Source organism: Amblyomma americanum, chromosome 6 (genome assembly GCF_052857255.1).
Source record: "Amblyomma americanum isolate KBUSLIRL-KWMA chromosome 6, ASM5285725v1, whole genome shotgun sequence".
Taxonomy (NCBI): Eukaryota; Metazoa; Arthropoda; class Arachnida; order Ixodida; family Ixodidae; genus Amblyomma; species Amblyomma americanum.
In genome coordinates this window covers 61,121,589-61,236,461 of record NC_135502.1, presented here as the reverse complement: position 1 = coordinate 61,236,461, position 114,873 = coordinate 61,121,589, and the positions used below count along the sequence as shown (strand labels likewise).

The 114,873-nt window shown below is 44.7% G+C and overlaps 1 protein-coding gene across 1 annotated transcript; it reads right to left on the bottom strand.

Moving 5' to 3' along the window:
* Positions 1-10,113: 10,113 nt before the first annotated feature.
* Positions 10,114-84,535, bottom strand: LOC144094744 (RYamide neuropeptides-like). Its single transcript, XM_077628654.1, has 4 exons — positions 84,370-84,535; positions 46,249-46,414; positions 26,305-26,395; positions 10,114-11,844 (listed from the first exon to the last, which is right to left on the bottom strand). Exons 2-4 carry the CDS (start codon positions 46,382-46,384, stop codon positions 11,805-11,807), a joined length of 267 nt encoding a protein of 88 aa, XP_077484780.1. The 5' UTR covers positions 46,385-46,414; positions 84,370-84,535; the 3' UTR covers positions 10,114-11,804.
* Positions 84,536-114,873: the final 30,338 nt, after the last annotated feature.

Genomic DNA, 114,873 nt, shown 5'->3' with positions numbered 1-114,873 from the left:
ATATTGGAAGGACGAATCTGCACACCATCACGCAAGGAACTAGACACTTCAGAATACCCTTATCTCACTGCCATCACTACCTCGTACGCGACCCGCCTCGAGAACATCATATTGGAAAGACGAATCTGCCCACCATCACGCAAAGAACTAGACACTTCAGAAGCTACTGACTGATGGCTAATAGAAAAACCTATCCTTGGTATGTCAGAATTGCAGACGTCTGCTGAGGAGCGCTATACGTAATTTTTTTTTGCTTAGGAAACGAGGAATGGTGACCTGTCGTGAAGCTTGGAAGTTGTCCAGAGCAGATGGAGCGCAGGAAAAACAACGTATGCGGCTTTGCGGTTTAACGTTTTAACTAGAGGACCAATAAAAGGTCGGATCGTTCATGCGGTGCTGGGACCACCAGGCAATAAGTGCAGGCGTCTTTCAACAGATGATCGTTCGCGACGAGAGAGGCAGAACGCTAAAATAAACCCGGCGTTCTCGTCCTATTATAGCCAAGGAAGCCCGTGGAATACCCGGAAGAGTGGTGATTTGGGTTGGCTGGTAAGACATAACTGTAAAGGAAATAGCGCGAAAACACAGGGGCGAGAGAAAAGAAATGGACAGGACCAGATATAATACCCTTCCCAGTAACGATATGGATAGTGATCAGTAAACTCTAGTACGCCAGGTTTGTTGACGAATTTCTTGTTTGAATCTCGTGTGCGTGCGAAGATTCAATATTTTTATAATATAATCATTTCATCAGGAACAACACTTTATTTTAAAACTGCAGTGAGAACCATATATTTGAAATATATGCTTGTAAGTTGCGTGCGAGGTATTATATTAAACTTTATTCCACCAATGTTTACATTACGACTACACCTATTGTAATGCAATTTATCAGAGCGAAGTGGTCCGCCATTGTGATTTTGCATTGCTACATTTGCTTTCATGCTTTTGCTTCATTGCTTCCTCCGCCGTTATGACGAATCCACAACTACTGCATGCAGGTAGATGACAAAATGTGCAACAATGCAGTTTGCTTTGCTTCTTGTGTTTTTATAACCGGTCACAAGGCCATGAACTGCCAATCTTGACAATGACAGCCTTATGATCCGAGAGAGGAGTTGCAGAGTTGAGTTACTGTTGATGCGCTTCAAGGCGTTTTTGCGCCGTCTTTATTGTCGTCGCGCCCAACCTGAGTACGACGAAGTTAGCACGAGTCATGGTTTTGTGCACAGGGTGGTCACGTGATCGCGGAAGCTCTGTCCTCGCCGGAGGCGGGGTAACTTCACTTTAAGATCCAGCGTCCTGCAAAAGCTTCACAGTGGTACTCGGGAATTTTCGTACGTCAGTACTGAATTCCGAACAGGCTAAGCGCCAGTGTTGCATTGGAGAGTGAGTATTATATTAGGTCAAGACACGCACATTTCAACTTACAGGCAGCAGCAGCATTAAAAGCAGCGACATATTCACTAATGTGGGCCTGTTTCGGAACTGTGATTTACCCTTAATTACGGGTACTTTTTCCTGCATGCAACCTGAATTTCTTTCAAAATGTGTGTGTCTTTTTTACTGTCTTCACTGGAGTTGAACACGTTTCTGGACTTCTCTGCGTTTACGAACGTGAGCAACAAGATCAATTTCTGCTTTGAAGGGAGAAGTCGTGACCACAGTGTGTGAGAGTTAGCTGAAGGTAACATGGCCGAATTACCTGATATTCTGAACTTGTTCTCAAATGAGTGCATTTGATCCACTTCAATAGCTGGCAATAAAAAAAATATTATTCCTAAAGCACGAATATGCGTCAATAATATTCCGTCTGGTAACGTCGAAAGAAGCGTAGCCATACGAGGGTTTTCTTTTTTCTTGAACTGATTTGATGATAATTTTTTTTTTGAGCGGGATGTTTTTGGTTTGCTGTAGGGACAGCACGTCGCCCGCTGAAGTTTCTTAGTTAACGGTTTAAATGCTACGCTCTGTTTAAGATCCGGTGATGTACGGTGCTTGCGTTTGCATGGGGTGATCGGTACGGTTATATAATTTGAAAAATGACTCCACTCCCAAGTATCTGAGCGAACGCCACACGTATTTGCGCGCAACCTCATTACCACTGCGGATGCGAATAAACAAATATGAGGAAAAACAGTTAAAAGGGAAGCGGCAGAGCGAAAAGCCACCCAATACTTGAATTCCTAACCTTTTAACTCATAAATACCTGCATGTCTGCCAAGAACTGCCGTAGTGCCAGCTACGGTAGCGAGAGTTTTCCTGATCGTTAACGAAGAAGTTAACTAATGTTTCGGTGGGAAGATTTCTTGTTGCCAATGAGCTATCCCGAAACCCAAAAAAAGAGCGTACAGCGCATGCGCAAATTGTGCGAACTTTGCAATCTCTGGGAAAGAATTTTCAGTGCCGGCAAACAATTGAGCGCGAGAAGGTAAGCTTTCATATTCAGTTTTAAGGACAAGCACGCGAAGCAGTTTTGCGTGCAGTAATTTTTTTCGCCTCTCTGCCCATTTCGAAAAAGGCATCGTGCGGGATTATTTCCAGAACGTTTTCGTTAAGGGAGTTGTTTTTTCGTGGCCTGGATTTGAAAGGCCGTGTGCAAAAAGGTCGGGTATATGTATATATAGTACAGGAGAGATGTTAGGGCGCTATCTTATCGGGAACGCCTGCTAAACATTGCCTCCCATAGAGGGTGGTTATCTTTTGTTTGCTACTCTCCATGACTGACGGGTGTTGGACCTCCCAGCGCACGGCCTTCTCGCGACCGCTTGCAGCTCTTGTGCAACTTCTCCTTGGAATTGCAGTGTCAAAGTTGAGAGGATTTATTTGCAGCCCACGAACTCGCAGAGCCACTTTGCTGAATCTAGCCGCCACAGATGGAACACCTTTTCTTGCTCTTCTCCCTCCTGGAGCTGCTAGGGTCAACACGTCGGTCGGATCCGAATCCTTCGCTCTCCTAGGAAAACACTCCTAGCTGCAACAGGGGCAGCCGTTCGCCGACGCATTCTTCGAAAACCACTCAAAGGTTGAAGTTACTTGCTGTAAATACACTTTGTGTGTATGTGTGTGTGTGTGTGTGTGTGTGTGTGTGTGCGTGTGTGTGTGTGTGCGTGTGCGTGTGCGTGTGTGTGCGTGCGTGCGTGTATGCATGTGTGCGTGCGCGCGCGCGCGCGCGCGTGTGCGTGCGTGCGCGTGTGTGTGTGTGTGTGTGTGTGTGTGTGTGTGTGTGTGTGTGTGTGTGTGTGTGTGTGTGTGTGTGTGTGTGTGTGTGTGTGTGTGTGTGTGTGTGTGTGTGTGTGTGTGTGCGTGCGTGCGTGCGTGGTCCAGCTTCGTTTACTGTTGGCCGAGCAGCGCTGGAGGCACTGTAGAATAGTTTATTCATGGTCGACGCTTGGTTCGCCTCGTATATGTCTCACTTTCTTCTGCTTTCTTTTCTCTGATCCGCTCTGGATAATGAGAGTTTCAGCTAAAGCTGAAAGAAAAGAATACTGTGGAATTGTAGAGCCACCAGGCCGAAGAGGTGTACTAGTCGTTTGAGCATCCGCCTCACATACAGGAGGTGCGGGGTTCGACTCCTAGTGCCGCCGGGTACCTACTGGTCTTTCAGTGGGCACAATGTTCCCCTGGCTTGGTGCTCGGCTTCTCTGGGATGAAATGCTTGTTGGTCTTCGATGCCCCCCCCCCCCCCCCCCCCCCTCGTTCAGACCAAGAAACCATGGTAGCCATTGAGCTTTTCGTGCAAGCTGTCCTTACTTGCTCCATTAAGATCAAATCGTCATCAAGTTACCCGTCCTTAAAGGTAGAAGAGAGAGCAGAAAGAAATATCGGGAAGAAAGGCCACGGATAAATTGAGACTGCTTGGGATTTTTCAGATGTTTCAGACCCCAAACGCGTGATCATTTTGTTTCCTAGTAGAAACACGGGTTCTCTACTCTCGAGCATCCTGGAGGCATTCTCGTGCTCTGCTGCAGAAAGCCGTACTTGCCGAGTCAATGAGATAGATGACTGTTGTGATATTCTCTCCATCTGGATTAAATTTTGTTCCACTTTCAAGAGCAAACCAATACGTCCGCGGATGGTGATTGGACCGTGGGGTTTTTGTTCTCAATTTGCACGGCTTGTTCGGTTCTCAAACTGGTAAGTGAAGCGAGTAAGTTTAGAAGAACCTCTTGCTGGGCGACTTTGTGCATGGCTATTGTTCAGAACGAGTTGCGCGTACATATAGAACGAACCGACGAAAGACGACAAAGAAAGAGCGCAGAGTGAGTAAAGAGGCCAAGAGCTAATAATTGGCGAAAGAATATGAAAACAATATTTCGGGAGCGCAAAAATGATTGTTTAGCAAGCATATTAATGGTTTACAGAAGCATAAGCACAGAATTGAGTACTTATAAGTACGACACTCATTCAACCAATAAAAACACAAAAACAAAACACTAAAGTAGATGTTTCAGATGCCAGTGACGCACCTCACGGTGCCATATTTGAAATGCTGCAGGCTAATTCGCGTCTCAGCTCTTTTCAAGAGGCCTCTTCCGAGTGAACGCTTTCATAATATAGGGTTTCTCTGCCTCAACTATAGACAATGCGTTGTTGTCATTTGTACTGTAACAGATTTTGGTTCTCGGAACGAGATAATGGGCGAGGTGCGTTTTCAGATTCAGCGCAGAGGATCACAGGAAAGTCGTCTGCTACCGCTACTTCCGGTTCCAAATTTCTCCCCTCGCTCGCTTGCTTCACAGCAGTCGCTGTGCTAATATCGCTTCTTACACTAATTTATGTGCACTGCAACACCACTGATTGTATTGCATTATCCCAAGACCAACGCGACATCGACTATGATATGCTTCGTCGTGTGCTTTGGCACGAAATGCAACCAAAATAATGTGAATGGTAGGAGGCTTTCTATGCGTATGCGGTGCGATGTGTTGAGGCGCGCTGCGCGCACAGTAGCATGTATGGACAGCTTGCTAGACCACTTGTAGCTTTTACATGCTGTGAGGAAAATACATCTATCGTCTGATAAACTGCGCACTTTTCAGCTCTTCGTTGCCTTCGTAGTGCGGCGAAAAACCAAATATATAATGACCGACACGTTGAACTAGTTCAATCGAATGCCGTGCATACGCAGAACAGCCAGCCTAAGCAGGCATATTATAACCACGACAAAACACTACTACCTTTCGTTATTGTCAATTTCTGTGCTCAGGACGCGTTAATACGCTGCACGCATAGATTTTATGGTGATGGTGTGCAATAAGCGGCGTCGCAACACAAATAAATGAGGGAATAAAAGACGCATGCATGCACGGCAACTGCTATGCAAAAGGCAGTGTGTGCAAGAAATTTGGAACCGGAAGTAGCTGGCAGACGATTTTCCCATGGTTCTTTGCGTCCACTTCGGAAACGCACCTCACGTATTGCTCACACAGGATGTTTTTTTTTTTTTTACAGATCCTCGATGTGACGCCCGCAAATCTACGCCGCAAATTAAAGCGACATTATTCGTACCCAGCAAGGAAACATAAAGATTATTGCTCATTGAGTAAAGTGTACTAGCCGTAGCAGCATTTAACGAGCAGCTCATATGCGCCAAGCTTAACATGTTCATGGCACACGGTAACGTGATTCAAGTCTCGAGGCGATTTCTGAAGGCGGCATTCACACGAACTGACGACGATGCATCTGAGTTTCGCTCCTGTTGTCCATGTTGTTGAGAGTATTCATTGCTGTGATGGTCAACTCTGCAAACGGCAATGTTAAATCGAGTGCACGAATGTTGCATTAGTGCAGAATTGGTAGCCAAATATAGAAGATTAATGGCCGGCAATTTCCGTTTGCAAAGCGCAGATCTCAGAGGCAGTCGTCTGTCTGGGCCAACAATAACGCCCTCCTCTGAGGCGAAAGGTCAAGCGCAACGATACAAGTTCCTCCGAGAGTGTTTTACCGCGTGACATTTTTGCAACAGCACACGACTGGAGTGCCTGTCGGATAAACACGTAAACAAAATCTGAGTGGCCACTCCACTCGCCACACCGCCGCCGATTATCGGCGCGTTCGATCAGCTGAGAGGTCTCCTCCCGCTCTTTGGAATCCTTCCAGTCGTAAGTGTAACCCACAGATATCAGCTGAGTTTATGTTTATGAAGTTTCCCCATTCCGCTTTACACCGTTTTACTAGCTGACAACATCCTAAGCTGAACGACGTAGTACTGTAAAAAAAATTATTTTTATTTATTGATACTATTAGCCCTTTTTGGGCCGATACAGGGTGGAAATTCAATGACTTTTTTGTAGCAACACATGCACAGTGCAGTAAATGCAACATAAGTGCACAATTCAAGCAAGCGCTAGTTTTCTATGCATACAATTTTCTTCACGGATACACTTCCAGTCAGCTCGCCGTACAAGAACACAATTGTAGAAAAATAACATCAAAAATTGGGGTTACAAAGCTATCAAAGATACCGCACTTCAGGTTACAGCGCACTTCATAAATAAAAATAACAGTAAAAAGGAGGAGGCGATACCTGTCTGACTGCTATACTGTTAGTGTCTCAGCGGCGAAGTGGTGGAGGATAGATTGTTCAAATTGCTCAAGGGAATTAATTTCTATTATGTCGTACGGTAAGGTGTTTCAATGTTCTTAGAAATTCTTGGAAATATTCTTAGAAAAAAACGAAAACTTAAGCGTATCTGTTCTTACCCGTAGAGAAAGGAACTGTCTAGGATGACTACAGCGTACAGGACGCGATGATCGTTTTTGAAGGTACCGTTCTGTGTTCAAATTGAATTGGCCTTTACTTATTAGATACATAAACTTAAGTCTGGCTATTTGTCGTCATTGGGAAAGCTGCGGCAAGTTTAATTTATCAAGCAGTTCGGTGACCGAGTCTGTTGACCTGTATTTTGAGAGTAAGAACCTTGCAGCCCGTCGCTGAACCGTCTCAATTTTATCTATTTGTTTTTTTTCTAAAAGTATTCCATACAACACTTGCATATTCTAACTTGGGGCGCACTAAATTAGCGTATTCAGTGAGGCGCACATCTGCGGGTGCAAGTCGAAGTTTGCGTTTCAAATACCAAAGTTTTTTCTCGGCTGATGCACATACGTTATTCACATGTAATTTTCAATTCAAATCCTCACATATAATCACGCCTAAATATTTCAAATGCCTGACACGTGTTATAGACTTGCCGTCTATCTGGTAATCAAAAGAGAAAATATTTTTAGTTTTCCTAGTTATCCTTGCAAAAGCTGTTTTATCATGATTTATTTTCATTTTCCATCTGGAACACCAGTCTTTTATACCGTTTAAACCCTGGTTCAACAATACCTGATCTTCTTGACTTCAAACTGTTGAATAAATGAGGCAATCATCTGCAAATAGACGAACTGTAACTTTGGTCTTCAGAGTTTCTACAATGTCATTAATATACCTTAAGAATAAAACCGGACCCGGCCAGAACAGATCCCTGGGGAACTCTCGAAGTGACTGGCAGCATTTTAGATTGTGCACCACGTACTTCTACGGACTGCGTTCTGTCTGCAAGGTAAGAGTTTATAGACATAACCTTTTTGTTAACGCCAATATAAGATAGTTTTGTGAGCAGCTCAGAATGCGCGACCCGGTCAAACGCTTTCGACAAGTCTAAGCATATAGCGTCAATCTGGCTTCTACTGTCAATCGCGTATGCGAAATCATGAATGGTTTCAGTGAACTGTGTAACTGTTGACAGGCGTTGTCTGAAGCTAGACTAATTTGGAGTGAAGATATCAAAATTCTCGTGGTAGTGAAACGTGCTTTTTGATAAGATATGCGCCAGGATTTTACATGTTCAAGTTATTGAATTCGGCCTATAATTTTCAACATTGTATTTGCTCTGAGAATTGTGGATCGGGACCACTCTTGCCCGTGACCAGTCGGCAGGCAAACTGTGCCGTTCTAGAGATGCTTGAAAGATAACAATAAGGTACTTCGCGATCCACTCAGCATAGAGTTTCAAGAATTCGTTAGGAACGCCATCTGGACCAGCTGACTTTTTGGTGTCTAAATCCAGTAAAAGTGAAAAAATTCCTTCTTCGGAAAGAATAACGTCATCCATAGCCGTGTGTCTTTCAACATCAAGTTCATTCAAGTTTGCAGTCAGTGTTTGCGCTCGGTCGAATGCGGAATGGAAAAATGTATTGCACTTATGGGCTATAGCACACGGATAATTAATCACGCATCCATCATTTAAAATATAATCAATTTTTCTTTTGGCGGAGCAAGATAACGCCAAAACCGCTGCGGTGCTTGTTTCATAAAGTTTTTTAGTGTATTGTAGTAATAATTTTCTTTTGCACTCTTTAACTTCTCCTTAAGAAGCCCGTACAAGAATGTTATCTCGTAGTGATTTTTGGATTTGTTTCGCCTCCTACGTCTAATTATTCGCTTGAGCTGAGTGATTTCTCTGTTTACCCAAGGGTTACTTTTCTTAACTCTCTTTATTTTCCTTGGAATGAAGTTTTCTATGCAATAACTAATTATATTCTTAAATTCCTCCCACATTGCATGAACGTCATTTGCTACGTCAAAACGCTACAGTGGCATTTCTAAGTAATCCAGAATGCTGACATAATCAGCTCTCAAGAAATCTCTAACGTACACAATTTCTCTCTTTCTTTCCGTGGTAAGAATTTTTTCACATAAAGCGATATGAGCCTGTGATCGGACGGCTCCTCAGAAACACAAACATCATAATTAGAAATCCTACTATCCACAAATATCAGGTCAAGCAATAACTGGGTGTTGAAATGTGGGTAGCTTCATATACTACTTGCTTTAAATCACGATTAAATGCAATGTCTAGCATTACCTCGACATGTTTAGCATCTGTAGTACCCATGTCATAATTGTTCCAACGAATATTTGGGAGATTAAAATCTCCAGCGATAATCATGTGCGTGTTTGGTTTAACTCTGTCACAAAGAAAATCTTTTATTGATTGAAGGAACTGCTGTGGGGAACTGGGAGGCCTGTACACTGCTCCGAGTATACAAGGCACATCATAAAGCTTTAGTTTGCACCAGATATTTTCATTATTAGCGCTTCTTTATATCACTATGAGATCAACGTCATCCTTGAAAATAACGGCGACGCCGCCACCGCGTGAGTGGCAATCTTTCCGAACCATTTTGTAAATGGGGGGAATTATCTCGCAGTCTTGGATTTCCAGGCGCAACCAGGTTTCTGTCACGACCACTATCTCGGGATTGTATTATATCAGCAAGTGTTCTCTCTCAGTTGTTTTATTGACGAGGCTTCGCGCGTTGACATTAATCAGAGTAAAATCACCACTTTCGTTTCTGATTGGTCATTCAGGCTTGCTGTCGCTTTTTATTTATTTTTTCCACTTTGATTCTGCGTGCTTTCACGTCATCTCAGTAAAATGTTTCGTCTCCAATCAAGATCTTATCGTGGACAAGCCGCACCTTTGCACCCGCATTCTTTTCTTGTTTAGCGCTGTCCCAGAGATTTTTCCGTTTCCGTAGTGTGCTCGCCAGAAAGTCGTCCGAAACTGACATACCCGTATCCTTCAGTTTTTTAAAGTTCTTGAATATTCGAATTTTTTCGTTGTAATCGAAGAAACTTACTATGACCGGCCTTATTCTATTCTCGTGCTTCTTCCCTAGTCTGTGGTTTATTTCCACGGTGATAACCTTGACACCAAGGCGTTCGTGAAATACTTCCTCCAGTACTTTCTTCTTGACGTCATCATTCACCTCACTGATCTTTTCCTCAATGCCGAACACGATCAAATTATTTCGTCGGCTGCGGTCTTCTAGCTCTGCTATCTTTTTTGGTTGGGACCGTTCGTTGCTCTCTATACCTTGCAGCATTTCTTTAACTTTTTTATTCTTCCTTCCTGCGACGTTTGTTTTTTGGGATTTGAAAGACTCTCCAGAAGCTAGTGACCGCTTTTCATATCTCGAAGTCGTGCTTGTAGTCGCACTCATATAATAGGCGAGTCACCACGCATTCATGCCATGCCGACAGGCCGATCTACAGCATTCACGCTTTTTATTCCGTTGTTTCTTCTCCTGAAAGAGATCGAATAATCAGTCAGCAGCGCGGTGTGCGTGTAGATTTTATTTAATACAGAATAGCATCAAGGTTGATCGGTATCTCTCCCACCACAAGGATACAGCGATAAGTCGCCTTTTTTTTTTATAGGAGAAGCCACCTTGGGGATTGTCTCGCAGGCTTCGCGCCCCTTTCTGGAGGAAGGACGACAACAACTATGCCACACTGGGACCGTGTAGGTTACGTTGCTTCTTAAGGGAGTCAGTTGGAAACCAGAAGGAACGGGCGCTTCCACGTTTGACGCACGTTTGAAATCGTGTGCAAACTGACCTGTGTGCAGCCTTCAGCCACCAAGGAAGATAGATAAAACACCCATGCATGCACCATCATTTCTAAAAAGCTATAGGACGTGGCACCGTAAAACGGAGCGGAGCCACTGAGGTTGGAAGCAGCATTTATTTTAGACTAATACGGGCAATCATCAGCTATTTTCGCCAAAGTTTTCGCTTTCATATAAACTTGTTCTGTGCGAAGGCAACCGTTCCAGCCTGAAATTACTTCCTTAGGGATACAAGGAACAGAGAGCTTGCTTGTCCGGAATTATTAAGGCCTTCACGGCAGCGTTGAATTCAAGTGGACAGCGAAGTTAGCAGTTATCAGCTGTGTTCGTTAGTTGGCGGCAAGTAGCCCGTCGCATACACATGCCGGAATTTTTCCAGCTTCTTCTTTGTTTGCATGAAAGTATACATGCCCACTGCATGTGCAAAGAATTGAAGAGAAAAATTGAGCTCCGTCAACTTTCAAATCGATCATGGCTCGCACTCTTGCCACCCGGTGTTGACACCGTACACTTTCTTTCAGGTGTGCCTTTAAATGGTCATCACGATCGCCACGTTGTCCTGGCGCTGTCATACCTCATCCCGCGGTTGTGTGCAAAATATAGCTGTAAACCAGGACGATGGTAAGACATACTGCTACTGTCAGTCGCAATTCGTAAAGCGCGCGTTTCATCACAGAATTGCGAAGTGTTTTATGAACATTTCTAAAACATTCGACGCGCTCTGACTCAATGCGAAACATTTTGTTCTATACCAAGCAGCTATTTTTTCAGCCCTAATTCACGCTCGCATTGCTTAGTTTATACAGCTCTTGAAGTGTCTTCGGGATGAACCACCGCCTATCAGGAATTTCCCTGTGAGCCTGCTCCTTTGATGACCACTCCGAGCATACTGTATTGACAGAGTCTCAACTTGTTCTGAACGCTGCGGAAATAAAAAAAAATCTAACAGAATAAAAATAACTTAGCGTCAAACGTGAACACGCTCGCTTATTTCACTGCAAATTCGAAGCTAAAAGCACATTATGAAGGGCTCGTTTAACGAATGTATTGAGTGCGAAGCACTCTGCAATGTGTTTTTGAGAACGATCTTTTGTGTTTTATGGTTGTTGTGAAACCAATAAGATTCAGTATTCGTCGTAGTTAGTAATCACGGGCCTTCATTGTTGCCAACTAGGTTTGGAAAACAGTTTTATAGCTTCTTCGAACAAGCCACGTGGTGTGGAACGTCTCGCCATTTACCACACCCTTTTCTCTAGAGAAGCCGGGGGAATAGTCGGAGGTTTGGATGGTGATGTTATTCTTTTTCTTAAATCCTCGCGCGTTCTCACATTAGTGAGCAAGATCGTGGAGAAGATGGTTGTCGCCGCCGTAGTTGAGGGGGTCGACCGACGGTCGGCTTCATTCGAACGACGTGTCCTTGTAGTCCTCGGATGCTTTCCTGCAGAAACAAACAAATAAAAATGACCGAACATATCAAGAAAAAATTTACTGATCGATTAGACATCTGAGCTGAAAATTGTCTTAAAGCAGATGGATTTACTATCAATGATTATTTCGATACCTTTACTTTAATGAACGTTTTTATTCTATGCCAGTGCTGCGCACACCACGAGACATAATTTTTCTGGCAGGAGAATATGGGCTTTGCCACTACATCTTTTATTTCGATTTCGCCGTCGCTTTTTTGTTCCGCTGCTGCGTAGGCTTCTGGTAGGTGAAGACCTTGTGTAGGATGGCATTAGGTGGGTTAGTGGTGGGTTGTGCTTCTGGAGGGCGGAGGCTTCACCCTCTGAGGCTACACAGAGACACACGCCGACATTTTCTCATTTTTACACTAGTGCTGCTTTCGCTGTGAAAAAACGGCACCAAAATGTCCGTGGCATCAGAGTGTGGGTTCGTCACAACGAACCAGCCTTATATCACTGACGGCGTTTTAGTGTCCACGAAGCGCATCCTTACAGGTACGCTCGTGACATGACACACAACAACCGCTGTTACCACCTAAAGGACACTTTTTATTTACTATTGGGTGCTTCCGTTGTTCTTACTAAAATAACGCTGTGCACTAAAAGGGTTATTGTAAGAAATACAACGTATATTCAGCACTAAAGAAGAGACACTAAAAGCAGAAACTAGGTATTTTTATCTTTGCATCATTTATTACAGCAAATACAGTAATAGCTGCTATCTGAAAACAATCTTTAGGAAGGTTTCGTTGCAAACTAACCTTCTTTTAGCTAGGGCAACCATGTCCGACATTCTTGGACAAAAATTTTAGATGTTGGAAAGATGTAGGTACTTGTATATAAATATTGAAGGTAATGGCCAATTTCTCCGATGTGTACCAAAATCTTTCGTTCATTGTGTTTTCATTGCTCGCATCGAGCTTTTAAGGCTGCAAAATAAAACCAATGGAGAACGCTTTTGACGACAGCAAAAACGTCAGCAGTAAAAAAAAATTCAAGCTTGCCGACGGGAGACCTACGGATATCCTGATTGTTATGGTGAAATTTTACAATGTATGAAAAAATTGCGCTCATGAACTCTTTCTCGTTCAAAAATTCTTCTGTCTGCAGAGTTGTTGCGTATGCGGTCATTCTTTGCGAACTGCTGCAAATTATGCGTAATGATTTGAAGGAATAAAGTTCGTCTTTGTCATTTACTACACATTGATGTTACCAAGAAATTGAATACGTGGCGAAGAAAAAGTTAAGAGGTGCTCACTAAATTGCTTAGCAATTTTAATTAGATTTATTGACCAGATGAGACCCATATGCATGAGCGTACAAGAGGTTCTTCTCGTCAAATTTCATGTGCAGTTCTCCACCGCACGTAAAGGTGTTTGTGGGGCTAACAGTGACATGTGCCCAAATAGACGACCAGAATTTTTTTCACTGGTACTGTGCGGTTGTTGAATATAGGACGGTCAAAATGAGTTTGAGATATCGCAGCTGAAAGAAAATGAAACAAGTAGTACTGATATTCAAAATTTGCGCTTCTGCGTCCGAGTACTTCGGCAGCTAAGGGAAACCATGCAGAGAACTACTATTGTGTTCGACAACTTTACTTCAGGTTGGTTTTCTGAGAAGATGGTTTTAAAGATATTCTTAAATAATAACTTTTCTTCACGCGATGTTACTTAAAGTAAACAAAGGTGCTCTTTCTTTTTTTTTCGAACTTGGATCGTAAAAAAAAAAATGTTGCTTTTCTGACCTATTTCATGCGCCCTAACGTCTCCGGTGGAGCAGGAACGACGAAATAATTTTACGAATCCCTCTCAATTGGCGCATTATTCTTCTAATAATAGCTGGAAAAAGTGCTCCTCTTTTTAAATCTTGTGTTAGAGTCCGGACCGATGTTCCTAATTGTAGATCATTAAAACATTTTTTTTTCTAAAATTGCGCTACGAAGTTATTCAACGTTGAGAAATGTTTAGGTGATAATCAGTATGGTTCTAAACGCGGCTTCATCATGGCTTCTCAATTAACGTAATTTTAAAGTTATGTTTCCCATTCTCTATAATCCAATGCAATAAGCAGCCATCAAGCTGATACGATATTTAAGTATTTACTCAATGTATTTGACAGTCATGCGCTCTAATATTTAATGAAATTTTAATGAAGTTCTGAGCAGCGTTTTATTAGTCGACCAGGCCATAGCTTCCTCTCTAGGCTCCCTGTCTGATTCTCTAATTATAATAATGACTGCACTATTTTACCCAAACCTTCTGCTCTGCACGTAACATAAGGTGGTAATCAAGACTCTATCTTTAAGTCGAGTGCTCTTCTATTATACATTTATCACTCGCACAATGACATCAAATTGGAAATTAGGCTATACGTTGTCGACTCTCCTTAATAACACTGTAAATAACTTACTCCTGTATAACGACGTCATGAATAACTCCTCTGCAATTGCAGTTTTCTTCATTTCTTAGCTAGCTCTTGCGAATGGCAGCAAACAAGGTGGTGGTGGTGGTAGTGGTTTTATTAAAAATAATAGTAAAAAGGAAGGAAAAGATTTTTGCTAACACATACAAGGCAACTGAAAGTTAATTTGGACAAAACGGGCTCGTCATTTTCAAAGGGTTAATGTTACTTCTTGTTTTCGTATCCAAGTAATGGCTCACAGGTGGACAGGGTTGTTCAGAAGAAGTATTTAAACCTTTTGACTCGAAGCTTGTCTTATTCCAAATATACTGAACTAATGTGCGGCTAAGCGCCGAACGGAATGGGCTATACTTAGAGCTAAAACTTTGTGTAGCATTACCGCACGGGAGGTCTGTAACCTGTAAGGCGTACATCCATCCATAGAGCTGTCTGAGATCATTGCAAAATATAATCCCAGTCGCACAGAGTCGGTCCAAGAGGGAGCCGGTCGCTTCTTTGACCGAAGATGTGATAAGAACGCCCCATCTTCTGACCTTGTTTCATTGGGTCTATGCAAGCTCACTCTGCGTCGTCTTATTTAATTACTGATTTATTACGTCGCGCGCGGTTTTTGCAAAGTACTTGACGTTTTCCAGAGCACCAACGATAAGGAGTACGATTACCTAATTTTGCGAAATTTTAATGCTCTCATAAACAGGTGCCCGCAAAAGTTTTTGGAACGCTGAAACCACAAAAAGGCTGAATTTTCCCGTTGCCCACCACAGACATGGCTTCACATTGAGGGGTGCATTGTGCATGCCACACGGGCAAGTGCTGAGCACGCTCGGTTCGTGCTTGTACGCTAGACTGCTGAGCGATGAAAGGGACGACACTGAGGATAAATTTAAGTTGGTCTGTATTGATAAGGTGCACCGATCGAATCACAAAAAAGCCACTCCTGCCGAAAACGGAGCTTCCGTAAGCTGGAAAAGGCCGAAAAACGATATACAAGTGTCGCCACCACCGGCAGATTTCTCAAGTAAATGCGTGCGTTGACACCAATTTTTGGATATCGCGGATCCCAGAGGCTGCGTTACGCCGCCATTCACTTCAAAAAGACGAGAAACATTCCTTTTCGGTGATGACGTCAAAGTTTTCAATCGGCTGGCGGGAAGATTTTGCTGGACAAACGGCAACATATCCCGATAGATTCAGATGATAAATTTTAGTGGCAACAATGATTATATAACGTTGTCCTCGATAATAATCATTGGTTTTTGGGGAAAGGAAATGGCGCAGAATCTGTCTCATATATCGGCGGACACCTGAACCGCGCCGTAAGGGAAGGGATAAAGGATGGAGTGAAAGAAGAAAGGAAGAAAGAGGTGCCGTAGTGGAGGGCTCCGAATAATTTCGATTGTCCTCGATGTTCGTTTAAGTCCCCTTGTTTCGAGAACTTTTTGGAACCTGTAAATGCGATAGTCAGGCCCTGGATGCTGTATATGTGTATAAAAAAGGGGAAGGTAACAGAGGACACTCGGGGCAAGAAATGACGCCCGCTAGAAATGGTGTCCACCAGAAACAGCGCAAACCGCAAGAATAATTTTGATTTGGATTAGTTCGAGCAGAATTCGTTTGAGCGTGCAGTCAATCCAGGCGCCAGTCGCACACATGCATTGCCTCTTTCCACACTCAGCCAGCGGCCACTGGACACAGTAGTGACGGCAGCACTTTGACGGTCGCGTTGGAAGCCAAGCCGGCGAAGCCAAGGCAGCAAGCCAGTGAGGTGTTGAATGGAAGCCTTGCAAGCAGGTGGGCAGATACTTTTAATTTCTACTTCTCACATTATCGTCAAACCTACCACACATGTTACGCTTTGTTTATACCGCACCGCACATAACAACTCGTGTGGTCGCGTGGGCTGCGTGTTACGGCAGCGATGGAACTGCCGCTTAACCGCCACGGCAGCCAGAAAATGGCGTTTTTTTGCGATGCACTCGTGCATAGGTTCACGACAACGCCCTTGCAGGCAGCGGAGAAATGTGCTCAACCAAGTAACAGCCCTAAACGAATCACGGTAGCAAACAAACAGCGCTTCGCTTGCAAGCGGTGAGCAGTGGAGCCACCCAGTCTGCAGAGACGTACAAGGTAGCGAACAGTGCACCAAAGTGCACAAATGCGTTAATCCAACGACACCAACGCCTTTCTACGCCCCAGGCTTCAGTATTTTGTTAATCTTTTCTTCTGGGTGAGTGTAACTTCTGCTCAACAGCCAGCTACCTCAGGCGTGCATGTCAAGGGTGCTGACGTTTTTCGGTTAAAACCAAATTTGAAAATTCGAGTTTGGCGCATTGTTATCGTTCTTTTCCTGTTCGATCCTATCGTTCCTTCCCCTATGACTATGAGGCACACAGTAGTGGAGAGCTCGAGATTAGTTTAAACCTCTTGGAGGATCTTTCAACGCCGGCTGAGACCTCCGTACCCTATAGCATGTTTACACGCACCCTGCATGTTTGCACGCACCCTGTATGGCAGCAGCCAGGGTGCTGCTGCCGTACAGCAGCCGAAAAAATGCGTTACTGTCACGTATCTGTTCAACCACAGAGATACATATAGCGCATAGGGTGGGGAAAAAATCAAGATAGCTATACCTGTAGCCGCAAGATTTTTGTCGGCTTTGGTGTTAACACCAGGGGACGAATAAAATTGATTTTTGATCAAGGCTGTAAAAATCGCACTTGTAGCGTCTGATGGGAACCAGCAAAACTTCCCTTTCCAAGGGTAGAAACTTGGGCGAGGGTAGCGTTTTCCTCACGTACTATGGATTCCCTTTCCAAGAAGCCACCCCGCGTGACTAGAGTGACTGTAGGCGTGCAGTGATAAAGTGATCTGTGATAGTGCCGACTGCCTCGGCGCACAAACACCTTTCGGGGGATGAACTAGATGCTGGCTTTATCGGTCGTTGCCGGAAACGTTTCTTGCAACTCAGCAAAACATGCAGTATCCCTTTGCTGCGCTTCATTTCGCAGTAAAAGCAATCTCTCGCAGCAGCCGAGTGATATCTCCGCTGTGCAAAGTAACCCTTGAGAGCTGCCCTGTTTGTGAGAGCGAGAATTTATCGCGGCGCGCACTCACTGTCTATCCGTGTGCCGGCCAGTGACGCGCTTTCGCGATAATCGGCTAGACGCTTGTTTTGACGCCGGTAGCGGCTTCTGTGTCTCAGAAAAAGGCTGGAACGCTGGGTGCGGACGTCAGTATTACGGCTTACTTGTCTGGGTAACGAAAGTTAGGACCTCGCGAATAAGGGAGGACAGAAGAAAGAAGCGAGAAAGACAGCACGGGCGCAGTCATTATTTTTATTAATAATAATTGGGTTTTGGGGGAAAGGAAATGGCGCAGTATCTGTCTCATATATCGTTGGACACCTGAACCGCGCCGTAAGGGAAGGGGTAAAGGAGGGAGTGAAAGAAGAAAGGAAGAAAAGGTGCCGTAGTGGAGGGCTCCGGAATAATTTCGACCACCTGGGGATCTTTAACGTGCACTGACATCGCACAGCACACGGGCGCCTTAGCGTTCTGCCTCCATAAAGACGCAGCCGCCGCGGGCGGGTTCGAACCCGGGAACTCCGGATCAGTAGTCGAGTGCCCTAACCTCCTCTCTTATTCGCGAAGTACTAACCTTAATTGAAAATGAACCAACTAGCCAGAAAGAACGTTCTGCTACTGAATAATGACTTAGGTTATTATTTCTTCCGGAGTTTTCCGGAGTTTTCCAGTGCTTCACAGAAATTTGCATGACTTTATGCAACAGAACATGACGAAGAAAGCGGGACGTCGACGATGGCAGTCGAACCTTCTTCCCAAGCCAGACTGGTTTCACATGTTGTGTTTAATATTCCACAGCCAGGCATGAGGTATGAGAGACGCCGTGGTGGAGGGTTCGGGATTAATCTTGACTACCGGGGGTTCTTGAGATCCCGCGACCTAGGACTCAGCCGCCGAACGCCCAGAGCCACTAAGCCACCGGGGCGGGTTTGAAACTATTATCATCATTGCTCAAATTACGCTCACTGCAGGACGTGGTAAAAAACAGCGCAGTGACGACGGACACGTACGAAGAAAGAAGGCGGACAAGCGCTGTCTTCGTAATTGCCCGTCGTCGCTGCGCTGTTTCTTACCACGTCCATGATGCACCAACTCGCTCAGTTGTCGGTTCTTCTGCAGCCCACTGCAGGGAAAAGCCCTCTCCCATATCTCTCCAATTTACCCTTTCCTGTGCCAGCTGCGGCCACTCTATCCCCGCAAACGTCCTAATCTCATCCGCCCGCCTAACTTTCTGCCGCCCCCTTCTACCTTTGCCTTCTCTTGGAATTCCCTCCCATAAACCCTTAACGACAATCGGTTACCTTGCCATTGCATTGAATACCGTGGCCAAGCCCACGTAATGATTTCGACTGGAATGTCATTAACTCGCGTTTGTTCCCTCACCCACTCCGTTCTCTTCCTGTGCCTTAAAGTGCACATATCATTTTACTCTCCATAGGTGTCTGCACTTGCCTCGATGAAAGTTCAACCCCTCTTTTCATACTCCACGTTTCTGCCTTATAGATGAGTTCCGGTAGGATACAATTGTTATATATTGTCCTCAAGAGAGATATCGGTAAACTGCCATTCATCGCCTGAGAGTGCCTGCAAAATGCACTCCACCCTATTCTTTACTAGTTTTTTTCACTCTCATGGTCCGAGTATGCGGTCGCTGTCTGCCCTAAGTAGATGCATTCCCTTACTGCTTCCAATGCATAAACTGTTGTTCGTTTCCGAGACTACTTTAGTTATCTGAACATTGACATACTTAGATCCACCATGTTGTTTTGCTTGTCTAGGCTCTCGATTATATTTGTCCCTTAAGTTTCTTAGGAAGACAATGTCATCAGCGTATCGAAGATCACGAATGGATTCTCCATTACCTTTTATTCCCAACACTCCTCAAGGAAGTTCTCTGAATGCCTCGTGTTAACAGGCAGTGAATAGTAGGAGAGAGATCGTGCCTTCCAGCATGACGCCCTTCCTGATTGGTATTTTATCACTTTCTTAATTGGAGGACAATGGTCGCTGTGTAGTCGCTATAGATGTTTTCCAGTACCTTTACATAAGGCTCTTCTACACCCTGACGTTTCGATTGATTCAAATGATTTCTCGTAATCTAGGAAGACTATTTATATGGGGCTTGGTTATGTTCTGCGCATTTATCTATCACCTGATTGACGGTGTGAATGTGATCAACTGTCGAGCAGCGCTTTCGGAAGAGAGCCTCGTCCTTTGGCTGACTGAAGTCTAAGGTTTGTCTGATTCGGTTAGAAATTACCTTTGTAAATATCTCGGAAACACTGGATAGTAAGTTGATCGGTCTGTAATTTTCCAGGTCCTTGACATCCCCTTTCTTGTGGATTAAGATAATGTTAGCATTTTTCCAATTTTCTGGTTAGCTACAGGCACCGTATATAGAGGTTGGCAAGTTTTTCTCGCACGATGTCTTCATATTATTTTAACAGAGCAGCCAATTTGGCCTACCTGCTGCTTTCTCTATTACATTGGTCGTAAGGCATCGTGCAATTCCTCTTTCGTTACCTGTGGAGTGTTGAATTCCTCCACACGACTGATTCCATCATTGATAGGCTGATTATTTCGGCTACTGCATATGTTTGAGTAAAATTATTTGCCTTATTGAACTTTTTTACCGTATTTGTAATGACATTGCCCTCCCTGTTTCATAGAAGCGGAGTACCTTATTTTTGCCCATGCCTAATTTTCTCTTGACTGATTTTGAGCTACCTTTCTTCTTTAAAGCCTGCTCGATCATTCCCGTATTATATTTTCTTATGTCGTTTACCTTAGGCTCACTGAATAAAAAAATGCACAAAAAAAACAATGGCGTGCTGTGGCACGCTGCCGAACGCAACAAAATCATTCCAGCGTCTTTTGATGAGTGCTGATACTTGGCGTCGAAAAGATACGCATACGCTCAAAAGATGGCAGAGCTCAAACTTTAATCTCCTGACGTGTTTCCCACATCACCCTAAACGTTCGTTGTCCCATTCACGGTCAGAGCAGCCGCTCCTGCTGTACCAGGGAGTAAGGAGCGGAAGTTTTTTTTTCCTTATCAAGACGATTATTCGGACGCCGGTGATATCGGCCAAAGTCTGCTGCTCAACGTTGTGTCCTTGTGCGGCGCACGTGTGCTTCGAGGAAGTTACGAACTCGCGTGGAGCCGCTCTCAAAAAATGCAGCAGTCGTCTTTCTAAGGAGGCCCTTCCTTGTTTTGTCTAAAAACGCGGACACACAGCGCAGTCTTGAGTGTTTCAGAGAATTCACCTCACGATCGATGTATCACTGCCGCTTCTAAGGTCACCCTAGCTATTTCCTCTCTCACTTTTTCTGCACTTGCCACCTTTCTCTTCCTCGCAACCCTCCCCTCGCCTGCCTTTGGCTTCGTTCGTACTTCGCTTCAGCACCTTCATAAGTGTTTTTATGAGGTAGCATAAAATCCTCACCAGCACGAAAACCCGGCGCAGTCCGGCGTTTTCCAGAAAAAATTCTGATTGGCTGGCGGCCAGTAATGTCACCAGTGAGACGTCAACAGACGAAAGAAAGCCCATTGATTGCAGGAAAGTTACGTCACCAGACTGGAAGTCACGTCTTCAACAGAATACTTACTGACTAGAAGAAGTGACGTCACTAGACCGGAAATGACAACACCACATCGGCAGTGCCGTCTCAGACTAGGTTCGTCTGTGTCATGCCTCCACCTGACAACTACGGCCGGTGGCAGGTAGTTTTCGGGAAGAGCTCACAAAAAAAAAAATCACTATGGAAGAGAAACCCCGATCTCACAATCCCCACCACTCACTTCCGGAAAAAGGCATGCACAGCTTTGAGTGCTGTGGGATGGCCAACACATAGTGGAATTAGGTGCCCCGTAGTTCTTTTTTTTTTTACACTGCACTCGAGAGAGGGGAGGTGTTCTAGTATGCGATATGAGAGGCAATGCGCGGACAGCTATGCTCGGCGACACCTCGTCGTGACTGCATTGTAATTATCACTAATTGGCTTGACAACGCAACATACCCCATGTAATGAAAAGGGAGAAAGGGTGGGCTGGCCACTGCAGCCAGATGAGGCACTACGCCTGTTTGCTCTAGGAAAGAAAAATGAGGGAAGAAACAGAGAAAAAAGGCAGGTAACGCTTACCTGAGCGGAAGGAAACAAAAAAGTTTGAATGAAAAACGAAAGCAGAACGCATTCCACGTGATTGTGCAAAGTATTAACTGCGAATGCGAGCCATCAACATTTGTTTTCGTTTATTTGAAAACCGCACCGTGTCGGTCGTAATAGCGAACCACAGATCACGCCTGCAAGCCTCGCCAACGACCCGGATGCATTCTGCGGTTACAAAAAATAAATAAAACAGGCTCACGGTGACAGACGTTGGTCGTCGCGACACACGAACTAGCACGTTTGCGCTCGCTACCCAGACAACCATGCGGTGCTCTTGACGCAACCACTTTTCGTGCCGGACACACAGACGCACTCACACGGGTCTGGCGTAGCGGTACGTGTTCCCTCTCTCACTCAGCTTCGGCGGCCTGGCTGCTCTGAGCAAAGTTGCCGGCTAACGAGAGCACAATTAGCACGCAGTAGTAGCGCCACGTGCCTGCAGGCCTGGCAACAAGAGATGCGCTGCTTTCACGCGGAAGCGGCACCATTAGTGGAGCTTGGACGCTCTGCACAGCGTCCGCGCGGCACCGCACTGTGTTCCGTACAGCATAGTCGGCATTTCGGACCGGGGTCGATGCGGATACGGACATCTGCTAAGGCGCATTAACTGTGCGAATTTTAGGACTTACTACTCATACACACACTCCAGTGACGTAGACAACTTTTGCCTTTTGTAGGAAAACGAAAACGGACAGAGCAGAGTGATCCTGATTACGTGGTTGTCTTCGGACTTATACTATGTTGGAACGTACAGAGTGCACTCACTTGGGTTGTGGTTGATTTGCCGAACGAAACTTCTCACTCTGCCTGGTGTTGTTTAAGTCAGCTCGCGCCAAAAGTTGAGAAGATGCCTAATTTAAATGGGCCGAATTTAGAGGGACAAATGAAGTTAGATTGGTCAAATAGTCTGTTTCCCACGCGGATAATTTCGTTATTTTGAAGTATGTAATCTAGTTTGTACAGCAGTTTGTTATGTGAGACCTTATGAAATGCCTTGCGAAAATCTACGAAAATCGCACCTGTTTCTAACACTCATCTATGGCTGCTGCGAAGTCGTGAATGGTTTTGAGAAGTTGCGTACTTGTTGAAAAGCCTCGCCTAAAGCAATGTCTAAAGGTTCTGACAAAATAATACCTTTTTCGGCTGGCAATTGTCGTTTAATGAGGGAAAATACTTACAGAATAAAGAAAAAAAATGATGTTAATTGATTCGATGCTGTCGACACGAAATTGAACTTACGGGAAGAATGAATAGAAGAATGAATAAAATTTAATAAATATCAGCCGACTTTCTCTCTTCACAGAACTGCCAAAGTGTTTTTAATGCCTCTCGAGCTGTTCGGGGCCTGACTTGAGCGAAAAATGTTTTCCCTGGGATGAATGCACGCTGAAGCCGGGGGAAGACCGCCACATAAATGAGCGGGGAACAGTGACAGAGGACACTGACCTTATGGAATACTAATAGGGTCACATTCATTCAATTAAATAACTGCGGCGAGGCGATCGCCGACGGAATACTGTAAGGTTAATCCCGCCTCTACATAAACACAATCACTATCACCGCCATCACCACCGCCATAGCCTCTTTTGTGGCTAAAATCATAAGTTGGAAAAATGCAACAGGGTAGCTTTATTTCGCACGCCATTCAAGTGCACATGCAAATAATTATCCATATTATGTCCAGGCGCACTAAACTAGTCACTAACTGGCTTGAATACGTGATAACTGCAGTCTCTCCTTTGAAAACGGTGGAGCTGACGACGAAACTGACTGATTTGTCTCACACGCACCCTATGCATTTATGCTGTGATCTGCTCGCCTAAATGCGAGAGTGATAGTGAGGATAATGACAATGAGATACATCTGCCTGTTGTGCAGCGATTTAATGTTTTTTTTCGACTCCATAGAATTGATCGAACTGCACGGAATCTACTGAATGGGAGGAGGCATGCACTCCACAAGATACTGAGCAAACAGCAGACGGCAGCACCAGTCGACACTAAATCCTTACTAACGATCGCGGTAACGAGTCTATTCTCATGGAAACCTCCTGTCATGTGCCTTGTTGGGATGGCTAGTCTAAGCTGACCACAGCCAGTGGTGTACGTAGTACGTGCAAGAGCAAGCGGAGTCTTTGTTTTCCTGTCGAGATAATGACGCTCTCACTTCGCTGTTGTTGCCAAAGGTTGTGAGGCGGATAGAGCACTCTCTATAGATATCATATCATCTGTTATCGCACCATTTTAGGCATCGCCTTCACTTTACTGTGCTCTCCAAACGTGCATAAATAGCTCTTGGTTGCTTGCAGAAAAATTGGCAACCGAAACAAATTTTACTACAGCGGAAAATAGAGTATCGCATACGATACAGTAAACTTTATCACATACGTTTCGCTGTGCCTTTTTATGAAGTTATTTTTTATTAATTTTACTTGCTTCCAGTTACTGCAGCCTCACAGGAGGAAAATACAGGAGGAGACATAAAAAGCACAAAGCACAAACAAATCAATAACCATAAGCAGATTGTAAGCATTCATTCGCGGCTTAATGACACCCTAGTCGACATCAAGAGGAAGAAATGGGCTTGGGCAGGGCATGTAATGCGAAGGCAAGATAACCGCTGGTACTTAAGCATAACGGAGTGGATTCCAAGAGAAGGCAAGCGTCAGAAGGTTAGGTGGGCGGATGAGATTAAGAAGTTTTGCAGGCAAAGGGTGTATGTAGCTTGCAATGGACAGGGTTATTTGGAGAGACATGGGAGAGGCCTTTGCCCTGCAGTGGATGTAGTCAGGCTGCTGCTGCTGATGATGATGAAACATTCATTTGAAAGTACAAGATTTCTATGGTACACCGGAAAAATCCGGATGAAGTGAGTGCGAAATTTAAAGGTGATACATTTATTTAGTCCACTATATAGCTTCTTGTTAACGAAGGTTTAAAAAAATAGTTCAGGTAAAAAAGTACTCGTTTTCAGGTGCATTACATGCTTGTAGGTGTAGATGAGTCTCATAGGGCAACTGCTATGCATTTCCTCCTCTCCTCTACAACCTTTCAGCTTTGAACAGAGAGAGAAGAATGAGAGCAATACCCGCGTCGTCTGTTCTGCGCCCATGGTAATTACAGCCATGGCGTAGTAACTTGAACCGATAAATTGGCAGCGCCCATGCCCCTACTAAAAGTGGCAGCAGGGGGGTGGGAGTGTTGCTCTTCAATCATCATAAGCGTCTGTATACGCCTGCCGTCGGCACACTGCGTTCGGTGTTCAAGCCACTGGGCGTGCCGCCTTTCAGCTGACGCTGTCCCCCGTGGGGGCAGCCTGCCAGTTATGGCCGCCCCGTTCGCGGGGATACACAACAGGGTTATCTTCGATACGCGCGGCCTGCGTAGGGGAAGTGGAAAACACAAAGAATCGTTGTCTACCGTCTTCCCGGACGCGATTCCGCGGGGCATATATATAGAAGGGTGAACAAAAAGGAAAAACGAGTGTTCACCGTCAGAACTTGTTTCGACGCGTGGCCTCCGCTTGCATTTGATTAACCTGTGTTGTATTTGTTCTGCTCCGTCGGCTGCGTGGTACAAGCGACTGCTAGTGATGTAAACGGTGGGAGAAGAGATGAAATTATTTACATCGACAACGGCTGTCCGTAACTAGCTCAGGCTGTAGCATTGCATGTAAGGCACACTAAGCAACACGTTGCAGCAATGTTACGCAGTGCTACAGCAAGCATTATGTGCTCTGCCGCTAGCGAGACCCCTATTCAGAAAATGCCACTGTATACAGCTCTCCACTTTTCGGAACAGCGTAACACCGAAAAATTTGCACGTAGCTGCTGCTGTTCTAAAATACGGAGTTCCGTTAACAACGCGTAAATGGCTTGCTTGATTTTTCTCCAGATCGATTTCAGAACCGAAAAATAACGCCAGTTTTCTTCTGAGCTTTTAAATTTAAGATTAATCTTGGCGAAATAAAAGATTCGGTAGACTCCTTATTGTGTTAGCTGCTCCATATAGCCCTTTGCTCTTCTATGCCCGAAATGTTAAGCGCCTCATCCAAATCTCATTGCGTTTGCCATTGGCGTCTTAGCATTACCGTTCTTGTAGAAAGCACACTATCGCAAGACCACCCGCTGCGGTGCCTTAGTGTCACAGATTTGGGCTACTGAGTGCAAGGATGCTGTATAGATATGCCAGGCCGCGACTGCCGAGTTTCGACGGAGGCGAAATACGTAAGACACCTACCTATTCGCTGTGCGATACCAGTGCGCGTTAAAGAACCGCAGGAGATCAGAATTAATCCAGAGCTTTTCACTATGAGGTCCCTTACAGCCCACGTGCAGCTGTGTGGCCCTAAAACATCACATACCGAGCCACACCGCTTAGAAGTCTAACGCGAAGACGATTCCTGAATGGTCTCGTACTGCGTTATACGTCACTTGCTCGCGTTACTTTGTCATTGTTAAGGCAATATCATTATCCTAAACTGTTATTGCGAAGCTTTAGCAATGTATGAGCTTTCACATTTAGCTGCCAAGAAAAAAAGGAAGAAAAATAAAGATTACTACAGGACCAACGATCATCTACTGCTTATGCTGAAGCTCAAGGAGGGCTAAGTCTGGGAGACATGACGGGCGGATGCCGTGTAGGATCACGTTTTGCAAAGATGCCAGCAGGCGCGGTTTCATCTTCGTGGGCGCCTTTCAGGCTGCCGCTTTGTGTTATCGCTGTCAAATGGGAGAAAGGCAAACAGGCGACTCACCTCGAACACCTGTAGATGTCCGCGAACCCCGTGTAGGCGCAGGATATGCTCGAGTCACCGAAGAAGTTCACTGTCAGGTCTCTGGACACACCTGAATAAGGCGAAGAGAGAAAGAGACACACAGAGAGAGAGATGGGTCGGGAGAGAGAGAGAAGAGAATAAAATTTTACTGATTGAAGAACTTTTTTGGCTCCCGAGAGTATTCGACATAAGGTGTGGTCCCTGCAGGCCCTATACCGGGGCGCCGTGCCACTGACAACAGTCTGGATGACCCAGTCTCTTGTTCGGTCACAGAAAAAGACAGATAGAAAGTTTCCTCTCTGTGTCACAAATTCTGTCATTGAAGTGGAAGCTATATATATAGGCAGCTAAATAAAACAAAAAAGGGATGCAAAGACAACGACAAAAAACGAACGCGCACACTCGCGCACAAAACCGACACTCACTGCTCACTGTATTTGCCCCTGTGCCTTGGTTTGCCTAATTCCAATGTGGCACCACCACTTAGCTCAGTGTCTACGTTAGTTTCATGTCGAACCAATAGGTGGCACTTGAAGAATGGAATTAACTAGCTAACAGAACTGTCATAGAAGGCGGTCCTTATAAATACCGGAACCACTATGATAGTTCAGTGGTTAGTGTTCAACTCGATGGAGACAAAATAATTTGAAATGTTATAAAATCCCAGGTGATTGAAATTAATCCGGCCCGAAAGACGCGGGTTCGATCCCGGCCGCGGCGTTCGAATTTCGATGGAGGCGAAATTCTAGAGGCCCGTGTGCTGTGCGATGTCAGTGCACGTAAAAGAACCCCAGGTGGTCGAAATTTCCGGAGCCCTTCACTACGGCATCCCTCATAGCCTGAGTCGCTTTGGGACGTTAAACCCCCTAAACCAAAAACCATGAAATTAATCCCGAACATTCTGCTACGGCGGTTAGAGCGTTCGGCGACTGAGCACGAGGTCATGGGATCGAATCCCGGTGGCTGCGACCGCAATTCGATGGAGGCGAAATGCTAGAGACCCATGTACTGCGCGATTTCGGTGCAAGTTAAAGCCCCAAGGTGTCGACATCGATGCGTAGCCCTCCACTACAGCGACTTCCTCTCTATATTTTCACTCCCTCCTTCAGCTCTTATCTCACGGCGCGACCCGCGTGTCCATACTGAGTGAAGCAGCAGCGTTTTTCGTTCGTCATAATCACTTATTATTATAAATTCCTCCGGGTTAATCCTTTTTTAGCTGCCACTATAGGTGGAAAAAATTTACACTCCCCATCCTAATACCTTTTTTACTTCACGCCCTCATCCCCCTCACCGTATTTGAACCCCGCCAATGATGAACGGTTTGCCTAGACACGAAGACAAGTCCTCTTGTCGAAATGCTGGGAAGCACCCTGAGGCTTCCCTCTCCCTTGTTCACTTTGTGTGTGACAATCACTAATAGCTTACTTGAATATTTGACACGATCTCCTTAGTCTTTTTATTTTTTATTGTGTTGCTGAAAATTGGTTTTGAGGACATGAATGATGCAGTAACTTTGTCAATTCTCAGTGGACACCTCAACTGCGCCGTGAAGGTGGGGAGAAAAGTGGCAGTGAAAGAAGAAAGACAGAAAAAAGTCCCATAGTAGAGTTTTGCTGCGGCAGTGTCACGGCTGTGTATGTTCTTTTTTCATTTTTAAGCCTCTTACCTACGGCACTGGAACCGTACTACCTTCATGTCTTTTGTGCTGCTGTCTAATATTCTGCCCTCTCATCCTGCTGATGTATCAGCACTCTAGGGGGTCTTCAAGGGCTAATAAATGATAACGATGATTGTGCTTGTAGCTTAATCTGTAATTAAAGGCGTATGAGTAAAGGATAATTAAAGGAGGAAGAATGCTCGGTCAGATATCATTTCACATTTTACATCGATGGCTTTATACAAAGCAGACTTTATTGCATCATGCCTCCATCTATGTGTGCTCGTCCTGCATGATGTGAAAGCCTTTGTCAAGGGCAGAGAAAAGCTCGTGTCCTCTTACGCAACGCTTCCAAAGTGTTCCGGATCCAGAGGCTCTCAGCACTTCGTGCAAAGGTCGCGAATTATGGCGCATACGTACGTAGGACGGACACGCCGTTAAGACAGAAGGGAAGACTTTCTACTCACATCGTTTGCATGCTATTAGGAATCGCTATTCACAGCATGAAAGTTCTAATGTGGGCGTTCTATTACGCTGTATCGAATAGCACCAACTGGCATTCTTTTACGCTTACAAGAGTGCCTCAACGCCTCCCCGTAGCTGGGTTCATCGCATGGCGCTTTTAAAGAGTGGGCCCCTGTTTTCTCCGTGGATGTCTAGCATTCAACTCTTTCACTAATGCGTATTACTTATGGATGCCGCACTATCCTCCCTTGTTACTTAGCGCTGACAATGGCTCGCGGTCGTGGTATTATGTGGCACACTATGGAGGCTGATAAAGTCCTCGGAAAGGTACCATGACCCCAGAAGAAAAAATAGCTGGGAAGCTCTGCTAATGACGAGGACGCATTAGAATAATGAGCTGCCAGTAGCATCTTGAAGGGAGCTGAAAGGGAAGCAACACACTTTGCTTAGATTGGAAAGTTTTTGAAACCAACCTCCGACTGTGCACCATGCACTGCGATTCTTTAATGCTATACTGCCTTCGTGCTTTACATCCGTAAGAAATTTTTGTGCATTAAATTATATTATATTAAATTAAATTAGGTTACATTAATTAAATGAACAACATTGTTTGGATTCAAGCGTATAACGACATAAATAAGAGATAAAATGACGCTTCTTCTGCGCTTTTGGATACAAAACAGCATTAAGAGAGCTTAATTCCCCGAAGTACCCTGCATACTCTTAAATTAATCCACACGTTAATTTACTATAGACATACTCTGGCGCTGTTAGAGGTGCGTCTTAGTAATACTTAACACAATCCAATGGCGAGAAAGCGCAGCTGAAAATGCTTTTTTTTTGCGCCCCACAATTTTTCCAAAGTGACGGGTTGTGACCAATTCTTGGAAAGCTCACATGCGTCTTGCCGTGGGATCACCTCATATGCCATTAATATTCGGCCCAAAACAGCGGACCGTGGAACCGGTTGGAGATCCCTAATTTGTAATTAAAAAGCGCGAAGCAGAACACGAGGAACAAGAGGGGAAACCGCGCTTGTGCCGTCACCTTCTCGAATCGCGTCCCTTGTGTTCATTCGGAGTTTTTACTTAAGGAATTAAATTCTGCGCGATAACTGCTCTCTAAACTACTTGCATCGCTCCGATACGTCTTTACGCTTCCGAAAACCTCCACTTTCTGCGATACAGCCATCAGCCTAACCGCTTCTGCGATCTAAATGCGATGGGAGCACCTATAGATCATAATAATCAATGAGTGAATCTCTCGAATGGATGGATGTTGCACGGAAAATAGGAGCGTCCTCTCTGAAACGGGATGGTGGCAGTTACTACTGTGCTCGGCTTTTTTTCTTTATATTTATTTAACTGTGTTCTAAATTGGACTTAAAATCCGTCATTTTCTTTAAATACGTTTCCAGTCCTGTATTTCTAACCTTATTTCACCTCTAGGGTTTAGAGCCACCAATCTTGCAATCGATCTTTGCTAACTTCCACCGGAGATTCATTCACATCACCATTGTTATCTCTAAACCCTAGGGCCTCAGGGAGCGTGACTGTGCCTGCATCAACACCCGGATGGATGCCACTGCAGTCGAGTATGAGATGTTCGATTGTTTCTACAAATTTACCACACACAGTATATGTGTCATCTTCTTGGTTAAATTTCTTTTGTAGCGATAGCTATATTACGGTAGTATTTCAAGCCTTCAGCGTGGCGGTGGCACGTGACGGTGGCGGCGCAGCCACTAACAATGTTTCCTTGCTTCTTGGACCAAGTTGTTTAATCAGCTTGATTGGAATTTAATCTATCCATGCTGATGTGCGTTTAGGAATATTTGCTTCCGCCTTCCTTCAGTTCAGATTGGTCGGTTCTAATCTCCTTACTGTTGCGCTGCCCTGTGTTGCTCCCTCATATGGGGAGATTACCCTGTCGTCGCGCCTAAATTACGCAGCTAAAACTGAAACAGTTTAGTTCACAGCGTCGCCTCCCTCTGAACATTTTCCCCTCGGCATCTTGAATCCATTCCTGATTTCTTTGATTCTTTTTAGCCAGCCAGCTTATACGGTTCCAGAATTTTCTTGGCACACCTTTAGTTGCATCGCGAACTTCAACCATCCAGCGATCAGCGGATTGCTTTATTTTGCCGTGTACGAGGACCTGTACTTCCACTTTGCTATTCTCATTCCCATTTTTGGTCTAGTTCCTCGGGAGATAACTGCGCCTTCTTTGCCTCTCTGTGCTCCTTGATGCCACCCGTCGTTTTTCGATGGCCTCATTAAGTTCCTTATTCCACCAGCTTCGTGGCTTCCTCTTTTTTTTTCCATTTTTCACCACCTGCTGTGGGTTTGCCCGGCGCTGAAGCCGACGAGAATTCGGCACCTGGCGGCAGCGGGTCTCTCGCCGAACAGTCCCGATTCGTACACCGCTTGGACGCAGTGACCACATCATCGTTCACTCCTTGACTTCATTAGGTCAGCGAACCTTTTTTCATTTATTTAATCATCCTCGTAAACCATAATTACACACCCTTTTATGCGCTGAGGCAATAAACATCGCTTAAAAAAGGGGGAGGGGCAGAGACACGACACGAGCGCTTCTCTGCATTCTTTTGTGTCCTCGTTTTTTTTTTGCGCTACGTTTCGAAAAATGCAAATGCTCCAGCTCACCCAGTTTAGCATACTTGTGTCTTTCTTTTCCAGCAGTTTGCCACTTTTAATTGCTTCATTTTTGTACTGATGAGAATTTATGATTTTGACCCAAATTTTTCAGGGTGCGTTATTTGTTGCTTCCTCAACGCCTGCTGTTATTAGTGCTTTTTGTTCGTCGTTTAATTTCGCATTCCCTTTTTGTCTTTTCTGGATTTCTCTTTTGATACGGGCTACCTGCAGACTAATACGTTTATGATCAATTCCCTGACTGAACTCTCCCTCTTCGTCTATTCCACTTTTTGAGAGCTTGCTGCAGATTCCCCGCGACATTATGAAGTGGTCAGTAGTCGTCTGCCTGTTTCGGAATTTCCACGTGATTTGTCCGTTACATTTAGTTTCTCTTTTACAAAAACTAGGTTGCGATGCTCACAGAGGTCAAACATTTACTTCCCGTTACAACCTGTGTATCCATCCACATTATAGATGCGGCCATTCATGTCCTCCAAAAGAGTAATATCGGCACTATCTCTAAACTGCTTAATATCGTTATTCACACATAACTAGATCCGTGTTTTCTTACCTGCATTTGCCTCCTGTCCCTAAACAAACTGCCGCTCACCATGTTCTTTTACCGGCAGTTGTTCCTGATGCCCATACATGTTCTTTGCAGGTTGATGTTATTCTTTTCCAATTTCCCAATTTCTTCCTTCATGCATAAGCATACCTATGCTCCCCCTTCTTCTCCGTTGTTATGTTACACCCTTCCCAGACGTAGCCCCCAATAAACGGTAGATCTTCTAGGTTCCTGCGATGTGTCTCGCACAGAGCGTACACACCTATGTCATCGTCCTTCGCAGCCATTTGTACTCCGGGTCCAACACGCCTAGTGCGGCGTACAGACGTGATCACATCTAGCGAGAACGCGTGGGCACGTGGTTCTGAGCTTCCCTCTGCTGGCCGACTGCTAAAGTGTTTGAGACTGTAACGCCCTACAGTCACGCTGACTTAGCGAGGCGCCAGTAGATGGCGCTGCCTAAAGCACACAACTACGCTCTCAAGGGTTCTTGCTATTTGCGGCCCACTCTTTATATGAATGCACCCATAACCCTAGATAAGCGTCGCCGCGGTGGGACAGTGGTTATGGCGCTCGGCTGCTGACCCTAAAGATGCGGGTTCTATCCCTGCCGCGGCGGTCGAACTTCGATGGAGGCGAAATTCTAGAGGCGCGTGTACTGTGCGATGTCAGTGCACGTTAAAGAACCCCAGGTGGTCGAAATTTCCGAAGCCCTTCACTACGGCGTCCCTCATAGCCCGAGTCGCTTTGAGACGTTCAGACCTCATAAACCAAACCAAACCCTTGATTAGCGACAGCCCTTGATTCACTGAGACTCAGGATAGCTGTTCTCGCCACGGAAACACTGTTCTTGGCACTCTCTCTCACGCGACAAGCCAATGTGAACGTGCAACTCGTGGATGGTGGGGTCAGTGCTGAACGAAAAGTCTAGGCCCGATAGCCTGATTAAAGGAGTGACGTGATACTTTAAATGAAGAGGGGCGTAACAGATATGACTAAGGGTATTTAGCATGGGTCATTTCCTCAACGAAATGCACCAGGTGTCCAGAGTGCTCACTGTATAGCACAATCGAAATGCTGCTATTTCGGTTTGAAATTTGACCCCTTTGTACATCCGTGAGTGAAAATGCACTTTCCCACTAGCCCGCCAGAAGTCCCAATTCTGCGCTGAATCGCATTCGCGCCTTATCGAAATGTTTCTCTCTGTACTCAATACTCGTGGTGTTGCCGACAAAGCTAGCTTCGCCAGAAGCAAGAAAACCGTTAATATATTTACTAGTTTGGTGCAAGAGTACAATTTGAGACGCAGATTTGCTCGCGGGCGTGCGTGTTTCCAATTTGCGCCGCGAACCCGCTCGCTATCCTTCTGCCTCCTTATATAAATAGCACCGAGGCCCAGAAAAATGCGCACGCATCCGACGTAATGGCACAACATCCTTCATTGCAAAGTAGTAAAAAAATGCAGAAAACCGGACAATCCTGTCATGGCGTTTGTTACGGGCGAGCTAATTGCGTGTCGCCAGTTCTGGCGGCGGAAGCAATGGGCGACTGGGACAGTGACCAGAGGGACGCCTTTTGGCGGTGCTCGTTAAGACATCGTCGGGTCCGGCGCAATTAAGCAGGTCCCGAGATGAATCTGCCCGAGGCGATGAAGGTTTGCGTCACGCCGGCGCACTGCCCCACCTGACCGGCGACAGTGTATACGGTTGATCCGGACAAATGGTGCGTCCGGTTGCTCCTGCTGTATAATGCGCGATTCCGGCAGCGCACCGTTTGTTGTCTTCGTCTGGCTTTTTAAATTAAAATTGAGAAAATTTTTTCAAGAAGGCGCAGTGAACTCACAAATGTTTACAAGAGAGACAGGTGCAAGGAAGAGGTTTCGATGTTTAGCTCAAGTTTTCCTAAAACAAATTTCGAGGAAAATACTATCATTCAGTCGACCGTGTCAGTACAAAAATGTTGTAGCTTGCAGTAGTTAGAGGAAAGTATAAAAAGAGGACAAGATAAGCAAGAAATGAAAACACCAATAACTGAAAATTGAGAGAACAAAGCAGATGACAACGCTTCATGAGCCTGTGTTCAATTTTTTCTGGCTGAAGTCTCAGCTTCGGGTATTGACTTATGAAAAGCAACGGTTTGACTTCCATATAAGTCGGTGGAAGACTGAGTGAGAAAAGAAAGAGGCGGGAAAATTAATCAGAAGAAGGTTTCGATTGGCTGCCCAGGCCTGGGAGGGGCGGTGGTGGGGGGGAGAGGGGCGTAGCCGTGGGATGGAGGAGTGAATATAAAGAATCTAAGTAAGAAGTAAGAACCAAGGACTTCAATTAAGGACATACGTGCAACATAGCCAAGGTATTTCACGTATGCGCCACGCATTCAAGAAGCGGACCAGCGCCTAATAAGTTTTCAGGGATGACGGTCATTGTGGCCCTCGTTACGAAGCGTGGGTTTCTGCGAAAGTCTTGAGACATTTTAAGTTACGTTTCAGTGTTTCACTTTCTGTATACATGGGCGATAGCGGAGCCGTTTCGCCTTCGTGCGATGATTTTTTGGGGCAATAGAAGCGGTTTAAGTGAGCCTGAAAGACGTTTTTTTTGTGCAGGACGATTTCTTTGTGGTTTAAAGCACTGAGATACGGCAGAACTTCATTGAAAGACAACGATTGAGCGGACGCACGGCTACAGCACTAGGATGAGGAGAACATCGTCGATACGGGGAAAAAGAAAGCCTGTTGAAACAACAGTGAACTTTGGGGGTGCGGAATCGGTGCTGTAGGATTGATAGTTCAAAGTGTCCAGAATTTGTACAAGAGGTACCCCTAGGGACGACAGACAATTGCCGTATTTGAATATGCATATTCAAATACGGCAATTGTCTGTCGTCCCTAGGGGTACCTCACACATTGAACGAAGAGATGGGGCACGTCCCTGCCGAATGATGCGAAGAAATGCAGGTTACACACGGCGAAGGCAATATTAGGAGGGCTTCTCACTCTTGCTTGTGATGACACCAATTACATATAAAAAATGCCTATCGACGTTAATGTTGTTTTCCTTGTAGCTCCACCAGTAAAAGTAAAATGGCTCTAAATAGCAGGGAGGAAAAATTCGGTCTATTTTCTGCGGAAGAAGCCATGTCGAAGATTTCCTTTCGAAGGAAGAAACGCTTACTGCTTAGTGGCGGTGTACAGAAGCATGCTCCAGGCAAGTTTTCGGCAAGCTGCACGAAAATGCTCCGAAATTGCTGTATATCGTATATCATACCTTATCATATATCATAGCATAGCATATCATATCATATATCATATCATATTGCCGCTAATCTTTGTGCTGTTTGTTCATGGTCAAAGCCGCCGCCACTTTTCTTCATCATTGTTTGTGTCGCGACATGCGACCGCGCTTATCTCGATTGCTCACGGCCACACGCAACTGCTTCCACATTGTTCCAGATAGTTGCAATTGCTCTTGGTGCCTTATCTCTGAGGTTCCTTACAAGATTTAAATTGAGCGCGTCTGAGAGCGGGTGGGAACCTGTTCGATGACCGTCGAGCACGCTTGTTGCTGTCGCCGCTGCCGAGTCATTCAGTTCAGGCCAGCCCAATAAACAGTTTCTTTAGGAAGCCCTTTTCGCTTCCTTCCTGACTGCCGAACTGACGTTACCACTATGTGACAATATCACATCATCCTTCTGCGGACTAGGAAGACGAGGAAGAGGGCAATGGCACGGTCGGAGCTCGCACTAAGCCAGCAGCATTTAAGTTATCTCGTAACCATCTGTCATCATGCGGCATCCTTAAACTTGCCGCCACGCGACAGTATCATATCATATAGTATATCATATCGGACCATGACTATCCTTCCGCGTATACTTCCAATACAGGTATACTAATGACTCATACATGCTACAGTCCGGATCTGGCTGCAGAGTGATAATTTCCTGGCAGAAAGAAATGTCAACTAAAATACTCTTACTGTTTTCTACAGTAAAAAAAAAACGCATCTGCGGGTAGAGATTATCATGCTGTGAATAATCAGCCGTTCATGCTCCGAAAAAAAATGAACGTAAACCGTGCTTTCAGGATATCAGACGATGGTCACCGACAAGAACTCACAGGGGCACTGAATGTCGGGGTAATTATTATTAAAAATTATAATGCCGGAATGGATTCCAATTCGCTGTCAGCTGCTAAATTGGTGTGTACGCGAGCTATGGCAGCAGCCGACGGCGAACGGGAATCCGCTCCGGCCTTACAGACGTATGGTGCAATCCTCGAGAGTCTCCGAGGAGCCTGCCAACGCTTCTCTACACCTCACTCAAAAATTAGCAGGGACCGATCGATCAGGTGAGGCAATTTCAAACCAGCGCATTTTCAAATCTCTTTATTTCACATAAAATTCATCTCATCAGGTATCGGCACCCCCGTTCTTGGTGCGGGGATCGACCAACCCTCTGTCACATAACATGCGGCTGCCAACAGATAACAGGAGTTCTTCACGTACCAAACTCCACAACGAAGCCACGGGAGGCAGTGATGTCTAGTTTTTTAATTTTTCTTGCAATGGAAGCGCTAGCTTTGTTAGAACTACACACAGACGAACAGAACGACTAAAAAGAAAGAGAGAGAGCGAGAGACACAAGTTTATCGAGCGCTCGTTCTGCTTCGTCGTTCGCTTCGTCGTCTCCGTGTCGTCTGTCAAAGTTAGTGCTTCCATTGTAAAAATGCTGTAGCAAGCAGCCTATATCGCCGGTTAACTGTCTAGCGATCAGCTGAATGATCAGCTCAGACTGATCGACCGGGTCTCTAACACCGCAGCAACCACAGGAATCCTGGACTAGGGACTTTACACCTTTACATACCGAGCTCACCAAGACCTCTAATGAAGAGCAGAACTTTGGATTCATTCATTCATTCATTCATTCATTCATTCATTCATTAAAAATTATGATCATTCAAAAACTCTTTACGCTGAAAGATTTCTGCGCATTTTGAAAAACTCCATCGGGACCCTCGTGTAACAAGGTATGGGCCGCACTTGGAGGCCCTTCCTCGCCAGCACAGTTCTGTGCTCTGCGTCACCACACGATCTTAACATTCTGCTCAGCGGTCGCATTGCCTTATACTTCCAGTTAATAGCCTCAATTGGCCGGCTGACACGCGTTTCCTTTTGATTCTTGTGTAGTAAAACCACAGAGTGTTCCGTATCATTTCACGTCACAATGACGTGACATGACAGAATCAAAATATGAGGAGGCGGCGCTCTTTATTACGAACTTACGGACTTAATATGTTTACCTGACATTACCTCTGGTAAGCGACTCCTGCCATTGTAACACGAAGTTCATATTCACAATTAAGTCAAACGTGCAAGGGTAGTCCATTAGCAGGGCGGTGAACTTGGCAGGAGGATCTGAATTTTTCGAAATCGCGGTTTTCTATCGTGATTGCGCGTATAATTTGTCTGAACGTTAAGTTTTCCTTTTGCTGTCTCTTAGTCAAGTAAAGAAGAGACACAATAAAAAAGGCACGTGGTTTATTCCAACATGATTTCCGTACTGAGCCCGTGATACAGGCAAGACGAGCGCGACGTATGTGACTAAAAGAACAAAGGGCTTCTCATCAATGCAAAACGCGATCACGTGACTGCGGTGTCGATAACAATCTGGGTGTGGCCGACGCCTTCAGCAGAAACGCACCATCGCAATGCGCATCACTCATTTAGTGATTTGCTCTAGGCGTAATCTGGCTGGTGGGAATACGTGTTTGATTTTAGTTGAACGACGGCATGTTTTTTTTTTTTTGCGTCTGATTGCGCGCTTTAAGGAATATTTGCAGACCTCCGGGGAAAATCTTTGCGTCTAGACCACTGCACCAGATGACCAAGTAATCGAGTTCACTCGCGTAATCCGTTCATCTGCCGTAGATTCACGATCCGTGTTTCTAATGGTAACGGAAGCTCAGTGCACACGCGCGCACCAACGTAGAAACAAAAAATAACAGAAATCTGTAAACAAGCTTCTCGCCAGTGGTTCAACGCTCACTTGCAGTGAGTTAATTACGCCGGCTCTTTAACTTGCTCGTCGCCGCTCTCAAATATATATAAGGGGGCATGTGAGTGGTTTACCTGACGCAACGCGCAATACTGCGGTCCCAAAAACAGACGGCCTTGCTGCAGCGGTACCTGCTGTTTTTACTAAGTTAGACACACAACCCCCGCTGCCAAAACTATTTGGGTGCACAGTATAGAGAAAAATAACAGGCATGGCTGAGCTCAGATGTGGCGAGCATATTCGCTCAGTAAGCAACCCTCGTGGATCGGATGAGCGATGGGCTATCATTCGCTGATGCCGTACTGCCTAGAGTACCAGTGCCTCATTGCATGCGATAATATAGCGCTCATTATCTCGTAGTTCAGGTAATTGATTATTATTCGAATTTTAGCGCAGAAACTAATGTGCGTATAGTAACCGTAGTTTATACCCTGCCGTAATAGAACAAATTCAGCCGACTAGCGGTCAGATGGAGATCAGGCATGGGCGAAAATCAGGTGTACTTACAAAGATACAAAGACAGCAAGGGCATTGCCGCTATGCACAAGATATAAAGTAGCCGAGAAATTATATACAGCCAATATAATCACGGCGCTAATGGCAGAGACAGCGGTGCTGAGGGTAACGAAATAGGAATTAAAGGAAGACTTACAAGCAATGCAAAGTAGAAAATAGGCAGATGTGGATCAAGCAGCTGCAGATCTATTGAAGGAAGGTGGAGGTATTGATTTATAGGGCTTCCCACTCTAGATATGCAATTCCTCACTACCTCAAGCGTACCGGAAGCTTGGAAGAACGACAACATTAGTTTAATTCATAAGAAATAGGATGTCAAGTACTTGAAGAATTGCAGACAGATAAACTTAGCAGTACAGCTGTTTGGGCGAGTTGGTAATGATTCTTGTTGGCAAACATCGCAAAAGATGAAAAAAGCTAGAAAAAAGAGTGCACAGGACCGGCGCTATGTGCAATGATATAAAGGCGTTGAGTACATAATGTCCTTAGCGGTGTTTTACAGTATGGACCGATCAGCTTGCTGTTCTTTGCTTACACGGTATTTATTTGCTGCGATAATCGCTAACAGAATTAGAAAAAAACCTTAGACATCAATAAATCAAAGAACCAGGCTAACTTCTGAAAAGGATACGCGGCAGTAGGCCATATTCACAACACCAACCAAATGATATATAAAGGCGCAGGATATAACCACCCCCGTACCCCATATAAGCCTTTCTAGATTTAGGGATAGCATCTGATTCAGTCGAAAGATCAGCAGTCATGCCTGTATCGACAAACCGGCTGTAGATGAGACATATGTGAAGGTACCAGAAAATATACATAGCCCAATCAGGAGGTGAATAAGGTAAGGAGACACGAACTATCTACCATTATTCATGGCGTGTCTATAGGAGGCATTAGGATTTATTGGTTTATACACGTTATTTATTAAATTCCCTTTATGCGCACTTTCTGGGAAGCATTAGGGTGGGTCTGTGGCCCCACATTTATCACGGCGGCTGAGGCGGATGCTAGTGTGGTCGCAACCGACTGCCATAAAGCATGCTGCTCGGACCTCCTGAACTGATTTCCCTGAGCTTTGCCAGGAACAGAGCGACGGCCACGCTGTCTGGTGAGAATATGATTGGGAAGAGCCGGAGGTGAACGTTAATAGAGAATACCTTAGCAATATCCGATTTGTTTATGGCATTTCCTTCTTTACCTACTTCAAGGGACGAATTGCTGAGCATGATTGAGGACCTAGACAGGCAAAAAAGAACGCTGGGTCAAAAGGTCAACATAACCATCACCGTCATCATCAGAAGCAGCATGACTACGACCACTGCAGGGCAAAGACCTTTCCCATATCTCTCCAATTAATCCTGTCCTGTGCCAGCTGCGGCCACCTTATCCCCACAAACTTCTTATTCTCATCCGCCCACCTAACTTTCTGCCGCCCTCTGCTACGCTTGCCTAATCTTGGTATCCAGTCCGCTGCGCTTTGCGACCATTGGTTACCTTGCCTTCGCATTACATGCCCTGCTCAAGCCCATTTTTAAAAAAAAATTCTCCTAGGATGTCATGAACTCGTGTTTTTACCTTCACCCACTCTTTCCACTTTCTGTCTCTTAACGTAATACCTATCATTTTCCTTTCCACAACTCGTTGCTTTGAACCCTTTTCGCTCGCCTACACATTTATTCCCCACAGGTATGAAGAAAACTAAAGTAGTATTCAACTGTCAAGGAAGTGGACAGCAGTTTACGATAGGCAGCGAAGCATTCCAAGTGGAAGGGAGCACTTCTACGTAGCGCAGATTGTGACCGCACATACAGCCAGCAGGACTGAAATAGCTGGAAGAATAAGAAAAAGGTGGAGTGAATTTGGCATCTACTCTCAGGTCATGAATAGCAGCTTACCAATATCCTCCAAGAGACAAGTATCTAACAGCTGCATCTTACCGGTACTCACCTATGGAGCAGAAACGTGGGGGCTAACGGAAAGGGTTCAACTTAGTCTGAGGACAACGCAGCGAGCTATGAAAAGGAAAATGACAGGTGTAACTTTAAGAGACCGGAAGCGGCCCGAGTGGGTGAGGGAAAAAAGGCAGGTCAATGACATCCAAGCTGAAACAAAGAAGAAGAAATGGAAATGGAAAGGTAATGTAGTGTGGAGGGAAGATAACCTATGGAACCTTAAAATAACAAAGTGGATCACTGGAGAAGGCAAACGTAGCAGGGGGCGACTGCGAGTCAGGTGGGCGTATGAGATTAAGAAGTTTGCGGGGTTCAGATGGCTGCAGCTGGCACAGGACACGGTTAATTGGAAGGTAAGCAGGAGAGGCATTTGTCCTGCACTGAACGTAGTTAGACTGACGATGATGTTGATGAAGCGTGACAGCCTTATTGATAGAATTTGCCGCCGAGACATTTGTCGCCATTTATGTATTTGCTTAATTTAGGAAACGCCACCGCTCCATCTCTTCACCCGATTCACTGAAAACGAATAGACTATCTTTCCAACCGGATAGAATTCGAATTGTACACTAAAAACTGAATCGAATATTTTGTAGGAATATTCGCTACATGGGCGCACATTAGTAGAAAACTAATATTCAGGCGACACAGCGAACAGCTAGCGGTGGTGTTATATGTCGTGGAAAACGAGGTGTAAATGTCGAAAGGCGCAACACTGATCTCCGCTAGGGGGCACGCAAAACGATGTCATGCGAAAACGAAAATTAATATTTTTTTTTGTAATGACGACGGCAGCAAACAAACATGCGCAAAATATCAGTTGATGATAGGTACGAAAGTTTGAGCCATGGCTTCTAATATCGGACATGAAGGTAGGATTCTTTAAACCTGACTGAACCGTGTCGCGTCGCCAAATCTTGAAGGCCATGTGCATGAGCATTAGGAACGCCGCCGCACGAATGCACCGCGTAGCGCTATTGAACCCTTGCTCCTGCCGAGACGGATCATTGGAGCATGCTGCGCGTCGTAGGTGTGGGGCCTTGTCAGTGGTCGAAAACTCTTCGAAAATTTCATAACGGATTCTATTTGTCTCAATTAATTTCGAACGCGCACTATTTGATTCGTTTAGCGAATTGAACAGAATTATATTCGATTCGCCATTGGACAATTTCGAATATGCTCACATCCCTGGGAAACAAGGTACTTGTCGCACATCATTATCCGACTCGCTGTGGTATCTCAGGGCTCAAGGTGTCGGGCAGCCAAGTTTGCAGGAAGAAATCCCGAGAGCGCCACTAGTGTTTCGGTGGAGGCCTTCCATCTATTCCACAGTAGAGGAACGTACTGCTTGAACGCTTGAATGCACGGGTAGCACTAGTAAGTGGTTTTATTAAAATAATAATAAAAAGGAAGGAAAATATTTTTGCTAGCCCCGGCATCTTCCATCGATACTGAAGCGATACTGAATTGGGGCAGCGGAAATAAAGGATAGCAAGCAGAATGGAGAAATGAACTGAATTTGGGGGGACAGCGAGAGAGGATAGGGGGAGAGGTAATGTACACGAAATTTGAGATGAACGGCACAGACAAGACGAAACGTGCATTAACAAAGTGGCCTGTTGGACCAGTTGGTAATGCAGTTATCAAAACCAGCGCTGGAGCTGTTCAATATTTTGCAGATATTTAAATATCGCGGACGAAAAAAACGAACCGTTAGAAATGCGGGGCAGAGCACAAGCCAGAACTTCACCACGTGGGCGAGACTTCCTCCCGCTGACGGGAAAAATATGAAAAACGAAGAAAAAATGACGCATTAAAAAACTTTTCATCTCAAATCCTTCCTTTCAAGCATTCGAACTCTTCCGTACTTAGTGGCATTGAAGGTGTACTGACGTGCGTACCTTCTTAGGCCATCATGAGCACTTTCACAATTTTTCATTCTCTTTTGTCGCTCATGTGCGATATCATTTGCGTTTCTGTAACCGCCGTGTACGTTTACATGGATTTAGATATGCCTGCAAGCAAGTAAGCCCGTCAGGTGATCGCACTATACACTGTTCAAGTTACCTTTGGCTTTGTGCGCCTTTATTTGACAAAAAAACAAAACAAAACATGTGACTGTGGGCCTCAGGGCACGAAAAAGAAAGAAATCACTCAATCGCTCATGATGGCCCCGGAAGACACATGCGTCATTGCACCTTCAATATCCCTAAGTATACGAAATGCTTCAAATGCGCGAAAGAAATATGATATGCATATGTCTCTCCTTTTTTTTTATTTCTTTTCCATTTTCATGTCTTCGCGCCAGGGCGTGTAAGTCTCGCTCATGCGGTGACGTTTTTGGGTTTATTAGTGTGTGTTCTGCTTGCCCTTCCTCCTATCCTTGTTTTTTTTTTAGTTGTCATATTTAAATCTTCCCAGAATAATTTGTAAAATTAGCTGCTGGTTTGCGCTTCGTCTTGTTTTTGTCGTTCGGCCCAGATTCCATTTGCTTGTTCCTTTTGCACCCACAAGCAGCGCGGTTTTCCTCCGTGAATCAAAACCAAGATTGATACATCTTGATATATCTTGTTGCCGAAAGTAAGTGACACGTTGCCGTCGAAGTAAGTGACACCACGAAGTGGCTTGCATGAGCAGAATATCATGTTTTAGGGCGAGTAACAAATACTGTTAGCCATAGCTGATGTCTCGCATTTTGATTCTGTTTCGGCCAGGTTGTACGCGTGTTCCTTTCCATCCGCTCATCTTTGGAGAGTGACCGATGACGATAATAAAGGCTTTATTATTTCCTCTTTGAGTCAAAGTGGTACGCGCCTCCAATAGCGCTTTTACACGAATCTTCTACACTCCGTTACATACATCAGGTGCGATGCTGCGAAACGTACGAAAGTAGTCCGCACGGGAAAAAAAGGGAGGCGTGTTACTCCGCGCTTGTTCTGTGGCCGAATGCTCTAGGGCACTAGAAAGCGACAGCGTGTCGTCAGCAATATGAGAGCTTCTCAACTAATCTCATCACAAATGTGTCATGTAGTAAGGCTTCAGGCAAAGCATTCACTACGTTTTGCTCACCACAAGGAATGCACTACTTTTTGATCGCGGATGGAGGCAGCGCAAACAAGAGCGCTAGCTTTGACAGCGTTGCACCTCATGTATGAAACGGAATATAGAGCCCTTAAGTAACCAACACCTGTTAGGAGTTACACAGCCTATACACTCATCTTACAGACGCGGTCTAGTTCACTGTAGTGGCCATGGAAGTAGTAGCGCGTACGAATTCTGGCTGTATCTCTCTTTCTTAAGTCGCGTGATCATAATTTGCACCGTCATGGCCACTTCACCATTAAACTGTAACTTAATTTTGCTGCTGTGGTGCTTTTTTGAACAAACCACACAGTAGTACAAAATATTCTTTCTTATTAAGTCTCAACATTTTCTGAATCAGTGAGGCTCTATTTTTCAATCCTTGTTGCGCAAAAACTATATTAGAAAATAAACCCATGTCGTGTGCAGTCACGATGGTGCCATATTGGCGCCGCAGAAGGCTAGCTCAATCTACTTCCTGCGCTTCTCGCTTTTGTGCTTGTCTAGTATACATCATCACACGAGTTGCCTCCTACAGTCCCGCCGAATGCTCGAGAACCGGATTGTCCGTGGTACACAAAGGAGCGTCCGACAACCTCCATTTGCCACGTGTTCTTCGTGCGGCCAGAGAACCTTAAAAACTTTTTTTTTCAGACTGAAAGCTTCAGGTAGCCGGGAACTTGGTCGGGGACTCATATAATTTCAGTGGGAACTCGTGGATTGCTGGCACCTGCGCGATTCGTACCTGTTACTTATACCGTATGATAGGAACGGTTTCATTAAGCAACGCACCCGTTAAACTGTAACACCCTCAGCGCTTTTCTCTTGCGGTTCAGCCGTCATGCAGACAAACTTGTGGTACAAATATTGTCATCTGTGTAGACAGGCGTTGAACAGATAAAAATATGCTTTCTGAATTGCAGATATTTGTGGATTAAGGCTTAATAGAAATGTTATTGCCTGCCCTTACGTGGAAATTCAGTAAGTTTCGCACTGCGGTTGTAAAGGTAGCTAAAAAAACAAATGTGGAAGAACATATTTTCTTAATTATCTCAGTGTGAAGATATTCGGCGAGATCAGGCAGGTAGTGCTTTTTAAGCCCATAAGCTCTGGAAATACAAACACACAAAAAAGACAAAACATAAAGCGAATGAACCGGAGGTTAATCGAGGGAAGACGCCTGACAAAATAAGACCCCCTGAAGCTACTTAACGGGCGCCCAGGAGTTCTGAGTTCTAGCATTTGCTCTTCACTGAAATGCGACGGTCGAGAAAATACTACCCAAGTCATCGACCTGAGAAACTGCAGTGTTTATTTACTTTGCCGGGCGCTGCCCACTGTCTTAAACGTGCCCTACATGTTTCACCCGTCACATTGAAATATATGTTTCTTATTAAAGTCGTTTTTGCTTGTTCATTGGGTGGTGTAGGCCTTTTTCTTTTCAGATGAAGCTGACTTTTTTTTTGCCTTTCAAATATAAAATGACAAAACGTGGTAACGTCAAATGTTTTTAAACTGCGTTGATTTTCAAGACAACCCGAACGCAAATCCATGGGCGCAGGCTGCATGTATGTTTACTGTACACCCACATTTTAGATCGCTGTCGCACTTTAGCTGACCGCTGGTCACGATCCGTCAACGTCGGATGGTGCGTGGCATAGTGTAACTCTTTCGGTTCTTGGAATCGCCTTCCGCACGTCTCGATTGTAAAGGAGCTGCTACAGGAACACAGTGCAGTTTCTCATGAGGAGGGAAGCTGCATAGCTACGTAAGCTAGACACAAACGTTAACTTTAGTGAAAAGTTGTTCACTACAGTAGTGTTTTATTAACAAGCGTGCAGTTGCATTCGAATGCTATCTCAATGAAAAAAAAATGTTGCTGTTGTGCAGTTCTCTAACTATCTCACAGCTAAAGAAGAAGAAGAGGAAGAGATTGGTAAAAAAATTAGAAGAAAAGAAAGAGGAAGCGAAAGAAACAAGCAAAAATAACACAGAAGAAGATAAGAAGAAAAACTAAGAGCAGACGAAGAAAGAGAGAAAGAAAAGAAAGACAGATGAAAAGATAGAGAAACGAAGGAAGAAAGGAAGAGACAGAGGTGTAAAGAGATGGAGAAAAGATGGAGGACAGGGAGAAAAACAGAGCGAGAGAGAAAAAGAAAGGAAGCAAAAAAGGAAGAGAGAGAGAGAAAGAACAAACCTCATTATAGACTGGGGATCATAGCCGGGACCACGGTGATTCTAGCACAATCATTCTGCATTGATTTTCTGCACTCGAAGTTGACTGGAAGCATTTGAGTTCGAAACTTCCTCCACCCATCATATATCCCGGACAGAATGCCGTCTTCAGGGGCGAGGAATAAACTACGAAAGCTGTACCTCACCATTCACGAGAACCGTCCCTCACAACCCCACCACGACAACATCACCACGGACTGAACACTGTTGGAGAGTTCTGACTCCCGGGCTCACATATTACTTTTTGCAGGACAGCGCTTGTCTTGCGTTTCCTCGTCTATCGTCCGCGTCTTTCGCGCTGTCACCCTGAAAATGTATCACCAACCCAGTCTTTTAGCCATAATGTTAAACTTCGTGTATTATTTGCGGACGAATGGTCACGCTGACCACACGACTGAAAATGGTACATTACCCAAGCCACATGGCCTTTACGGCCCAGGGCCACTTGTATGGCGTACTAATTGGCCACCACCGGAACGGAGTGTCTTTGGTTACGATATACTACACCAATACTGTATACCTTGGAGAAAACCCCTCAATCCGCTGTTTCTTTAAAATTCATGCCCAAGTATTGCACGCGCACATACGCACGCACACACGCACGCACACGCATGCACGTACGCACGCACACACGCACACATGCAAGCACGCGCGCGCGGGCACGTACACATGTACCGCACGTGAGTTCACAAGCACGTACACAGACTCACCCAGCAAAGCAAGAGATAGGCGGCTCACCTGCGAGCGGCGGCGTGACGCTGCGTCGTCCGTACCGTCCGTTGGGCACGAACTGGGGCGTGCCCTTGGCGGCCGAGGTGACGCTCAACACGAGCAGGGCGAGCACGGCCACGGCCCACGCGCGGCAACTCAGCATGATGGCTGTGGCTGGCTGTACGGGGACACCCTGTGCCACGGAAGAGAGAAACGTCTCAGTCGAGCGCCACTGTAGGGATGGCCCACTTCCGCTAAGCCAGACACGAACGAGGGGACACACGGGCCGGGTGTATGTACGACGCGTGATTGCGTGTTGTCCCGTGCGTCGCCATCTTCGCGTGTCGCGGTAAAGTCGGTAGCGAAAGCTTGCGGGATGCGGCTTTGCAGAAAAAGAAAGAAAAAAACGTTATTTAATCTAGGTCACGCAAGCCAGTCATCTGTAAGTATGTGGAGACGGGCGTGCTTTATCGGCTCGTATAAATACCAGGGGACTGGGTCGTTGATGCATTGCTACAATAAATTTGTTTCCGAGCAAACGCGTCCTGCAAGCTTTTGCTTATGAAACATGGAACCCAGCAAAATCCCGAAACTTTCCACAACGGACGCAGGTGTGGACTTTCGGGCCAGTCGGTGGACACACGTGGGGACGAAAGTTTCAAGCATTGCAAAACTAAAGAAAGTTGGACTCACTGACACTAAGATTAAATACTACGTTATGTTTACAACGGAATATAAATAGAACCTGCTCAGGTTTCTCTATGAAATTAGCCTCCACGACTACCCATGGTGTACCATTGATAACCCCAACAAATGTAGCATGTGTCAGTCTTGGAGCGAAAAAGAGAAAAAAAATCTATAAAAACTTAAGTAGCTCAGAAAAAAAACACTCTTTCTGAATGTACTTTCATGAATTTATTCACGATTTGCGGGACTAGAAGGTTTGTTTTTGAAAAACGGAAAGAGACAAAAAAGTATGTACTGTCCCTTTTGCAGGTCTGAAGACGAGAAGGACGGTGGCGACTGAAGTGTACACAGGTGGGCGAAAAAAAAATATTATATCGTTTAAATCACTGCTCATGTCTGCGAATTGTTTCCTATGTTAACCTTTTAAATTTTTGCTCTCAAAGCCTTTATTGAGTAAAGAAATAGTCTTCTTTTGCAAGTTAAATTTACATGCACGCGTTTACGAATATTATTGTTCAATTTAAAAGCGTTCATTGTGACGTGCTATTTAAAATATTATTGTTGTAAGATTCTTTAAAACTTCTGACGCGACCACCAGATTCTTGGTTAATCTCCAACAGTGCGCATGGGTATTTTCTCCTGTGCGATCAGTGACAACAACACCAAAGATTGCAGTCGTTTTCCAAGTTGCGAAGTTGCTTCCTGTCGAGCAGTCACAAATTCCTTCCCTGTATCGAGTAGGAAGAAACAAATAAATTCCCACAAATTCTCTCTCCCGAGTGAAGAAATCTGCTTTTAAGAACCGTGCCAACCGCCCTTCTTTGTCGGGAAATAAATTTAGAATGAAAAAAAAAACGTGCATGGGTTGCTCGTGATCATGCCCCCCCCCCCCCCCTCTTATTTCTTCCTTCTCAACCAGTTTCTTTAATAGCTGCCCGTAAATCCTTTAATTACGAACGTGGTGTGCTGTTATATGCAGCACTGATAAGTAACGAACGATGCGCAGAACCCTCTCCGAGCTTTTTTGTTTTTGCACCCAAATTCATCCCCTTCGTATGGCCATCACATTAAAGACCGAAATCCGAACCCTGCTCGTGTGCTCATGGTATTCCCTTTGTCATATAGAATACTGATTCATAGCCTAAGCCTTACCAGTAACTCCGACATTACCGCTCTAGACAATAGCCGGTCACAGCAGCCCTAATGGTAGACAACCTCAGAGTTTTTCTATTGTCCTCGTAGAGAATTCCTGTTTCGTCCAAATTGCTTTGCTGAGACGTAAAGGCTTATTTCTGTGTTCTGTAGTTAGTTTTGTTACTAAGTGTTGCCATTGCCATGCAGGCTTGGTTCGCTACGGCGACACAGAGTTCAAGCAGATGCTCTAGTGCAACGTATAGCGACTAAGATCGGCAAACAATTGAAAGAAAAAAACAGCAAGGAAGTCTGTTTATACAAAAGTTAAATAATGAGCAGAAGCAGTCTGACGCTGTTTCTGGGTTATCTACAGCGTTTGGTACCCCCCCCCCCCCTCATATTTTTTCCACCGTCGATTTCTCTGTGTCATTAACGTCCCTTCTCTTCAGCTCGATATCGTGCAACTCGATCCCCATAACAGCCTCGCAAGGCCGTACTACATTAATCTACGTCAGCTGAGCGCGTTATGCAGGCGTTAACGGCATGTTTTATTGAGCTAGCCTTCTTGGGACAACGAAATTGAACCATACGTCTCCGGTGTCACGGAAGCTTGGTGTGTCGACGATTTCTTCTAGAAAGCTATCGCGTTGCCCAGGATCTCTTGAGAGGCCGGCGATGTCCGCAGTCCGGTAGACCATGTTGCGTCCAGCGGGATATCGCTGAAACGGTGTTGTAGGCAGCGTCCTCCATTATTTCCAGGTAATATGTACGCGTATTGCTTAAAGTGGCGCAATCTTTAACTCTGTCTGTGTTGTACCTCCCAAAGCACCGATTGAAATTTGCGTACAGCTCCTGTGTACATTTCACAACTCTAGAAAACAGGTATGGACTGTTGCAAAAGTGTACAGTCGACCGCGCCGTTCATTCTAACGGCGCCGTGGATTGTAAGCTTTTGCAGCAGACAGCAAATTGTGACTAACGTTGCAGAATTTTGGAAGCGAAAAAAAAAATTCACACTGCAAGTGAGAGGTTTTCTTAAGGTCCGGCTATGTATTCGCTCGAACAAAATTTGCCACCATCAACAACCGTCGTTAAGCCAACAGGTTGTTGGACTTGCAGAGAACTCATCCACACTGCCGGAATCATTACATTTACGCCGTTATTGTCAGCAGGATGTCGACGCACTAAAATGAGGTCTGCGAGTAGCTTGAGACACAGGAGGGCGGTTCGCAGTGCGTATCTTCACGGGTCAGCAATCACCTGTTTGTTAGGAAATGATCGCAGGTCAGTTCTGGGCGGAAGAACTACAAGAATAGAGCAAAAAAAAAGGCTTGCAAAAAAACAAGACAGCTAACATGCCCCACCCTTACTAGCTCATATTCACAGGCGCACGGCTGTTAATCTTTTGTCCTGCTTGTCGGTTCACAGGTCATTGACTCGAAGAAAGGGCCGTAATGAGCTCCCGTGAGACGTAGATTATTTTAACAACCGTGCAGTGCTATTTTTAATTTCTATTCAGTCAGTGTCAGGAGAAGATAATCCTGATATATTTCTCTTTGATAGCTGTCTGCAGAAACGGGAGATTTGTTCTCTGCATCTGGTAGAGGAGACAGTCGTCGACCTTTCTTAATTTGTCTCCTGAAATGGGGCTTTAGTTTTCTATGCATTAGGAAGATAGTGCACTACCGTCAATCCTGACCTGCTTCTGACTTTTTCAGTGCGTGCTGACAACGCAGGATAAAACCATTTTTTTCTTGGCATAGTACCCATCTTTCCTGTGCCTTTCCGTGCTGGGTAATTACAAAGAAAAGAAATCTATTGTTACGGTGATGCAGAATCAGAGAGGAAACTTAATCTGTTTCATGTGTTTCTCTTCCGGCTGTCTTTTTCACATATCCATATTGCGAGAAACAAATACGGCTGTTTTCAAGGGACCCCACTAACAATGCATAGCGGCATGTTGAGCAGTATGCCACATATCGCTTTTCACAAGTCTCCAAATGAAACGAAGGTCAGATTGGCTTACGTGTCATCATAGGGAAGGTAATGTAGCTTATGTGGTGAATTTATGCACCGAAGTGCCTTTATTCTCTTCGCCGTTCTCAATGAGGGGAGTATATCAGTGCACTGAGACGATGGGCAAGCGACAGGCTTCTTTAATTATTCCAGTTGCGAAAACACCATAGAACTCGCATATTAAAATATGGCGCTCTGATTAGCCGGAAACTATGAGGTTAAAAGACTGTCGTGCCACATGCGGCGTAGAAAGGAACTTCTCAGCGCTGCACAAAAGACGAGTACAGTGCAGAAGTATAAGTTGCAGGGCGCCACCAATTGCTGGCCGTCCAGCTCACAGGAGGCGTCCAATGTCTGTTAGCATCCGCAACGTGGCCGCAGGGAATAGCCGGTTATCGAAGAGGGGTTTTGCAGCTGGTACGCTGAAAGAGTTGCAGCCAAGTGACTCGCCAGATGCATGACTCAGGCGGGCCAACTGCACTTGGTCGTACGCACAACTAGGTATTCCTGCTCATTACCACAACCACCACACAGGTCTCCGATCTCTTGACTCTCCTTGCAACGTTTATAACTAAAACAAAACAAGAGTTAAACGTATGAAAATTGAATCTACCAAATTTGATTTCTATTTTTAATCTCTGCAGCTCTGCTCGTGATTTTTTGTGTCTTAACCATGTGTCACGCTTGCGCCTTCTTGCCATTTTGGCCATGCTTGTGAAGTTGGCTTTTTTGCATAGTGAATATGCTTGCCGGCAAGCACGCTTTAGAGGAAGGTAAGCGATGAGCAGCGATCAAGGGGCCGTATTGAGGAAGTGTCGACAGCGTGAACTTGTCTAGATCCTTAAACTGTGCGCGTCCCTAAGCTACAGAAAGGGTAAACACCGCCGCCAGCGTCTCGGAACGTGCTAGCTACATAGAGACGCGCACATCCTTTAAATCACAGACGCCGGTTACTGCTTTTGAAAACATTATTTTAAGTGTTAGTGCATAGCAATCATTTTTGCAGTAGTCACTTGTTCACTACAATCATCAAAGCTGTGAAAAGTGCAGCTTCAGCTGAGACGCGTAACCGGAAAGGGGCGTCACCAGCTGAGAGTAGGGGTCCCCTTCGCTTAGGTCACGTACCGAAATCGCCGCGGACCGCAATCGACGTGCCCGCTTTGTGCACACTTCTAGAATATGGGCCCGGGTGCGTAACGCAGCAATTGATCCGTCGACGGGACAAACTCTCAATCGTTCAAAAAAAAAAGAGAACCATGGGTGAACGGATGGCTTTGACAAGTGAGAGTAAAAGCAAAACTAAATAACTAGAAGCTAAATATGCATAGCTTAAGATACAAAGCGCCTCAGAGTACTCTAGAAAACAGTGATAACGGCTGGATGATAAACGAAAAATGGGCCATATGAGCAAGTCGATGCAGCAAATAGAGTTTTTGCTTAGCCCAGCCAGGACGACAACACATAGGAGTAGGAAATCGTCTTTCCCCTTCCTGACATTGAAGATTTCAGTCTCGTTGTCAGAGGTTTATAGACACTCGTGGGATAATATACTGCTGCTTGAAACATGGCATCATAATAGTTTTTGAAATTTTTTTCACCTGGAATATTTGAAGAATATAATCTGCAGTGTCAAGGTAGTTCAATTTTTTCAGTTTCTTTTCAGAGGTAGCACAAGTCCAGATAGAGATTAGTCGACAAAAAAGTTTGTAGACTGGTCCATGCTACGTCTATACTGCCCAACTGCATGAAATTATGTTGGGTGCTCCTTTATGCAGTATGTTCCTTCGTGCTGTGGTTCTCTTAATGAAGCGACCAGGGAGGGCCATGTGTTGTTTGAGGCTTTCATCTATACAATAGTCAATATAAGAGTGCTTCTCTGTTATCCACGGTTATCCAGTGGTCGCCAGGTGGGCTCAGACAGAGCTAGGTGTACGAGGAACGTGAGCGTGTGCAGAGGTGCACAGAATGAGCACGGATGTGGAGCAGCGGTGCAGAGCAGGTGCACTTTTGCACTTGTGTGCCGGGCACTGCTGATCGATTATCGCGGTACCCCACACAATAGAGTTAAAATGTAGCCGTAAAAATGCATTTTGTGATGTAAAACGTCGATTCGTCTCAAACTCGGAGTGCCTTTCTATAAATAGCCAACTATGCTAGTTGTGCCTTTAAAGCCACTTCTTAAAAAGTAAGTGCTGAAAAGTGATATGCTGTAAAAATGCAAGAAAGAATCGGCCAGCGGTTAAGGAAATGCACGATGTCTGCGTTAAAAGACAGCCAAAATTTATTTGACCTTAGCAAACCGAAATGAAAGTAAAAGCTCGTGAGAGAAGATCAATTCTTGTGTAAAGCGAAAAAAAGTGTAAAAAGAGATCAACAAGCAACTTTTAAGCATATATTATATTCCCTCACTCAGGCAAATCGCCGAGGTCGTCTGGGTTCATAAAGAATCAGGGCGACAGGTAAGTCTTTCGCGGGTTCATAAATCTCCAAGCGAGAGCGATTACAATAAGAGCAGAGCGAAACTGCACAGCGAAGAAAGGCGCACCTGACCTTTTTTTCTTTACGCTTTCTCGCGCCCGGATTCCAGCTATCCCAGGGTTTCGTAATCCGAAAAGAGAATTGCTTTCCGAGCGTGCTTTAATTCTCGGTTGAGGTTGTCGGACCAAGCTTTTATTAAGAGTGACAAGTATTCACATCGCATATTTTTTTTTCAGTTGCTAAGCGCAATACCCTCTGAAGCAAGGCTTGAAAGTAAAAAAAGGAAGGTAAAAAGCTGCGAAGAGGGGGCGTTACTAAAAAGTTGATAAAAGTGGAAGTCATCATTAAGATTTCTGGCTGTGAATATGTGCACGATGTGTCCTTTTTTAATCGCGTTTGAGCCGAGTCGGTGACGATGTAGACGTTTTCGTTCGTACTTTTTTTTTTACTCTGTGTGTTTTTATGTAATGGACTGCTTTTCTTTAAGCGTGATGCAGAAGAGATATCTATTCTCCTAACACTGTTTAACTAAATAGTTAGACTAAATAAAAGTGAGAGGTCTAGCAAGCAGAAAACTAGAAGAAGCATTAAATTTTAAGCTTATTGAGGTTTTCATGAGATCAGATCGTGCCCATATCATAAATTAGCTAAGCCTCCGGGCTGATTACCAAATTGTGCTGGGTAAGACAAAAAATTACGGTCTACTACGTGCTACCCAATGATTACCCCACTGCAGCAATGCATGCTTGCTGCTCGTGGTTTTGACCCCATCATACTCAAGGAAAACACAAGGAAGGTTGTCAATTAAGAAAAATTTATACATTCTTTCCGTTACGCTACTTGTTAACACCCACGTGACAGCAGCAATGACGTAACATGTGCAACATGTCTAATTAGAATCCTAATTAGAATGAGAACCACGGCGTCTCAGCCAAAGCAAGAGGTTTTATTTTTTTTTTTGTTCAGTGCAGGGCGGAGAAATGGGAAATTGAAAGAAAAGACAACTGAAAACATATCGGGGATCCCTGTGAAGAATTGCTGTAAAAATGTGATCACAATACTCTGGGTGCAAGAAATGGCTTTCTACGTTCTAAAAACATGACAGGAACAAGAGCGCAACAATGCTTCTTTGGAATATTTTAAGTCTCTTTATTTCACATCATAAGTTGTAGCCTTGGTATTGAAACAGGTCAAGATGTTTAATAATATTTTATTGTCTAAATATAACCAATGCTGTTTTCGAAGTTCGTGCATTTAGGCCGTTGTGTGACCTGCCTTGCATCTCTACTCTCTTACATCCAACGATTACTGGTGCATTTTGGATTCCTTCTATAGAAATATAGGAGGGCGGCAGTGTTAAAATAGTTCGGTCTGGCTTGGCGGTGGGCCGGTAATGAGACGGTCACTTTTGTTATTGCCATTACCTGCCATAAGGCCAACATAAACGCCTCAGCTTTCACTATAGAGTGAAAAAGGTTAAAAAAATCATCACGAAGATACACTAGAAACGTTTATGTTCAAAGAACCATGCAGCGTTAACAAGAAAACAATGACAGGATGTGCCGCCGCCGGATGTTTCGGAGAGCTTGTTCCGGGCGAAACGCCCTCTATCGGAAAGCTTTCACAAGTGGAGCGAAGATCTGGAGTGCTATAGCGTGCGGATGACAACCGTGGTCGCTTTCGAAGAGGGACAGCAAACTGTGTGGGGGGCTCGCTTCCCCTCGAACTCCGCTATACTCGGAAAAAGATACGTTAAAAATGTTCTTTCAGTACTCTGTGCCTTTTGCATTCCGATTCATTCTAAGGTCTGAATTGATTATCATGTTTATTCAGCGATTTTTAGGCTACCAAAATGGCTGTTATCCGGTCTTCTTACGTATATAGAGGCAGACTCTAAGAGGATGCTCTCTCCTATACAAATACAAGCTTTCGAGTTCAGGAGCTTGGAAAGGCGGCCTGAGGAGAGCTCCACGTGTCTACTTTTCACCCAGCATCATTCAGTGCCGACATATAAGCAAATTTAAAAACAGGCTGTAAGTTCAACAAAAAAAATGCCACCGTTTTTATGCTGTGCAAATCTTGAGAAAATTTTCTTAGATACGTGTGCGCGTATCATTATCCCATCGGTGATGTTTCTAGCTTGCAGAGCATTTTTATGCATCAGGTTTCTGTGAAGCTGGAAGCGCAATTTACTTCATAGAAGCGCTAAAATTACATAGAAGTTTTATGGAAAAAAAATGACATTTTGAGATAACAAAGAATTACGTCCCAAAAACGAGAATGAGAATGTGACCTACTCAATTATAACGTGAACTTTATTTGAATTGTCATGTTATTTTAAACTTTGGCTCTTTTTCGTTTCGTTTTGAACAAGGTAACGGCAACTCATCTGGACATGTCTGCAGGCTCATATGTTCGACACATGGAGACTGCTGTATACGCACCTTTTTATTTAGTTCCTGTGAATACCTAATTCCCAGACGCTATAGCTACCAATGCATGCACGTCTATTTCAGGGGCTGCATGGATAGTGACAAAAATTTCGAAGCAAAAGAGAAATGAGATTACTTCGTCTACCTTCAAAAAGAAAGAAAAGGGTGGGGGATTTCCTACTGATTTCTTGACGCCGCATCCACGTCTCCACTATTTACTGAAAGCAGCGCTAAGCCTCGTCGTTTCCGAGCATTTCCGAGTTGAAGAGAGCCCGCTTTATGCCTGGTCGCTGGAAGCCTTCCAGCGGATGCCTCCAAATGGAGCGAAGTTTCTCTCGGGCCAGATAAAATAAAGACACGCCCGAAGCATATCCAGCATCGCACCGCTGCTCGCTCGCTCTCTTGTTTTTTTTCTTTGCAAGGAGCCAAGCCAAAGCAAAAGGTCGCCTGTTATGCTGCTACATTTTATATCTGTTTAACTTTCGCATTTCTCTCGCAGTCATCCCCGCTCATCACGGCATGCGTGTTGTTTCGTTTTCCCGTTCCGCCTAACAAGCTGGCAAATTATGCGAGCGTGGGATTTCCGCGGTTCGAAGAGTGGAGGAAAAGAGTAGGGGAAGAAGGGTCGAGGAGAAGGGAGGGTGGAGAAGGGTGGAGGAGAAGGGTTCTGATCGAGAGTCTCTTGAGTTGCATGCCCGTGCATGTCCGGCGCTAAACAGGTTCTCGATGCGTGCCCGCCGCCGACACGCCTGCCTGCTTGCCCACGCTCGTTCGCAGGCGTCCGTTTAGAGAAGCGTCGATGACGCTTGCACCGCCACCAAGTGGAAACCGCTACGTCAATATTGACAATGTGGGGCCTTCAGGTGAGACGGACTGGGCGGGACGAGTGCCGCGGTCCAGTTGGTTTCTCCCGGTTCGTTTGTGGAGCCCGGCTCAGCGGCACCTGGTCATCGCTTGGCTGAGCAAGCGAGAGCTTCAGAGGATATTTTGAAGGGCGAAGGTAACAGGGGGAGGGGAGAGGACTCGGTTTTGCGCGCAGCCTGGCGGAGAAAGAGCTGTATGCTTTTTTTTCTGTGGTTATTAGTTTTTTTCCCGTTAACGTAGTCTATGTGAAACAACACAAGAGCGCATGGTCAGTGCTCAGCTGGGCAAATGTAACCTGCAAATGATATTCTGTTGTGTAAGGTTAAGAGCGGTAGAAAACTGGAGGGGGGGGGGGGGGGTAAAGGCCAGAGGGCTTTGCGCGTAGTCTGACGACGAAACAGGTGCCCTTTTTTGTCAGTGTGTCCGTTAGTTTGCTTACTTCTGGTTCGCGTAGCCGGTGTGAAACAGCTACTCTTGTCAGACGCGACTGAATCACGTGGGAGCATCCGCTCAAGTTTGAATTCAAAAACGGACGTGGGTTGGATACTGAGAGAAATGGGGGGTCTTCAGGAAAACGGCTCCGTTTGCAGACATGATGCTGCATTTTTATTTGCATTTGAGAAAATTATTAATGTTCTGTGATTCTTTATGGGATGAAAGAAAGAAGAGAAAAAAAGAAGAAAGAATGAATGGCTCACTACGAGACGCTTGAGGAGTTATATGAACTGTGGTGGCTTCTGGGATGCACGAAGGCGTATGTTTATCTGGGATCAGAAATAAAAAAAGTGTTTTGTGCGAATGTTTGTTCAGGCAGAGTCTCTAGTGGGCTTTGAACCCGTACAATTTCATGTTTGCGTGGCATCAGGGTTCGGAGTCAAACTATGGTGGGCGCAGGCACGCCATTGAAAGCGCTCGCAGAGGTGATGCTCCAGCCATTCTTCATGCGTTTCCTAAGCGCGGAAGAATGAATGACAGCATGGCCAGGTGTGTCACAGCGAAAACACATCCGGTCGCTTAAGAATTTCCGGAAAAAAAATATTGCACAGCGTTTCTAACAAAACTGTTGCGGGATTGGTCACACTGAACACTGTGATTGAGGTCGCGCCAACAAAAATGCAGGGTGCTGGCGAAAGGATGCAGCATCACGATTTGCACAGCATAGGCCCGTGCCTCTCACTGTACTCGTAAACTACCTAGAAGTCTTATTTTGACCTAAATTAGTCTTTTTTCTCTCTCGTGTCTTTCTATTTATATTGTTTAGTGCAAATATGAAATCGGTTTGTGTTACACACATTTCCACTCTGTTCGCAACGAAATCTTTTATCATTTGTTTTGGTATGAGAAGATTAGATGGTTGGAAAGAAGGGACCTTTGCTTTAAACACGATCCTGAACAATCTGGAACGTCCACATCCTCTTGTGTCAGACCTTTCTGGTTCATTAGGAGTGTAAAATGGTCACGCCTTTAAATCAGTCAACTCAAGCCTATTTTATTTATAATATTTATTTTTTATTTATGACATACTGCAGGTTGTGAGGCCCAAGCAAGAGTGGATTACAGAAACAGATCACAAATTGAGCAAAAATACCAAAATGCAAACAGAACACGAGCAGCGGGAAATGACATGAAAAGGCAAAAAACAAACACAACAAGCAGAAAAAAAACTAACAATATTCACTCATCAGGTAAAGAGACCGTACACATGAAGCTGGCAAGCTGTTCCAATCACTGATGGTTTATGGAAAGAAATAGTGCTGAAATAAGTTAGTCTTTGCAAAGTACGGGGTCAGAGAAAGGGGGTGGGAGTGTCGAGCTCGTCTGGTGTTCTGTAGTATAAGATACGGTCAAGAATTTATTTCGAGTTTATGGTTAAATAACAAAAATAAGCATTTCAACCGAAGAAACTTGCGCCGGGACTGAAGGGTTGGTATTAAATTCGACTGGATTAATGCAGAGACTGAAGAAGTTCGCAACTCAGTTCCCAACTCGACACCCTCACGTCGTCGAGGAGTGCTGCCAATTATTTCGATGACCAGCCCAAGCTGATCAACCGGGCTCACTCTACAGCTGAGGCCTTTACAGCCCTGAACTAGGGAGCCCCACACACTAGAACTTGAGACGAAACTTTTCACACAGAGCCAATAAAGTTTTTATGCCTCTGTTCCTACTAACCGCGTTGTTTTGCACCTGACTGAAACACTCCCACACAGGAACGTATTTACACATTTGCGTTACCAAAAATTTTGATGCATAGTAAAAAAAAATGGGATGCACAGCCATTTCATTGGACGGTATAGCTGGCAATCCTGGATGTGCCGTGAGGACACAAAAACTGCTGAAAGAAGTAGAGAAGTTGCACAGGAAAGGTCAAGTCTTGTGCACCGCTAAGCCCTGCGCTAAAAATTCCTTTACTTCTGAGCGCTTTTGGTTTCGGGACATCCCCGACTGTCACCAGCCTTTGTTTTGCTGACTGTTGGCTTGCTGCATTTGAATGTTATAACAAGCCCCTCATTCCCCTACCCTTGTCTGCTTTGGTAAATTCATTTTACAAAAAGAAAAAAAAATGCCTGGACGATTATGATTCTCAATATTGCGTTTATATAGTGCAAACCGTTATCTGCGTTTGTAATTTACTATTTTACAATTTGTAAATTTTGCATTTCTTCTCGGGTTTTTTTTTGGAAGAGTGCTTGCCGTGACGTCATTTCGTGGGGGGAACGTCGGCGGCAGGGAGGGCTCTGCGCTGGACGGCTCCGTTTGCGCTGACATCATTACCTAGGGTCACGTGGCCGGCGCGGTCAAGTGGAGCGCTCGCCTCGGTGAAGTCATGGCGCTGCTCATCACGTGAGTAGCCACGCTACTGCGCCAACGTAGACGAATACAGCGAGACCTGTCTACTAACAGCTGCGCTGTAAAGAAAAATAAGCCCCTCATTTTCCGTCTTTATTGGAGTCACCACCTGGTGCGCAAGGGGCAACCAGACTGTGAAGAAGCTGCCCTTCGATAGGTCCTCGAAATCTTTAAAGCCCACGCCGCAGGAGTGAGATTAGAATGCACTCATGAAACGTCCGCATACACCATTTTTCTCAGCGGCAAGAGGAGGGTGTCTAATAAGTACCGATCAATCATCCCCCTGAAAATCGGCAATCTCCTTGTACCCTGCCAAACAGACTCTCTCATGCCTGGATTTATATGCGAACAAAATAGCGTGATTTCGGTGCGGACATAAACTATTCTCCGGATAAATTAATTCAACTGAATTATAAGCACCGATCACAAGTTCAAAGAGCATCAACACCGGAACGCTGTCGAAGCGATTACATACCTTCCGCTCACGTATGCTCACCAAAATGCCAAAATAACAAGAGCTTTGCTCTGCAGAATTGAAACCACTGGCCGCAAAAGCCTGCGTACAGAACTAGGCGTACCGTTATACGTCTCTGTCTCACTCAACAGACAGCCTTACACAACAACATCGAAGAAAAAAACCGCTGCTGACCATATATCGCAGCACCACTGCCTGACCCCTCCCGATAAAAACATGCCATTTTAGAAACCCTAGCATACAGCATCTCACACTTCATACCAAATCCTGACTCTCAACCACCATGGGTCATCTCCCTTGCAACATAGAGAGCTCTGCCCACTAGCCATGCTTGGACAATTAGGAGCCCTCCCTTGAAGACCTTTTGTTTTTTTCTGAAGATAAAGTTGTTCTTCCTCCTCCGGCTCCCTTGCGTCACAATTTTTTTATACATTGCATCTTATATAAAAAATCGAACTAGCGCAAACTATTGCCCTCCTATGTGACCCCTACAACCACCAGCGTCCAGGCTGTCCCAGCTACCACTATGAGGCGCCTACCCTAGCAATGCACACAACAGGGATGTTTCATTCGGGGATTTTTTTCCCCTTTCAGGGAATGTGAGGGGTGAAATTTGGCGGAATTTTTATGGCGTTTCAGAGAATATTGAAGACCGAAATTGATTGACTTTTTGCTCATTGACCAAGTTTTCAACCGGCTTCACGAACAAAAAAAAAAGGTTTGAAATACGAAGTTTCTGTTCTAATTCAGAGAATTTTTGGCGACAGCATGAAGCACCATAGGCACGCACATACTGTTCGTGGCATGCGCCATTCAGCCACCGCACTGCCTCCCATGGGCTCTTATCCCCCCGCCCCTTCTTTCCTCCTCTCCCTGCATTTCCCTTCATCTTTCTCTCTCTCCGCAATTATTTGACCGGCGCCCAAAAGTAATTTTTTGATGCTTTGTGCAGAAGCAAAAATTTCACGGTAAGGCCGAGAAAGAGGAACAGAATAATTAGCAAAATAAAAAACAAAAACAACAAATGAAAACAACAACGCTGGACTTCAAAATGAATTTTGTTTGACTTTGCGTATTTGATTCATGAGGAGGCCGAACTAGCGTACGAACCTACGTTCAGGACCTATGTTTCCACAAGATCAAGGGCAGGGTGTCAAATGGAAAACTGACGTGTTCGATATATGGTGGGGCTCTATGGCACGTCCAGTGAGCTCTGGGCTTGGACACTCATTATAGGCTTGGTAGCGTACCTCAGCAGGGGGAGTGTTCTTGCGAAGCGTTTAAAGTGACGTGTAATAAGGTCGGTTTGCCCCAGTATTCTATATTTTAGAGTCCTGAGCAGATTTCCAGCCAAGGTATCTATCACCTCGTTCTGACTTCTGAAACTGCGCTACAAATCAAGTTGAATGACGTAGAAAAATCACTCACACTTGCCTTTCAATTCGTAGCTATAAATTTCAGTCAACTTAACTAGGAAAAAAAAGTCTGGTGCCCTATTTAAACATGCTTTCATTGCTCACATATACAGACAAAGAACGTGTTCTTGGCACTAAAATTAGTGTGGGAACAAAAATAAATAAAAATAAAATTGTTCAGCCCGCACCACTGTTCTTTGTACAGTAGACCCGCCGCGGTGGCTTAGTGGTTATGGCACCCGGCTACTGATCCGAAAAACGCTGGTTCGATCCCGGCCTCGGCGGTCGAATTTCAATGGAGGCGAAATTCTAGAGGCCCGTGTACTGTGCGATGTCAGCGCACGTGAAAGAAACCCAGGTGGTCGGAATTTCCAGAACCTTTCACTACAGCGTCCCTCATAGCCTGAGTCGCTTTGGGACGTTAAAACCCCCACAAACCACCAAGCAATCGTCGTACAGTCGGAAACGTTATTAAACGAGCCTCGTGTTTGCCGGCAATCCACTCGCAACGTTCGAGTGTACTCCTACGTGACGCGCGTCTGCCGCTTTTTGGAAAGGTGCGGTTTTGTTAATAAATACCCCATGCAACAGCCGGTGAACCATGCGCGTCGGCGCGTAGCGCCAGTTCCGACTCTCTCGGTCAAATCCGTGATTTGAATGTGCGCTAAATTTAGCTTGTGAGCAGAATATTCCAGGTCACCGCGACGAATAACTACCAAGTCCTTCGCATGCTTCCGAACAGCACCGCAAATATCACACTCAGTCCTTGGTCGTAACGCCGCCAATGGACTGCATATTAACACCCCCATAAAAGGTAAGCGCCTGCTTCATTTACGGGTTTTTCTTTGGTAAAGCGTCAGTGCACCGATGATAACGATGACCATAACCACAGTAAACGCGACAGCTGATTAGCCGCGATGAGGGCGCCATTGAAAATTAGCGCCGTTTCATTTATTTGCTCTTTTCCCGGGATAATGCGATATACAGCGAGCGGGCTGTCAATGGGCGAGCAGTGCAGGCACACGTGAACGTGTACCGACAGACGCGATACCGTGCGACGAGCTCGAAAATGTGATTTCGTTATCGCGAACACTCGATGCAATCTGCATATGCTTAGAGCCTCTGTCAGCAACGTTTGCCGCCACAGCTAAGAAGCAGAGCTCTTGTGCTGGTTGTTCATTGCTTTGCAGCGGCCGCTGTATTTTGACGAAGGAGAGTCGAGACATCTTTGCACTAAGCGCCGTCTTTGGGACCCCTCCCCCTTCTTCCCCCACCGCTTCCCTCACAGCAGCTAAACTAGAACCAAGACCCCAGACAGTCAAGACCTGTAGGAATGTTATGTTTTTTTATAAAGAAGAATGCGTTAATGAACTGCTGCTCGAATTTTTATGTCTGGAGATTTCAAACATAAAATTTTTAAACTGGGTCCAGCTGCAGCTCTTAAAATACGTAAAATAAATGCTCCTCCATACGTGCTTGCCATTAATATCGCTGTAAATTTCGATTTGTCAATTACCTAAGATGTCACTTGTAAGCCGCTGTTACATTTGGATGGCTTTGATTGGCTAATTAAGACGAAGTGTTGGTCTGCAGTGATAAATAAAAAAAATACAACGGGAAAATTTTAACTGATGTTTCCGTCAAGATAAGCGTTGTCACTATCTACAGGAACTATTTGTAGTTCTTAAAGGATACTTGACAGACTACTTTGGCAAACTCTTACGAAGTGGCAATAGAGAAAATTGGCATTTAGAGCTCTATCGGACATTCTCTCTTCTAATTGCAATCATCCATCATCAACATAACTAGCATCATCATCAGCTGCACCACTGTCACAATTACAAAATTCCTGTTTAGCAATATAATTGGTTTTTCTTTAGTCCAAAATATATCAACAGTGCTTTGTAAACTAATGTCAAACAAGAACACAGTGTCACACACGACAATATGGCCAAATAATATGAAAGACAGGTAGAAAGACAAAAAAAAAACAGTTAAAGGCTTTCAGTTTTTATGCTATGTTCTCTCAGCTTGTCCTCATCTCGCGGTGCTAACAGAAAAAGTAAAGCACAATACTAGACACAGGCCTTGCACTTTCGGTCTCTTATGCATCTAGATTGTTTGGAACACTTTACACGTGACATGGCTTTTCGTAATACTGCAAAATATATTTGTCCTTTGCATCTTTATTCATACTTTTAGCAACGATAAGCGGGCTCTGTCAAGTGTGAGGAAATTTGTTCCCCGTTGTGATAATTCTAGAGGATCATTCGCCATGCCCCTCCTAGCCCTTGCTCCAGCTTTGATGCGAGGAAGGTCCCAGACATCACTCATGATCACCATCATCATCAGCCTGACTACACCCACTGCACGGCAAAGGGCCATGTTTCTCCAAATAACCCTGTCCTTTGCCAACTGCGGCCACCGTATTCCCGCAAATTTCTCAATCTCATCCGCCCACCTAACTTTATGCCACCCCCTGCTACGCTTGCCTTCTCGTGGAATCCACTCCGTTGCCCTTAACGACCATCGGTTATCTTGCCTTCGCATTGCATGCCCTTTCCAAGCCCATTTCTTCCTCTTGATTTCGACTAGGATGTCACTAACACGCGTTTGTTCCCTCATCCACTCTGCCCGCTTCCGGTCTCTTAACGTTACACCTTATCATTTGTCTTTCCATAGCTCGCTGCGTTGTCCTTAATTTACGCTGATCCCTTTCCATTAGCCTCCACGTTTCTAACGAAAAGGGTTCAGCGGATAGTATGAAGTCTATTTCATTTTTAGTCTCACCATTGGGGCACTCACACATCCCCTTCTTGCTCTCTCGATTCCGGAAGAAGACATTCATGATCCGTAAATTATTTCTTTCTGCGAACTGTACTAATAACTCCCCCCCCCCCATCCACCCCCCCCCCCCTGCTATTTCGGGAGCCTATTGAAACCGCCCATCTGTACAGTGCACTGTGATTTTACGCTGTTCATTGGCGATTCCACGTCTTTATAGAAGCTTTCAATGATCTCGTCATGATGACTGGATGTAGGCGCGTAGGCCTGCATCAGCTTCAGATTGTACCTCTTACTAAGCCTGATTACGATAGCTGCCGCCCTCTCGTTAATACTATAGAACTCCTGTATGTTGCCTGCTATATCCTGATTGATGAGGAATCTCACACCTAGTTCTCCTCTGTCCACTAATCCACGATAGCACAGTAGGAGCGCTCCCGTTACTACAGTGAACACATATACAGAGCATATGTATATATCACTAGCACATATATTAATCGTTATTATCATTAGCAATGCAACATTAGAATACATTGTATAGCAGTGCATGAAGTTAATTATTTCTAGGTAGTGAATTTAATCTGTGATGCGGTCGGTAATATCTCAGCGATCATCTCAAGAATCCAAATTCTTTGTTTGCTTTTCCTGCAAAATTAGACAAATAAATACTGTATGACAGATTTTAGAACAATGTAGAACACTGCGGTAATTTTAATGTGTGACCCTCAAGCTCTTTTATTCGTGTGACATTGTCATACCTACTTTTTTGTTCAAACTCAGTGACATTTATCATTCTGTGAGCCACTCGGTCGTTCCTTTTAATAGATTATTAAAACAACTTCGGACACACTTTTAGCTCTTATTTAAACAATGCAATCGCCTGCAAACAGCTCGATTTTACGGATGGACTTTCGACGACATCATCACTTAAAAAAAATAGCAAAAATTTGTGGCATACCTGACCACATGCTGTATCTGACCTGCATCCTTCAATACTGATGACCAACCGCTTATTATCCAGAAAAGCCTTGATACATAGCATGATATTTTTCTTTCCGCGATGTTAATTGCGTGGTTAACCGAAATGAATAATTCTGTCAAACGTGGAAATATACGGCCCCTTATTTCTGCAACTTACTTTCTCTAATGCCGGGTATTGGATCTACTGGCTGCGTAACGATTGCAGATTATTTTAAGAAGCCGTGCTGATATTCAATAAGAAAACTTTTAACGCCTAGATACCTACGAACGCATCTTCAAAGGGAATGCTCTAACAGTTTACGAACAGTGGGCATGAGCGGGCGCGGTCTGTAAACGGGTGCAGATTTCATGTCACCATGCTTGTCACCATGTCACCATGCGGGGCTATTTGCTTACATTCCGGTCTGTGAAATGTATGCTTGATGACGGCGACGATAGCGAGAAAAAAAGCGAGCAGTTTTAGCGTTGATAATGGCATCAGTATTGATGATACTAAAGTCAATGACTGCTACTGCTGCTTTGGTGGCATTGGAATTTTCAGCTTTGTTAGTTATACTGATCTCAACCGTGTCCGGTATGATGACTTTATGAAGGGCGCTGAAGCGTGCCCTTCCTTAAAGGGTCCCTGAAAAGGGTGTTTGAGGTTGTCCATAAAACGTTCGCATTATGTAGAGTACAGGCCAACGAGCGTTCTTGCCACGTACAAGATCTCAAAGGCGAGCCGATAATTTACAATACAATTTTTAAAACTCCCGCTTCCGCGCCTAGCGGCGACCTACGGTGCTGGGCTTTCGCCCGAATCCGCACTCGTTACGTCACCATCCGCGTTTGTTACGTCAAGTAGCGCTCGTTACGTCAGCAGCGGACTGCTAGCATTGGTTCGCGCGCGTCGGCAGCCGGCGGAGGAGGTGAGTGCGAGGGGCCGGCGGAGGAGCGCCGACATTTCAGCGTGCAAAAAGTGACGAGAGGAGAGGGAAAGGCGCGAAGACGCGAAAATTCAAATTTTGACTAACGATAACCCAGCTTCCACAAAACGCATCTAAAAAATTGTTGCTGGAGGATATTTCTGAAGCGGCGTCCTTTAGCATCCAGGAACATCGCATCTTTGTTGAAACCCCCTTTCACAGCCCCTTTAATGCTGCTGGCTGACAACGTCAATCCTATTGTTGACAGTGACAACGAAGAACAGGATGTTGGTTTTGCTCGTGCGTGTTATGTTAGCATACGTCTAGTACATTGGTCATCTTAATACAATAACAGGGTCACACTGGCTCAGAAAAGATTAATTAAAGCACTAAAATAAAAAAATTGACGTTGACGCATAAAATCGTAAATAGTCGTAGTCAAAATAAAAAGAGTGCTTATTTTTGCCTCGGGCAAAAAGGAAAATTTATTACGGGGTCAGAAATTGGTAAAAAAAACGCAAATTATGTAACAACACACGCAGTGCAGATGTTGATAGGACATTATCCAAAGCCGGAAACGTTCGAGTTAAAAAATGAAGGAATATATTAAGGATGTGTGCATTGCACATTAAAAGTATTAGACCTCTTCACAATTAACCCGGAACGGTGCCCCCGGAAAAGTAACTGGTGCAGAGGAGAAAATTTCCTTACCGAGAAATTGCGTGCAGAAAATCAAAAGTCACGAAAAAACAAGCGACCGAAATTCCCCCCTTTATCAAATTTCGTGGGTGGTATTAGCTGAACATCCGCAGTAGTGAAAACTCCGCACAAAATTTGCTCAGCCTGTATCTTTTCTTACTCTTTTCCAACGAAAACACTTGAGAAAAAAGAAGTGCAGGAGAAAAACAAGTGTCCCCCTTTCTAAAGCGTAGAACGGTGCTTTCTTTATTCGGATGTTCCACCTGAGGCAAGATTGCACTCTCGGTTTCGGAGGCGCTTCGACTCTCATGTTTGGCTGCCCGGAGTCTGGATTGAAGTCACGCAGCGAGTGACACGGCGATGCATTTGTCGTATTCCGTTCGGCAACGATGTTTTGTTTGAACTATTCTCCCCCCCCCCCCCCCCCTCCAAGTCCAAAGGCGAATATACCACCGCGCTGCCCAGCAAAGATTGCTCGAAACGCGCGCTTTCTCTTTTTGGTGCTTCGCCTAGTCTGGCAAGCCGGTAGAGCTTTTCTGGCCGCAAGGACAAGTCTGACCTGGCTGTGTCCGGCAATACAGCTGGGTTAATCTGGTGATTTGCTTTCTTCGGGTAGTGCAGTTCTGAGCAAGATATTTCCGGCTATCATCTTACATATGCAACGCCTGAGCCTCGGTCCCGGTCATTGGTAGGCGGGTTTATTTGCTTAGCGGATGTTATTTCACAACAGTCATCGGATGCCGAGATGTGCAGCCAAGTGGTTTTATCAAAACGAAATAACCTTGCTGAATTTGATTTAGATCTTTTTACTGGTCGTCAGTGGCTTATTTATAAATCTTTTGGCCAGCAGTTTTTGCCATGTATCTGATATGTTTGCGTCTCCTTACAAAGTTGACTTTTCGGATAACCATTTGATTGTGCTCGCTTTTGTTGAAGGATGGCGGATTGCCAAATGTCATGGGGGCAAGTATTTTCCGCTGCTTCGCTGAAACTCGAAAAAAAAACGAACACTTGTTCGGCCTATCTTGGTTGTGATTTTAAAGCGAAAGCGTTCGAACCCCCCCCCCCCTCCTCCCCCCCCGTCGGGAAAAAATTGTCCGCGTTGGCGGCATCGGTGTTGGCTAACGTTTGAAGCCTTGCAGCCGGAGAAGCAACCTAGGTAGCCCACCAATGCCACATGACCTTGTGGTGTCATCACAACCTGCCCACCAGATTGTGCGCAAAGTGACCACCGTAAAAGCCGGCAGTTAAATTATTGATTGTTTGCAGAAGGTTGCTTGGCAAGAGCAACCTGGGTCGCACAAGCCCCACCGATGACAGCACCGTCATCGCGAGGCAATGACGCATCGGTTAACCGCTGCATCAATGCTCCAGGAGTGGTGTAATAATAATAATAATAATAATAATAATAATAATAATAATAATAATAATAATAATAATAATAATAATAATAATAATAATAATAATAATAATAATAATAATAATAATAATAATCATAATAATAATAATAATAATAACTTTATTTGCATCAAACGCCTATGATGCCGGAGGTCTGCAAAAAAAGGTGTCATTAAGGCAGCTTGACAAGGCCGCAGGCCCCCCACACTGGCAACTACACGTAGCGGTCAGCAGTCATGAACAAATATATAAAACAAAGTGTGAAACAGCAAGCAAAAGTTATTACATTGAAAAAAGGAAATTTCCACAAAACCTGACTGTAACAAGAGGGCACACAATTTCAACAGATCTCATCGCCGGAGATATAAAAGACGACATAGCAAATGAAAGTGATGGTTTGAGATAGAATGTTGCCAGACTATTTTGTTGTTTTGATGATTTTTTTTAGTTCTTAAAGTAGTGACGAAGTTTCTTGAAAGTAAGATTCTTGGGTTGGTGTGTTCTTCTTATGCAACGTATTTAAAAGTATTGGTAACCGTTTTTTTAACATTTGTAAACAATATGTTGTCCTACATGTTTCAACTTCCCATCTCTCAAAATTTCGTGTGTTGTATGTGTTGGGATGATATCTTAACAAGTACCATTTTTTATCTCTTGTTTGTATTGTTTGCACAGACGATGGTCATAAGTCTTTGTAACAGGCATCACGTTATACATGAGAAATAATCGTTCCGAGGGATAGCACATGGGGACACTTGCAACGGCACGTATAAACGTTTTTTGCAGAGCAAGAATTTTGTGTATATTGTTTTGCGTCGTAGAGGCCAAAACTAAATGGCAATAATTAAGTCTTGAAGAAAACGAGGTATTATACAGTTATGGAGTTATATTATGGAGTCTGCAGGGGTCTATGAATGTAGAGTATGGCCCTCTTCGAATGTGTGGGCACTAACTCATTAACGCTATCGCGTCATAATCATTAAGGCGAACTTAAGTGTCTCCTCCAATTTTTTGTTTTTAATGCTTATATGTTTCACAGAATCATTTGAGCAGCAAAAGTTGCGCCTATTGTTGGTGGCTACTCCAGCAGGTGTTGAGACATCTCGACTGCAAGAACCACCCCACTTCAGCCTACCGGGTATCGAAAACAAAGCATTAGTTTTTGCTGTAAATGTAAATTCTATGCTACGAGTCGGATCCAAAGTGCGTTTACATGAAATCGCTGTCTGATGGATGGTGGAGAGCCAGTAACATGCTTATTCGTGTGCGGCTTTATTGTTCACTACAAATACTAGGCGCGAGCAGACCACTGAAGAAAAAATTCACACAGACATTTAATGCAATGCGATAGCGTTCGAAGCTGTACCAGCCTTTACCAGAAGTGACCTAATTTCCTGTCTGGTGACGTCACTTTTGGTTTGGTGACGTCACTTTCCTCTAGCCAATGGACGAATTTTCTGACGACATTTTTTCCCGATGACGTTTTTAATAGGAATATGGGCAGTAACTCTCATTTCAGTTTTATTCGGGAGAGGCAAGTATTTCAACGCTAGACACTGAAAGAACAAAAAAATCAACCATATGCAGTCAGAAAAGGGAAACAAATTAACTGACTTCACAAGAGAGACTAGTCACTAGTCACGCACATTTGAAATCAGATACAAAGCTGAGAACTACTTCCACCCGCCCTCCAGACGGACTTTTTCTTTCTTCGATAAGGAAAATGAGGTTGCACCTGCGCACGAATAATACCGTGAACACTGCACTAATGAGCGCGCTTTTCTTTCCATGACTTTGGCATGATGTGGCCGTTATAAGAAATCACAATTCTTCTGCCTAATTTTTCATCTCTATTACGGGGAATACCGTAGAGTACCGTAGAGTCTTCCGCTATATCTGGCACCTGTTTGCAGATACCTTTAGGTTGCTTTGTCGCTGTCGCTCTCGCCACTGCACTGGACTGGCCTCGCTACCCTCATAAATCTCGCCATGTTCGGTTCCATCGATTGCATTCGAAGTTCTTGTAACTTTTAAACATTCAACAATGTCCGGAGACACCGCATGCCACATATTAAAAATACACCAGCAGACGAACTCTTCCACCGTTCAGCCGGCCACAGTTCGCTGTTGGCCGTTGTCATGCAGTCCGGTACAGGCGTCTGGACTTTACTTTTAATTACACACAGGTGCACAGCGAACGGCCCATGCTGGAAGATAATAATGATAGCAGCAGGTAACTTTTGGCAGCTCTCTGTGTGCCAGGCAAGAAAATCTATAGACACGTGAAACACAGTTGCTCTCTGGACTTTATCTCTAAACTATTGGCTGCCAAGTTGTGGCCTGGGCCACACACCAGGGCGGCCATTAGTCGTGTGTGTAACAGTACTTGTGCTTCATCTCAGATTCTTCAACGGTCAAGCAATTAATAGGGTGCAGTGGCACGCGTTTAGGTTTAGGATCGTATAGGATGCGATGGGCGCTTGAACTTCTGGGGAATGAAAAACCAGATGTCTCTCAACCACTTTCTACACTTTCCGACAGCGATGTCTGAAGCTGCGATTAAACTACTATATACCGATGGCCCCAGTGTCTTAAGCTCGTAAACGACGTAAATTGAAATTATGTAAGCAACGTTGTCACCGTAGTTAACACACATTTAAATGCAATAGCATTAGTAGCATCATGGGGCCAAAATGCGTCCTCGGACAGAATATTCTCCCATTGGCTGGAGAGCAGTGACGTTACCAGACCTGTAGCGACATCACTTCCGGTAAAGGCATCAACAGATGCTAATGCTGTCGCATTGTCAACACACAATAAAATTAGCATCCCAATGAAATTTTTTTCCAGTTTTTTTGCTGCACTCTTTCTATTCCCTCGCGACTGGAGGCGTCTAATGGGGAAAAAAGAATAAATTTTTTTGCGGAAGGTATTTTTTTGCGGAAGGTATTTTTTTGCGGAAGGTGAATAACTTTTACGTGGGTTTTTCATTTGATATTTTCAAGATTTTATAAAATCATGCGCCGACAGCGGATGACCGCAGTTTATTTTTTCAGCATGCCCTCTTAGCATGCCCTTTTAGCACAGCCGCCTACAGCCAGTGCGCACAGCCATCGGCAGTGGCTCCGGTCCGGTGCCTTTTATTTGTGTCGGGATGCTCATAACAGGTAGGCTATCATAAGGTTGATTTTACATAGGTTTTGGGAGACCACGTAGTGGAGGGATGGATATGAAAGGGAAGAGGAGGGGGGGGGGTAGTCCCAATGGTACAGCGAGTGGTGAGTGCTCGCTGGTTCGTGAAATTATTAAATAAATGTCATCGCAGTGACTAACGAGTTTGGCACTTGGCCGTTCGTCGTTTCAGAGAAACGCGTACACACATTGGCGTATTCGCTTTTACGCTGTGTTGCATACTGAACTGCAAGTGGCTGCACACATCTAGTGACGTTGACGAGCGCGTTGTGCTGGTTTCGAGAGTGAAGTACCCTGGTGTGTCGTCGACGTTCAAGATGGCAGCGAAAGCGATTGGAGAAATGCTAAAGAAATCGCCGAAATAGAGCTTGCATAAAACCAGGACGCTATCCCGAGAGGCCTTTTGGGGTGTTTACCGAGCTCCACCCGGCGACGAAGAAGCTATCGTGAGGCACGTGTGGTCGCTCGGCTAACCTGTGCCGACTGCGAGAAGCTGGTGGAGATAATCTCTTAATAAAAAGCACTGTGAAATAAAATTCCAAATCAAAAATAGTTCCCGCTAAAACGCAAACCACCCCAAAGTAAATACAGCGCACGGAACAACGACCAGCCACGTCGGCGCATGGAGCAACTGCGACCTTTCAAGTGCAGCGTGTTTATCCGTGGTCGACATCTCGTCCTCAGAGTGGCGTGCACATAAAGTTGCCCAAGGTCCCTGCGACTCTGCAGAACGTCACAGCGCATCTTCCACATAAGTAACCGGCCAGATTTCTCAACGTATACCTCCCAGACATCCCATTCTGTGTCAGAGTAGGCTACCAACCAAGTTTCCCGCTGCCTGTCATTTGCAGACGGACTGTAACTAGCGGCGGCAAGCTGTCCGTATGGTGCGCGAAGTGGCATGAATGCCCAGCTTTCAGGAGGCAAGAATCGTAAGGTGCCTGGTAACTGGGCGTTGGTCAGGGTCTGGAAAAACGGAGAAGCCAGAGGCTGCTCACTAAGAAATTGCTCTCTGCTAGTAATTATTGAAATCTTAAGTATCATACTTTGCTAAGGAAACTGCCGGTTCCATGCGCTTTGGAACATGTGAGAACATACAAGCAGGTCAGTTGGTTATTCGGAACAGAATGATGTTTAAGAACCACGCACGATGAAAGGGAAAAAAAGGAAAATAAACCAAGAGACAATGCGGAGACCCCCAAAAATATCACAGTGCCAAAGTGTTGAGATCTTCCCCAGCTTTAAATCGATATTTTCTCGACATTTTGCTCAGATGCGTAGTAATATCCGCAGTAATGCGTCTAGTCTATGTGCCTACCATTGCTACATGACAGGGCAGAACAAAGATAATTGATTTTCAGTCGTTAGGTTGAGGCAACTCCCCCCCCCCCCCCCAAAAAAAAAACCTTTAATATAACAATGCCTCGCCTTTAGTCGACTGGCATTTGGTGGTCTGGGGCTGTCCTAAGAGAACAGAAAATAGTAGCCCCGCAGTTTGAAAGAGTCCCCTATTTAGGGGACTTTGATGTTCCGGGAAAGACTTGTTTTTGAATTGCAGAATTAGGAATTATGGTCCATAACTTGCCCGTCCAGGTGTATTCATATCTTTGTCGATGTTTTCTAACGCAATTCTTGAAATGCATTCTATTTCAATCTGCATTCTGTGGCACGTTAAAGCACGATATTTTCAACGTTAGCGCAGTTTTAACCGAAACTCAAAAGCGAATAGCTTAAGACATCATAAAAAGATGAAATCTTATGAGTGCTTACGCTGGCCATTTTGAAAATTTATACCTACAATTCCTGTCACGCGTGTCTTGAATGAAAAAAAAAAACACGAATTTACTGCCTCTCTTCATACAGCCGAGCAAACTAGTGCAGACAGCTGAGGAGGAACGAAACTAGCACGTTTTGTTGAAACTTGCCTTGCCTTAAACATGGAGCATGAATTTTGGCAAGTAAGCAGAAACCCATGGCAACAATTTTCACTTATCACGCACTTTTCTTCCGCGTTGCTTGTTGCCGCTTGTGTAGTTCGGTGTGGAAGCAGCGAAGTTTCGAAACAGCTCAGCTGCTGAGGAAATCGAAACCAAGTAGCATAGGCGAATGTTTTCTTTTTTTCCATAATTTATGCCCTTAATCAATGGTATATTTATAGCTTACTTACTTTATTGATGAGCGATAGTTTGTTAGAAAGCGACCATTCCGGATTTCGCTCGCATTCTATAAAGACGCTGGAAACGCTTTAAAAGTGACGCCTAATTGAAACTTACGTAACCCTCCTTCTTAAAAACCTCATTAACTAATTTTTTCGTAATTACTGGGTAAGCACGAATTCGAAATCTTTCGTTGTGATACAGGTCACATTGAACAAAATTCGCTGCCAGTGTCATCGTCCAGAGCACGTGCAAGCATAAAATGCTTGGTGTTTTGCATAGGTGGTTTAAGCGAAGGTGAACCACAATTGTTAAAAATAGGCGCCTTGAGGCATAGTGACGCTTCTGCGCCATTATAACATTAGTGTAGGTGGACTTCAGAAAAGAAGCTGGTCAACTAAATTCAAACAGTTACCTTTTAAATGTTACAGTTAAGTGAATGGTTGCAACTGAGGTTTGAAACTGGGTTTACCAATAGTCACGTAACCTTTTAGGATTTGGAAAACGACACTACCTTCGGCGCTGTGGCTGAACAAATTTCTTGACCTTCGTACGCGCATATTTGGAGCATGCGCTGCAGCACCCACCTATTGACGTCACTCCGTGGCGCAAATGCCACGTGACTTTTTTTCCCCGCCCACGCTGCAGTTCTCCTCGCTGTTCCATAGCAGACAGCAAAGGTAAAGCTCCCTGAAGGTCACTAGACAAGTGCGCCATGGAGTGACGTCAACTGGTGGTTGTTGTAGCACGTGCTCAAAGGCCAACTTTTGCGGAGAGACAGTGCCGAGAGTAATCGCATTTTCGGAATTCTATAAAGTGATATGGGTGTTGCTAAAGGCCAGTTGCGCATCCTTAATCGCCATCAGACACCGAATTGTAATAGTTAAAAAGTTCACTATCATAAATTAGTTTATCAGCTTATGTGTTCATAGGATCTACCTATTTTCTGACGTCCGCCAGTATTGACATTACAGTGCCACAGACGCCATCTGTAGCCTCAATAAGCCCACACTTTGTTTTTAAATTCTATATCACCTTCGTTGAAACAGCTGTATACTGGTGAAGAATAGTCGCTGCACCTGTAAAGGTCGACGTTGTGTGATGATGGAATGTGCGCGTACATGGTGTCTTCTGGAGTTGACTACGTTATACTGTGAGTGAATGTGTGTATGGAGTGTGGCACTACAGTGGCCTATGTTCTACTGTGACTGAATATGTGCATAGATGGTGACTTCTGGAGTGGACTGTGATGTGGACTGTGTGGATTGATTGTGTGCATAGATGGTGACTGCGGGAGAGAATGTGTGCTATTATAAGAGACTGTGCGCAAAGCGGGGTAGATGCGACAGGCTTTAGGACATTGTTAATATAGAAGGGACGCTACGGTGGAGCAATTGCCGGCAGATAAAGCAAGGCTAACCCCACCTGTAGCATTTTAACACCTCAACTCAACTCAACTGATGATGAGTTGCCAAGTTCCCACACCACGTGGTTCATGTGCGCTCTGAACATCGTGCCGGATGCCGCTGACCGCAGTGTAGCTGTTCAGCAGAGGCGATCAGGTTTTTTTGCTTTTTAGTTTACAATTGTAAAGAATCCCGGAAGCTGCGGAGAGAGGGTAGTACTTGTCGCGAAAAGCGACATGAACATAAAAACTAAGAAAACTGAGAAGGCGCTGCTGACGGGCCGCCCAATTTACACCTTATACTCATGTATAGCCAACCCACAAGACTGCACCTTTCTCTGTGCAAACGGCATAACGTTTCAGCAATTATCGACGACGACGACCTGCTCCGCGCCAGCGCTTCTGTTGAGACGAACGAGAAAAAGTATAAAGAGATGGAGGGGAATAAATTACACTAAGAAGGTATCTTAGTCCAGAGATACCGGTACGCAGAGAGGACGGAGGGCCTCTGAGGTTATCAGACTGCGGTGCAGAGCAAGAGGCGCCAGCCTGCCAGACCACCTTAACATTCCTGGCGTGCGCACTACCACGCTCTCGCTAGTCGCTTCATTCTGGCGGCATGAAATCCTCACAGCTAACTGCATGCATAGTACCTCTTGCGCGTTCCACCAGCAGGAACACGGACCGCCTGCTTCCGGAGCGCGCTCTACGCACGAAGCAGTGACGTCAAAGGAGCAACTACGCCTTTCGCATTTCCCCCTAAAACACACTCGCTTCGCACTTTACTGCCGGTGTTCAGGATTATGCACAAAGAATAGCCAAAGTTCAGTTGTAATTGACGACGTTAAATGAATTATTTTTGTACCCAAGGAAGAAAACGGAATGGTTGCATAACGCAGCAGCGACCTTTGTTTTTTTTCTTTTCGGCTTTCTCTTAGTTCGAATGAAAAGAATCGTATAACCAATTTTTCTTGCGCATTGTTTAAATATTCTCAGTCTTGAGTGTTAGCGTTAATATCGCAACATATGTTTACTGAAGCGCACTATTCTTTGCTGTTTTCCCGGAAAATCACAGGTCCGATTAATGAACCTTTTGGCACGCCTTTGACGCTCAGGAGTCTTTTACCATACCAGTTGAAAACCTGTTCGCAGAGACAACGTATCTATAAATGGCGCTCTGATTAATCCCAAGGTCGGTGGTCAGCTGACTGTTTCGCAGCTTGCAGCGTTGAGGTGAACTACTCATCGCCGTTCCAAGCACAAATATAGTGAAGAAAAACAAGTTGCAGCTCCCCTATTAATAACTTACTGCCCAGTCCACATGCGGCGACACCACTAGGTAGCCTTCCAGCTCTAGCCACAGGTCACGCCCGTAGTCTAGTAGCTCGCAGTTTCTGAGCTCGCAAAATTAAATAACTCTTTTCGTTATTAGAATCGGTAAGCGAGTGCCCGGTGCCTTTAGTCACTGTCGATCGGCTGTCGTGTATAGGAAGCGCAGTGACAATATGTCTGCTTCACAAGTAATAAACCCGTATGTCCTGGCACTGATTTGTGCGTGACGATGGCTTCCTGCGCCTTCCTTGCGTAGTGTACTTGAGTTGTTTTTGTTTGTTGTTTTATAACGTACGATTATCCGAGAAGAGATAGGTATTTAAAAAAGTAATTCTTAAGTAGTGGTGTCAGGTGTCATCTCTTGAGCTCAATACTTAATTCCTAGAGTACTGCGCCCCTATGCTGCAAGACGGGCAGTGCTCATTTGCGCCTCAATGATGACATCAAAACAACGCGGGAAAAAACGCGTCAGCGGCAATTGAGGGCCTATTAAGTGTTCAGATTTGAGTTAGAGCTTGTGGTATCCGCTTCCCTGCGGTTTTCGTCACATCTGTTTGCATGTTTGTTTTCAGAAATGTAAAAAGACTAACGAATTGTTTGTAGTACCATGCATTCTTCTCTGTTTTTACTTTGAAAGGGCAGGGATGGGGTAGGGATGCTACCAGTTTCAAGCAGGGACATTGCGATAGCTGGACCTTTTATAAGCCGGATGGAGGTAGAAAGGAAGAGATTGCAAATATCGTGGGAATGTCTTAAGATGTCTTAAGAGTTTTCATTATGACGTGAATGGAGGCGTGGTAGGCAGCAAAGCACGAAATTAGTGTTACACCAGTGTCGGCGCTACAGTGTAAATAAAAGCGCAACTAACATAAGGAGGGGCCTGCAGATGACCAAGTCGTGTTAAGCCCTGCCTTCCCTTCAATTTCCCCATTTTAGAAATCACGAGAGCAGTCTTATGCAGTAGAGTGACCCACGCGGCTCTCTGAAAGCTCTCAAGAATGTCTGAAAGGTAACAACCTGCACGTAGTAATACTTTTCCTCGATTCTTAAACAAAGTTTGTTAGATTAATGCGGGTGAATATTAATCGTCTCCGCCAGCGTGTCGAATGTGTTTTGTCTCATTGCGATTCAGATACCGGTGGCTAATTCTTGAGCATTTGCATATTAGGAGGAATTAGCGGAGGTTCTCCACAATGAAATTGTGTAACACGAACTCTACGGCTGTCGCTAAGAATCGCGCACTGTACACACAGTGGGAATGTATACATAGTGTAGGCCGCTCCAGTTAATCCAGTTGTCGTAATCTGGCGGAAAACGAGGGCCTGCTTAGCTTTGTGGATTACAAAGATTACTGGGATGATGCTGAATAATATGAATTATTTAAAATGTTTTTAGGTCCTAGCTTCGACGGGATGAACGCGACGAGCAGGAAATTGTGTTGACCGTAGAATCAGCTCTAACATCTCGCCTTTCCTCCCTATTTAGCTCAAGTTGCAAAAAAAAAGTCTTGTCAAACATGCATTACTTCAGACTCTTCGCTTCTCTCCGGCTTGTTCAAGTGAGCCTCATTACCGACGTTCGCCTCACAAATTAAGATACCACGAGCGCAGCGTTAGAAATTCTTGCAGTAAAAATACTCATGCGCAGCTACATATGTATCCTTACTTTATTCAAACAACACTAATAAACAACATTAAACAGATTAATTAATTGTCACTTGTGAAAACTGTTTGACCAGGGCTATTTTTCTCACAGTAAATAAATGTTAGAGTTGTTATTCCGATGGCTTCATTTGTTAACAGACAGGAAATGAAATTACTTTTGTGGGCGTCAGAATTAGGTATCAAAATTTATCTCTTAGAAAAACTACTTTGATAGTATTGCCGTAAACATTTTAAAACAAAGCACTGCCACTCACTGTGTTTCGACTATGTGTTAAATACAGGGCACCTAGTCCTGCATCATCAAATTGGTTCAGATGCAATAAAAAGGGCGATAGAAACCTTGTGTCGTATATACAGCGTAGCGTTCGCTTTGTCTAACACCTCAAAGACTTACGTTTTGATGAGATATGCGCAATAGCTTTCAGGGGGATTGGGGGCGGGGCAGTTTCTTGGAGTGAGCTGAACTTCGGTTTCCCTCGCAGGCTGATGTAATAAATTAATACGCCCGTACAAACATACACCGTGCGTCGAGCGACACCTCGCTCGAAATTCAGCCTCCTGAAATCCGGCTAAATGAAGCCCTGTTTGGATTCTCGCTCTGATAGGTTTGAGAATCACGTCGTCTTTTATGGCAAAGCAATTCTCAGTCAGGTACGGATTTGCAGCTCGACTCGTTCGGATCCCTGCTATCCTTTTTCGCGCCGGGGAAGATGGGGACATGCTGACGATTCCGTCTGATCTTCGCGTCATTACAGAGCTTTAGCTCGGCGCCCTGTGTGGGACTCGATGCCTCTTAGGTAGTGCTTGTCAGTCCTAAGAGGCGGGACGCTGAATGAGGGCTCAGGGGAAAAAAAAGAAATTGCCAACTTTGATGTTCAGGCGAGCAATGCTATTTCGGAACGAAGCGCTTCTAGACAAACCGTGCAACTGTACATCGTGAAAGAGATTGGATTTTGATGCGGGCAGGCGTGTCATCTCTGAGCAGCGCTATTGCTTGGTTGCAAATGAATTGGTCCGAGTTACGCATCGCCTATGCGACCGCAGTGTTCACGGTACTGCGGGACTTCGAGAGAGCGGTGGTAAGACACCTCGAGTTCAAACGACGCCGCAGGTCGTACTTTGTATCTCAGTTGACGTTATAAACCTTCCTCGACTAGAGTTGCTAATAAGCATGTAGTTAATTTCGTAAACATCTGCGCGTGTGGAGAGGGAAGTTTTCCTTGCTGAAACTTTTTTCTCTTACACTTCAGCAACCATTTAGGACAATATTTTTAAGAAATTTGCATGCTCGAGGTTAAGTTTACATTCAAGAGTCAACATCCAAACGTCAGTTGCTCCAATACAGTACCTTCTTGCTTGAGGGCAAGGCGGAATAGGTGTTTAACACGGCCATGAAGGTTTTCTGTAGTGTTGCGTGCATTTAAAGAGTGCTCTTCTGCTTATTCTCTTGAAAGTGCACAAAGTGTTCCTTTATTCTTGTTTGTCTCGTGATCCGGCTCTAATTACCACTGTTCTGTGCTCTGTCACGCACATCTTTCGATCCTTTACGGTGACAGGCGCGTTACGATTACGAGTAGACCGTGCCATTTCGATACCTGTTTATGTCTCCAGAAGAAAAAAAGAAACGAAAGATTCGCTGACTGAAGGGCTAATTTCCGATCAGACCATCGCGACGTATCGGCAAGACCACAAGCGCTATAGGTAGGTTCAACAGCGTTTCTTTCTACTGGAAGTTTCAATATGACCCTGAAAGTGTGTGCAGGGTACATTGCTCTATCGTGGTGCTATTTTCAAAACTAATAACCTTATCTGTTTCAAAGAAGAAGTATAGGTGGAAGACCACCCGTGGGTTATTATCTCCCATCTCAGATTGTTCTGCACAGCGAACGGAAATCAGGTAAAACTGGTTCTACCGCCTTCCAGCCGCACGCTACAAAAATACCCAGCTTTCGTGCACATCAGCTAGCGTCATATGCTGTCCGCCAGTAGCGAACACCACGTAACTCAATGCGGATATCTTAAAGCTCCATAGGAATATCTTAAGCTTGTAATTTTGAGAAAAATAAAGAGTCTCGAGAAATTCCGCACCAATATGGTGATTATCCATGGCCGACTCTTACTCTTCGCTTCTAAACATGACCTATAAAATACTTCCTGCGCCGATACCCGCTATTTCCGAGGAGCATAGAAATTGAATGGGATGTACCAAAAACATTCGTAATTCCCGAGGTGGATGGATCAAGGATAGGAGCGTCCCCTTTGAAAAGGGGAGGTGGCAGTGGCATTTTAATGTTGCTATAAATCGGTCTTTGAATTAGCCATTTTATAAATACATTTTCAGCCCTACACTTCTGACCTTATGTCACCTCTAAGCTTTAGAGCCACCAATCTTCCAATCGCTTTCTGCTAACTACCACAGGAGATTCGTTCCTATGACCATTGTTGTCTCTAAACCTGAGCATCTAAGGGAGAGTGACTGTGACTGCATCGACGTCCGGATAGATAGCGACACAATCGAGTATAAGATAGAAAGAGAGAGAGAAACGTTTAATGCTTAGAATGTTTGGGTGCGCCCTCATTCCAGGAGCCCATTGGCTTTTGCCGCCGCTCTTGCCCGGTTCACCAGCGAAAGCTGGTCCTCCGAATGTGAGCTGGACAGCGCCGCCTTCCAGTCCCCAGTTGTTGGGTTATTGAATCTTGGTAAAGCTGGGTTTTTCTGCAATACCTATACCACATGGTATAAGTCAGCCACTTCACCACAGAATGCGCTGTGCGGGTCATACGAATTCGGAAACATATAGTTGAATTTTACAAAATTTATATCAGTATTCGATTGCATTTTCCTTAATATGACCCCTTGCTCCCTGTTCAGATTTTTGTGTGATTCAGCGTATACTTTCCTCGTTAATCAAAAGTGTTGGAGTAAATCCCTGTAGCTTAATAGTGGTTCAGAATAATTATGTTCCTGCGAATTCCAGATTGGTAAACACGCAAACAGAATACTGAGAACTCAAGAAGATAGAGACTTTAAATCTACAGTCATATGAACTCCAGGGCCGAAGTTTTCATTCCTGGTTCAGTCAACGGAGTGTGGCCTTAATTCCTTTTTAACCTCATGCCCGGCGGCGGGCTTCTCCGGTGGCAACTGGGCAAAAACTTCAGTAAATTTTTTTTTGCATATGCGTACAAGTATTTTGTCCTTAATGTGATATACTGAATACCTTAAACTACATTTATTCGAAAGGTAACCAACAGTTGAAAAAACATATTGTTCACATCTGGAGTTCTTGTTGTAGCGTATTAACAGCAATTCGGTACGGATAGCTAGCAGCAAGCGGAACCGTTTAGTTGTATCTACAAGTAACCAAATTGGGTTTCTCGTGCTTAAAGCAATGAAGCTTATTTACAAGCTGTTTGGGCTTAGTTCTTTGACTACGACATGATTCACTCTGGGGACCTGTCGCCAGTATACCATTTACTAATTTCACCTCCATAAGATTCAGCGATCTAAGGAAAACGCCATAGCATTGGGACATGCAGAAGGATCACCTGGGGTTTGTTGACTGACGAATATCTGAGCATTTCCCCTGAATCGAATTCATAAAGTCTACGCGTTAAACCCTAACAGCTTGAAGCACCATATGCCGCCTGCTGTCAACGGCAGCAAACTAAAAAAATGATATTTTTCTGACCTCTCACTTGTCGAAAAATTTCATACACGCTAGGGAGTTCTAGTTTTCGATATCTATTTGCCTGTTCTAATGCTACGTATCTCGACATGCTACTTTGGGGGTCAGCTTTTCGCCAGACCCTTAAAGGGACACGGGGGACAAACTGAACTATGTCTGTATCGGCAGATCACCGCTTTTTAATGGCCAAGATACTACTCTAACTAAAAAAAAACAGAGCTTTTATAAACTGTACAAGGCAAGCAAAAACTTTAAGTACACGTATCGCCACCAATGGGCCTTTTCGTAATGATACCTCGGTGGGTTGAGATAGGGTTTGGGTTCGGATCTCTGAATCTAAGCTGTGCCTTCATTCACTTTAGTACGTTAATCACAGGGTCTCGTTCCGTGGTGACGTCACGAGTTTTAATCAGGTGGTAGGAAAAAATATTGAAATTCAATTTTCTCTGCAATAAATGCGTTCTCTGTCGCCGCAAAAGCATCACCTTTACAAGAAAAAGCCGCAGAACCGATTTTCAATAAGAGCAAAAATTGTCTAGATAGTTACTTGGTGTCATTTTAGTTGAGGCCGGCTGTTTACACCCTCCTGAGGAGAAATAGAAGGACATTGATATCGTTGAGCGTGCTTTGACTGACAGGCATTGCCAGGTATTACTGCCGGCGCTGGCGAATTCAGCCGACTGTATAATCCACAAAGCATATGAGTGTTATTTGCCCTTATAACAAATATAGCTTCCTTAACAGCAATAAATGAACCCTGCTAACCTAATTCTCGTGGACCCCAGCAGCTGCCGACACAGCTAGGACTACGAAAAACCAGATGGCGTTCTGAAAGCCGAAAAAAGTTTCCCTTTGTGCTAATAGATTAGCAACTTATATTCGGGAAGATTAAGGTATACATATTGTTAGCTACCTTGATGAGTAAATAATAAATATTTATATCCTTGACTGGAAATTATTACACGGTCGGCGATATGGTGTCGCCATAAACTGCCGCTCCCATGAAACATCTGAGCCTCCTGTTCGCTATTGGCTGTTTCCAACAACGATCGTTTTTGTCGTGGAAATTCTAGTGAAGTCCACTGAATACAGACGTATGTAGTAGTGATCTGCAACTACAGCCAAATCTTGCGCCCGCACATTACGGCCAGCTGTAACAAGACATTTTCTAACCATATCAATCCACCCCCTTCACTAACGCCGGCGACTATCATCCTGATTCTTTAGAACTTGTCTGTGACCATAGTCATGGGTCACTTATTTCGCGCCTGACCAGTGGGGCACATTTGTATTATTTTCATGATGTCAGCAAGAACATTATTTATTGCTCCAAATATTATTGAACATAGAACATTTATTATTAATCAAAATTTGTTTCAGGTTTGTTTGCCTTATTTCCCGCTTTAGTGTTATGCCGAGAGGTTCTACCTTACCGGGAGCAACATTCAGAAAACACTGAAGCTGAGTCTTACCCAGCGTTAATTAACATGTATGACCCGCGTGCCCTAAGGTTTTGTAGAGCACTCGCGCACACACTCGGTTACAAAATATTCGCCCGTTGCCTACGCTAAGCCGTAAGTGAAGGCTCTTAAGGGAACTAAACGAAGGTTCATAATCGGTCGCGGAGTATATCCGACAACATATTCCAAAGCTTTTAAGCACATTTTTTTTTTTCAAAATCTCGATCAGACCCACTGCAGTGCATTCTGTAGTGAAAGGATTTCCTTGCCTGCGATCTTAGTTATCCGCGGATTAGAGGGGGTTAACTGCGCCAGCTATGAGTACTCGTCTTTAAACAACTTTGCAGGTGGACGTAGCTAAAAGGAGCAATAATCTTGGGGCACAACTACGTAGAATGAGACTTTTGTGGCGTCCAGCACGAACCCTGCGCGAAGAGCTTTACTAGGCGCGTTTAGGTTGCGCATATGTTTCTGTTTAAGAAAGAGGAAATTATTCACGACATTGAAACACTTTTTGTCGGCTCAACTGCGGCGCAGCTTAATCTACTCCTTGAATTGCATACCAAACTTTTTTCCAACAAGAATAGAAATTTTATCATAGGACAGTTCAGTTTCATTTACTTCGAGGCGGAATTCCTGCTTTTGGTCTGAGACTCCAATTTATATAAGTGCCTCCACAGAACCGCTTCAATTAAGCATAGGCATTGTACTAAGTAGGAGCATGCGTATAATTAGCTCGCTCCACTTTTCAGTCTGTAATATTGCCGGGTACGCCCGGAGCTAGTTCTTTGTTGAAAAAAAAGACCTTTAATTCGCGAAATCTCTCTAATCGCTTGAACGATCCATACGCGGCCTTTCAAAGAAAACCGGTATTGTTTTGACCGATAGTTAATCGATAATGGTTTCTCGCAAGTTGTACATTATATTTTGGGTTAGTTAGATTGCTAACAGCTGTTAAGTTTTCCCGTGGCTGCGTATGAAGTGCTCACCTACTCTGATTTTTTTGCCATTTTTGTTGCTTCCGTTCTAAGTTTTTAATGTAACCAATATCTCACCTTAGTTTAGATTCATTATCTAGTTCCATACGCGATCAGTAAAAATGCATGAATCGCATTCAAAGTGGAAAATGGTGTACTGTCTTACGTTTTGGCATAACTTGCTCAACAATCTCACCTGCGTAATTGTTTTGCGGTGATCTTGAGTAAACATTATCAAGATCTTAACTTGAACTGAAACAGAGAGAACGTGCTGTTTTGTGATAAACTTTAGTGAATTTACTTTGATATTCATAGCTGCTGTTATTGAAACCTAATTCATTTTTCTTTCTCAGGCGTAGTTAAAAAAAGAGTAACCTAATAAATATTGTCAGTACACTGCCTTCCGTGTGGTGGTTCTGCTAATCAGCAGATATATCATCTCAAAGTAGATTGTTGAAAGCGCACAGTTTTTTTTCGCGGTTTTTTGCTGACTCCCATTTCATGCACTGCTCTACCACACATTTCTGAATTTGTAAAGACGTTCGCCTCGAAGCATCTTCTTCTAGCTGAGAGCACGAACTACAAAACCCTTCTTTGAACTGCTTCAAGGCCGTTGATATGATGTAACTTACTGAGACAATAAGCGAGAACGGGAACTTGTGGTTTATCGAGACCAAACCCACTCCCCCCAACTTTTGTTGCAGGCGACCTGGTTCAGAAAGCACGAAACGATGTCAAAATAGTCTGGAATCATGGTGACGAGGACGAGAGAACTGTTTACGCAAGACCAGTTCCGCCTCCAGCCAGGGTCCTTTCGTTGGGAAAATGCGTCGCGATAATGCACTACGGGAACGTACGGAATAGGCGGCACGTTTTTAGCGTATTCTCTAAGAGGCTTTGAGTATCGTCTTTCTATCTACTCAACAAGAGATCCTTCGCTCATCACCTGGAAAATTCGATGGGGAGCTTCATTACCCGAGGCGAATTGTTAAGCTTAATGGCTCTCTCTATTCCCTTCTAATTACAGAAAGCTATGAAGAGTGGTCGAAAGTTATTACGCTCTTCTTGTGAATAGCATCGTATATTCGCTATCAACGGCGGGAAATTAAACCCCTAGAATAAGTACGCACGCATAGGAACAAAACTTTCACTCACAGCTTCCCGAGGCGGCGTGGAGGTTTCGAACGGGGTGGCCCGAAAGGGAATAAAACACTCCGGAGCTCTGTCGTTCGCCGAGAGATGGCGCCGCGTTTCCTCTTCTCCGATGCAGTGCTTGCGTCTCTTGCCCCCGTTTGGCACTGGTCGCGCCGGGTGCCGTCCAAGTTTTGCAGGGGTCTTCCGATCTCGTTTTATACCAACACAGGCTACGTCCGGCCGTCTCGCCGAGCACAACGTCACCGCGACACGTGACCTCTCTCGGTCCCAGCTATTGGTGTGCGACCGCGGGGGCGTCGTCCAATCGCGAAGCGGCTTGCACTTGTCTTGGCGAGTTTTGCCTCCTCCTATTGGAAGTTTTTTTTTCTTCCGCCGCGCCGGAGTTCGCGCTCGCGAAATACTCACGCGTGAGCTACTGCATCGCCCGTTTTGTTTATGCAACCCGAGATTTTCTTGGCCCTTTTTACCACGACTTGGACGTGAGATACGCAGAAGTAAAGGATGATGAAGGCCTTTCTTCGCGAAGGACTCACAAGTGCGCCTTGGTTGGTTTAACTGGTAGAAAAAAGAGGAAGAACACGTTCCGTCGCGACTGGAGAGTTTCTCATCACGTCAAAGACTTGCGAAAAGCAAAGGGGAGAATTATTCTTGAAGTCGTGTTATGAACAACTCTACCAAACTTCAGAGTTCGTAGAAGTACGCACAACAGAGAAGATCATTTACTGCTCTTGAATGCCATGAACTCTTTCGCATTTCCCCTGGATTTGTTGTGGGCGTTTCTCGGTGTGCGTATGAAAATAACACGATTACATGGGTAAAGCGCTTGCGGTTCGTGGCGCGCAAATGTGATTCTGCCCGGCAGTACATTTATACTTAGAACTAGAAGAAAGAAATTATACTGACTTTAGCAGGCAGCGCAGACGGGCCGTCATTTAAAGAGCAAACTGTTAGTATATGAATCGTAATGCTTAAGGTAAATATTTAAACAAACTGCTAAAGGACTACCTAAGCTACTACTAATTTTGCGAGCAAGAGAGTACTTGTCATTTCAACGCATAACCGACAGGTGTCCTAGTTACTGACATATGCATATCCCAAAGTGTTTTAATAGTGTTTTATTTGCTCTATGAAAAGCTTTATTGTAATAATTTCACTTGATTAAGCAGGGCTTTGTGAATGTCTCAAACATTTTCGCATGAAAACAAGTCATACTGGCGCCCGTGTTGGTTACATTAGCAGTCTTGGTTCTTGCATTTAATCCAGAGTTTTTTGTGAGTTCCTTATGGAGCTAAAAACTGTGTGGTGCACTTCACTCGTGAAAGGCATTTATGGTTTATTTCTCTGACGCCAGCGCTGCGTAGAAAGAAGACGCATAAAAACTATAAAAAACTTTATCGTTACAGTATTTGCTGGAAATGATGACGCGATTGATTTGATTGAATTCACGGAGGTCATGGGTAAGTTGCATCAAGTGCAAGAACCATTTTTCACCCGTGATGTTCTCCTAGGAACTCCGTCTCATGCAGTTTCACCGACAAACTTTTAGACAATCTTTTTATGCTGGCCAGAAGGAAAACAACTGAGCACGTTAAAACTAATGAGCAGTTTCGAGGCCACATTTAAGAATCCAAGAGAAACAGCTCTAATCAAAATGAATTTCAAGATATGCCAATATTACTAAAATGAAGTCTATTAGAATTGGAAGAAACAGATATGGTACCATGCGTTCAGCTCCACGTGACCTCGCATTGGTTGGCATATCATGCCTCGCAATCATAGCGTTTTTCTGGACGTGCTCACACTATCAGCGAAAAAGAGCTTGACAAACACAATAACCATACGCAGCGTATTTATGCCTTTTTTTTAATGGCACGTTCACAAACCAGGCGAGTTATCAGGGCACATACCTTATAATTTTTTTCAGCGCAGTTACGAATACAGCAATGTACTGCGTCTGCAGCTAGTTGCGTCTTTGAGTTTTGATCCTACTCTTAGCACCTTGAACGATCTTTTTTTGCTGCCATTTGATCTTTGACACTGAACGTGAAGTGGACGCAAATAACGCGCGAAATACGTACACTGGTCTGAACGAGCTGAGCAGAATGGTGCACAAAAAGACACTTGGAGTGAATGCTTTAACTGGAGGGATACGCTGAGGGAGCGACGAAAGAGGGGGGGGGGGCGGTTGAAGCAAAAAGTCTGGCAGTTTGTTGCGGTTGGTCATGTCACCAGTTATAGCGCAGTCCAAAAGAAAAAGAGAAGTGCGAGGGGTTGCAAAAGTGCCCGAAGAAAATAGACACCTGTCTGTCTTCTTTTGTAAAAGGTGCTTTTCTGTAAGGTAGATGTGTACCGCAACAAAGCCAATTGCCTCCTCCCCGCGCGCGGGGGCGCACGCACATACACATGCACGCAGGGTCACAAACAAAACACCAGATTAAACGGTTTACGTCTAGGACGTAGTCAAAGAAGACGACGACTAAAGCGGGCCAGTGGAGTGATTAGCTTCTTTATTTTTTTCGTCAAGTAACAGTGCATCAGTTGAGCGTCGAGGCTGTTCGGCTAGTTTAACGAAGGAGCAGAGGTTAAGCTAGCTCGTTGAGCCCTTGGGGCGCATGACTGTGTTTCTTCCTAATTAGTCGTTCAAGTGGCTTCCTTGGTGAAGAGTTTATAAAGTCAGCGTTGACACAGCGCGCAAAGCAAACTGCATTGTTTTAGTTTGAACGAAGGGAAAGGAAAGCCCCCTCAAGTGATTTATCTCGAGATTTCTAACGGCGAGAACACATATCGCACTCTACTGAGCGTTTTTACATTCATGTACAAGGCCTAGAAATGAGAGCCGCTATAAAATAAATACCCCAAATAAATGAAATCAGAAGCACAAAAAGTGAATGAAGGTGCCAGAGGGGATGACGGCCTTTGTCTTGGTGTTGAGTTTTTGTGTTGGCTGTACAATGCAAGAAGGCACCGCCCAAAAGAGATGTGCTTTTTAAACGACACCCTGGGGAATTCAGCTCAAAGGAAAAGGTGGGGCGCAAGTGTGTGGTTTGGGGGAGGGGAGGGGGGTTGCAGTGTGAAACGTTTGCTGAACATTCTTCACATTGAAGGACGGCGAAAGGTTTAGCAGTTTTATAACGTAGCTGTTAGTTGATTATTCGCTCTCTATCCGTCGGCGCTGGCGTAGTGGCATGGCTGGTGAAGCTGTTCGCGTGACCTGGAAGTGACCCTGCGTGGCGACGTCACTGCGAGCATGCAGCTGCTCGAGCGTGACCAGCATCGATCACGTGACGCTGCATCGTGACGTCTCTGCGAGCATGCAGACGTGGGAGTGGGCTTTCCGCTTGGAGATCATGCGACTAGCCGACGCTCCTCATTAGCTGAAGGGCTCTTCTAAATCAGAAAGCCTACTTTGAAAAATTGCAGAACTTCTTAAATAAAATTCTCAGTATTATGAAATACACCATGAACGCAGTATAAAGGCTTCGGACTCGATTATGGCCACAGCGACAGCATATCTTTTAAGGTGAAACGCAAGGGCACTGGTTTATTGACATATTGATGCAAGTTATTCAGGTTAGTTTTTATTTGATACGTCCGCCCTAAAATAAGGCTTTTCACCTGATAGACAAGGTATTGGCTTAGCGCGAAAAAAAAAAACTCCTTTGGATTCATAAATTCTGAAACGCAATGCGCAAAGTCCTAGAATTAGTTGTTTCAGGTCTTCATATTTTCTATAATTTCGCATGTGAAATGCAATGGCTACAAAATAATAATAATAATAATAATAATAATAATAATAATAATAATAATAATAATAATAATAATAATAATAATAATAATAATAATAATAATAATAATAATAATAATAATAATAATAATAATAATAATAATAATAATAATAATAATAATTTTCTTGTACGAGAGATATGTACGAGACATATGTGAGGAGGCGCATTTACAAAATGTGCTACCAATGATGTGCGACGTGACATTCAACGAAACAAAATAATTGCTGTCGAGACCAGGTCGCCGATCATTGAAATGTTAAGCAAATGTTTGACTCCCATTTCTCGTCATGTTCATTACGCTGCCTCTTTGTTCACTTTCTGTTTTATCTCTTTCTCTGGTCGCCGTGAGCACAGCAGCTGGCTCTTTTGCTGCGATATTCGTACAATATTTACGGCCTTTGCGCATGTCACCGTGTGCATTTGTGGATGGGTGATCCACACTTATTGTTGGTCCCGGTAGCCGTGGCTGGTGAGCCGGCGGAGCGGGCTGTCGACGTTGCTGGCAAGGCTGGCTGCCGAAAGCGTTCGGATGTGCGCGAGGCAGGTCGCGTTCCCAGCTTCATCTTCTTCATCAGTGCGGCCGGTGATGCCAGCGCCGCCACGTCATTTACGGTTTGCATTATTTTTATTTGTGAACTTCAAAACAGCTTTACTGTTCCTGTGATCCTTGTTCAAGGCTACAATGCACTTAATACAACTTGATTTTTTTAGCTCCATGGAACTCTAAAAAAGATAGCAGTACGGGATAAAGTTGCGGAATCAACAATGTTTCATTAAAGGGTAACGATGAGCTTAAAGGGATCAAAAAAGTTAAACTTGAAGGTGACGCATGCGAAGTTTTTTTTTGTGCTTGTGTCAGTATTTGAAATGAAGTATGCACCGAATGAAGCCGCGACAGTGTTCAGGCTTCTCAGCAGGGCATGACACTGATTAAGGGGGAGGGATCATGATGACGTCATCTACGGCGGCGGTTCATTTCTAACGCATCAACGTTTTCTGGAAGGTAGAAAACCAACGGTTCTGAAGGCAAAGCTTCCGCACCGCTACTTGTCAGCCTCAGACGTCGCACAGTAGGTTTGGGTGAAGGCAGCGGACATCTGAAACTTCAGCAACAATGGCGTCATCATTATCTTCTCCGCTATTCTTCGAGTCGATGAAGAGAAGTCTGAAAAACCTGAAGATCGTCGCGGCTTTAACTGACGATTGCTTCACCATTTTAAAAGCCAGCGCAAAAACATTCGGCATGCTCTATCTACCAGCTTCATACATTCGAATCTTTGAACATAGTTTAATCTTCAAAGAAGCGTTTCCCCTTCTTTTCATTGTGGCCGATGGAGACTTGGAAAACTATGCTTTTGTTAACTAGTTAATTAGCGTTTCACTTGTGCACTTTAAGGCCATAATGAAATAGAAGAAATAGAGACAAGCTTCCACGTAATCAGTCTAAACCGAAAAAAAAATCACAAATTGTGTGCAGCATGGCGAGGTCTGCAGTTTCCCGCTGGTTGAAACCAAAACAGCAGAGGCGAAGAGCGTCGGCTACCGCCAGCTCTCGGCCCTTGCTCTGCGTCACACTCAAGTCGTCATGCGGAGGGGGGGACCCGCCGAGCAGTGTTATCCAGTGCCTCCTAGAAAGAAAAGATTTCGGCACTCCTTCTGTGACGCCATGCATGTTGCCTGGATGTTACGGCATGAATTTAGAACAGTGTGCTCGAGAACCGACGGCCGCCAAAATATTGGTGGCCGTCGCTTCTTGAGCTCTGCGTTTTACATTCATGCTGTGGTGTAGTGAACCGGACAAAGTTCGTGACCCGGTTTTTGTTTTTCACTCGGCGCTTTTGTGTTAATCAGAATAACTTGGATGTGCGAACGGTCATGAAACCTAAAAATTTGTTTTAATATTACTGTGGACGTCATTTTTACGAATATTCTTGGCCAACATTTTTGAACAAAAATTATGAATATTTGAAAATTGTAAGGTAATGTTACAAAGTATTGAAGATAATGACCCATTATTCTGATGTGTAGCAAAATCTTTCTTTAAAAGTTTTTCCGTCACTCGCGTGAAGCAGTTAAGACTGCCTTAGAAAACCAATAGAGAACGCTTTTGGCGATCGCAAAAACGTTAATAGCAAAAAATGCAAGCCTGTGGATGGGAGATCTGGGGATATATTTTCCTTTATAGTGAAATCTTGCAACGTATATAAAAAAACACGCTTCTAAACTCTTTCCTGTTCAAAAATGTTTTTGTCCAGAATAGCTGCGTATGATTATAAGCCTTCTATGCAGCTAATGCAAATGTGCACCTTATGCCCGTCCTCACCAAATAACTCTTGCGTACTATACAGCTGATCCTTGTCAAAGAGCCACACTAAAAAATATTCTTATTCGCACCCATGTAGACTAAGAAAATGAATGAGCTACATTTTCTTCTGATAGCTGAAACAAAATAATGCACTTCTTTTCCTTTCAACATGACGGAAAACATACATACAATTAATTTTATGCTATGTTAACCTAATCAACAAAAATGAAGCGGATGCAACCTCATCCGTGTAGAGCACTGCTTGTGGTCATTGAAGGAGAGGTTCAAAGTGCATGTCACCCGTTAATGCTTACTGACATCATCAGGTTGTCTAGCATGGGCTCCAACACCCTTCCCAGCATTACAGGTTCAACTGTTTGCGCGTCGTGGTCATTCTTCTTTTGAAGTCATCCACACTAGCTGGTTTTTGTGTCATCCACCTACTTCTTTGGGTGTCTCCAGAGGAAACCAAATTGAAGGTCTTGGAAGCGGTTCTCATTGAGGCCACGAGACGAAACTATCGCGTCCTACCCAGTGTTAGTCAAATGTTTCGTTGAAGCCTCTCATACCATGTGAGCTTAGATGCGCCGAAGCTCCAGGGAGCGCAGCAGCGGGAAGGTGTTCAGCGAACTCGTTCAGAGCGCTTCTCAAGCATGCTTTCAATGCAAAAATGGGTACTCAGGGATTCCTTGAAGAAATACGGTCCCATAGTCCCTTCACTCAAGATTCCGCACCACACAGTCACTGACCACTTCAGCTCGGTCTTGGGCCTGCCTTACGTAGGCGGTTATTTACAGACACAAAGGACAAAAAGCCCGTAAACAAAAGCACCAAATCTGTCATAATACGAGATAACGGTTATCGCTACTAAACGGGAAGACAACACTTATTCAACAGCAAGCATTGAGCATCCAATTACAAGTTGCACAATGCACAAAACAGTAAAGTGAAAGTATGATCTAAAGCGATTTCTCGAGATGCGTTCTATGGCAGATGAAAAATTAGGTGCAAACACGGACTTATTTGGGAGCGGATATCATTCTGCGAGTTCTGGCGAAAAGAGCGAAAGCCTTGGTATAGTACACACTAAACACGAATTACACGAGATGGAGGTTTTTCGGGCGTTTGAAACCGCTAACGCTCCGCTTGACCAAATGCGAACCCCGTCGAGACGGTGTGCGAGAACCGGAAAACCTCGAAACACCACCCGTCAACAGGCGACGGATCGAAGTCGAGGAATCAGAACGATCGCAGTTCGTTACGTACGTTGTTTGCAACCGGATTTCCTGAGAAGTGTATAAAAAACAGCGGAAGATATACCGTGTGTTTCAGCGAACACTTTAAAAAATTTCCAAAAACAGGTTTTTGTGATAAATGTATGGCTTTTGGGGCATAGTATTACCAGTGTTGGCGGACACCAGAAAACCGGTGAGTCATTTTAAGTAGTAATCTGCTTAACTAATTTTTAATTAATAATTTTTAACTATCATATTTAGGCACCTGGTTGCAATTATATATTTGCAGCCGGTCGTTTTAATAGCCATATCAGTTTTTATTATTTCGAAAATGCGATTACCCTTGGCCTTGTGGCTCGACAAAATTAAGATTTTTCGAATAGTTACGTGCCTTGGAGGGTTTGCTTTGCCTGCATGCTTTCGAAAGCGCATGTGTTTTCGCACGATGCAGCCAAATTTTGTTGAGCCACAGCGGCGAGGAGAATCGCGTTTTAGAAATTATAAAAACTGATATGGCTATTACTAATGACTGGCTACAAATCTCTAATTGCAACTAGGTGCTCCTCTAATTGCAACTAGCATGGTACTTCAGAAAGAGTACGCAGCTAAAATACAGCTTAAAGGTGGACTCATTAGTTGTTCTAGAAAAAGGATTACAGCTGGAAGTGTGGCACATGGCACTGCACATCTCTGGTGCTTTTAAAATACACCCATGGCAGAAATCATTACAAAGTGAATGTCGTTGCGGAAATAATGCAAAACTGTTGAAGTTTCAAGCATCTCTACCATCAGCCTAACAATGCCCTGCAAGGCAAGAGCCATTCCTACATGTAATCTACATATAATTCACCCTGCTCTATGTCAGGCTGTGGTCACTTTGTTCCTGCAATCTTCCATGTCCCATTCACCCACCTGACTTTCTGCCGCCCCATGCTATGCCTGCCTAATCTTGAAATACAGTTCTTTCCGTTAACAAGCATCGATTATCTTGCCGCTACATTATATGGTCTGCCCCCGCCTATTAATTCTTGATTTTGACTAGAATGTCATCAACTCACGTTTGTTCCCTGGCCCAGTTTGCCCTCTTGCCGTCTCTTAACATTGAACCTATCATTTTTATTTCCATAGCTCGCTGTGCTGTCCTCAATTTCGAACCTTTTCGTTAGCCTCCACGTTCCTGCCCACCAAGTTAGTACCGGAAAAGGACAGCTGTTGTATGCTTTCTTTTTCAGGGATACTGGTGAGTTGTTATTCGTCATCTGACAGGGTTTTCCAGTTGTTCGGCAAGCCCTTCTTACTCTCCTAGTTATATCCCTCGTATGGTGTGCATCTGCAATTACTACCTGCCCTAAGTAGATTTATTGCCTTACCACTTCCAGCACGCCCTTTACTACGGTGTCTCTCGTAGCCTGAGTCGCTTTGGGACGTTAAACCCCCATAAACGATAAACTTCCAACGCTTCACTGCATATCATAAACTACTGTTCCCTTCCAAAACTGTTGAATATTACTTTTGTTTTCCATATATTAATTTCTAGACCCGCTGTTCTACTTTGTCTGTCTAGGCCCTGTTTTTCTGGTTGATTAACGTCTAAGGCTGATTGTTTTAGTGATTTCCTTACTAAGTACATCATAGGTACAGTGCAGTAATCTGATTTGCCTAACTTTTCAAGTCGTTGTCTTCCCCGGTCATATTAAAGAATTAAGTTGGGCTAGTTGATTCTTTTGATCCACAGACTGCGACATATTACTAGCGTTAAAATACAAAGGACAAAGAGCAAAACCACACAGGACATACGCTAGACACACAAGACGCGTCTGTGCTGTGTGTTTCTGCTCTTTGTCCTTTGCATTTTAACGCTAGTAATATGTTGCAGTCTGTGGACCCCGGTCTTATGGATTAAGATATTATTAGTTTTCTTCAAAGATGGTGTACACTCGAGGCCATGAGTCATTATGTATGCAGGGCACATTCTCCCCACCATCCTTCTACAGATCTGCAGTTAGCCGGTCATCACCAGCTGCTTCCCCTCTTTGCATTGCTTGTCAGGGCTTATTTACTTTTGTTACTGGCGGAATGTCCCATTTCGTCTAAATGACTATCTCTTTCATTACTGTTCCCAATCATTCTGACTTCTATGTAAATATGTCTAGCATTTTTTCAGCCCCCATAACTATGTTATGCATATTGGTAATGACATTTCCCCCTTTTGTTAATTATTGCATACACCAATTTTCGCCAAAGCTTAGTTTCGTCTTGACTGCTTTTACGCCACTTGGGTTCTTTAGAGCTTGTTTAATGCTCTGCATATTAAAGTTCCTTATTCGAGTTAATTACACGAAGCTTATCGATTAAATTTGACAACTCTGCCAGTTCTATGATGCTGTGAGGTTAATTGCTTTCGCGCTTTGGAAAAATCTAATCGGATCTTTCGTCTTGTGAAACAGCTTTCCGGTATCCTGTCCAGCTACCATAGCCCCTACTTCTATCTAAAGTTCAGTTTTGATATCCATGGAATTATCATCTCTTGGCATAAAGCTGAGGTAATCACACTTATTTACAGCGGGAGATCTGTTCTGAAGCAAAATTTTAAGTTCCTGTACTTTCCTTCTTACGGCTAACTTGCTGTTGGGCTTCTTCGTGACTAGTTTCTTCCATTCATAAAGTATAGTCGAATTAGAGACCTTGCCTTTCTATGTTCACTACATTTCACCTTGCCAGGCATTTTCACATCCTACACGGTGCCAGGATGTGTGCACATTAGGAAAATTATATAAACTTTAGTCTTGCCTGGCGAGCTATTCCAAATCCAGTTCAGTTTCTACCATTTGTGAAATGAGACTCAAGCAGTGCTGTGTAAAGAATGTAGTTTATTGTACCATGCTTACATACCGCACATATCGCATATATGTCCTATTTTTGCTACAATTAACAGCAAAGAAATTACATATACATATATATAGACAATATAGCCATTTTTCCTCAGCCCTCTTTCATTAAAGTTACTGCTGTTTAAAACACATCAGTTCTAAACTAGAATATGCTTCTGCTATTTGGCTTCTTAGTTGTCATTTGTTACTTCCTCCCTTGGATTCCTTCAAATGCACTGCCCTCATTTCATCACATTTAATCACTTAGGCACCACCAGTATCCCATCCATGAAATCTCATCTTAACCTACCATATTTGGTGCTGCAAAGGAAAATGTAGTGTCTCTCTTCCACAAACTGGTTGCACAAACTTTCATTTCTATATACCTAAGGGTATTCATATATGTAATTAAATACACATTGAGGTATTTAAACTATTTTGCAGAAGTTCTACGAAGAATTTACAGGAAATAATAGCAAATTTACCAGACAAAAGAGGGCAAAAATTGAAGAAAAAAAAAGAGGATTTCAAGGGCTGCAGTGTCTGTCTGCTTTAGCAAGGAGAACCCTGAGAGACATTGTAGAGTAGAGCATACATTACAGGATTTGTAACATAAACACAGCAAAGCAATGTCACTGAACCTACCATCGTGGAACGAGAAAGAGCTTAAGAATTTAATGAAATGCCATAAAAAACTAAAACAGAAGAGACACTCGGCAGGGTCAGCGGAAGAAAACAATGCAGAACAGGCCATATCTGAAAGGTGTAAAGCCTAAAATAAAAGAAAAGGCTGCATGGGTTATAGTACAGCAAAACCACTGGTGCAGCGACTGTGGCAAGGTAAGGTGAGAGGTGGCCGCTGCCACCTCTATAAATTGGCTGAGCATTTTCTTCAGGCCCTAGCAATGAGGAATTTTTGTTATATGCAGCCAGTATTTTTCCACCTCACTTGTGAGTAAGTATATGAAACTGCTGCTACTGCATTTTGTTCATTTAATTTACTTCGCGTTTGAAAGAAGGAGTGCAACAGGGCATCGCACCTATCTAAAACCTGACTGCACCCCTCCCTCTTTTTTTTCATGGCACCCCACTATTATGTTTACGGTGCAATAACACACTGACAAACTAAACAACACAAAAAATATAACTAAAATGTGAAAAAATGTGAAAATTAACATAAGCATTCACAACACAAAATGATGCGCTTCATAAAACACTGGAAAAGTGAGCAGAACACCAGGAAAGGTCTCAGAGGTGCCAAATATAAAGTGACAAAAAGGCACAAAGCACAATATGCAGCTTCTGCATGAATAAGTTACAAAAAATGGCAGCAGAAAAGCTATAAATTCATAACTCATGACATAACGTCATAAAGTCACAAACAGTAAAGTCATAACTGGATGCTTGTGACAGAAAAGCTCTAAATAGTGAAAAATGAGAAAACAAAAAGCACAATGCGATACACATATGGTCACTCGTGGATCATGATGCAAAACAAATGGCAACTTTAATGTCATGACTGAGAGCTTATGATAGCTTGAATACATATGCATCAAGAAAGTGCAAAATAGCGCAATGGGCTTTAACAAGCCAAACGCACAGCCATGAGGGAAGCGAATGTTCATAACATTAAATTGAGGCACTCGGCTAGCTGAGCATGTTGCAATATATCGCACCACACCCCAGAAGAAGCTGTCCAAAAGAAGCAAGAGAAGGATAAGTTCTCATTTTGCTTCTGTTTTTGTCCTTTTGTTAGTGTTCTGCTCTGCTATTTTCCAAGACAGCTTACTGAGTGTGGGGATACGAAAAAATAAAATCATATAAATACATAAAAACAGTGTCATGAGTAAGTGGGTGACAGATAAAATCTTAGGCACAGTCATTCTGATTGATTAATGAAAGCATACCTAAGTGTGACATACTTTGCTTTGTGCAAGTAAAGTGGCTCAAAAATTCTTCCAGATGTTTGACATCTTAAATTATAGCATTACGGCCTCTGTTTTCGACAACGAAAGAACGAAAGTGGTCATTAAAGTATTTTGTGTTCAAGGGACAGGCAGAAGCAAACAGCTTGCTGTCACAAATTGCTATCAGTTGTATATGAGCAAATTGAGGATGCTCATCCTGAGGGATGAGCTGTGGGATTACGCAGCCAGCTTCAATTTTTCTTGACGACATTGTGAGTGAAGAAACACATTAAACACTTTTGAAGAAACCATGTTGCGCATAAAAAAACAACCACAGGTAAGGCCAAAGGAACAGAAAGAGCGCAAACTATCAACTGGGTTTGTTTGTGCGAAAGTGCCTTATATATGCAAAATCACATAAAAAGAACAAAGAGGTTGAGAGAGGGGGTATATCCAAGCAACTCCTGATCAATTGATCAGATTGATCAGGAGTTTCCTTTCCTGTGGTTGTCTTTTTATGCGCAACATGGTTTCTTCAAAAGCAATGTACCAACTTGCCCAACAAGAAGTTCTTCTAAACATTAAACACCCTCACCTGCTAGACCCACATCTTGAAGTCTGTCTTTTAAATGGTCATTGTCTATTTCTTTGCAACCAACAGTTTGCATTGTCTTTTGTGGCTGAGCAAGATTGTACATTGAGTGCATTTGGTGGCGTTCACTGAGTGTTCCACAAATGTTCCTGAAGTTACGTGCATTTCTGGCTGTAGACTTGAAAAAATGGCAGTGGCTTAGCTCGGCTATGCCAGAATATATGTAGCGAAAGCAAGTGTGAAACTCCCTGGTTGGCCTTGTTCACATATTCCACAACGCATGAAGCACAGGCATAAACATCCAGTATGACCTGTAGGTCCATGTTTGATTTCAGCACCGAGGCTATGCAAGGACTGAAGGGGTCGCGTCACTCTTACGCCTACTCTCTAGGCTAACGGCACGTTGCTCTTCGGTTTCTTGAGCCCGCCGCTGAAGTCTCTTGGTCGCATTCCATCGTTCATCACGGGCCCTCTTGAGTGAAGCAGGACTCAGGTCTCTCCTCCGGCTGCTGTCGCTGCTGCTAGCGGTCGAGACACCGGACGTTAAACGTGCCTGTCTCGCGGTGGCATATTTACGGCGGCGTTTAGCCAGTCTTTCGGCGCGCTGTTCGTCTGTTTCCTGGGCGATTCGTTTCCCCTTCATCTCGTTCCGCTGTCGATTCCAGGACTCCTCCAGCTTATCAGCATTGTCGCCGTCCATACTGTCGCCTCAACTGTGGTTGCGGCGCACGCCAGCTCTCTTTTTCAATCCTGTGACATCTTATCACGCATGCGACGCAGCTGTCGAAGAGAGCGGAGGCGAGCGCAACGACGAGGAACGCGGTGTCACGTCCTACCAAACGGCGACGAGCGGCGCGATGTGACGTCATGCCAGATGGCGCGGCGAGCGCGCGAAGCACAGTAACCTTCACGCGGCGAGGCGCTTTGTGACGTCACGTGCATCGATGGAGTACCGCCACGGCGAAATCGCAGGTTTGCGGCCAATAAAGCTTTCGCTTTAAAACTGATGCTTTGCCTTAAAACGCATGCATGACAGCTTGGGCAATGAGCCATACAGAGAGAACAATCTAGGATAGCGGAAAAGATAGCGCATTTTTGGAATTATTTTTACATTTATAAAGGTTTCCTTAAATCTGCACTAAATGTTCTCAGTCTGTGCCTTCAGATAGCCAAATGCCCTGCTGCATACTTGTGGTGCAACAACTAAGTCACCGGCCGTAGAGCAAAGTAAACGATATAAGCTGCTTTACAGAATGGCTTGCAGAACAACTGGAAAACCCTGTTAGATGACGAATAGCAACTCAACAATATCCCTCAAGAAGAAAGCATACAACAGCTGTCCCTTCCCGGTACTAACTTTTGGGGCAGGAAAATGGAGGCTAACGAAAAGGGTTGAAATTGAGGACAGCACAGCAAACTATGGAAAAAAATGATAGGTTTAATGTTAAGAGACGGCAAGAGGGCAAACTGGGCCAGGGAACAAACGCGAGTTAATGATATTCCAGACGAAATCAAGAAGAAATGGGCAGGGGCACACCATACAATATAAAAGGCAAGATGACCGATGCTTGTTAAGGGAAAGAACTGTATTTCAAGAGAAGGCAAGCATAGCAGGTGGCGGCAGAAATTCAGGTGGGTGAATGAGACTAGGAAGATTGCAGGAAGAAGGAGACCGAAGGCTGACGTAGAGCAGGGCGAAGTATATGTAGATTAAATGTACGAAAGGCTCTTGCCTTGCAGGGCATTGTTAGGCTGATGATGGAGATGCTTGATACTTCATCAGTTTTACATTATTTCCGCAACGACATTCACTTCGTAATGATTTGTGTCATGGGTGTATTTTAATAGCACTAAAGATGTGCAGTGCCATGTGCCACACTTTCAGCTGTAATCCTTTTTCTAGAACAACTAATGAGTCCACCTTTAAGCTGTATTTTAGCTGCGTATTCTTTCTGGAGTACCATACTCATTACCACAATGACAACATTCAAATATATTCCGCATCACCTGTATTCTGTCAGTTAATAATTTTTACACCTTGTGTTACTGAATTTCATGCCTGACTGTAATAAATACATATCTCAACATTAAAATACCATGTAAGTAACAAAAATCGGAAGAGGCAAGATTATCTGATCCCTTGGTGCTCAAACATGTGTTTGTTTTTCAAAGTTATTGCGGTCGATGGTATGTCATAATGTTGATAATGTGATGATATTTAGGCAGAAGGAAAAGCGCATGCGATTCTTAAAAACTTGGGACGGTGTTATAATTCTCCAATAAAGTGTAACAAAAATGTTCCGTACTTAGAGGTACGGAACAGCAGACATGCAAGGAATATCTAAAGATACTCCCGTAAATTTACATAGGTAGTGAACGAACTGAAAAGAAACAGTGCGTATCCGTACATGCAGCTCTGAAGTCAGGAAGCCTAAAAAGCTGGTAAAGCTTCAAGGGGTTCGGTATCGCCTCCTAATCGATACTGTCGGCAGTTGTGTGATACTACACTTTACTTTTTCGGACTTTTTTCTTGTTGGCGTTGCATAGCTCTCCTCGCTGCGTCATGCCTCCTCCGCCGCTCTCCTCCTCCTCCTATTCTATTCTTCCTCCTCCTCCTCTTATTTATTTTCGCTTGCACATAAGCGCTTGCACTTTAGAAGGCGGTGGTGCAAGGAATTGCTTCGGTTGCAATATCTGTTCGCCGATAAAAAAACGCAGGCTTCTGCGCGCAAATGCAACCGGCACTAAAGACTGATACGCGCGGGTTTCTGGAATAAACAAAAGCAAATACAGTTCCTTCGTGACGTGGTTACAGTCTTATGTATCTTTGCGCCAAACTTAGTACCAACTCTTATTTGCATCTTCCTCGCGCAATAACTTCAGGCTCACAGCACTCATCGCGCCGCGAAAGCGTGTGCAGACCTTGCCGTAAATTACGAAGAGATGGCGATATAACACAAAAACATTAAGCAGCTGTGTTTACAGAAAACACTCGCGGGTCGGCAAGCATGCATCAAAGAGTATACGCAAATACTGCGGTCGCACAATCAGGACTATCGCAGATCGCAAACGCTGTATACGGGTGTACTGTGGGTGAAGTCATCGGCCATGGAGGAAACCAGCAGCAGTTGTTGACGCGGCAGTTGTTGACTGTGTTGACAGCATGAAGCCATATCGAAATCCTACTGCATTCTTTTAGAATTCGTTCAGGAAAAAATCCTCTATAGCGCGTTTATGGAAGCCGACCGCATTTTTATTGCAGTACACTATATCTGCCGGTGTTTTTTATACACCGCTCAGGAAATCCGGTTGCAAACACCGTATGTAACGAACTGCAATCGTTCTGATTCAGCGACTGCGCTTCGTCGTCTGCCGACGGGTGGTGTTTCGAGCTTTTCCGGTTCTCGCACACCGTTTCGACAGCGTTCGCATTTGGTTAAGCGGAGCGTTAGCGGTTTTAAACGCCCGAAAAACCTCCATCTCATGTAATTCGTGTTTAGTGTGGACTCGCCGAGCAAGTAGCGTGTTTCACCAGGCACCGGGTACAGGAACACTGTCGCAGTGCCGATAGAGGAAGGAACGTGGACCGGAGACGGGGAGTAGTAGAAGCAAGAGAAAAACTGTATTTACGTATTTACACCATGGGTTACGAACAAAAACAAACCAATTACAAACTGAGAAGATGTCTCAGAGAATCGCTTCTCAACGAACGTGTCCACCGCTTTAAATAACCTCTCCCGTCGTCTTCGCGCCTTTTTCGTCCAATCACAGGAACTTCGTCTTGGGTGCAGTCTTTGGGTGGAGTCAACGACCTCATGGGCTGACTTTTCCAGCTTGCCGAAGCCTGACATTCCTTGATAGCGCTCCTCCCTCCATATTCTTCCTCGGCTGGATCGCAGGGATAAATCTCCCGAAAGTATCCTTTCCGCAGGTCATCTCCTCGCCGACAAGTGGTCGCCGATAACCAAACGCAGCTGGCTTGTAGTTAAACAATAGCTCATGGCTGTACACGAAGCGGGCCAGGGGGATCAAATCGAAGCGCGGATGATTGACAGTTCTCGTCGCCGTGCGTAGCGCCAGACGTGGAGTGGTCCATTGTCGGTGGGTCGTTAAAAGCCGCAATGAAGGCGCGTGAGTCGGCTTGATTTAAGAAGTCGCCGCATTCCTGGTCGACTGGGAGCGCGTATTCCGAGAAGTGCCAAAGTAGCAGGACGCTGCACTGCCTTTGGGACTGGCATAATTGAACACTTCTGCGGCGGGAACACACGAGAAGGGGGGGGGGGGGGGGGAGTAGAGACACAACAGTGGCTAGAAAGCTATGAACGTATCCAAAGAAGTAAAAAGTTAGGAGGAGCAGTTAGTTCTAGTCAGTAAATTAGCTTGGCATGAGAAACAAAATTTTCTAAAATCTAAGAAGATGACGTCCACCTGACCACAGCTGTCGAGCTCATTTGCGCAGCTATGAATCACAGATGTGAGCTGGGTGACCATGGAATAGCTTTTTGAAACACGTGCTGAAGAGGACTACGTACTTTGTTATCGTTTAGCAATGTACTGATGTAGTTAGCTATAATATGTTCAGCGAGTTTACGACATGTTGAACGCAATGATACTGAACGGTAGTTAGTAATTAGGGCAGCATCACCTATCTTCCACACGGGCACAATTACATGAAGGACCTCTGAGATGGTCCCGGAATAATACCAAGAAACTCATTTGGTATTCCATCAGGTTCAGCACACGCTTCAGTTTTAAGGTTTAATTGCTTAGAAATGACACCAGGTAAGGAAACAGTATCGAGCCTCGAACGGGAACTCGTTACACGTTTAAAACGGATTTCAAAAACACAATTTGAAAATGGCGATTAAACACTCCAGAGGTTTTGATGAGGATGAATTTTTATGGAGCAAGGGTAACTTTGGCCAAAGAGCGCTATGGCACAAGGTAGTTTTCATTTCACAAGGTGGGGTCAAAGACCCATTTCCTAAGCATTTCACACTAAGAAGCCGAGCACCAGGCAATGCAGAGGTTTTCAGCTTCTCAGTGAGGAGCGAAATATTATGAGATGTGCGGAAAATAGTTTTTTTTCTTGATTAAAAATGTCCGAATCTTTAGCGCTGAGTCACGAATAAAGTCTGGTAAGGGTGTACTAAAAATAACTGTGTAACATGCCGTAAGTCGATAGTGAGGTTAACCTGATTTAATTCAACTGTGTTTCGACAGGCACCTCCTCACTTCAGTCGTTTAATTTTTCTCGTAAGGTGCAAGATTTTTCTCCTGATTCATGGAGTTAGCGTGCATATTTTCTTTACTTTATTAAACTATACTTGTCAGTGCAGTATGCACAAATTTCTTTGAATTTATTCCACAAATTATCAACGCTTGTTCCGCGAAACTTATCAAGGCATGTACTGGTGTGATCTAGCAGCCTGTTATCATTGACCAGCGAGAATTCTTTCAGAGAAATAAAGTTTGCCACCTACGCGTCATCCATTGCTTGAACGGGACGCGAAATGATCACTATGTGCTAGTCACAAAACTTTCCGTTGTCTGGCTGACAAAGGCAAGGTCGAGAATGGATGTGGATTGATCTTGTATGCACGTTGGTTCTTTATATACCTGTTGCATATGAAGAATGAGCATGACGTCACATATATATGAAACATTCATACAAAAGTCTCGTAGGTAAAGGACAACAGTCCCAGTTAAATCCTGGAAGATTAAATTCAAGAAAAAGGAATATTTTATCAAGAAGAAATATCGCTATGTGGCCGACCAGATCACGTAAGAATTGAGGCGGCAATTTAAGTGCTTTACACACGGCGAATAATAAGAACGGTTTACCCCCACTGGATAGTTTTAAAGGCTGGCAGCCGTGGTTATCAATTTGTTGCAAAGTGAGCGCATCTATATTTTGCTTCACCGGGACCAGCACTGGCCTTCCACATGCTGATCTATCGCGGCGGAACACGGAACAAGAACAGTGAAAAATGACTTCATCATCAATATCATCTCGCAACCAAGTTTATATTATAAAACAACTTGAGGATTACAACTTAAAACGATAGCCGTTTAAGTCCTGCATTGTTTCACAACACTACACGCGCGCTAAACAAAGCAGCACATATCAAGCCCCGCTTTGTTTGAATACTGCGATGACTATCAACTCAGCCTCCTTCGTTTTTGCTATCATCACGTGTGCACAGCGCTCCGCCGATTCACAGCTTGTCATTTATTAAAGTCACCTTTTACTGCGTAGGCAGTACTTATGTCACAATGCAAAAATGGTGGCGTCTATCTGTAGCCTAGCTCGGACAGACGTGGCAGTAATCGAGTTACTGCAGCGCAGTTGCATAAGGCCTTCACCAGCTAGAACTTCACGCAGAAGCTGAAGGAAAAAGCGTCGGCGAAATCGAATTTAATGCCGCAGTGGAAAGGCCAGCTGCTCTCCTGAAGCGCAACCTACTAGCCACCTCTCCATCCCACCCCTGTGGGTAGAAAGCTTCAACCCCCCAGGAGCACCACCCACCACATAGCCACTCTCACCCACCCGTCTCTGTCCACCCTATCTCTCCAGAAAAATTCTGTCTTGTGTGTGAAGCCTCGGCTTAGAGAAAAAGCATTCATTAGAGTAAAAATATCAAAGTAATGATCGAGAGTAAATCCATCTGCTTTCGCAGAACTGTCGCATCAATGTCTGATCGTCCCGTAATTTTTTCTTTGTTCTTTTTACAGCTTTTGCGCTGTCACACAACCGTTTACGTTTCTATGCATGTTGCATTAATAATCGTTGTTCATTGCTATTTTAGCAAGTTTGTCAACGTTTTTAAAAATTTCTTGCTTTTAATTACAGAATATAATCACAGGCCGCTTCGCTCCCTCTTTACCAAGTATTTGTTTTTTTAAGCCACAGAAGTGAATGAAAAATTAAGTTTTTTAAACAAAAAGCATCAGTTCAAAATCTTTCCCCCCAGGTCAGCCTCAGTTTCTCCAGCTACATCTACGCCAAAAGCAAACAAATTTATGCATTTGCTCCTGTCTTCTAAATTTGTTATTCTCTGTTGGAATTTGTCTGAAAGTGTCAATCATTTTGCCTGCTTTTACAAGGCCACAAACTTTAATCTCAAGTAATTTACAATTTTTTCTGTAGTCTCCGTTGTTTCCTCAGTGCCGTCACATGAGCCGTGAACGTATATTGGCCTGCCAGAAAATGTTCCAGCATTTCACGGCAGCCGTTGCCAGAGTTGAGACCAAGATTCATTTCAATACCCAAGCAAAGGAGCAGTTTTTACGCACAAAATACGTCGCAAAACATAACGCTGTGGACACAGCACACCAGAAGACAGCGGCAGTCACTTTTAGTACTGCACACCATGAATAACAACCTGCGCAAGGCAGAAGAGCAGCTTGTCAGACCACATGCCTATACCTGGCCCACCGTGCCCCCTGGAGGCGAAAGCCTGTGGGTGCTGCTTTAAAAGCGAGCCTTATGAGGTCACGTGGTGGATAGATGGTGCAGCAGTGCCGCCGTGAAGTGGATGACTGTAAGGAAGAGGTGCCAACGATGTCGAGAGCGCTAGTAGGCACGCGTAAAACATCGATGCATTCTGGCAGAACTGATTAGTAAAGCTTGCACAACGCACGCCTGCAGCTTGTCAGACCATACATCTAAGTCCGACTCACCGCGCCCGCTGTTAATTACGAAATTCTATTTTTGTTTCCTTTTTCTTTGTTTTTAGTTTTTCTTTTCATATTATCGTCAGATAGAACAGAATCTGAGGGGATCTTACTAATTCTACGAGAAGATTAGCCAATGGTGGATTCCATAAGAACCCATCCGCATTGAAATGCGTTCTTAAACCAGAAGGTCAACTAGCCAACCGCAGCTGATTCTCATTTGAAACGATAGCCTGCAGCTGTTTGTGTTTGTAAACTTAAACTTAGCGCGCTGCACCGAGCGTTGCGAACTGGCTTTGCCGAAGAAACAAAAGCCATAGTTGAGCCACACATGCACCATAATGCTCGCGGACCGGCTATTAGCATCTTAGTACCTTGCCCGCGATTTTCGCATCCGGGCATACAAACTAATCCTTAGGAAACACTTCCAAAAACGCGGGATTTCATCTCAGCACTTACCGCGTCCTCGTGCACTCCTTACGGTGCTCAAGCTCACATCCTTCGTCAAATTCCTGCTGTCTCAACTGCCCTGTTTCTTTTGCTAATCTGCCCCGCCGCGGTGGCTCAGTGGTTAGGGCGCTCGACTACTGATCCGGAGTTCTCGGGTTCGAACCCGACCGCGGCGGCTGCGTTTTTATGGAGGAAAAACGCTAAGGCGCCCGTGTGCTGTGCGATGTCAGTGCACGTTAAAGATCCCCAGGTGGTCGAAATTATTCCGGAGCCCTCCACTACGGCACCTATTTCTTCTTTCACTCCCTCCTTTATCCCTTCCCTTACGGCGCGGTTCAGGTGTCCAACGATATATGAGACAGATACTGCGCCATTTCCTTTCCCCCAAAACCAATTATTATTATTATTTTGCTAATCTAGAAATCTCTCTTTTCTCCCGTTCTCTTGCCCTGTTCATTCCTTCATCGTTTATCCTTAACAACCTCTCCTGGAGTGCCTGGCTTTCGTCGACGAAGCTGTAGGTCAATGAAACGCAGGCATTCTGAACGTTCGATCCGCGCTCTTCAATAAAACGGCTCTCTCTCTATCTCTGTCTAAAGGTACTGTCCGGAACTTTGAGGTGAAGAAGAACAAGAACGCGTATCGCACTTCGTGCCTTATATCTGTCGCTTAGTTCCTGTATTGCTTTTTGTTATTAGTTCGCCCGCTATTCTTTGCAGCGCTTCAGCCTCAGTAACTAGGAAATGCGCGCAGTCAGCATCACCAAGCATCCATACTGCAGGAAACAACAAACCCACACGTGCTCGATCGATGTAAATTGATTGCATGAAAGAAGTTTCTGCGTTTACTTTTTTTTTAAAGATTGTTATAAAGTGAGCAGTGAACTAAGGACAGTCTTTCGATCCTGATTTCACGAAGCTATTTTCCCTCCTGCACAACATCCTTAGGTCGCGCTTTTTCTATCCCAGTGCATTTGTTTTAAGAATAACTTCTGCGTTCCTAATGATTTCACCTTTTTTTTCATTTTTGTCTTCCTGCAAAGCTAAGCCCTTTAGACGTCTTGTAATCTTTCGAGCAAGCGCGCGCCGGACCTTCCTGGCTTTCGTGATGGGAACCAGAAAGGCATGAACTGAATCAATGAGTAAGTGGCAACCATGAATAGAAAATTGTCCCGTGCCATGTGCTTCGTACTGGAGATCCCCATATATATTTCTGAATGAAAAAAAAGAGGAACCATGCAAACAACGAACGTTTTTGTTTAGGGCTTTTCAGAGACTGTTGTCTCGCAAAAGTCCTTCTAAGGATCCAGCATTATGATTTTTAAAAGAGCATGAAAAAGGCAAGGACGCAGAAAAGGACTGCTCTCAACTTACCCAAGCCTCCACATTGTGATCATTTTCGTTAGGGCATGCTACAGTATGGTTATTGTCTGGACTTGGAATGTTCTAAAATTGAACAATTTTTTTCCGACAGGCTAATTCCTTATCTCATATCTAATATATAAGTATATATCAAATACTCACCTCCACTATTGCAACAAATACGGACCAGTAATTTACAACTGCATGAACGCACGGAATGGTGCACCGCAGCGCATCGCAATTCGTCTGATCTAGACTGTTTTCTCGCTAGGCCTAACTGCATTGCCGGGCTTGTGTTTTAAGCTGTCGGTCGCATGAACTCCTCCTTTCTATAAAATGCCGGGATGCAGTTTTTCATCCTTCAACAGCTCCAACTGCAGCGGCCAAACAACATCATAGTCCACGTAAAAGAGTTCAGGACAAAGACCAGTGCACGCCATTACACGATCATGTTTCGGGAGCAAGCTCGCGAAGAACGATCGGGGTTTTCCTATAAAGGCTGCCCTTGAGCAAAACGCGCTAAATTTCGTTCACATAAAGACCACTTTTAGAATTGGCTTGGCGCTGTTCACTTCCCTGTCCACGTTTCTTTTTCTTTTTTTGTCTCGCATTTATGCAATGCGCGGCTTCCTTGGGCCTGGGTGTTGCATCTCGTTCACGAGCGTCCTGTTTCATGTTCGTGTTTACGCGTGACTCTTAAGTAAGAAAGCCAAGCAGGAAGCGTAAAGAAGAGTGAGTTAACGCACGTGGCCTCCGGGTGGTAAAGAACAGCGCTTTGCCTCCCACTTGTACACCTCTCCGCTTCAAGTACCCGCCTGTCAAATCATATCAAGGGCGTAAAATTCTCCCATTATAATATCAGTGCTTCTCATCAGTTAGTTCCTGTGTTTTGCCCACACATGATTCGTTCATCAATTCGCTCCGCCCGCCGAAAACATTTCATGCTTTCAAAACAAACACACAATTTTCTGAGTTGAGAATGTTTTTATTTTTGTTTTATTTTCATTCATTCATTCATACATTCATTCATTCATTCATTCATTCAATCATTCATTCAGTTATAAAGTCGAGAGAATTTCGACGCACGTACAGCCCCAGTCAGAAGTATACAGGTCAGGAGGTTTGCTTTTAAGCTATTTACAGGGGCTGCCTAGCACATCTAGCAGTCCAAAGATCGGGAGGATTGAGGATGCGAAGCCAATCCTCTTTGGAGAAATTATGGTTGTTCGCGATGTATAACGAGGCACGCTGCAGGCCTCGCAAACATGCCTCTTGGGCCGCATACTTTTGATGGGAGCTGTACATCGCCGCACAAAAACAGGAGTAGGCAGTAATGAAGGAAAAAAGAAACGTTCAACTGTGGCATAAATTTATGTATTTTTTATTGAATTTGGGCTAATAAAAACCATGTGGTCGCACTTCAAAGTCCAGCATACAGTAGCGAGCTTCAGTTGTGAGCCCACATTACCTTTGAGACCTTGTATCAGAGTTAAGCACGTAATATATTTTGGATCGTAACTTTCACATTGTCTGTTATTAATGTAGTAGGTCGGATCGGTTTTCTCAACAAATGAGTATTTTGTTCGTTGGAAAAGCGGCGATCGCTTTTCGATGGAGGCGAAATGCTAGTGACCTGTGTACTGTGCGATGTCAGCGTTCAAGCACTCCAGGTGGTCGAAATTATGCGGAGCCCACTACTACGTCATAAAACATGTTTGTATAATACCGATATAAGTTCCTGTGGTTGGGTTACACTCTGTCGAAAGTATATTTCAAATTTATACGGGGCTTCATTTGCGAGATCGGACACATTGAGAGGCAAATTTAATTTACTGGTCAAAGCAACATCATGGTCCTCAATCGCATATTCTAAGCCCACTAGATATATGTGAATAGATACTGTTCAATGCGAGCAAAACGGCACCCTTGGAGCAAAGCCTGCTCCTAATTTACGCATCCTTCTGTTATGCGCTATAAGATAGCCCCCAAGTGTGCTGATATACAGCTTGTAAATTATTGACCCTAGTCCGCGGAAGACATGTTTAAAAAAAAATAAGCGCGCCAACGAATAATGCCAATTAACCCAATATTTCACTGCAGCACGGATCACGCCTGTAATGAAGGCGCCTAAAGTGTGTTATATAGGCGAAGAACCGGTCAACTCCGCTTTGTTTCTAGTCGGATACAACACAAGGATGCGATTGTCATGACGTCGCGGCTAATCCCAATTGACGGAGGCACTTGCTAGTCACCTGCAATTTCAAGCTAAAGGATTAACCGCGACGTCATGAGCACCAGTCGCCGCCATTGGCTGCGACCGCCAAAGGGCCGCCACTCAAAGGGCCGCCTTTGAGGGGTATTTGCGGCTGCGTTTTTGAGCTCTATCCGACTGTATGAAAGGATCGAAGGCTCGTCGCCTTCCAAGACACCCCCCGAGAGGACAGTCCAGACGTCTGCGATGCAAGTTTCAATAAAGCACAATTGAAAGTTTAGCGTCTATCCGTGTCCAGCACCTCTTTCTTGTTTCCGCTGATACCCCCTTTTTTCAGGTTTCCAAGTTTGGCGCGCTCTACATAACAACGTGACGCAGGTGTGATCCCAGAACACGCAACAGATGCGAGATAGCCTTACTAAATGCGAGAGAGAGAGTGTAATGCATAAAGGAGATGTTTGCCTGCCAAAAAACCTGGAGCCTACTCAAGATAACTAGGATGAGACACGGAGAGAAAACTATCTAACTAATGAGTAACCGCAAGACACTGCTACCCTGTCCCTCCTAAAAAAAGCACCTGAAACGACTTTTTCACATGCGATGAACATTCGGCGCTGTCCCAAGGCCTGGAAACATTGCGGTCATTGAGAGCAAAGCCAGTGCAGAACCCGATTGCAGTCTTGGGTGTTTTCCGGGGTAACGTGAAATGGCAGGTTTAGCCAGTAACATGCTGATAGTCCTCAAATGCATTGCAGGCCTTGCATATAGCGGTTGTGAATTTTAAAATTTCGAATAAAATGTTCCGAGGCACATACGCCACCGCAGTGCATTTATTACAGCGACCGCCGTGGTGTGTCCCGATAGGAACCGACTCTTATTAAAGCTACACTACATGCAAAGCTAGCGGCCGCGCCTTAAAAAAAAATAAAGCATTGAGAATAGCTGCTGCGCCCACTCAACGACCATCCACACCTGATAAATGATTGAAGAAAAGCATTGTTGTATGTGCGAAGTGCATGTTTATTGGTTGATATGCTAACCGACGAAACTGGCCGATACTTTGTAACCTCTGAGAAGCACCGCAAGTGACTTGGTCTTTTGCAATCAACTTGGTATTTACCTGTTTATTATAATCGCCGGGTTAAAGACATTACACAAGGAAGTGAAGGTTGTAGCAAAAAAAAATTCGAATTTCTCCGGTAGAGGCGAATTAATGGGCCACTTTTGACAGGGGCAGTCCTCAACGCACTTCTCGACCTTCCCTAGTTCGGGTAGGCTCGGACATGAGCTGGAAAAAAGTTGGCGGTGGTTTAGCCCTGGTTAAACCTGGAGTGACGCGATAGCTACAGCTGGCAGAATGAACCTTGGTCACGTGACCAACCACGTGACGAATCACGTGATCAGCCATGGCGCCGCGCCGCCGGCAGCTGCTCCGCATCACGTGATCAACCACGTGACAGCGTGGCGGCGCAGCCACAGGGTGGAAGCGCCGCCACGGCGCTGCCCCGCCGAAGACTCGGAATGCTACCGTAATGTAGCAAGAAAAAGTTGATTCTTTGTCTCTCTCTCCTGAATCCAAAATTTGGGGCAGCGCAATATTTCATTAATACGTTACTTTGTTTCGAGGGGAAGACTTAACGCTTTCCTTCGTTTTCTGGAATGTGGCATGCTGAGACTTGACGCTTTCCTTCGTTTTCTGGAATGTGGCATGCTGTCTAGTTCATCGAGATAACATTATCTTCAGCGGCTGCGATATAGGAATCTTCCTCATCATGCGTCGGCCCATATGAACGTTTGTAGCGTGATGAGGATTAGGATAAGTTTTACAGCGTGATAAGGATAAGTTTTTATTCAGCGTTCCTGTAATTCTCAATCCCAGCCATCTCTCGGTTCACCAATCTTCAGCAGCTGCTTGGTACGTAGCGGCTGCGTGTCGTCGGTGTCATCACGTGACTGTGTCTGGGCACCGTTATAGGTAGCGCGCGTGTCACACTAGCAGCTGTCGCTGTAAAGTTTGTCTGCATGGGGAACACTCCAACGCCTGCCATCCTGGATAGCATGTAGGGAACGGAAGTCATGGCTGGGATAGACACGAAGAAGGGGATAGCACTATAGTGGAGAAAAATCTCACCACTGCGTACGTGCCACCGGAAAGAACACAGACTTCCCGTCCCGGAACAGCCGTACTTCCTCTCACAAGTTGTTTGCAGCACTGTGAAAGATAGAACTTTCTCGTCCAAATAGAGCCATGGAAGACACCAATTAGTCCCTCAAATATCTGAGCAGTGCTGAGACTGTTCAAACAATTATCGCAGCAGTTGGAAAGGCAGTTCAGGGTGGTCTTTTGAAAGAACTGCGAACGTTTCATTTGCCAGTTAAATTAGCAGAGAAAGTCCGCACGAGCACAGCACAGCACAAGTGGTGCGCCGCCATTCGTGAGCATGGCGTCCGCCTAGTCGGCCGAGTCTCCTGCGCGCAGCAGCTGGACAAGGGTGCTCTTTTCTTCCCAGAGATGGAGCCGCTAGTCGCGGGTAAGCGCATCGGAGGAACACGTTTTCGAGCACACGCCGTTCTGGTTGGCTCAGATTGCCGCGGCCTACACAGCGCTGCAAACGACTTGTGAGATGGAGTATGGAAGCAGCCACGCGTCTAGCTGCATGGCTGCGCTGTTGTTGTGTTACGTATGTGTGTTAGGCACTGCCAGCAGGCAGTGAATGCCTTACACAATATTTCCTTATAACACTGTGGGAGCTTCAATGTCGTCAGTGTGTGTTATTTTTACTTCTTGCAGCACAACACAGCCCACGCAGGCGTACAACCATGTGTTTTTCGAAGGAAGCGGACTCAGCCCCTGCCGCGGCCGCCGCATTTGGATGGAGGCAAAATGCAGAAACACCGGCGTGCTGGCCGATGTCAGAGCGCGGTAAACTTCAGGTGGTGTACAATACCCCGCAGCTCTCCACTACAGCGTCCCTCATAGACCATGTGCTGCTTCGCGACGTTAAAGCCACGTGTGCGCATCGCACAAAAGTCTTCGGAACAGAGAAATGACCAAAAAGCTTGATTTTCTCGCTGAGTTGATGCGCCGTCGGGTATTCAGAGGTTCATTATGCTTGTCACGCAGGGGAGTGCTGAGTAGACCCTCCCGTTTGTAGCTGCTCTTTATAAAACCAAATTAGGCTTTTTATGTCATATTTGTGTTCTGAAGTTTTTTTGGGCACCTACCTACAATACCTACCTGTTCTTTATTATCTAAAAAAATATATCCGCTGGTTACCCACACGTAATACAGCGTGCGCGTAATAAGTAAACACGCACTCAATTGAAGATTAAGCTTAACAGCCTCTGAACTTTTATAGAATACCTCCAACGCAAATCTAGCGTTGCAGCGCCGGTCTCAAAATGGCTGTTCTCAATATGGCCACCCATAAAAACACCACAGTGCCGGTCTCAAAATGACCACCTGCAAAACACGGGAATTCTTGTGCAAATAATTTCTCACTGTATCTTGGAAAGCTATTGGACTCAATGAAAACAAAATAGCTAGTTACGCATCTTTAGGTCCCCGGACATGTGTAAGCCAGCAATGAGATAAAATCGAACTTTGGCGCGCTGTGATGGTAGGAAAAGGAACGACTCCCACGCGCCAAACGCGGGAGGAAGTGGTTGGCTAGGAATACGCTGGAGCGGTGCGGTTTGTCCCTTCTCTTGGGCGACACAGTGCGACAAGTGCTTCTGCTTCGCGCAACTGGAAGAAAGTGTGTCTCTTCGCGATGTGTCTGGTTTGGCACCAGCACTCACGCCCGCACAGCGGCTTCGGCGGCTCACCGAGGACCCAAATGAACGCGTCGTCAGCGTTTCTTCCTTTTCCCACCTGCCGGCCGCCATCATTTTCCACCTCCTGCTTCTCACGCGGAGAATGCATAAGTTAGCGACCGCTGCGACCGCTGGCGGACCCAGAACTGATTGCAATTTGCCGCGCGCCGAAATGACGAACTCTCTCTTCCCTTCGGGCCAAGCAGCCCGCCGCGCTGAGCCGCAATAAGTGCGCTTTTCTTGTCGGGTAAGGCCCCTCCGATGTGCGTCGCTTTTGCTCCTTGCTTCTCGACTTTCTCTATTTTATTTATTCTTTCACCCCTTTCCTACTCCTCGGCCGCCTCTAGTCATCTTCATGTGGCTCCCCCAAACCTCATCCGTGCACCTTTCGGGGTTTTACCTCGAACGCTTCTCTGATTGTCGCCTTTCTTCTGTGTTTTCTTTTGGGGGCCTTCGTGAGTCCACTAGAGGAAGCTCCTCCAGGCATGCCAAGCGAACTTCTTATTTATTCTTTGTTTTGGCACCGCCTCATCGTTTTGCCATCCATTTTATTTTCTTCTCCTCTCGTCTCCTCTGACGAGGCGCAAATCTAAGCAGATTCAAGAAAAAAAAAAGACGCATACAGCAGCCGCAAAGTCATCGGTTCGTACTGAATGCTTCGATAAAGGGGCGAAAATGAAGGTTGGTGAAAGAAACAAAAAGACGGTAGAACGCGAAGAACATTTGTGGGTGCAAACAGAGATATATAGTAAAATTGGCGGCGTAACGACGTTAAGCAGTGATAAAATGAAGAAGAAACAAGCTCGAGTGGAACCGGCACAGCCATTGACTATGAATCGCCCTATTACCAATCTCGGCTGTGGCTGTGCGGAAAGCTAAGCCTATTCTGCTTTCTTTGTTTCTCCTCCAGGTAGATTCACGCCCGAGGCGCTCCTCTGTGCCAGTGCATTGTAGATGCAACTGCGCACAGAACAAAAAAAAAAGACCCATCTCCCCCCTCACTTTCCGCTTCTATTTGCCTCTGGCTTTGACTTTTTCCGTGAAAGCAAAATAAAGTGCCCGTAGTAGAGTGCCTGGGAAAAAAGAAAAACACACCCTACAGGCGTGTGGAGTAGGTGACGCTAAGGTTGCAGGCATTGTCTCGTATATACTCCGAATATACTGCGTATATACACCCTTAGGGCGACTCCGCTTGCTGCACCGTGTGTCTCTAGGCTGCAACAGTGAGGAGTGTTGGACCAAAAAAAAAAGGATGAAGAAAGAGAAGGTAACGTAGCCGCACTACAGGCACAGTGACGGTTGAGGAGGCATGGATAGCATACGCTGTACCGCTGTGTTTTTATAGTTAAGTGATTATATTTTTCCTTTTTTATGTATTTTTTTCGCCACCGAGCGCAGCCGCTATTTCCAAAATGCACAGTTCACCGCAACACAATCGTTCGCCTCGCGTTGCATAACCAAACGATGTCTCATTGCTTACTCTTTTCACCGTGACGTTCTCTATGTGGCATCCCTCCCACGTCTCCTCCTAAACCTTTTACACCCCCACCCCCCACCCCCCACTCCAGTCACGAAGCCTTGTGAATAGACGTCGACAGCGGATAAATCTGAGAGAACTTGAAATGTTCCCAAACATTCCAGAGCTAATGTAGCGCTGATGACGTAGGTTCTTTTCGTGCGTTTTTTTTTCTATTTTTCTATCTTTACGTCTCCTTCCCCACGTCACTCGCACCGCACTTCGCCCAGTTTTTGTCTTGATACCTATTACCCTATTCGCAGTAGTTCTGCCCAAAAAATATAAGTAATCTGAACCTTCTGTCTGCGGGATTATTTTCTTTCAAGGTATCTCATATGTCACAGGTCTACGGTGTAGGTTTTTTTTCTTCTCAAAGCTGCCTCTATCCCGTTTTCCGTTTCTCTTCTTTATTCGCGTTCATGGATGCGAAATGGGGCTAGCGAAAGCGTCGCATTGTTCGTGCTCGCTGGTAGGCTCATTTTATTTACTTAACCGCGCTCGTGCGTTTTGAGTCGTGAACATGGAGGGAACGCCTTTGTTCTAATTTTAACGCGTTGCCTGCCCTATACGAATACGCGACGGCGTTCTCAAAAATGTGGCATGTCGTGACGACTTTACTGCGGTAACTGAAGCAGGGCTGGGACGTCAGGAATTTGGAGTGAGGCTCTAAAGATGGTAAAATGCGCGTGCTGGTGCTTTACTAGTGCATTCATCAGTCGACAAGAAACAACGACAGATGGTTACGTTCGTTTACTGTGAAGACTACATGGACGTAAAG

Excerpts from the sequence above, each read along its gene's own strand:
- LOC144094744 (XM_077628654.1), bottom strand. The coding sequence starts at position 46,384 with ATGCTGAGTTGCCGCGCGTGGGCCGTGGCCGTGCTCGCCCTGCTCGTG. Across the intron at positions 26,396-46,248 it reads CGTCACGCCGCCGCTCGCAG|GTGTGTCCAGAGACCTGACA; the intron begins GTGAGCCGCCTA and ends CGCCTTATTCAG. Across the intron at positions 11,845-26,304 it reads GACATCTACAGGTGTTCGAG|GAAAGCATCCGAGGACTACA; the intron begins GTGAGTCGCCTG and ends TTGTTTCTGCAG.